Source organism: Accipiter gentilis, chromosome Z, assembly GCF_929443795.1.
Source record: "Accipiter gentilis chromosome Z, bAccGen1.1, whole genome shotgun sequence".
Classification (NCBI taxonomy): Eukaryota; Metazoa; Chordata; class Aves; order Accipitriformes; family Accipitridae; genus Astur; species Astur gentilis.
The window spans coordinates 39,317,039-39,461,217 of record NC_064919.1 but is presented as its reverse complement, the minus strand read 5'-3'; the positions used below and the strand labels follow the sequence as shown (position 1 = coordinate 39,461,217).

At 42.3% G+C, this 144,179-nt stretch overlaps 1 protein-coding gene across 1 annotated transcript; it reads left to right on the top strand.

Moving 5' to 3' along the window:
• Positions 1-29,105: 29,105 nt before the first annotated feature.
• On the top strand, positions 29,106-127,015 carry LOC126035974 (uncharacterized). Its single transcript, XM_049795151.1, has 2 exons — positions 29,106-29,154; positions 125,686-127,015. The coding sequence occupies exon 2, from the start codon at positions 125,777-125,779 to the stop codon at positions 126,767-126,769; it is 993 nt and encodes a 330-aa protein (XP_049651108.1). The 5' UTR covers positions 29,106-29,154; positions 125,686-125,776; the 3' UTR covers positions 126,770-127,015.
• Positions 127,016-144,179: the final 17,164 nt, after the last annotated feature.

Below are 144,179 nucleotides of genomic sequence, written 5' to 3'. Positions count from 1 at the left end.
GACACGCATCCCATTTCCCAGTCACCTCTGGGGAAGGATGGTCCTCTTTGGGCTCTTCAGTTTTTGAGGGTAGCCACAGCCTCACACAGGGTCAGTCTTTCCACAGAAGGGCTTGCAGAGGTGACCTACGAGGCCCAAGGGCAAGTCCCTGTGCAATCTGCAGTAGGCAGGGGCTATTTATAGGTGGCATGAAATCAGGGTTGCCTGAAGGTGGCAAAAGGGTTTTTGGCTCTGTATGTCACCTGCCAGCTGGCAAGTCTGCACTGCACTCTATTAATTTCAATGCTTAGGTTGGGATTCAGGACTTTCTTTCCCTCCTGGTGTGCTGGCTTTGCCGTGGGGCTTGCATCCAGGGACTGCACCACCCAGCAGGACCCCAATGCGGTTTGCAGGTGATGCCTGGGTCACCCACCACAACACAGGATCAGATTGGGAAACCCTGTTTGATGGTGTTCTGTGCAACCACATCTGTTTGGGACATGCTGCTGAAGCAGCAATTTCTGCTCCTGTTACTTCTCTGACATGTTTAGAATTTACAGATTTCTTGTTTTCTCCCCTTTTCCAGCTCTCAGAAATGATGGGAACCATTTCACTAGCTGCCTTTGAAATTCTCACAGCTGCTTTTAATTACTCAGAGTTTCACTAAAAGTTATTTTTAAGATGCTATTTTTGCCAACATTTGATATTCACACCCCATTTGTAACTTAATTAAGAGCTCCACCCTGAAGTAATTTGAAATAAATTCCATTCTAGGTGTTATCATACCAAGATCGTATGTCTAGTCTCCCTCTGCAAAAGCTAGTATAAATTCCAAGACGTGGTTATCCTGACGTTAACTGAAAATATTTCTGTGACCCATATACAAGCTGAACATTTTCACCTGTTCACATAGGATTTAGTAAAGCTATCTCCTGGTCACAGGTGGGAAAAATGACACTATTTCTCTCCCAGCCACTTACTTTGCATTATACAGAAACCTGCATTAATAAAACCTGTAGCAGTCAGCTGCATTCTCACACCTATCTCTCTGGGCTTATTACTCTTTCACTCTGTTAATTAATGTAATTAATTATAATTAAAGAGTAATTTTCAACTGATATATCAAACAGTATATCTGCCAGAATTTCCTAACCTCTAGTGGCCTTGTCCTTACTGTGCTGATACCACAAGTTGCTGTGCAGGCTGTACAGATGATTTAATGTCTGTAGTTTTCATGCAGATGCGTAATCCCTTACGGCATTTTAGTTACATCTGCATGTGATCTGATGGTGGTTTGGGAGCTCCTGGAGCTACTGCTGGCAGGCTTTTCCACAAGACCCCATGGAGAACCAGGTGGCCATGTGAACACAGTATGGTGTGGGCAGGTTTACTGGAAGTTTAAATTCATTTGACTATGCAGTATGTGTTGCAGAGCTGGGTGAATTCTTTCCTCCTGCAGCTAGTGCTCACTGAGCTAACCTGGGATGTTTGCAATGGCAGCTGTCCTCCTGGCTGAGCTGATGCTGCTTTGCAGCCCTTGTTGAGGGACCGCTTCCCAGCTTTTCCACCAGCGGTAGCTGCATCTTCAGGCCCCTCTGACAGTACTGCAGAGGTATCACTTTGGGCTGCTGCTACTCTGGACACTGGCCTTACCCATTTCTGACCACATGCTGCTCTTTCTGTGCAGACCCATGGCCCCTGCCAGATTTGGCATCCCCACCTTTCACGGCCTCTTCTTTCTGATGGGACAGTTTTCTAGCACTGATTTCCCTGCAGGACCTTCTCTGTTGAGAAGCTGGTTGCCACATTGCTTGGCTTTCTTTATCAGCCTTGAGATCATGCCTCTTGGCCTGCTGTAGTCAGCAAGCATCTCTCTTTCAAACTGACACTTTGACTTTTCCCAGTTGCAACTTCTGCTGCTCCAGCTTTCGGTTTGGGAAACCTGAGCTGAATGAGTCAGTGAAGTTACTGGCCCAGGCCCTGCATATACTTCAGCCACAGCTAAATAGATTTCCCGATGGGAACTTGGTTTCCTCTTGCTCCTCATGTTCCTGATGGGGACTATTGGCTTTGCCTCCTCAAATACCTGCAGGTCATCTCCTGCCTCCCTCCCATTTCTGTTCTTGTTCATCCTAAGTTTAATGGAAGAAAAGTACCTGAAATGAGGATATTCAAGAAAATGCAAAGCAAAAATAGGTTGAAGTGGAAGATCAGTAGGAAACCATGAAGACAACAAGGAAAGCATGGGATGGAGAACATATTTTCTTCTGAGACAAATAAGTAAGCAAGTATCTCTCTAAAGCGTTGCTCATGACTTGTCCCTGACATAATAGCACAGTTTTCTGTTCACTGACCTCTTAGAATATCCTGATTTGGAAGAGACCCAAGAGGATCATCAAGTCCAACACTTGTGCTCTTGCTTAGCTGTTATTCAATTAAAAACATATTTTGTGAACTGTTGGGCCAATTAATATTTATTTAAAAGGAGAAGAGGGAAATGCTCAGTGAACTGTTTCACAGCTCCAGCAAGCCCTGGGCATAGGCTAAGCAGCGAAAGACTATGTCTTTTCCTGCTTCAGTTCTCTGAATACTGTCTCAAATTCTTTGAGATGCAGTGAGTCTGTAGCTAAAATTTTTTTTACCAGTGAAAGAAAGAAAAAAAATAATTGTGGAAGCAGTACAGTCTTTCAAGGGTTCATATTCTGTCTCAATCTGCAGAAATGGGTGCAGATCTGTCCGTGACCTCCCTGTTTGTCTGACAGTGGCACATGCTATGAACAGATGTTACCTTTCATTGAGGAGACACACTTTAAGAGGCAGATTTTAAACAATGGTCTCTATTTTTACAGCAGCAAATGCAGGCATCAGGAACTGTAGGGGCTTGACATCAGCTAGACATCTAAATATGTGATTGTGCCTGCAGGCAAAGTACTCAGACATTTAAATTATAGGAATTACATTGTAGTTATTTGTGGGTACAAAAGTGGGTAGGTAAAGCCTGATGAAAACCCAGATTCCGAGGTTTTATTTTGACTGCATTTGCCCATTGAATGTTCTCTCTCATTTTTACCATTCCACATTATCCAATGGGGGTTATAGCCCTGGTAAATATACTGAAGCATTATGTAAGACATGGTGTCAAACCACTGACAAACCTAAAGCTATATAATTCCACCTGCCTTGCAGGAAAACTAATTTTTTCTCAATGGCTAGTCAGTGATATTTGTCCATTAATGAGAATATCCATAGTGGGAGGAGGGGAATGCACTAATAAAACTGCATGTAGCTCAGACATGATAACTGCATGGAGTTCCATGGACCTTTCAAAACATATCCTGGGATGATTGGGGGATACTTGTTCAGCTGCATTCTGCTTCCTCATTTTTATATTTTTGTGGAAGCTGAAACCACCTTTTATTCATGGTTTTTCTGGCCTGTGTTCATTAGCTGTCCCTACTGTCTACTACGCTGACTAGGCTGTTTTCCTTCAGTAATTTCCTCATATCTTATCTTTGTAAAACACAAAATGAATCCACTTAAGTTGGTGACTGTCTTGGTAACATTTCACAGCGACATGTGGACTTCATATCAGAAAAAAGCTAGTTGATTTATTCCAGAGAGGAACAATGAGTAAACTAATGTCACTGACCGCTCATCCTACAACGCAGCGAGATGCCATGCGCCATTTGCAATAGAAATGCATGGACGCTTGCTGAAAGTGTTGTGGTACCTTTCTTTATATCAATACCAAGAAAGACTCAAGTGGTCTTGCCTCTGTGAGTGTTTTCTGTCTGAAGCATTGGTGGACACATCGTGTTCAACAAGCGTTTCTGGCTCCTCAGCCGGCAGTCCTTTTAGGTACATGGCTGATGTCTGATGCTAGGGAATGGGGTTCATCCTCCAGGTGAATGATGGTGGGTTGCCAGGACCCCACAGACCTCCATGCATAACCTTTACCATTACCAACATATGATCACCTTCAAGTGAATTGAATAACTTGTGTTCTCCATGTACTTTAAGATTTCTGGTCCTGTTTGGAGAGAGAAAGGAGGGCTGTGAAAGAGCTAGCAGAGCCTTCTCCTCTCTCCTCACCTTGCATCAACTTGCTCCATTTTCTCTTCCCTCTTTAAAATGCATGCTGTTTTGTGTTGCAGACTAATTCCTCCTATGGTCTGGGGGCGTCTGGGTTTGCAGAAGACATTTTCTCTATTGTCTAGGATAGCTTGATGGGGTGGAAGCAAACTCTGGGGAGATCTGTTAGAGAGAGTATAAGTACAGTCAGTGCTAGCAAGATCAGCAGGGGTAAAGAATGAACTCAAGAGAGGTAATCAGTGTTTTGTATAGGTGTTAAAATTGTCTGGTTACTAATTAATCATGGGTAGTAATGTGAAAATTTGCTACTCCCGAAGGTAGCAATAAATACATTAAATAAAACCAGCTTTTTCTGAATGTTGTGGTTTGTGATGTCAGGGCAGGTAGCTTAGTTAATACTGAGGTAATATGAAGTAAAATAATGAATCTGAAAAATTCATAACATGAAATAAGACTGCAATGATAAGCTCCAGCTCTCTTGAGCAGCACAGGTAAAGAGTCACCAGATGCAGCTTGGTTTTGTCATTGTTGAATATGGTCAGTTCTTTGTTTTGTGAGGATTGCATTATTGCTGTAACCAGCTGTAACCATTTCGGATGCTAAATAGTAGTGTGAACATTGCAACTAATAGGCATTCATGGGACTGCACGTCGGAAATCAGTCTTTGCATTCATTTATTTGCCATCCTACCTGTTGGGTAGGACTTCTAATGCACCTAATTCAGTGAGCTGTATAACACACATTGTGTGGTGACCTGGCAGCTCAGAGGATGTGGTCAAGGGTGGGAGCAATGGGAATGCAGCTGCAGTGGTGACGGGTTTCGCAGCAATTCAGCCTTCCTCCCTTCCTGTCCTGCAGAAGATTTGCAACATGCATGGTAATAAGGAGGTGCCAATGGAGGGGTTATATCCTATTTACCTAACCTTCCTCAGGAAATCTATCCTGTTAACTGTGTCATTGTTAAGGTATTTTTCTTTCATCTTTGCTAACCTGCTTCTGCTGTATTCATAAAACTAAGGCTGTATCACAGAATGAGAGTAGTAATACAGTGAGGTCAGTTTACCTTTATAATTTTATTTAGAGAATTTGTCTGTACTCTGCAAATTTTGATTCTTCCCTTCCCTTCAGATATGTTCCATGTAGTTTAATTGCTGCTCAAGTTACAGCAGTTGTGTTGCTTTGTTAGACAGGCCAAATAATATCTCAGGGTGTGTGTGTGTGTGTTTGTTTTTGGTTTTTTTAATGTTTTAAGAAGAAATACATAGCTTTATAAACAATGTTAAGCCTAACTGACCATCAGTAGCATTAAAGGTAAGATTAGATACAAGAAATCCAGTGCAATATATTTGTCCATAAAGTGCTGCTTCAATTCAACTAATTACTGTAACAAAGTCTTGTTAATAAATAGGAGTCCTGCATAACTCTTCAATTACACTCAGGAGCTTGCCTGGATTTGGAGGTGCTTCACTGGTCAGGCAAGCGTCTTAATGATGTTCAAAATAAGAGTAGCTCAAAGCATATAGTAAGAGCTGTCTAGGAGACTTATTAATTTCCAACGGGTATTTGCTATGGCAGCTTCATGCACACTGTTCTTATCCTGTGTTTACAGGTTCTGCTGTCTAATTGCATGCCCAATAAAGCAGGCACACCACACACTCCAATAATGCACAGAACAACAAGAGGAAGTAGATGTGGCACAATTAAGACTTAAGCTACAAATGAGACTGATGTATGATAAACATACTTTGCACATAAACCAGCAAAGCATGCACCAGAATTTTTTTTCTAGAGGGCCGTGTAGTTCATGAATAATCAGTAGAAGAAAACTTAGATGAATGTGTGTGCCTGAAATACACACGTGTGTCACCTACTTGTGTGCACATTTGTGTTGCCTGCAAGGCAAGCCCAGATGATGTGTAAAGCAGGACGGGGTCTGTCTGCATCCTCTCCCCTGCTCCTTGCTGCGCTGTAGCAAGCACTGCCCAGCTGTGCCTTGGTCTCACCTTCCTCATATTGCCACCACACTTCTCGCACATCGCTGTGGCATCTTACAGTACTTATCCTGCTCCTGAACCCAGGTGAAAGGAAAACCAAGCTCCTTCCTGAAATAAATGGCTGCACCTGCCGAAGAAACTCTCTTGCACACAATTTGCAAGAAGACTGGGGAGGGAAGTCATCTGGGCAGCTGCAGCGTTTTGGGTCTGAATGCATACATTTGGCATCGTCAGAGGAAGCTTATGTGGAGGTACATATACGTACTTGTTTGGGTGTGTGTTTGGGTGTGTCTGAGAGAGACAAGCACAGTCAAAAGATGCAGAAACACAACAAAAGTACACAGAGAAATAGAAGCCAGAGAGTAAAAGCTGAAAGTTTTGGGCGTAATATCAGCCAGAAAAACACTTGAGAGCCTGGACAAAGAAACTGCTTTCTGTTTGTGGATTTCTTGTGCCCTGAAGGAAATTCTATATTGTACAGCTTCTTTTCAAATAAATAAGAGTGCAAGCATACCTGATACATCATCCAGTTCTCCTCCTGGTGGAATGAATTGGCAATATTTTGAACATCAAAATGAGCCTGGGTCACGCATTCAGATGGTGATGAAAGCTCTGAGTGTATCTATTGATAAAATAGTGAAAATTCAAAGGCTGAATTAATTTAATTGAGAAAGTTGATTGCAAATCTCATGGGACAAGGCTTTCATGTGCAATTTTTCATAAATATTGCAGCTGTTTATAAGGACTTCACATGCAACATTTTTCAAGCTTTGTATTTTGAAAATTCCTCTCTTTTCATAAACCGGAGATAATAAAATTGCATAAAACAACAATCTAATTTTTTTTTTATGTTTCCCTTTCTGATCTTGCCCTCCTTCACCCCTGAAAAAACTTCAAGCCTTCTGTTCTCCTCAGAGATGTAGATAACATATTCCAATGTGGTGTTTGGTTTTGCAAGCACCAGAGATATTTTTAAAAGACAGGGAAACATTTCAATAGGCATACTTTTCAGGGCATGCTGTTAAATGCCACTGGATTGCTGAAGCATTGTTCTGAGCTATGTAATGCTACCAGTAACAATTAACAATTACATAGCATTTTCCATCTGACTATGTGTTATCACTTAGAGACTTGATGATCGTCCTACAAGTTTGATTTCTGTGTCCCTGTTTAACAAGACGGTTACTATAGAGATTCCTGCCAATTGTTCAGACATCTACTATGATTTCTGTTCTCACTTTTCAGTTCCTTAACTACAGTGGGCTAGAGCCTGATCTTTTAGAAGAGCCAACAATCTGCAACTTCAAAGAAAGGCAATGGATATTTAAGGACATTTACTGCTTCAACATACCTAAAGGTCCAAGCATCTTTAATTTTTACTTTGGAGTTGAGCCACTTGATTTTACATTAGGGCTATAACCCTGATTTTGAGTCCAGTATGTTCCCAACTACCTTTCCTCCGAGCTCTTTGGCAGAAGGAAAATACTTCAGTCTTTTCCCAATTATTATTTTGTCAGCTCTTATGTTGCTATTGGTTCTTGTCTATGTACAAGTACAGTTATGTTCTGTGCCTCCATAAAGTGTTGCATACTAATCAAATAATAAAGTGGAAAATAATTTCAGTAGGTGAACCTCCAAGACAAATATTGAGATATAAAACTGTCTTCAGAGTTAATCACTCTTCATGTCTTAAGATTCTGTTTTCCCTTCTCTGAGAGCCTTTGTGTACTGGACTGACTACCCAGAAAAGAGGTATTTCATATTCAACAGCATGGTTGTAGGGAAAATATTGTGAAGGTGAAATGCACAAATCAATCAGGAGAAGAATTAACCCAAATTGACAGTATATACCTAGATTGTATGACATCAGTGCCAATGATTTAAACACAATGGCATTTTCCAGCCTGAAAGCCAAATTAATACTTTGGAAGACATGTGTACACAGTTAGTGTTTACAGTCTACAAAAGGTTAATGTTCCCTGATGCCTGTGAGTGCTGCGTGAAGGCTGGGTAAAGCTATGCTCTAAAAGGCAGTCCCAACATGGGTAAAACAAAATGTTCCCATGGTCTGAAGTGAACTTTCTCCCTATGTTGGTGTGCTTCTGGGCAGCGAGCTTAATTGACAGTCTGCTGCACACCAAAAGTGTGCTTTATAAATGCACCAGTAATCTCATAGAGGCACGTGTTAGCATCCCGAGCCAAGCATGATGTCAGGGTCATAATTTGAAACCCTCACCTCAGCTTTAGTAAATGCTGCGATAACAGCAGCACATGCTTTTACATGAAATATGTGGTAGCCCTGGTGAATGAATAAGCTTTCAAGGCAACATGATCTGCAGACAGTGTGAAGTTGAAGCATAATATTTTCATGCACTGCCTGGAAGGGAACTTTCCATTTATTATATGTTGTAAACAGTTTTACCTTCAACTGCCTAAAACATCTGTTGTAAAGGTTGATGAGGGGCTCCTGTACCACAAGACTTGTTAATACTCTTAATGCTGTTAATACTTCTTAATACATAAGGAGATAAAAATGAGTCATAGTGAACTGACTTTTCACAGGGAAATGATGATGAATTTAACTTCCTAATTTAAAACTGATTGCAAACCCTACTGTCTTGTAAAATATCCACCAGTCCATGTGATAATACTGTCTTACCAATCTTTTTTGTAGGCTCTGCGTACCATGATGCCAGAAAAAAAAACAGAGCAAAGCAAAACAAAATGGATTTGTTTCTCTAGGCCAATGTGATTGGTGTGTTTGAATGTGTAAAAGGCAGCTAATGTAAAGAATATCCAAATATAGTGAATATCCAGTATGGAATATCCAAATTTTATATACACATATGTATATATGTGTATGCAATACGTATAGGTATATATGAGTATTAAGTGAACTAAAGAAGTAAAGCAAAACTCTGTTGAATTAGAATAACAAAATATTTGTGAAAGTGGAGTGAAGAACTACACTGGTGATTAAACATAATAGTAATTTTCTGTGGTGAGATTTCACACAGGTTAAAATTTTGAATGGTTAAAATTTTTTCCTGGTTCACATGAATATGGATGCTCAGCAATTTTCAAGGTCTTTGAGACAAGAACTGGCTCAAGTTCCTCAGCAATTTAAGCAATTTGAATCATAACGTGGTAGCAGGAGGACGAGTGAGAAGGGCTAGTAGGAGCTGAGGATGCTAGGAAAGGCAGCGAAGAGCTGAGAGGTGGTGTGAAGGGCTCTTAGGGCAGCATAATGGGGAACTTGCAATGATCTTGGTGAGCTTTTCAGCTATCCTGGGCTCTAGAAAATCTGTTTCTGTTGGTCTCGCTGTGTGGAAAATGTATCACACTGTCTTCATAAAGCCAGTTTCAGAGACTGTTTGATTTATTTACTGGTCACATTTGGCTGAATGTTTGGCAGTACTGGAAGGGTCTCAAAATTTTTTTTTGTAGATTTGTAAAAATGTCTTTCAAGGTTTATTGATATGAGTATTGCTATGAATGTGTCTACTTAGCCGCTTATGAGACGTATCCTGTTCAGTTGCATTTTGCTGCTTTGGTGGCATATCAAAAATCTCCTGGAGGTGCCTATTGTATGTTTACCAACAGCAGCTGCAAGCAAAAATATTGTCACCTCTCAGTATTTTTATCATGAATCTAGCAATATGTGGTGTTTTCTTCAGAGCCTCAAAACCTTAAAGATTCCACTTTTTTTTTTTTTTTTTTGGCATATGCGCAATGAGAAACTGGAAAATACAGTTTTGCAGGGATCTGAAACACCCAACACTTTCATACCAAAACTAATTGCATTTTTCAACTTGCTCAGAAGTCAAGGCCCTTACAGGAAGGTTGATAAAGTCAAAGCTGTCCATAATGCACATTATTTTACTCCAGTGTTCTGTCCTTCCCCCATTATTCCTGGCAATGGTTTTAGCATGCCTTTTAGGTCACTTAGGATACTTCTTGTCTGGATTAGATCCCTATCTTGGTCATCTTGTATGAAACCTTAACAGATTGTGAGGCCTTGGAAAGGTGAGCTCTGAAAAACCTTTGAGCTTTTGGATGCTGATTTGAATCGCACAAAATCTGGAGTTCTCAGAGGATATGATATTTCATATCATACCTGGCAGGGACCACTCTGCTGCTTGCTGAAAAGACACCTCTCAATGGGAGGAATCATTGAACGCAGTCAATGTGATCATTTCATTAAAAAAAAAAAAAAAATTAAAAAATCAGAATTAGGCTATTGGTAGTTATAATGCCTTTCAAAAAAACCAAACAATTTTGTCCCCAATTAAAATTTCATAACCAGATATATAAGGTCATATTGAATGTGGGATAGATATCAGATTAGCAATGCAGTGGAGCTGTTTAGCTGATTCACATTTGTAACACAGCCTTCAAGCACTCAAAGGTACTGCCAATGCATGTTCCCCTTATGACATTTTTAACACAAGTTTTTGTGTTAAAGGATCTGTGTGTGCACTCTTCAAAATGTCCCTATAACAAGCTTCTCCTGCCATATATGGTCACATGAAATTTACGACAACTGAACCCACAAACTTTTCCACAGCCTGAAACCTATGGTGCAGCAAGTGTTCAGAAACTCTGGGTTGTATCAGGTAAGATTAGCAGAAAGTAGGATGAAAAACACAGTTCTTTTAGCACAGTTACTTCTTCTTTTCTCACTTCCTGCATACTGCAGATTGCTTCTCTTGTATGTCTTAAAATAAAAAAAAATAGACACACATACTATACCTTACTGACAGGGGTCTTCCTGCAGGTCAGGAATGGTGATTTGTTATCAGCCAGAGCAGAAGGTACTCAAGGCTGAGCGAAAGAGTTAAGGAAAAATAGATAAATTATATTCATGTTCTTAAAGGAGACTTGCAGGGGATCAAACAAGCTTGTAGAAAGTAGTGGGAAAAAGAAACTCCCTCTTTTATTGATGGTGACAGCTGCTGCAGTCTGCTGCACGTTGTCTATTCACTTTATTGTAGTATCTCTGACCCTTGGCATGGAACGTGAACTTCTCATAGTTTGTGCTTTACAAATACAGAATAAAATGAAGGCTGCTGTGACACAGACTTTGCAAATATTGGAAGGATTTACTGGGAGGTGGAGTGAAGTGTGCTGTAGGTCAGCTAGGAACATTACCTGGTGCAAGGTAAGGGTTTGTGCGTCACAGGATGTACTCACTTCTGCTCAGCTGTGAGCAGCTTAAACCTCTGCAACTTATCTCTTCAGATGGGACCACCGGTCCTTTCTCAAAAGAACTAATTCTAATAGGCATATAAAAAAAATATTTAATAGCCTAACTTTAAAAAAGCAGGCTTTATACAGAGAATGTAATGGTATAGTAAAAGAACAGTGTGACCAAAAGATGAATTGTACACAAATAATAAGATTTAGCCATTTAAACTGCTCCAAATGACAACAGAGGTAGCCACAGAGGCATGGTGAGAAAAGAATGGTGTACTTTATGCATGTCCCAGACAGGGCAGTGCAGTGACACTTGGCTGTGAGTGTTTTGACATCCCCTAAAACGTTAAAGAGCACTGTGGATTTTTGTTCTTAAAGATCTGGCTTCTGATAATTTTGAAAGTATGGAAAGTCTCCTGTACTTTGCTAACTGGTCAGATGCAGTATTAAGAAGTCCACCAGTGCTGGAACACTATATAGGAAACAGCTACTGCTCATCCACCTTCACCTGGATTGATTTAATAATCAGTTGTTATGTGAAAAATAAAAAAAAAACCTCTAACAAGTAGACCCCTGTCAGTTCAGAGGAAATACTACAATTATCAGGGACAATGGAGTAGCGTGGATACTTGTAAAGATGGCCTTGGTTAATGTGTTGAAAAAAGCTCTTTCAAATGAAATTAAACTTACAGCAAAAAAGCTGGATTGCTGTTATCCAGGTTACTTCTTTTCTGCCCCACCAGGGTGTAGCATGCTGCATCTGACTGACATGGCTTTGGACTTGTTTATCACATACATTTTGCAATGCCAAAACCACTGAATGCAGTATTTTAAAGGGATTTTTTCCTGTTCATTTACAAAGGAACTTGCCATATCTAGCTCTGTAATAATGCCCAGCCAAGTCTTTTGCAATATAATGAGTGTTCAGCTATGTAATTCTTTGTATTTTAATTAGGATTCCATTTGGTCAAACATGAAGCATGGCAGCTATTAAAAATTAATAATTATAAATAATAATAATTATTAGAATATAAATTATGTATCTATTAGAAAACTGCACATAGCAAGGCTAAGTATAGACCATAAATGAAAAATAAGTAATAGAACAGAATAGAAACCACAGGTACCTACTTTGTTAAATTAATTAGAAGAGAATTTTCATGTTTGTTAATGTGTATTTTTATTACTTACATGTATTTATGGAATATGAACTAATTTCCAAGACAATAGTCATGCAGAAATGAGGTGACATATATGGGGGTGTAGGTGTTCATGTGCTGGAGAGGAGGACAAAATTTGGAGATCCCTGGGCGAGGGCAGGTGTGGAGGGCTGGGCATGCCTGCCTGTGGAGTCACTTGAGTCAGAAGTGAGCTTGGGAGATCACGAAAGTCTTTGAATGCCCTCCTTACAGCACAGGGTACAGCAAACAGCATTTTTGCATTCAGCTTTTTCAGTGCATTTATAGACTTGCAAATCCTTAGCTTACCCCCTTTAGCCTTCTCATCTCTAGACTACAAAACCCTCCAGACTGCAAAGGGAGTCTTTCCTTGAAGGGGAGATGCCCTTGCTCTTTACATTAACGTGCTGGTTTTGGCTGGGGTAAAGTTAATTTTTCTCATAGCAGCTAGTATGGGGCTATGTTTTGGATTTGTGCTGGAAACAGTGTTGATAACACAGGGATGTTTCAGTTACTTCTGAACAGTGCTTACACAGAGCCAAGGCCTTTTCTGCTTCTTGCTCCACCCCACCCGTAAGTAGGCTGGGGGTGCACAAGAAGTTGGGAGGAGACACAGCCAGGACAACTGACCCAACTGACCAAAGGGGTATTCCAGACCATATTACATTGTGCTTAGTGTATAAAGCTGGGGGACGAAGAAGGAAGGGGTGATGTTCGGAGTGATGGTGTTTTGTCTTCCCAAGTAACCGTTACACATGATGGAGCCCTACTTTCCTGGAGATGGCTGAACACCTGCCTGCTGATGCGAAGTGGTGAATGAACTCCTTATTTTGCTTTGCTTGCGTGCGTGGCTTTTGCTTTACCTATTAGAATCATAGAATCATTTAGGTTGGAAAAGACTTTCAAGATCATTGAGTCCAACCATCATCCATGCCCACTAAACCATGTTATGGAGTGCCTTGTCTATGCGCTTTGTGAATACCTCCAGGAACCACTTCCCTGGGCGGCCTATTCCAATGTCTGACAACCCTCTCAGTAAAGAAATTTTTCCTAATATCCAACCTAAACTTGCCACAACTTGAGGCCATTTCCTCTTGTCCTATCTCCAGCCACCTGACAGAAGAGACCAGCACCCGCCTCGCTGCAACCTCCTTTCAGGTAGTTGTAGAGAGCGATAAGGTCTCCCCTCAGCCTCCTCTTCTCCAGGCTAAACAGCCCCAGTTCCCTCAGCCACTCCTCATAAGACTGGTTCTCTAGACCCTTCACCAGCTTCGTTGCCCTTCTCTGGACACACTCCAGCAACTCAATGTCTTTCCTATAGTGAGGGGCCCAAAACTGAACACAGTACTCGATGTGCAGCCTCACCAATGCTGAGTACAGGGGAAAAATCACGTCCCTGTTCCTGCTGGCCACACTATTTCTGATACAGGCCAGGATGCCATTGGCCTCCTTGGCCACCTGGGCACACTGCTGGCTGATATTCAGCCGGCTGTTGACCAGCACCCCCAGGTCTTTCTCTGCCGGGCAGCTTTCCAGCCACTCTTCCCCAACCCTGTAGCGCTGCATGGGGTTGCTGTGACTGAAGTGCAGGACCCTGCACTTGGCCTTGTTGAGCCTCATACAATTGGCATTGGCCAAACTGTCTTTATCTCAGCCCATGGGTTTTCTCACATTTACCCTCCTGATTCTTTCCCCTATTGCACTGTGAGGGAATTGAGTGAGTGGCTTTGTGGTGCTTAGTTGCCAGCTGGGGTTAAACCATGACAGTTGGCCAACAACTTGCTGCTTTGGCAAACCAAAATTTTATATAGGGGAGAAATTATACTCTGTCTTTCCTCAGTTCTGTTCCTAATGATGCCTAATATTTTATTGTCTATTTTGACTCCTGCTGCACGCAGAGCTGATCATTTCATGGTATTGTCAACAGTGACCTCATCATCTCCTTTCTGTGCCCTGATTGCTAGCTCAGAGTTCAACATGAGTTAGGGGTCAACATGACTGAGGTTATTTTTGCCTAGTTGCTTTATATTTATTCAGAGTAAAACTCATTTGACCTTACTTTAGTGCAGTTTTTAAAAATCTTTCAAGTACCTTGCCAGTGGGATGATATTTCTTTACTTCAAATAATTTAGCAGCTTCTTTAGAGATCACCATTTTACTGCCTTTTCTAGGTCTTCACTGAAGGTGTTGAATAACCTGGTCCCTGGTGGGATCCTGTTCCTGACATGTCTCCTCAGTGGCAGGTTACTATTAAGCCCTGCCCTTTGCTGCTTACCCTTTATCTAGCCACCCAAATCCACTTCCTCCAAAACCCTGGCAGGTTTGTCCCTTAATAACCACCCCCTCCCCCCCCCCCCCCCCCCCCCCAAATCTGTTTTATCATGTGTTTCACCAAAAACATGCTGTTGTGCATCGACCCACCTTTACACAGGCATGTGTCCTCTTTGTTGTATTTTCATCACTATGGTTTCCCTGGGTGTGTGAGTCACCCAAACACAGAGTAAGCCGGGGCAGAGCTGTCTAGCCTGGCTGCTGCTGTTACTATATGTATACTGTTGTCTCTCAAGGTTTAACACTGCTGGAGGTGGAAGGGCTAGGGTTATTATATTCTCCATAATTAGCTCCTCACAAAAGTAAGTGGAGCAAACTCATGCTCCTTTTGATGTACAAAATTGTCTAGTTTCACCTAAGACTCTTTTTGGCTTTCCCTTTTGCTACCTGCTTTTAGGAATGAAGATGCTGGACAGTTGAATCTTGATTCTTCTATGTCCTGTCAAACTGTATATAATATAAAGCAAGCTTACTAAACAGTTGCCTTACAGCCCACTTCTCCTCACTTCTTCCCACATTTTTTATAAGACAGTTTCTCTGTAAGAGTGACAGCACAGGACTGCATAGAGAAGGAACCTCAGGTGATCATCCAGTGTGGAGTCTGAGCAGAATTTAGGTATTTTACATTGTAAGTTCAGCTCTGAGGATCCATGCACACTTGCCTTGTCGCACCTCTGATAAGTTCTCCTCTGTACGCGAATGTCACGTATGTGCACACTACTGGCACACCACTTGCAAGTCTGCTGACTGATGGATACTGAATCAAATTGTATTATGAAAGGGAAAGGATGTAAATGTCTGTTCTGCTGTGACCATCTGAAGTTGCTGGGATGCCTACTTCTCTGTGACTAACATCTCAATATCTAACATGGCAGTGGGCTGCTCTGGGGCCCATCAAACAGCTTTCCTCAGTAGTGGTTCCAGAAGACTTTGCAGCGCTGGGGAAGGGTCAGGAATGGCAAGATTAGGAATGAGTCCTCCACAGGTTTATTGAAGAGAAGTATCTTAGTTTCTGCACCTCATCTTACTCACTGGCAAAACAATTACAGAATCTATGGCCGTGAGAGTTTTTCTTAGATGAAAGGCAAACTCTTGTATGGAGAACACAGAAGTGTTTCAATCGTAGAAGACATTGGAACAGATAGTCCTATCCTGTTTCTCTGTTGATCGTGTGCCTCTTTCCTTGCCAGCTTCTAGAAATGGCTTCGTACTGTTTTGAAATTGTTTTCAAAAAGTATTTTATAGCACAGTGTCAGTGAAAGAGACATCCAGAAGCCATATCTTATTTTTGGTTTCCTTCCATTTCTGGAGGTGTTGTTGTCATTACATTCTGTATAACATCTGCTCACTTCTTTGAGTGAATGTTATACAAGACAGTGCTGAAATGACAGAATAAACGTTGTCTGCTCTGACTGATATTTTCTGCACTTATATTTATCTGGAATATTTTTCTGTCTTCATAAGCAATAGACTCCATATTTCCTTTCACACTTTATTATGTAAATGCAAAGATAAGTTCTTGTATCAGTACTAATACATATATTTAATCAGCCATTTTTTAGTCATGGAAATTATAACCAGCGTACCTACCTTTTTGGGTCTTCATTCAGTTCCTAATGCTATGGTGTGTAAGTTCCCATTCATAACCTGAAAGTTTCAAAGAACGTCCATCTTTATTTGTGTCAGTATCATCCATTGACTACTAAACACATTTTTCCCTTCTAGTTTGCATTACTGGTATTTCAATGGAAAATGATAAAAGCTCTAGTCTTTAGCAGATTAAAATTGCATTTCAGGAATGGAAAATCATGTACTTCTGCCTAATTAATGACTTTTTTTATTACAGTAGGTAGAAAGAAATTGGAAGAAAAACTTCAGTTCTGAATTTACTTTTCAAGGTGTATGCTTTGGGTTAGATGTTGACCAAAAAGAAGGGGACATTCTTGACCATAGCACAGATCCTGCAACACTCAACACTTAAGCACTCAAAGAAGATACAAGAGCCCATTTACTCTGAGTGTAATCAAAAAGGTTGCTAAGAATAAGGTTTTCAGTTCCAGTGTGTTCTTTATGCAGATGGTATGGCTGTAGTGCATGCAGGTAGATCTTAAGTCTTACTTTGCAGCCTGGACTTGGGCACTGCTAGCAGTCAGTTGAAGGACTATTCACTCATGATCCTTCTTCAACTATTTTGTGTAGTAATTTTGTGACCAGTGCTGAAGCTGTGAGTGGTATGAAGTCATGGCAGTGAAGCAGGGTAAGGGGGGTCTGCAACTGACACAGTTTAGTGGAAGTTCTGGACATTAGTGTGGCCCATAGGATGGCTGCCAAAGAGCTCTCTGTGGACCATTATATTGAGGCAGAAGCTTATCCAGGCTCAGAGAAAAAACGATTAGCCAGGAGCTACTTTATCTATCCTTTGTCCTGGACTCTGAGTCTGTGCTGGGTCTCTGAGGACACTTGAGGTGTTTGAATGTGAACGCAAGGAGCAGAGGTATGGGAAAGAGTGTGCAAAAGTACTTGAGATGGGTGTGCAAACAGCATTGTTTCTTTCATTGGCATTAATTCGCTGAGAGTACAAATAGCATATGATGGTTCTGTCATCATTTAGAAACTGAACTTGCAACTCCCAGCTGGGCATGTTCAGAACTGCTGTCTGCCATTGCTCAGTTCAATCTCTCTTACTGTCCAAGTTTTTCTCATTTCTGTCTTCTTCAGTTTAACTACTTTCTCATATCATAGCAAAAGATTTACACAGTCAAGGTGTGTTAAGACTTGCTGCATTGCATAGACATATGAGGGTAGTCTGGCATGGTGAAACTTTGGCCTAATAATGTTTCATTTTTTCTGCATTTTCCATGTATCTTCACTTATTTAGCTTTATTTTCACCTCAAAGTGTAGCATGTTGGTGAAGATATGGTAATGGTCATACAGATTTTCAGGTTCCTTACCTCCCCTTCTGAGATACAGGTATCATACTTCATATTTTCAGGTCATCTCACTGATAACACAAATAGATTTTTTTTTTTTAAAAAGCTTGCAATTTTATTTAAGTTATTTTTCCACTGAAGGCTTCTTAAACCACTTCCCTTCTTTTCAGTGATTATGCAAAATTGCTTGAGCCCTTTATAGACACCCATTTTGGAATAGATTTAAGATAGAATTCTCTTAATCGTGGGCTTTATGTATAGTTACTGCTGCTATTCCAGTATATACAGGCTATTCATACATTACATGCCTACTTGATTGGGCATGCATCCCTGCTTTTCATGCCAGAGTCACAACAATTTGCCATTTTCTAACATTGATTAGGTTTATTGTGTGCTATCCTTTTCTTTCAACTTTAGCATAAATACGCCTGCTACCATGACAGAAATTTATTGAAAGTGATGGAGACACTTAAGATGTTACAGCTGTACTTTCACCAGACATGAGTAGAAAATGTTCACCAAAAAAAAAAAAGAAGCAATTAGATCATAACTCATGTCAGCCTATACTGAATATACTATGCCCAGCAGTTAGCTTTGCTGCTGGTACAAATCTGCTCGCTCCTGCACAGTTACGCTGGGACATTCTCGGCTCTATGAATTTTCCAGGAGTCCTCTAAAAAACAGACATTCAAGTTAAAAATATTTTGAAGAGTCCTTAGAAAGAAAGATTATCCCATAAGAGCTTCTTACACAGGACAGTTTCTTACTGAATACCACTCCACTCTAATGCAGAACGTTTCATCTGTCTTTGCCCCACTTTCAAGCTGTCCCCTCTAAATCAGAAAAACAAAACACATTGCAATGAATGGGAAGGGGAGGAAAAAAAGTTCAGTGTTAGAACTAATCAGTCAGACCTAATCAGTGTCCCAGATGAGTCTGAATCAGAATAGTCATGTGTTATGTCTGTGGAGACCTGTAGGTCAATTTGTCCTGTCTGGTACGTACAAATTATTAAAGGGAAAAATAAAAGAGCTGACTGATAGAAGAAGGCAGAGCATATGTTTGCATGCGTGACAATCTTTAACAAGTTTGGCGGATAGTGCATTTCTGTATTTCTCACTGAATTTGACAGTTGTACTACAGTACAAAGATAAGACTGTGGCTTGTCTTGACTGCAGGAGAATTAAGTGACCTCCTCGAGTTCCTGTATACAGATTTCACATGCACTGGGCCATAGGAATGGGGGAAAACTGAAATAACTTTAGCCTACTACTGCCACCATCATTAGCGTATCTTGCTCAGTCACTTGTGAGCTGCTATAGGAAGTTGTTGCTGCTGTAGGACCAGCAGGCCTGGAGGACACATCTGTAGAGCAGAAATGATGGGGTGCTTCTTAACTCTCCAGCTGTTTTCCTGTTAAGTTAGAACAAGGTTTGATTTCCTTTTTATCCATCGTCTGTGTTAACCATGCTGTGGGTTGGGTATGCTGTAATTACTAAGGATCCCAAGAGGCACTCAGGTGCAGCTGCTGCAAATACTTCTGTTAATCGGGAGGACACTCTCATCTGAGCTATAAGGTGACTGACAGTTTGTTTTTACACCTATTGCATGTGAAGCAACCCTTATTACTGTCCACGGGAGAACTGCACATGGGAGAGCTCTCAGCTGTGTGTTTGGAAATATCTGAAAGAGAATGTTGCCTTTTGCAGCTTTGGACATATGAGCCTTGCCACATGGTCCTGCTCATAAGAACAAACAATAAAAAAGTGCCACGTGGGATTATTTGTAAATGTAATTGCTTGGTTTTTTTCTTCCTTTTTTTTCCTTTTTTCTGTAGTGGGATGCATAACTAGATTTTCCAAGCCACTTGGAGCCAAGAAGAAATCTGCCCCTGCTTTAGGGGAGTGGCATTCCTCTATTGCATTTTAGACCATTCTTAGCTTATTAAAGACTTAAAGGACATCTGGGCTGTCAAGGAGAGTGTGATAGGGGGAACAAGGAGATAAGTACAGGCTAAATGACAGGAGAGCCTTCTGCACAGGCTGGTAAACAGCCTGGGGGGGGATCAGGACGGGTGTGTCTGTAGCATGACAATGGTGACTGCAGAAAGGTCTGCAAAGAAGAGATTAACTCTGGAGCCCAGATAACCTTATTGCCTCTGATAACAAAGATTAGATATTTCAGCCACTTCCTGCTATATACTGTACAACGAAGACAAAAAGAAAGTGTAATTCATGACATAAATAATCTTGATTTATTTTCTCCCAAAGCCATTTATGCCAAAACTGCATATAACAAGCACTCTTATTTGAGCAACAAACAGTATCAATTAAAAAGCCCATTCACCAAATGACAAAATAGAATCCACTGAATCAACAAACTTGAAATATCAACACATCATGGGCTACTGATTTTGACCGTTATTATTTGACCATGATTGTTACTCATGTTCTTTTGTTTGCACCGTAACTGCAAGAAAAAAATTGGTGTTGCTATACACCCCCTGAAAACAATGTGCTGGTTTCTTTTTAGGCAAAATGTTAATAAATAAAACACCGTAAAAGAAAGCTAGAAATAGACTCCACACAGGCACCTATAGATACCCTAGTAAGCCCTGGTGTTTCATGTTCACATTGATTGTATCCAGCTTTCTGCAGTTAGCATGCTGTGGCTTAGCTACTGTTTGAGGGATCAGGGTTTCCACGATTTAATCATTGTCTGAGATTTTAATTCCTGTTTCAAACAAAAGGGCAGGATTCTTGGAGTTTTTCAATCCAGAGACTGTGACCTAGTAATTTCAAATCACTGAAGTGGCTTGTTGTGAGGCAGTAAAAAAATGATCCACCTTTTCACTCTTGCTGTTACTGGGCAATTTCCACCCTGCCAAAAGGAAATGAGTTACCAGGGCTGGGAGTCATTCAGTAGGGTAGAATGTATAATACAAACCCAGTTTAATTTATATAGTCTATGTTTTTCTCCTTCTCTGTCTCTGTACCCTACTTCTCTGTTGTTCCATAAGTGTGTGAGGGGAGGGGGGCAGTGAGATGTTCCCAGGACCCAAAGCTGCCCTACTTTGGGTTTTTCCTTCCAGCTCTCGGTTGTTTGCTCAAAACATTCTTAAAAAAAAAAGCAAACAAAGTCCAAACAAAAATCAATACCTAGGCTCTGCTCTAGTGCTTCCTGTTAATGGCTAAGTTGAAATTCAGTAGCAAATTAAAGTGTTAGCAGGGCAAGAACATGCTTCAAAAAGAGTTAAAGCCAACCGTAGTGAAGGCAGAGCAGTGCTTTGAATAGGTAGCAGAGCTGAAAATATGACTGTATACACAAGGACAGAGACCGGCCTCTGTGATGAGAATATCTGTTTCCATATGTCAATATCAGTATTTCATGGGGTTATGAAATGTACAGAAAGTATTGATTTCAGAAGGTGTTTCAAGACACTTTGATTGAGTCCTTAAAAAAAAATAAAAATTGACATTTCTGAAAGAATGATATAACACAGACTTTAATTAACAAATTTAAAGAAAAATACAGACAAGGACTGTTCATCTACACTGAAACACACACAGAGTCAGCCAAACTTTGGCCTGAGATGGTACTTGGTCTGTGTGCAGTATGGCTGGGAAGGAGAGTGTTTCAATGATCTGGTGAGGTGTGCTACAGAAAAGTCTATCTTTGAGACTGTGCTTGGCTTTGGCAGTTCTACTGCACTTTCACTTTTGAAAAGCTCCCACCAGCAATTGCTGATGCCTGCTTAGAAAGCTTAACTCTGTTTCTCAGCAGGTGTGCCCTTGGGAAATTTTGTTTTTAAGTTCCTTTGAAAGTCCCGTGGTACCACTACTAGAGTGTGATTTTAGATTTATTTTCTATTGACAAACTTAACAATTTGCATCTATTAAAATTTTTGGGATTGAACAAATCTAATGAACCCTTATAGAGGACTTCAGCTAAACCAAAAAGAAAGACTTAAGAAAAAATAAGTGACCCTACCTAGCACAGACATGCATAAGCATGCAAAACACTGGATCAGATTTAGGTGAACAAGGTGAGGAATCCTTGAGTTTGTGTTGCATTTGCATTTTGATTTACAATAACTGTATCATTTTTCTAGCCTCTTATACCCAAATCTATTAACATTTTTTGGTCTTTACCAAAATAAAGATGTAACGCTTGGGAAGATAAAGCAAGATTAGTTCAGAAGATTCGTGTCAGATCAACTCCCCTACTGTCTAAATTAGGAACCTCCTGTTTGATGCCATAGGTAGTGCTCAGCATTGCTTCCTGAGATGGGAAACTAATCCTTGTGCCCTCAGAAGGGGCACTGCGTTCCCCCAGGATGGCACGTGTGTTCATGGCATGATTACCTGACAGAGAGCGTTGCAGATCTCAGAAAAACATACTTTCTTATAAAATATCCTTCTTGGTGATGAATTGTTATGGTCTGTCTTCCTATAACACACAAAACTTAGACTTTGCCCAATTTTGGCAGATACAGGAGGAATTTGCCTTGAGCAACTACAGGGGAAGCACACTTGTTGCTCTTCCTCATCGGTGATATACAAATACACTCAAAAGAAAAAAAATGTCTTTTTGAGTGTATATTGCTGGAAGATGAATCGTGGTGCACTATTCTCTGGCGAATCCAGGATCCTGATTTTATAGCAGATAATACATCAGAGAGGCAAAACGAAGGAGAACATGTCCAGCCTTTTGCCCCACCTTCAGAGCAGCCCAGCACACTGGCCTGCAGACACAGGGATGTGTTTGTGCCCTGAGGACATCAGTTCTGTTACTTCACTCTCTCATCTTCCTCTAACAAGGTTAGGCCCCTCTGTGCAGAGTAAGGTCTGTGAATTTATAACCAATAAAATCTGCTATAACATGAAATGGGAAATGGCTTCAGATGAAAAGTGTATTACTGCCCTAACCCTCTTGAAGCTATTTGCATTATCTGCTGAAGAAAGCATTTTAACCAACATCCTCAAATGCCTTTTAAAGCCTAATTCCCATCTCTTTGAGGACCTAATCAAGGTAATATGTATACTTCTTGGTATTTCAAGCTTAGATCTACTTGGTGAAAATGGAAACAGAAAAGAACTGCTTTAATACTCTAATTTGGCTTTAAAACACAGGCTGTTAGAGAAAAGTATGTGTCTGAGAGTGTTTTTCCATACTAATGATTCTGCTTTTAACCAATGTTTAACAAACCTCATCCAAAAATAATAGGAGAGGATTCCTGTACATAGTTCAACTGAAAATTGGCTAGAGCAAATTAATCTTCCAATTAGTTCTAATTGTAAATAACTGTTTTGGTGGGTTGTGAGGTATCCTTTAAGATATGTTAGGAGCAGCCTGAAAGGATGTTATAGAAAAACTAGAGGCAGTGTAACACATCAGGTATGAAACAGTGACATATTGCTAAGTGTCCTAGAAACACATCTTGCCAAACAAATTTTGTCCTATTTTTAAAAAGGCCTTTAAGAAAGTGTAATGATGAAAATATGACAGCACTTGACAGTACTTGAGAAAAAAAAGCAGAAAGGTCACAGGCACTTAGCTTTTAATTATGTCAATATTTTATTCTTGCAAATATTTAGCAGATTGTGTTTATCCATAAAGCTGGAAGTGAAAAGGTGGGGGGATGAACACAACAGTGTGTGCAGAGCAACAAAACAGGATAAGACATATGCTCTGTATCTCAGTCAAATACCTAAGAACATTGAAGGAAATCTGCAAGGTATTATGGGGAAGGAAGCAGTCTGGCTGCCTGTTAATACAGCGGAGGTGTCTCTTAAGTCTCCATTTTCATTGTGCTGGGAGACAGCTATTTTTGTTTAATTTACTTTATTTTAGATAAATGTAAAGAATACAGAACAAAAGTCTGAGAATAAGTGGGGTAAACTGGAGCAGGCTTTCTCTCACTCCCTTTTTCTGTAAGTTTTGGGTTGCAGCAAATCACCTTTCCACTGCAATAGGGCACTCAGATGAGAAGTCCTTACAGAAGAGAGTGACCAAAGAAAAAAACAAAACACCTTTTATTTGTGATACTGCAGTTGTTACCAAAGTGACAGGAATATGACAGATACTTCCACCCCAGATCTGGCTACTGACAAAAGAGAAGGGCCCCAGGGAGGTCTGTGCCCTCCAGAGTCTACCCCAGTCATCTCGATGTGGCCATGAGGCCCAGCCAGTCAGCCAGACATCCCCAGAGCAGGTCTGGCTGTACCACTGGTGACGCACAGGCTTTCCTGCAGCTGCAGGATCTCTGTAGTACAAAGAAGGGACAGAAACCTGGCAACCCCCCAGCGAGGGGGACTGGTGGCTCTGCCACTGAAAAAGAGTTGGCAAAATGAACTCACAGGGACCTCAGAGCTGTGGAGAAACTTTCAATAAGATTCAGAGGTTGTGTGTGGAAGCCCCAGATGCATAATTGATACGGTTATGCCGTGTGGGTTCAGGACACAGGTTGAATTCAACACACCTTGCTGATGATGAAGAGAGTTTTTTTCTGAAAATGGTGTAGCCATTTTTGGTGTATTTTCAAGATAGTTTATGCTATAGGAAAAAAAACCACCAACCCAATTACTTCTCTCCTATGTTTTGTACTGCTCTATCTTAGTGTGAAGATACAACCATCCTGGGTTTTAATTTTGCTCATATCACCGCCATCTTCTGTGATAAAACAGAACAATCCGTTATGGGTAAATGCTTGCAAAACAGTGATGAGAACTGAAGTTAAAGAACAGGAAATCTATGTTTGGCCTCTAATTCTAAAGATGTTGGCACAGACAAGTTCTCTATAGTATGTTTCAAAGTATATTTCATTGTTATTTCCTGCTACTTTGCATCAGTCAAGTTATTTATGTAGCTTACTTACAAATGAAATATTGACTGAGAAGCAACCACGTCCACAGCAATTGGACAATCATGGCTGGATAAACAATGTATCTCCAGAAATGTTGGTGGAATTATTCCACTTTAATAACTGAAAGGGCGGCCTGCTTGTAAGCAGGGAGAGAAAGAGAAACATGAGGTGAAGGGTGTAGAAAGTGACCATAACAGATCTAAAAATCCTGCTTTTAGAGCTTAATTTCATCTCAGGTACAGAAGGTGCTGGGTGGGATGCCAAGAGGTGGTGGGGGGTGGGGGGAGGGAAACGGCACGCAGCAGGTGGCCCTGGGACAGGGCTTCCTAGCAATGCAGGCACAGCTGAATTTGGTTCCTGTGGAAGAGCACAGAGTAACTCACTCCTGCCTGCAGCAGAGCAGCAAAGCTAGATTTGTGCCATCAGAAAGGAGGAGGCTGGCAGGGTCAGCAGACGCTGGAGTGTCTATACCTGAGAGTGAGAGAGTATTTCTCAAATCATCCTGTGCAAATTTGTTCTCCAGCCCACACAGTTGCCCTTCCCACCCCTGCTGGAAATTGCTCTCCTCCAGCTTCTGCTTACCACCTTGTTTCCCCAACATGTGCACTGCAATCTCCCAGCTCCCTGGACCTCTTAGACAGCTGCTGTGAGTGCTGGCTGGGAGAAGGCTGCTACCTCCAGGTTTGCACCAGGAAAGGAAAGAGGCAGTGCTGGGCTGGCATGGGATGTGGCACCCATGCTACAGGAGAGGAGAAACCAAAGGCAGGGCAATAGCTGGGCTGCGTGTGTGCCCTACCGTCCTGCACGCCTGCACTCTCCCTTGGCCATGGGGCAAGGCCCTTGAGGTTGTGAAGGCAATCATCAGGGCTGGGTTGCCCAGTGCCACACGCTCCCTCCACACTGCTCAGCTGGCCATTCCCCACTCCTGGCTGAGTGGGAAAAATAGGCAGCTTGCTGTCTGAAGCACCTGCCCACTCTGCCTGCATTTCATGTGGCCCTGCTGAGGGGCTTTCTAACAAGCAGACTCAGAGGGGGAGGATAGTTTGGAAATGGGAGGCCCTTCGAAACTCCAGGATTAGTGTGGAAACCAGTGTGGACTGAATATGCAGGAGATAAGCAGCAGTTTGGGACGATGGGCACTGCAGAAGTTGAGGAGTTAGAGAAACGTGCTGCAGGGTAACTCTCAAATGGTGCAAAAGGCAGGAAGGTCTTGCAAACATTTTGTTCTATATAGAGAAGTTTTTTAGGTAAATGATCACTATAGAGATCATTATTATTTTTTCTTTCATGAAAGACAGCTGGTTTCTGAATGTACATAATGACTCTTGGACAAGTGAACACACAGGACTTTTTTGTAGTGAACACAAACCTGTTTTTTTCCCCCTAAATTTAATTTTTTGCAGTCTGCTGTACACAGATAGACCATGTCCTTCCTCTCAAATTTTTCAGGCTAGTACAAACCATGTTGCCAAGTGTCACAGTAAGTCCTAGGCTGTGTTTGACAGAAGAAAGGTCTGAAATGAAAAAGGACGTCTTAGGTAGTGTGCCTAATGACCTTTCCCAGCACTTGACCATGGGACCTTTCCTGTGGGAGCTGTGTGCTTGACTCTGTGTCTTACCCTGCCAGACCTCCCTCCTGCTTCAGCTGCGTGAGAAGGGACCTTCTCTGGGGCATGACCCCAGGGGCAATGCTCACACCCTGCCAACATGCTGAGCTAGGAGCAAGAAGTGCCAGCAGAAAGTGAATTTATTTTAACTGTCTCTTATAACTGATAGACTGGTAATTTTGAAAAGCTTTATCAATAACCAGAGAACAAGCCTTTTGAAAAGCTTTGCCTGAAAGCTAACAGGATGTTATTTTAAAATGATATGTCACCAGATAACCGGTCTCATAACCGTTCTATAAAATACAATTAAGCCAAGAAGTCATTTCAGCAGAAATACTGTGGGTGTGGAGTGGATAGTTGATTACCTATAAAGTATTTTTTCAGAGATTAACTCTGGATCAAAGAAAAACGTATGAGTATTAGAATGTTGTGTATTTGCTACTGGTATTCCTGTACTGTAGTCTATCAACATAAAAGCAAATTAAGAGCTAATAGCTTTGAAACACTACAAAGCCAGTAAGATATAAGCGCGGGAATTGTAATGCATAAAGAAAGACCAGCTTTTAGATGATAATGCTTGTCCTTGCTGCATCCTTACCACGCAGATGATTTATAGACAGTAAAATTCAAATGTGTTGCAACCAAACCTAAATACAGTCGCTCAAAATAATTTTCTCATTGTCATCTCTCTTTCAACCTTTGAACCCCAATCAAGAAACATTGGCATATGTTACATATACTTGGCATTATTGCCTGTCAGTATGCCCATCCTTAAAAGAATTCTTACTGTCACTGAGATTGATAATATTTAAGTATAGTGCTTTTCTCTCTCCTAGACTGTGTACATAATCTAAACTCTGCCACCTTTCTGCCCAGTGGATTTCTCTAACTCTGCAAAGGGCAAATGGTGACTTCTTGTTTTTCAGTAACACTGTATTAGCATCACTGCTGTTTATTTGGGTTTCTTAACAGGATTTCATCCTAAAATTCTGCATCCTCTAAGCAGAATTTCAGAACATATGAAAAACTACTGTGACTAGAGTAAATTTTTAAAATTATTATTTATTTAAAATAGGAACAAGGAAAAAGATGTTCTCTGGCTACACCATAACTTAAGGAATCAAAAGAATCCTTGTGGCATTTTCCAAGTTTGTGGATTGTTCAGAGTGTTTTCGCTGATCATCAGATTAGACTCTCATTGTTGTAATAGCTGTAGTAGGGGACTTACTGAGGCACTCTCCCCTAATAAAGCACTGTGACTGGGCAGATGATCTGTGCAATCTCATTCTCCTTCCCCTGAGGGAATTGCAGAAAGTATCTCCTGCCATCTACTCTTAAGGTAAACTGACACTAGCAGTTCCACTTAGACCTTTCCAGATTTGCTGGGAAAGGAGTGGGAGGGAGGAAGGGGGAGGAAAATTTTTCCAAGCAATGGTGCATTTGTGCCATGGTTGTTGCCGGAGAGAATTTGGGGATGACAGTGAGGCAGGTTTCCACTGGAGTTAAAGGACACCTGGAATGACAAAATGATTTAAATGCCAATTGTTTGCTCCCTCAAGACCTTTGTGCTTAATTATGACTACATGGTGGCAGTCAGCAGGGGAGAACATGTGCATTCTAGAAAAAAAGAGTTGAAAAAACTACTGGAAGTTAATCTTGTTCTTTTTCATTCTCTCTCTCCTTCTCCTACAGGCACAATATGCATAGCAGATGCCATTTCTGGCAGAATTTACGCCCATTTACACCAACAGAGAATTTGATCACACACCTTTTGTGAAAAACATCGTTTCCATCCATTTTGCAGTGCAAATCCTGCTACTGCACTCAAGGCTTACTATTCTTAAGGCTTGTGACAGCTCAATTTCTGTGAAGATCATAGTGTTATTGAGAATCATAAGACTCTTTGGTTCATGCAAGTCTTTGATCAACTTTTAAGCTTTCGCAGGGAAATGGCAAGTTAAGCAGATGGAGCCATACATGCAATGTGAAGCATTAAACACAGTATAACCAGCTGGTCAAAAAAGGTGATCATCCCACTGTATTTAGAGTTGGTGCAGCCTCACATTGAGTACTGTGTGCAGTTCTGGGCCCCACAATTTAAGTAGGATGTAAGGGTACTTTAACGCATCCAGAGGACGGCAACAAAGCTTGTTAAAGAGCTTGAAGGCATGTCCTGTGAGGAACAGCTGAGGACATTGGGTTCTGATTTCAACGAGTCCCCAAGCAATGAGTTCTGATGTCACCGAGGGATGGACTGAGACATCTCCAAGTGTTGGGCTATGACGTCCCTGAGTGATGGATTGTGACCAGGCGTCCCTCGCTGCTTATATTCTGGAACTGAACCTCACCCAACCAGCTCATGCCTGCAATCCAGCTGAGTGAGTTCACAAGGTTTGGAGTGTTGAGTGACGAAGGGAGACACGATGTGTTACCAAATGAACCTTCTTGCCGTAGGTGCCTGGAGACGTCTGCACAGTCACAGTGACCTGATGGGGCCCTGGCAAGACACGGCCGAGGCCTCCATGACTGGTGTGGAACACCGGTGCCGAGCACAAGACGAGAGAGGGGGGGATGGAGCGGGCAGTGGTGCTGCGGTAGCCCCAGACGCGTGCGCTGGGGCCGCAGCGCTGCTGGGGCGAGCGCCGTGGGCGAGGATGGCCTGTCGTGATGTCACCCAGCAATGGATTATGACACCCCCGAGCAACGGATTGTGACATCGCCGAGCAACGGATTGTGACCAGGCGACCCTCACTGCTTATATTCAGGCGCTGATGCTCCCCCCAGTTGGCTCGTGCCCACACTCCAGCTGAGCAGATCGCGAGGTCTGGAGCACTGAGCGAGGCCTTGGCGCTGGTGTCGTGCACGGGCAGTTGCTCCGTGCAGCTCTCAGGGCCTGACCCCAGAGCCGTCGAAGGATTTTCCCCGGCCCTGCCAGCTCCAGGCAGCCGGGGCACCCAGGAGCTACGCTTGCAGCAGCAGAGGTGAGCTGGGAGGGGACGCCTCAGCCTGGGGAGCTGGGAGGGTTTCCTTCTTGAGGGAACTGGGCACTTCTTCCACCCCTTCCCCAGGCCAGCCAGTGACCCTGCCCTCTCTCCCTTTTCTCGTGCAACACCGGCTGCTGCAGCGCTGGTGAGAGGGAGCGGCTCCGCGTCCCTGGTTCCCCCCAGCCCGCCGCAGCACGTGGAGAGCGTGGCCACGGAGCTGGGTCGACCGCTGTCCCACCTGCCTGGGCAGCTGGGAGGAGGCCAGCTTTGTTCTGCCGTGCCTCCACCGGTTCTGCTACCCGTGCATCCTGCGGTGGGCTGAGAGCAAGCCCGAGTGCCCCCCACTGCCAGACAAGCTCCAGCGCTTTGCACGTCTCTCTTGGCAGGACATAGCGTCGGGTGCTGAGGAGGACATGGCGGAGAGCAGCTCTGCTGCAAGGGACGGTGGCACGAGCCAGCCGCCCCAGGCAGCGCCGGCGGAGGAACCTGCCGTCTCCCAGTGCCCCATCTGCCTGGGAGACATCAAGAAGCCAGCTTACGCGGCCCTCTGCCTCCACTGCTTCTGCTTCACCTGCATCAAGCGGTGGGCCAGGACGGTAGCCGAGTGCCCACTCTGCAGGCAGCCTTTGGACCAGCTGCTGCACTCCGTGCGGGGGGACGACGACTACCAGGAGTACCTGGTCGGCTTGCCCGCCCGCCTGCGCAGGACAATGGCGATGGAGAGGGCCCGCAGCCGGTCCCCGCAGCGGCGCTACAACCTGCGCCCGCGGCCCACCACCAACCAGCCCTCGGCTGGCAGAAGCGGTGCACGGAGGCAGAGGCTTTCCAACACCACCTCCCAGCAGGCTCCTGCACCCAGCGCTTCTCAGCAGCCAAGCCTGCCGACTGCAGGCGAGCGCCCGGCTCCTCCGCGCCGACGCAACCGCAGGCGGTAGCTGCAGCCCCTCAGCATCCGCCTCTTCTGCTTTCAATAAACACCATGATGCTCTGCAGGACGTGTGTGTTTTTCGCGACCAAAGAGCAACCCACCGCAGGGAATGCTTTCCAACGCTCTCTGGGCAGTGCGGGAAAGCCAAAGGGGAGGGGGGTTTCTCGGGGTGCGCCGCGATGTCATTTCACCCAAGTGCTGCAGAGGCGATGCGTCCCTCGCGCTCTCCCAGCCTCCCACTCCCAAGCAGCAGGGCAGGGCTGCCCAAGAATCCTTAGCAGGGTCCCCGGGGAGTCCGCTTTTCAGGGCTCAGGACTGCTGGTCAGTCTTGAAGAGCCACCGTTCAGCAGCACAGGAGCAGGCCATCCCATCGTGTCGCAAGGCAAGCGAGCGGGGCCGAGGACCAGCTTGGCTTGGCAGGGAGCTCCTCTTGGAACTCCCGAGGAAACAGAGGTTGGAGGATCACTAGAGGCAAGGTCGGGCTTCGCAGGAAGATGACAGAGATGACGTTCGCATATGCAGGGAGAAGACACGAAAGGCCAAAGCTCAACTAGAGTTGAAACTGGCTATTGTTGTGCCAGACGGCAAGAAAGGATTTTATTAAGTATGTTAATAGCAAGAGGAGGTCCAAGGATTTCATCCCCCTGCGCTGCTTGGAGCAGGGAGGAGGTAGAGAATTCAGGGCGAAAGTTAAGCCTGGGAAGAAGGGAGGGGTGGCAAAGGTTTTTTTTAAGATTTAGTTTTTATTTCTCATTATCCTACTCTGATCTGATTGGTAATAAATGATTTTTTTTCCCCCAAATCAAGGCTGTTTTCCTCGCAATGGTAATTGGCAAGTGATCCCTCCCTATCCTTATGTTGATGCACGAGCCTTTCGTTGTATTTTCTCGCCCCTGCCCAGCTGAGGAGGGGAGTGGTAGAGTAGCTTTGGTGGGCACCCGGCGTCCCGCCAGGGCCAACCCACCACGGACCCATACTTGAGGAAGACGGTCCCCTGGCAAACAGGGATGCAGAGAAAGCAGGGCCATTCAATGCTTTTTCTTCCTCAGTATTTAATACTAATGGTAGACCTTGGGCTGTCCAGTCCTCCCATTTGGAGGACCACAACTGCAGGAACAGTGACTTTCATTTGCGGAGACGGAAATTGTAAGGGGCCGGCTGCATCAGCTGAATGTTCCTAAGTCCACGAGGACTTGCTGGGGCTCACCAGGAGCTAGTGGATGTTATGGCAGGAGCCTTCTCAATCATCCACCAAAGGTCTTGGGAGTCTGGGGAGGTCCCCGCTGACTGGAAGCTACTCGACATTATTACAATTTACAAGAAGGGCACAAGGAAATAGGGTAGAAATAGGAACAGAAGTAGAAATACAAATAGAATAGAACAGAGCAGAAGAGAAGACTAGTTCATTTGGCAGGCACCTCCAACGATCATCCAGTCCAAATGCCTCTTCCACTTCAGGGCTGACCAAAAGTTAAAACTTATGATGAAGGGCATTGTCCAAATGCCTCTTTTTAAGGCACTGACAGGCATGGGGCATCGACCACCTCTCTAGGAAGCCTGTTCCAGTGCCTGACCACCCTCTCGGTAAAGAAGTGCTTCCTAATATCAAGTCTGGACCTCCCCTGATGCAGCTTTGAGCCATTCCCATGCATCCTGTCACAGGATCCCAGGGAGGTCCGCACCTTCCTCTCCAGGGCCCCTCAGGAAGCCACAGAGAGCAATGAGGTTGCCCCTCAGCCTCCTTTCCTGTCTAAGGAAAATAGAGGACCCATACTTGTTGAAGATGGTCCCCTAGTAAATAAGGATACAGAAAGAGCAGAGGGATTAAATGCTTTTTTTGCCTCAGTCTTTACTACTAATGATAGAATTTGGGCTGTCCAGTCTACAGAAACAGTAACTTTCCATTTGTGGACACAGAAATTTTAAGGTGCTAGCTGTATCTGTTGAATGTTCATAAGTCCATGGGACTTCATGGGATTAATTCCAGAGTACTGCAGGAGCTGGTAGATGTTATTGCAGGATGCCTTTCTATCACCTACCAAAGGTCTTGAGAGTCTGGGGACGTCCCCACTGACTGGAAGCTATTGAACATTATTCCAATTTACAAGAAGGGCATAGGGGAATAGAATAGAATAGAATAGAATAGAATAGAATAGAATAGAATAGAATAGAATAGAAGAATAGAATAGTTCAGTTGGCAGGGACGTACAACAATCTTCTAGTTCAACCTCCAGACCGCTTCAGGGCCGACCAAAAGTTAAAGCACATTATGAAGGGCATTGTCCAAATGACTCTTTTTAAGGGACTGACATGCATGGGGCATCGACCATCTCTCTAGGGAGCCTGTTCCAGTGTTTGACCACCCTCTTGTTAGAGAAATGCTTCCTAATATCAAGTCTGAATCTCCCCTGACACAGCTTTGAACCATTCCCATACTGTGTTTCTGGGAATATCCAGGAAACTACAGACCTGTTAGTCTAACCTCAGTACCTGGAAAAATTATGAGGAAGATCCAACTGGGTGCTATTGAAAGGCATTTCAAGGACAATGTAATCGTTAGGTACAGTCAGCATGGGTTCACAAAGGGCAAGTACTGCCTAACTAATCCGATATCCTTCTAAGATAAGGTCACCGGCCTAGCAGGTGAAGGCAAGGTGGTTGGGTGTAACATTCCTGGATTTTAGCAAGGCTTTTGATACTGTCCCTCACAGCATCCTTCTGGACAAGTTGTCCAACTTTGAGATGAACACAAGGGGCTTATAAGGCATGGGTTGCCCAGAGAGCTGCTGGAGTCTCCGTTCTTGGAGATCAAAGCTGCCTGGATGTGGTCCATTGCAAACAGCTATTTGTGGCCCTGCTTTAGCATGAACATGTGACAATGTGACCTCCAGAGGTCTTATTCATTCTTTGGCAATAACATCCTGCCCTTACTGACACGGCCTAGCATCTTCTTTTTGAGCTTGATAACTTGTAATGGGAGTTTGAAACAATGCATTGGCAGCTTCATATCTTTAAAATATTCTTGTTCTGTGATCACAGTGATACATTTTTTAGCTTTGGTGGGTGATACAACCTTGCAGAGGAAGAGACATGGTTATTCTTGCTGCAATTTGGAAGCACTTATCTGCTAAACTTCAGAGAAGTTTTGCAAAGGAAAAATGTCCATACAAGTTGAGGTCCAGGGCCTGGGGGATGAGCAATGTTGGCTACTGAGAAAGTTGGCTTACGTGCAGTTCTGGTAATTCAGGATTCCCCCATAACTGAAGTTTTCAAAGTGCATTAAGCAAATATGGTGTCCCTTCTTTTTAAAGATGTGGAAAATGATGCTGTTTGGGATTTGTGTGGCAGGTTTTTGGTAGCGGGGGAGGGGCTGCAGGGGTGGCTCCTGTGAGAAGCTGCTAGAGGCTTCCCTGGCTCCAAGTTGGACCCGGCTCTGGCCAAAGCCAAGCCCATCAGCGATGGTGCTGTCCTCCTGCAGCTCATGGAGGTAAGCAGTGGAGCAGATGCCCACCTGTAGCCTGTGGAGGACCCCACACCAGACCAAGGGGATGCCCCCCAGGATGGCCGGGACGACATGAGAAAGGCCACGCTGGAGTCATCTGTGACTGAAGATCGGCACGTGGCAAGGACCCACGCTGGAGCAGTTCACGAAGAACTGCAGCCTGTGGGAAGGACTCATGTTGGAGAAATCCATAAGGGACTGTCTCCCCTGCGAGTGACCCCATGGTGGAGCAGAGAATGGGTGAGGAGTCCTCCTCCCCCTGAGGAGGAAGGAGACAAGATATGTTGAGCTGACCCCAACCCCCATGCCCCATTTCCCTGCAGGCCAGGGGGAGGAGGTGGAGAGAACTGGGAGTGGGGTTCAGCCAGGAGGGAGGGAGGGGTGGGGGCAAGGTGTTTTTAAGATTTGGGTTTTACTTCTCTTTACCCTTGTTTTGACTTGATTGGTAGGAAATTAAATTGATTTTGTTTCTCCCCCGAGGTGAGCCTGTCTTTTGCCCGTGACCATAAGTGGGGAGTGATCCCTCCCTGTCCTTGTCTCGACCCACAAGCTTTTCTTTATATTTTCTCCTCCTCATCCCACCAGGGCTGGGGGGAAGGAGTGAGTGAGCGGCTTCATGGTGCTTTGTTGCCAGCTGGGCTTAAACCACAACAGATGCACTGCCTTGTAGCCAGAAGTCAAGCATGGTTTAGGTCAAAATAAGAAAAGGAATAAATAATAAAGAAGTAAGTTTTGACTAGCAACGTCAGCATTAAAATGATAAAGATAACTGCATTGAGTGGGGAGAGAACACTTTCTTATGGCTTGATTCTTCAAGAAACATCTGATTGTACTTTTTATTGGATTCATGGGCCATCAGAAAACAGTGGCATGATTTCAACTGATCGTGCATGATCTGTTTGAATTTTTGAGGCTTTCTCTCCTCCCCATGAATAAGTTGTACTACCTTGCAGTTTTATGCCCTTCAGATAGACAGTATGTGCTGTCAACTCTCAAAAGACTGGTCTACTTCTCACATTGTAACCTTAAGGGTGCAGCATTTTCCTTCTCCACAGTATTCCTTAAGTGCTGCTTTCCTACTTAAACAAATTGCCTGCAGAACAATTGGGGAATTTGGACTGGTTTCAGTAATGTGCTAGTACAAAATTTTGTCATATTAGCAGTAGTAGTGCAGGTCACTCACAGCAAGTGCTTGTTCTGGCTCTGCTGCAATTTGCTTTGCTTGTCACATTGCCCTCATGCTGCAGTTCATCGAAAAGCCTTTGATAATCACAAAAGGTTTTTTTTATGAGATGGGAAGACAGGTTATGATTACTGACAGGTACACAAATACATAAGCAAGCACTTCCAAGAAGAATGTGGTAGGAGGTGTCTTAAAGGGAAAAAAATCCAGAAGTTGTGTTCTAGTAAGCCTTGATATTAAAGGGTCACATTCACTGTAATGGTTATGTGTCGTGGTTTAACCCCAGCCGAAGCAGTTCGCTCACTCCTTCCCCCCAGCCCTGGTAGGATGAGGAGGAGAAAATATAAAGAAAAGCTTGTGGGTCGAGACAAGGACAGGGAGGGATCACTCCCCACTTATGGTCACGGACAAAAGACAGGCTCACCTCGGGGGAGATACAAAATCAATTTAATTTCCTACCAATCAAGTCAAAACAAGGGTAATGAGAAGTAAAACCAAACCTTAGAAGCCCTTGCCCCCACCCCTCCCTCCCTCCTGGCTGAACCCCACTCCTGGTTTTCTCTCCCTCCTCCCCTCAGCACCGCAGGGGGACAGGGATGGGGGTTGCGCCGCCAGTCTGGGGAAGCTTCCAGCAGCTTCTCGCAGGACCCCCCTCTGCAGCTCCCTCTCCCTACCAAAACCCCACCACACAAACCCAAAACAGTATGTAGCAAACACAATTAAAGCCCACATGCAGAACATTCATTTACTGCGCGGCATCCTGCAAGCAGAGGATACCTTCACAAATGGGCATTTGTACATTTTCTTACGCCAGGGATACTGCATAGGAACCAGGGGCTGGAAGAAATTCTCCCTGGCGATCAAGTTTAGTTTCTCTGTCATAGCCAACTGTGTGATACATAACCTTTCCTGGACTGGTCTGGCTCCATCTGTAAAAATATCACTGGTTTTGCCCCTGTTACCCCTCAGGTTGTGACTGCAGTTGTGGTTAGCCAGCTTCTGTGACTTCTCAACCTCAGTTTTATTGCTAGGTCATTTGTATTCTGCTTTCTCCTTGCTAGTTTCTTCCTTTAGTTAAATACTCCTTTCTGTTCTTGGTGTTTCTCTTTGGTGTGCCTGTATAGTACGGTGATGACCCACTGTGGCCTCTTTTCTGCCTCCCAAAGTAGCTTTTGCCTACCGTGATGCCAGGCTGAGCTCATCTTCCTGCTACTCAAAATAATTCACTTCAATAATGTTTCAGGGCACTATAATAAGTATGTGATCTTCCTTAAGCAAAAGGTAATGAAGAGATTTGGAGACTAGGGACTTTAGAGAGTAGTAACTTTGAGCTTGAATTATCTGTCTCTTAGTTTCCTCCTTTTCTGGTAGGAAGTAAATTGTGCTGGAGATAAGCCTGTTGCATTGCAGCTCTCCTGGGACATTGCAGGGGAGTTTGGCCACATCTGGAGATGATACAGCCTTCTTTCTCACCATGTAGCCAGCACTACAGATTAAATATATGACTAAGGGAATGTCTTATGTTTCTCATGCTTTATGACCTAGCATAGCCAGTAACCATCTAGCTTCAAATTGAGGGGGAAGGGCCTGTAAAACTGAGGAGGTGTCTCACCACCCTCACAGTAAACAATTTCTTCCTAATATCTAATCTAAATCTACCCTCTTTCAGTTTAAAACTGTTGCCCTTCATCCTATCACTACACTCCTTGATAAACAGTCCCTCCCCAACTTTCCTCTAGGCTCCCTTTAGGTACTGGAAGGCTGCTGTAAGGTCTCCCCAGAGCCTTCTCCTCTACTGGCAGTTATGCTATGTTTAAAACTCCCACCATTACGCCTGGCCCCGCTCAGTTGTCGTCAGCCACTCCCCTGGCTGCTGCCGGCTCACTCCAGGACCCCTGGTTGAGGAATCCCCCAGTAGACCTCCATCCTCCACTCCACTGTGGAATGTGCCAGCATGGAGCTGATCACCTTCGCGAGTTTGGTTCGGTAGCAGTGCGCTTCCAGAAGGCCAGGGTGGCACAAGGGATGGAGCATCTGCATCCTCACAGCAGGGGATGGCTCACTGGAGCTGAGGTTTCCCATTTAAACCTTGCCCAGACTAATGGTAGGCTATTCAACATGTATGTTACAGTCTGTGCCAGTGATTAGAGGCTAACTGACCTCTAAGCTTCAGTGCAGGAAACCTTTTTCTAGTGTTTTTCAGTGACAGTTACATATAACTTACTAATAACGTGAGATCAGCTTATGTCATGTTACCTTGTTGTGTTGGCATTATATTCTTATGAATGTAGGCACATTTGGTTATGTTTCCTGCAGCAGAGTGAACTCTGGACTGTGCGTTAAGAACCTGTTGCATCAGACATGATCTTCCTTACCAATGTCTGAAATATGAAGAGAAGATCAACCATGAAATCAGGACAATGTTTTTGAGAGAAATGTTTCAAATTAATTTCTAATCAGTGCTTAAATTGGTTACTGTTTCACAGACTTCATCTAAAATATTACTTTTGTTGCTTTCTTGAAGATTTTTGGACAGGAATGTTATGGAGTTCTTTGTGTCTAAGATACTTAGCTTGCCTTCTCATAAAATGCTCTACTACTGGGATTGTACATTTCTGCAGCTTAGCTTTTTACCCCACCATGTGTTGCAGAGTAATTTCCAAGAATGGAAGTACATTGTAACACGAAAGAAGTATAGCATTCTCAAGGCTTTATCTTGACCTGCATGTTCATGTTGACTTATGTGATGCAAGTTTCAAGTAATTAATGTACCTTTGACAAAGCGAACACTAGGGTCAATGAAAGAATCCAATGTAAATATTGTGATCATCACATAGTGACTGCCTGTAGTTAATATAGCTTCATTTTTCATTGTGTCAGGAAGGTTACAAATAATTTGTTCTCAGTAGGTCAGAGAAGGAGGTGCAGCTAGACTATTAAAAAAAAAAAAAAAGTAAACAACTCCCTGGGAAACTAGTAGGAGAAGGCATATGAATCCCTAACCTTCAGATGAGGCATTGCAGGTTTTCCCAGACTGGAAATTCCTCATGGGAGAATTCCTTCTGCAGCCTTAACTTCCTTTGGCTGCCCCATTTCAGTCTCACTCACAGTGTGGCTGTGGGCTTTTTGCAGGGTTAGGAAAAGGGACAACAAGTCACAACAGGGAAAATTCTGGTCAGATATTAGGGTTTTTTTCTGCACCATGACAGTGGTGAAACACTGGCAAATGTTGCCCAGAGAGGTTGTGGACTGCCTTGTTCTGAGCAGAGACCTGACCATGTCACCTCCAAAAATCTCTTCCAGCCTGAGTTATTCTCTGATTCTCTGTGTCTTGTAGAGGTGACATGCCATCTTCCTGGCACAGAAAGGACATTAATGGGCAAAGGGCATGAGGAAAGGAAACAACTTCTGATGGGATTTCAAGGATGAAATGTGGGAAAAATCAGATGTGAAAGTCAGGGAAAATCAATTTGGGTGAGATACATGATCACAAATAGAGATTTGTCCCTTCTACCAACTGTATTGAGATATCCTTGTTCCTGCAGTTGCTCAGGAATTGGAGGGGGTGGGGGGAAGTGAATTGTTAGGAGAGGACAAATTTTTCTCATGATGATGTTTGTCAGAACAAAGCAATCTTAAGGTTTATGAATTAAGACCTTCACATTGACTTTTTGTTGTTTCATGTTTGGGTAGGGGTTTGGGTCATTTAATTGTAGATATCCTTAAACCCTAATGTGTGACAGTCCTCAGCTTTCAACTCACACAATTAATACTTCTCAAGTCTGCCAGGAACTAACATGAAATGGCAGAATAATTCAGTATAATAAAAACTCTTTTCACCTCATCCCTATGTACCTATACAACGTCCGAGTCAAGGAAGGCTGAAAACGGCTTTGTTGAGTGAAAGTGTTCCTTTTATGAAACTGGATTACTGTTTGGAGACAAGGAGAGTTTCTCTGAGCTAACAGGAATCTCCTTGAGATTGGCCTGATCTTCTGTGTGTTTCTTTCCTGCAGGGAAAAAAACACCAAAACCAAACATGCAAACTGGTGTAACTCCAGCTCTTTGAAAGATCCTCTGCCTTTTTCAGCATCAAACCCAAGTTTGTGCAGACAGTGTCTCTGTGAGTTTTTGTCTACTTATTAGCCAAAAGTCTGATCATACTTGTACATGTCTGTATAGCCAAAGGCAGAGGCATCATTTTCCACAGAGCTGTCTGTTTACTTTTCTTGGGCTATATTAAGTTATCAAATGCTGTACATACACACAAGAAAACAGAGTAAGAGGAATTGCAAAAATGAAGATGAATATGCACCAGGAGAATCTGCTGTTGCCCTGCTATAGCAGATTAGCAGCTGTTTGTCCTCCTCCTCCCTCACAGCCCTTGTGGGATGTACCTTACATCTCCGAAATTGGCCTCTTCCCCCTCCAGGGAGGTCGCTGACCTGACCCAGCTTTAACCAGGGCATGATCACAACATTAAACATTTAACAAGGTGATAAGAGCCCAGGGGATTAGCATTTGTGGAAAAAGGACATGACCTCTATAACTGAGTTCTTATTTAATAAAAATGGGCATAAGTGATCCATTTCAAAGTCTCCATTTAGCAGGGAGGGGATAGAGCATGCTGTATTTGCTCTTGCAGGAGGGAGGGAAGAGCATGGATGGGACCTATGGTTGGATGGAAGTGATGGCTTTCTTGGGGATTGGTGTTAAAAATGAGGAAAAACAAAGGAAATATTTTATTAACTGGAAACTACTTAGCTACAGATTAACTCAGCTACCTGCCAGCCCCTCTACCCACTGTTGCAGAAAATTTAATGGCAGGCCTTTTCTAATGGGTATTCCTTTCCAGACTTTTTGTTGGAGACAGGTTTCTTGCATGTGTAAATATACCTATAGAGGTAACAGCACTCTGCTCTTAGAATGAATTTCACAGTATTTAATTCTCCTTTCTAGAATTTGGGGAATTTTATTGAGATTCAGTATCTAAATCAATGCAGATGCTTGTGTTTTGTAATAAGTTTTTGTCATATTTTAGTAAAATTTTGGATGAATGTGGTCTAAAACAGAGTTGGAAAGAACCAACTTACTTTTGCGTACACACCATAACTGCAAAATAGAAATATATACATGTAACAAGTACATTAGAATTCTTTAAAAAATATTTATTAGGTACTCAGGCTTTTGCACTATGGTGTTTTGATGGTTTATTATCTATAGCTCCAGTTTTCAAGTATGCAAAAAACTGACCCCATCAGTCTATTCCATGAGTATTTACATAATTGCTTTTCAAAATGAAGCAATACATTAGCCAAATGTTCTCTGAAGAGCATAACTGTGTGCAATTCAATTACCATTGGAAATAGAGTAACTGTTTTTCTGACTATGTTGACGTAACTGGGTTCTGTGTCAGTTTTTTGAGACTTGCTTCTGCATCAACTACTGCTGCCATCCCGATTCCTCCGCCATGACAACTGGGCATATGGACTGACTGGGAGGTGCAGGACAGGCTGACATGCCCCTGGTCTGGCTGATGTTGTGAACAGTGGCATGCTGCGGCATTGCTCTGCAGCAGTGACAGCAAATAACCCTCTGACCCTCTGAAGCTTCCCCCCCCCCCCCCCGCCCCAGCCTCCTGGGTGCTCACAGTATCTGCTGAAACACCTCTCATGCCACTGTCAGAGATCAAAATTTGACTTTTTTCCTTCCCTTTCTGAAATGAAATAAGTGAATATTGGGCATTCATTATTCGCAGGCACAGACATGGCACCTGATGTTTGTAATGCAGAGAATGCACTAAATCATGCACAAACTAAGCTCTAGTATTTGTTTATTGATATTAAGGAAGGGTGTAAACCTGTTTCCATGGCTGTTTGCTTGTTTTTGACACACACACCCCCCCTTAGCAGTTACTTTGTTGAGACTAAAAGTGTTTGGAAGCCATTTCCTTTACCAGCAACTTCAACACCGTAATTTTTGTAATTTTTGTACGTGGAAATGCTAACTTCCTTTTTGCTATCAGTTTCTGTAAGTTTTTATCTCAAATACTGTGTATACTCTGCATAACTCTTTTAATGACTTCCTTTTATCACCTCTCCTCACAAAACAAAACCCTGTTTTTAGTAATGGCTGTGTTCAGTTTCCCATTGAGTAATTTAATAGGACGTTAATCAAGACAGTAGTGAACACAATCAAGTGAAAAAAGCATGTATTTTTTACATCCAGACGTGAGATTTTTATTGCTTTTTTGGCTGTTTTTGCTAGATAGAATTGCTAGATTCTTTTGCTGATTTGATTCGGGAAGTACTTAATGGTCTGTGCTAGTGGGAATGAATTTGAAATACAACTAGTGTATTCTGAAAGCAGTAAGATTGCCTAATGTACACATGGTTGGTGTAAATCTACAGAGAAACACTGCTTAAAATAAAGGTTTGTTTCAAACCAGTTTAATTCATTAAACATTTGAGCTGCGATTTTGATTGCAGTGAATGTGGTCTGCCTAGTGCCTTCTGCAAAAAAAAAGTCAGATGTCACTATGAGAAGTTTCCAAGTATATATGTGCTCTTAATTTTGTGCTATAATATCTGTCAAGAATGTCTTTCAAATCAAAGGAAGACACTGTTAAAAACGAGATGACTTTCATATAAAAGATGACAAACATTTCAGGGAAAATAGCCATTCAAGACTAAACAGCTGAAAACAACTGGAGGTTGACAGACTTCTAGATTTGTCATTTGAGAGCGAGTCATTGGGACCTGTGGGTAGGCTGGGCCTTCTGTGACTAAGTCAATGCTTGTTTATCATGTGCTAGGAACAAGAGTGACATTTACTTCAGAGACATTTTCATTAATGAATCATCTCTAAGGGCAGTTGCTGCTGGTAAAAGATCAAAGGTAAAATCCAATGATGTGCGAAAATAGCAGTAATGGACAAAATCCCTATGAGAGAAAGGCAAGATTATGTCACACAGCTCTATGTACAGTCAAGTACCATCAGTTTTCTTTTTGCTGGGAGCTGCAACTTTTCCAAGCCAGTAGCACAGAGGCTGGCATAAATGACTGCCTGGGCCAGCCACGGACGTGGGCAATCATAGATTGACACATAGCAGTGTTATAGCTGCAGAATGACACCTCAAGCAAAGCAGGTGGCCAACTAGACACTGCAGAAGTTTGAAGCACAAGCATCTAATTAGTCCATTACACAGCACCAAAGCAATCAACAGTCATAAGCGTGTCTATCATTCTGCTGTCATGCTGCTACATCCTACCTTCTAGCCAGCTTTGGAGGTGTGGCCCATCCTGGGCATTTGATTGCCAACAAGAAGTCTACGCTGCCTTACACATACGCCTAAGTATTAGCCTAGCTGGCCTGCAATTGCTGTCACTAGAGAAGAGTGAGGCTCATCCCAGCTACATATCCAGCTGAGCTTATGTGGGGAAAAAAAGAATAAAAAGATGGGCCAGGGGCTGTGATCACACATTGGCCTGGCACTGTTGTGCCTGATGTTTTAGGCCTGAGATAAAGAATGCTTTTGTGAAGCCATGGGAAAGGCATTTAAATGTCTTAAATCTAATCTAGTTTGGAAAAAGCAAGATTAGCAGCAGGGCATGTCTTTAACTAGAAGCATAAAAGCTCAGAACTGACAGACCCTTTTGACTCTCCCAGTTGGGCATACTCCTGCCAGCAGCTATGTCCGAACACAGCCTCCGATCAGCTCAGAATTATGCCCATCTGTTGGGATAATAGTGGCATTAACTCACTTTCTGTGTGTTTGGATAACACCCAAACACGTTGTGCTCCTCCATGCAGGGGGCAAACGCCAGGCCAAGAGGTGCCTTTTATGGGCAGCCAGGATAACCCCACACGGGACATCTGTTCCCCAAGAGGTCCTTTGGATCTAGCATAGGGCTTTGTTCGTTTTAGCCATTGTATCAGGGAAGTGGGGAAGTTTGCACACGTGTCTGGCTGCCAACAACTGCGATTGTTTTAGGAGCATCTCAGCGTGCCAAAATACATGCTGTAGTAAAATACTGGCTACAAATCTTGCAGTGTGCGCGCTGCGTAGCACACGAACAAAATGAGTCACTGAAAGAGGCATGAAGCTGATAAGCAGGAAAGCCCTTGTGCATCTGGTGAACCAGGAATTCAGATAAACTTGCAAAGTAATTTGTGCCTGCTAGTATGGAGCAAAACGGGAAATAAACACTCGAGCCTTGTCGCTCCAGGGTGAAAAAAACACAGGTTTTGCGAAAGGTGTGTCAGAAGTGTTCCCTTTCTGCTTGTGTAAATGACTGCTGTGCTAGCAGTGGGATGACAGTATCCTTACAGTCCAAGTTTAGTGCAGGCAGGCAAGCATTACCAGTAACATCCCCAGCATGCATGTGTGCAGGGGACTACAAACTGAGGGGTAAAGTGTAGCAGGAAATGTGAGGTCTTGTGGCATGCGCTAAGGCAAGCACCAGGAAGGTTTTCTGTAGTAATTGAAGTGATGTTCATCTATAAACTTGCTTACCTGATAACAGGTCATTCCTTTGCCTATACACTGCGTCTGCTAGCCAAATTCACGGATGTTGCTGGGCAACTTCATGGCTTCTGTTACAGATCTGCTTAAAGTTGATATGTGTATTAATCTAAATAAACCAGATGCTGTATTCAAGTCCCCATTAGATATTGTAGATGGAGTTTTTAAAGTATACCTACTATTTTTCTATAATAATTCTTCAAACCATTTTATGTTTTAGGAAAAAAACCTGTGGTTTTTATTGCTTTGAGGAAGAAAACAATGTATTTTCACAGTAGTCATCAGTTTCCTAGATTTATTTTGTTGTCATAAAAAAAATAATCACAAATGCCCTTGCTTCTGGACATTTGAAAAGTAAGGTCCAGCGCATAGATGAAAATGTAGGCCTAATTTTCAGGCACTTGTCTCTGAAAATCTTGGTCTGAGTGTTTTTACTGTTTCGTATCACATGTTTTTACTGTTTTGTATCACTCACCGGGCTTGCAGTCAGCAAAGCTTAAAAAAGAAAAAAAAGAAGGACGAATTTTGAGACTGAAGGAACAGCTGCATTGGTTCTCTTGTATGGCAAAGCTAAGCAAAATACCAGAGAGCACCAGGTAATTCAATAAGGCAAACGCATATGAGGCTTAAGCTAAATGTACCAGACACATATGAATGATGCTATTGTGTTATGCTATTGGTTTGCTAAGAAAGCATCATTTAAAAGACTGTGGAATTCTAGGGTTTAATTTTGATGGACAAAAAACCTCAAAACATGAAAGTTACTATGATTTGATTTAGAGGAATTAATATATATTTTTTCAGAGCAAGTCAGCTAATTTTTAAGAGCAAACTTCATTCTCCTTTACTTTGGCACCGACGGTGATGTTTTACAAACAGCGGTAATGTCTTAGGTGTTCAATGTGAAGGTTGGTTCTAGAAGGAAGTCAGATATAGTAAAGTCTCTCTTAAACAAATACCCCTTCTGATACTCTGTCTACAGTGATAACTTCAGAGACTACAGCATTTGTTTAAGTTGTAGAATTTTGTGTCCGTACTATACATCCAAGTGAATTCACTAAAATAAATTCTGGTTTAAGACCTGTGTTTATTTTTACAAATCTTGTTAATGAAATGGTATATACATAGTTAACTCTGAATGAATGGAAACCTTTAGCTGAGTTTTACTTGAGTTCTAATGTGAAAGAAAAAAAGTTTAGGAAAATCCAGGAGAAGAACAAAGATGATGGCTTTTGTCAGGGAATATAAACCAACATGTCAAGCCAATACTTTTGGTCCAGGTCTAATATATTTTATCTGTAGCTAATCCCCTAGACTACTGTAGACTAAAGGGAGTAAATATGCCACCAAAGGCAAGAAATGGCTTTGCAAGTAAACAGCTTTCAGATGAAGAGAGCAACAGAAGTGGTCTCATTTTTTGGGCTCTGTATAACACACACTTGAGTTTTATCACATCTGTGTCAGACTTCCACAGCTTAAACATTTTATGCAAAAAGTATAATGAATGTACGAGAAGTTTAGCTCAGATTTCATAGATTTTGTGTGGCCCAGAGTTAGGAGACTGGACTGTTGTGCCTTGAAATGCGCACATCATCACTCCAGGCTTGAAGAGCAGGGCTCTCTGGACTTTTTAAAATCTGTGTATGTACTTCACTAGCTATATAGCACTTTGGTTTATATTGTATGGCATCCCTACTGAAGGGGTGCTGGACATGCTTATGGAAAAGTAATCCACCGAAGGTTACCAAATACATAGAAAACAGCTCTATTTCAATAAATGCCCAAGCCACATAGTGTTGGGGTCTGGGAGAGTAGGTGAGGGAAGCCCCATACACACTTTGTCTGCTCTTCCTTTTCCCCACAGGCACCGTCTTCTGACCATTGTTTGACCAGATGCTGTCTGTGATCACCTCTGGCCTCACCCGCTGTGGCACATTTGCACCTTTAAATTAACAGCCACTTTGACTTTCTTCCTTACTGAATAATCAGAGTGTGGTACAGGGCTACTGAAGGTATGAAAGAAACAACGGTGAAGGAGCTTGGTTCTGAAGTTGGTCACCCGTGGCCAAAGTTGGATACCTCAGAAATGGGTTCTCAAAGTCCAGCAAGCTCATTAGGGATTTACTAAAGCTAATGAAGGAAGGGTAGCTTGGAGCTCCCTGAAGCTGCTTCTCATTTGTCATCTTGAGATCCACAGACCTGAGCCTCTTCCTATGGGTAATAACCTTTACCCATGATTTTAATCAACTGAGGAGAGGTCACTGTTTCTTTGTAGAACACAGTGGGAAAGCATTACTCAATATTTATAGAATAGCCTTGTAGTTAAAACATTTGGTCTAAAAGTGGGAGATCTGAGTTCATTTCCTCTTTCCAACCAAAGCATTTCAAAACCACACTGATCTTCTCTCCAGCCAGGCTAGTGTTCAAACCATCAGTTCATGGGACAGTTTTGTTTGGAGAGATCCTTCCTGCTGAAATAATGCCCTTCTGCAGCAAGAACACAACTGTGCTGGCAAACTGAGAGGACAATTTAGCCCAATGGTTAGGCTGTTCATCTGGGGCAAGGGAGTTTAGCAAGTAATCTAAATATTGGACCATTAAATATAACATCAGAATCACATAATCTCTATTTTTTTCTGTAAAATCTCACTCCATTTTGTGAGGAGTCCAGGTTGGTGGGTATGTAAGAGGTGTGTGTAAGGCGTACCTGGAGGCCTTAAAAGACAGCTGCTTGGGGGTTTGGTTCTTCATTGTACTTGAACAGGTGATAGACAAAGAGCTGCTCAGAGCAGTTTTTCTCCTCAGATGCACTTGGTGGCTGGGAAATTTTGAGTCAAACAGACAAACATGCCCAGCATTGAGGAACAGTAGAGACTAGGTTTTCAGGATCAAAATTTCAGCCCTTGGGACATATATTCCTCCCTGTCTGCATTAGGGTATCAACATGCAAAAAGCAAATGCTCTGCAGCTGGCTTTACATGCAAATGTGATTCCTTTCATGATATCAGAGCCACCATTAGGATGAAAAAGGTCTTGTGGTTGTACAGAGCTAGCTCAGATCTAGAAGCAGGGTAGCTGTGTTTACACAGTCCTCTCTGCAGAGCCTGTTGACTTGGGCACCCCGTTTCCTAAGCACAGCTTCTTCACATCTGGACCTGTGCTGGCAAGCTTGCACAGCTATGCATTTACAGCCTGTGTTTACCAGCGTAATAATGGAGGAGGTTTCTGCGCCACTTTCATTGTGTGGTATAGGCACAGTCAAAGACTTGTGTCAGATTTAGTTATTAGTTTGAATTTCCAAAGGTATTTCGGTGCATAATGACCGCTGGAAACAACATGTTCAATTATGTATGTGTTACTCTAATAAGTGCTAGTTTTGCTGTACCCTCAGTGAGACAAAAAGCCTGCAGAAAGCATAGCTGACCAGGAAATTAGTGCATGCAGTAACTCAAGGAAAATTGTAGCATTTGTCAGAAAAGCAAATGAAATAGAATGAATTAAATAAATTAAAGGACCAGTCCCATCTTTCTTGAACTGCCGTCAAAAATTCTTCATGAGTACTGAGGAAGCTACTCTTGGGTGAGAGAACTACTGTCTTGTATTCCCCAAAGGGCCGGAAATAGGAAAGTTTGTCTTAAAAGAAATCAAGATTTTTCTCTCTGAACCATTTACTAATACAGAATATGTATATTACAGGAAAATAGTATCAAAACATAAAGACAACATATTACCATTAATTCTTATTAAAAAGTATGGTCACGCTCCCTTTCAGTGCACTTGAGCAAATGGCAAATGAGGTAGCTGCAAAATACATGACAGTTAGATCAGTCATTGCAAGGAGATTGTGGTGTACATTTACAAGTAATTGATTTATTAGTTCAATTTCATGAGAAGCAAATTTTTGATGAAGTATCTATTCTCCATTCTACTGAAGATATTAAGGTCAAGGGAAAGAACATATAATACCCTTTCTTTGAACAATACATCACAATTTAAAGCTAAATAGGTTTCTGTGGAACTTACTAGGAAAGTAGGTGCAAGAGTCTGCAGGATACAAATGAAATTCTGATAACCACAAAGCTCTCTTCTTAACATTCATCTTGGGAGAGTACGTAGGAAACAATCTGTTCTTCTGAAATAGACCTTCAACTTTCAACAAATGTCATAAGCATGCTGTGCCACCCTATATGCAATAGCATCTTGCAACAGCATCATGCCTGTAGTGTGAAGGATGCTGCTCTTTCTCTTCTGACTGAAGCATCCAGCCAGAAGTTTTAGCTTATGATCAAAAAATAATTGATTCAGACATTTTCTCAGGAAAAACTGCTGCTTTAAAGAGATGAGCTTGTCTTCCAGAATACAAAATGTGGGACTGGCCTTGGCAAGCTGTTTAAACGAAGAAAGGTGGTTTTCTGCAATGTTCTATTATTTATTTATTCTACCTTTGCTACTGTTTCACCTCTTTATGCACAGATATTGTAAATGTAAATTGGCTATTTGCATTGGTAATCTGTAAAAATGTTGTTTTTTGTTCATGAATTGTTCATGAATTTTTCTTCTCTTTTCTTTGCCTTTGCACATGGCTTTCTAAATTCCTTTTCTCTTTAAACATATATGAACACTTTTCATGTGCATGAGAACAACCATTGTTTAGGTTAAAAAGGAAAGGTACAGATACATGACAATTCCCCATAATTTTCTAATAGTACTCCTCAGTCTTGCACAGCTATACATCTAAGAGTCAAAGACTGTGGTGACTTGATGGGTGAATCTTGAAGACCTTACCCTTCAGGAGGAGCTCGCCAAAGCAGAAATGCAGTAATACTCTGCTAGTACCCTAAATCCCTGCCATCGGTCTAAGGCTGGAGCCAGTACTGGCACACAGTGTGGTGCTGCCCACTGAACTGTCTTGCCAGGCCCTTGTCCCCTCAGTGCCAGCCTGGCACAGTGAAAGGTGAGACCATAGCTGATTTAGGTTACGTGGCAGAAAACAAAAACACTGAAAATAAATGCCCACTGACCTCATGCAATTAAATACCCTGGTTTTTGCATGCAGGGCATATTCAGCATACTCAGAGGGTTGCTTTAGCCATCTTTCTGTACTGGTCTGTGTAGGCTGAAAGGCTGCTCCAGCCAGTCCCTGTTGTGTGTGTGTGCTGAGCAGAGTGGGGGGTCCCCCACTGTTTCCTCTCATGCCACCTTTGAGGAAGATCCCTTTCCCTGCTCTTCACTGTCTCCTCTGTGCATTGTCTCTGCATTGCTCAGGCTATTGGTAAAAATGCTCACAAGCATTTTCTTTAACTCTGCTTTCTTTCTATTCTTCAACCTCTGCTTGTCTGAGCTCTGGAGGGTGATGTTTAGCCCAGGTAAATCTTGACTTCCCCACTGCATTTTGAGACACAGAAGAAATTGTGCAGACACACTGGTGTCAGTCATTGGAGAAGCTGGGGCTGCTCTGTTGCTTCATGTGTGATGGTATGCATGTGTGGAGAAACAGGACAGCTTCTTCTCCTCCCTTGTGATTTCCACCATCACTCTAACTCCAAATAGACATGGATTTGGTGGGAATGACCAAAGCTATTTCTTGAGGTCTTGAATTTGTAGCTCACATCCATGATAGGAAAAGGATTAAGTGTCTTCATAAGGAGTGTCTGGGTGGCAATGCTCAAGGACTTGTTGTCTAGCATCTCCTTTCACCCTCCCGAGCCATTCATGTGGCAGTGGCCTACAGTGGCTGAACAGGAGCTTCTGCGGCGGGAAGAGCATGTGACTCAGGTGGTGGGAGCAGGGATGTCACAGGCCAAAACAACTTTTCTGGGGGCCTGGAGGGAGCAGCTAGGGCTGGGGTGGGGGCAGACAGTACTGAAGAAGGGGGGCAGCTCGTAAAAGGGCACAGAGAGAAACCCATTCCCAGTCCCTTTGCATCCCACTGATCTTTTCCAGTTCCTTACTCTATTTGAAACTCATCACTTCTCAAAGCCCCCAAACCTGCACTGACTACTCTGTCCCCATTTTCAATCCTCAAAGCATTACTGACTCCTTCCACCCACCGGTCTCCAAAACCCCTTGAAACCAATTTCCTTCCTTCCGGAACCAGCAGCTCTGCTACCCTGGCAAATCTAGATTTTGCTACTCTAAAGAAAATTTACTTTGCCCTCAGCAAAGGACTATCTTTGGGATAGAAAATTTGATATTACCAACCCTACTGGGTTGTGCTTGGTTGAGGTTTCTAGGATGCATGCTAGAAATCTCATCCTGTATGCACAGTCCCTGGAACATTTTTGTGCTTTCAGTTTTGCCATCCAGATATGAAATACAGTCAGGGTCCCATAGTGTTTTTCAGTCCTCCACCAGCTTGTTTTACTCATGTCCCAGACACTAAACCAATGATTATACAAGTCTCAGTAGATGCAGGATCAGTCCTGGCACTTCTCAGGTTAAATACAACACACTAGACAGCCTTATTCCTTTGTTCTGAAGTTTTGATGCTGTTTTACTGTCTTCTGCTTGATGCTGATACAATGGTATTTTTGTCATACTACTGTCAGAGCTGAGACACAGGGGAGTTAAGCCATATCACAGCTGAATGAAGTTTAATTAAACTTGGAATAAGTAACACTGAAAGATAAAATTCTTCTATGTTTCAGTTGTGGTGAGAAGAAGGCCTTTTATGCCAGCCAACACCCGATCTCAAACTTCAAAGAAATATTTGGAACAATTCCTGTACCCTAAAAATGGAGAACACACTCAGCTGTCTTTTATTCCCATGTTTCTTCCCTCTACCACCACCAATGCTTGTCATTCAACTTGAATGCATTTTGGTTTTGAATATGATCCTAGCTCAGACTGTAAAAGCAAGTCTTCTGCTAGGCAAATTATTTAATTGATCAGATTACCTTCAGTCAACACAGGACACACTATTACTTTCCTCATATTGTTAGTGTCTTTAGTGAAACGTTAGTAGCATGACAATAATATTAATTACCAATCTGCTATCTAAATGTTATGATTTAAAGGCAAGTGCCTGCACATCAGCATTTAAATGAAGCAGCTACTTTTTCACTCACTAGTTTTTACATTGTTGAAAGGGCTTGTGTCAGGGTTTGTTTTGAAATGCAAAGTGAGAGACCAGATAGGAAAAGCTTGCTAATTTCTATCCCTTTGCCTACCTTGTTGCGCTTGAAAAAATATGTGCAGAATTGTACATGTTTAATACTCTCCCTCCCTCCCTCTGCAGGGACTCTTCATGGGGTCAACGGTATGGCTTTACCAAGTGGGACTTACAGACCTAATTCCTTACAGATTCAGGCTCCCCGTCACATTTGCAGTAGATACTGAGTTTGTAGCAGATCTTCATCCAAGGGCATGGAGAACAGCATGGTTTGAGAAAGGAACTGGAGAGGGGATATTAGGGAGATTGCTGTCTCATGCTAATGACTCAAGATACTTCTTATTCACCTGGCTGGAAGGACAGCTTTTCCTGGGTTAAATGACTTTTAAATGGAAATTATGACCTACTTATTTCTAGCTTTGCCTGCTGTGCAATGTGATGCAGTTAAGAAATAAAGTTACACTTTGGCTTGGTTAGGCTCCAGTTCAGCTGTGGATTAGTCTTCATGAATATTTTATTGACTTGTAAATCTGAGTGCTGGGCACTAGTCCTTATACTACCTATACAGAGTGTTGTACTGTGCTACTTAATAACTCACCATGTTCCCAGCACTGGTAGAACCACCACTGGGAAGACGCCAGTACAAAGTACACGTCCATTTCAGACACATTCAGTATTTTGCCAATAAACATCCCCAGCTTTAGCTTACAAAATATCTGTGGTAGTATATTTTTGGCACCACTGCTTTTAAGAAAAAAAAGATCCTTCTGCTTCTTGCATGGCACCACTTGTCTCTAGAGAAACATTGCTCCAGAAGTAAAATAATTTTCAACAGATAAGCACTCTGAAAATTATTTATTAGCTATCAACTCAGATAAACCTACATGTAAAAGACACAGAAATCCCACCTCCCATCCTGGTGCTCTCTTTTGTTTATGGGTTCCCTGGCATATTAATTATACTTCATTTGGCTTTGCCCCAGAGAATCTTGAACAACAGGGGCAGAGGCTGCTCAGTTCAATTGCCATGGCTTATATTTTGTTCTCCTGAGAGCATCTTTAATTATTGTGATGCTTATTCTCAAGGAAACATGTCAACTTCTCCATCTCACAGTCATTTATGAGTGGCACAGCCTCATGTGTACCGCTGACAGAGATACTGTTTGTTGGCTTTATGTAAATAAACTCTTGTAGTTGTGGGAAGTTAGATGTGGGACTTGAGTGATTAAATATAAAGAGACACTGGCAAGGTGGTGAGCTGCTAAATGTGACCTAGTTCAGCTTCTTTTATCTCTTTGCAAAGCCAAATCCCTGTGGAGTGCTTTTTGTGAATGCTGTGGTGATGGGAGCTGGAGAAATTGCTGCAGCTTGCCTGAGAAGAGCAGTTCAGAATGATTTTTGAGATTTTTTTACATTAGCTTTTGTTCTAGTTTTTGATAAAACAGTTCAGGCACATGCTTCCTCCCCCGCCTTCCCCCCCCCCCCCCCCCCCTGAAAATTACACCCTGGTGTCAGAAAAGCATTTCATTGATAATCAATATTGATACAAGCTTGCAAAACCTCTTTGTGTTAACAAAATGGCATATCTTCAAGATAAAGATGTTGGAATAAAATATATATGAGTAACTGAGAAATGGAGAAAGAAGGGGAAAAGCAGGTTTTCCAAGGAGCTTTTAGGAAGTCAGTTTAGAGAAATCTGTGACAGAATTCCCTAACAGGGATGGGTTTAAGAGCTTGGAGAAAGCTTCTGTTTAGTATTGCTTTCTGTAAAGGTCTTGAAGATTCATCAGATCTTTTTTAGGCCAAGGGTTCAAACCTCTCCCTAAAATTATATCCTATGCGGTGTTGTGTGGCTGATGCCTAACCTGGTTTGTAAATGGTAGCTGTACATACAGTGCTGACAGGAATACTTGCATTTATGTGATGTGTGCCTGGAAAGCCAAATGCTGTAATATCCCTATGGTCCTATTTACAAATGTGCAGGGCTTTATAAGTGTTGAGGAAAATTTGAATATTTGCCCTTAAGGACTTCTTCCACCCTATTCCAAAAGAGATCTGAAAATTGGACTGGAAAAAGCTTCAGCCCAGCTGTTGAGCAAAAGCTATGTGGACTGTGTTGTATGAATGGCACAACACTCAAGAGCCTTGTCAGGCTAGGAGGGAAAATCCAAAAATATAGGCAGCACCATCCTCTATAGGTGGGTAGAGGTAAGATAGAAAGTAAGGCAGCTTAGAGAAGTAACATTGCTAATCACTGCTTCCAAACCTTTTTGAAAATACATTTTGGTTTCTGTGGTAAGATCTGAGCTGGCTATGACACAGTTTCTTCATGGCAAGACAGCAAGGGCTGGGTGTAATTACTGACTGGATGTATAAATGCTTACCTCTCAGCCCTGCCAGCATGAAAAGGCTGTTAGCAAGTCCCTGCCTCTTGTAACCACTTACAGTCCACAATTATAGCCATTTCTCACTCTCCTAGCTCTGAGGGACGAGCCTGCTGCCAGCTACCTGGTTCTTGCATTACTTTTGCAACCTGAGCTTTTTGTGATAACCTGGAGTGCATAAACTGTCATCTTAAAAAAAAACACTATAGAGATAGGATTAGTGTGGGATGCTATCTTCTGGGGCTGTAACGTGTTAATTTGTACTGTGTTAGCCAGCTGACAGCTCTGCTGGCTCAGTGACCTCCTAGGAATGAAGGACATGCCACATGGCGCTCTCTCCAAAAAATGCCCAACATTTTGTCTGTGTCCTGATTGTGGATTTTCAGAAGCCCATCCTCATGTTTTGGACAACTTTAAATATGTAGCAAAAGAGAAGGTAACCTGGTTTCCCCAGATTTTTTTCTCTTGAGTGCAGGGGTGCTTACAGAGTAAGGCCTTTTGAAGAATGAAGCAGCTCTGGTAAAATACCTCTCCAAGTAAAATAAAAGCAGTATGTCCAGAGTGAGCCACACAGCGGTGAAGAGCATAGGCGTGCAGAGCTTCCTGTGCATCACTGTCCCCTGTCCTCCTGAGACATCCTGTCCCAAGCCCTGCTGCTGAGGCATCCTTCTGCCTGGCTCCACAGCCAGCAGGCACAGCCATGCTTCTCTTTGCCGGAAAACTGCTCTCCTGGCTTCGCTGTCTGGCTTCTCTGCTTCCTAGGAGGCTCTGGAGCATCCCAAGCTGCTGGAGACACTTTGTTAATGTTGTTCAGAGAGGCAACACGGGGGATGAGGCTGGGAGAGGGCTGAGGCATTGTGCCATTGAACCCAGGATGGCTGTAATGGGCTGGACATGCACAAGCTCTGTGGTGTCATATACTAATGGTCAGGAGCTGTTATTTAATGATGCTGCCCCTGACTCACTACAACTGACACTGGCTAATCGACTGTACATTTCCTTTTCTATTTCTTAGATATCAATTCCTCTTTATGTGTATTTTCTTCTTAGGTTTCTGCTTTATTCATATAAATGATTCCTCACATACAAATGCCACACAACACAGTAAAGGATGTGGAGTGGTTATGTATATGGTACTCTGATAGCACAGTAACACAACACAGCCCATGGGTTGGATCCATCCATCTAGCATTCTTCTGTTCACCAGTGGAAACTGAATGGCTATGCAGGCAGTGACCACTGCCCAAACCAGCAAACACTTCTCATCACCCACCAGGAAATCCCAAAAACGTCCAGTACACAGCTGCTGTGCTGTGCCACCCTACCATTGAACAGGACATCAGCATTGCTTCTGTGGAAAACCATGTCTCTGAACACTTTGACAGAAGAACAATGTTTGCTACTATGTAAATAGGAAGATAGAAATCCTCTGGATCAGAGAGTCCCCGGCACTGTTGGAGCTGCTGGGTTGTTCCAGAAAACAATGGGTCTCATGGTTCATAACATGGTTGCCATTTCAAGTGTATTCCCTCTGATGCATTTGCAGAGAACAATGCAGAGAACCCCCTTCAACTTCCACTTCACTAACATACAAAGCCAATCTTTTCTAGGGTCAGGTGATAACGGACACTCCTAATTTCCCTCATTATCCCATTTCACTCCCTCTGAGCATGGATGACTCAGATATGCATTGTACCCCAGATAAGGAATTGTACACTGGCATGACCTTCTGTATTTCTGGTGGAAATGCTACATCTAGTGTATCCTGGTGCCACCTTCAGTTTTTCTATGACTGTGTTATGCCTGTGACTCACAGCAGTCCCCCCATGGGTTAAGATGTACCCATGTCCTTCTCTTTCTGAATCACTTCCAACAAAAAGTCTTTACCTTGTAGCAGAATGCTGTCATTAATCCCCTGTGCATGACTTCCCATTTTCAACTATTGAATTTCACCCTGCTTTTATAATTTTTTCTTCTCAAAGTTCTTTCTGTATGATATCCCAGTTCTCACCTGCCGTTGCAATGCCTCCTGGCTCTGTCATCATCACAGTATACCTCGTTGAATCAGCTTATGTCATCATCAGGTTTCCTCCACACAGTCCTAATTTTTGTAAGTGTTCATTATTCAAAGTTTCAAGACGGTGGTGCCAAGATCCTTAAGGAATTCCAGGGTTGTCATACTCCTCCAAACCTTCCCCATTGCCATATCTTCTAAAACCAGCTGCTTTTGCAACTTTGTTGTAACATTGTTAATTTTCATCATCTCCAGCTTCAATGCTTTTCTGCATAGATCTATCCGAAGTGCTGCTGATGTCTAGAATAGATTTTGCAACATACTTTTTGATTAAAAAATCTAATAATTTATCAAAATATATGTCAGGTCTGTCATAATTTGTCATCAGTAAAACATTTATTGCTTCTACAAAGCTGCTCTAGAGGAATGGTGTCTTAACCTTGGAGACATGGCCAAGTCACACCAAAAGTGCAAATAAACATGACTTTTCTTCTGCTTCTTCCATACCACTGTATTAGAGGCGCACACAACATGACTTGGCAGAAATAATATGTGTGGATCTAGAAAATGCTCTCAGAACAGAATAAAGGGGTTTTCATTAACATGGCAGAAAATTGCCATGAATATTTGATCACATAAAAATAGACTTGTTTTAGCTGTGTTTGCCTTCCTTTTATGTAATGTCATTGCAAATATTCTAACAAACAAGTTTGCTGGCAGCAGTGCTAACAGGAAGAATGCATTCTAAACAAATTTGAGAATCTTCACATGTAACACGTTTTGGATATGTAAATGTGTATTCTTGCCATGAGTCTGAATCCGGTCTTATTTTAGCAATGTGCCTGTGCGCAACATCCAAAATAATCTCTTTAGAGTCATGTTCACTGGGATATATAAAAAAAAAAATCATTGCTTTTGTCCACTGAAAATTAACAACTTGTGTATTAAGAATATAGATTGTACAACAGAGAAGCCACCGTGTATTTGGCAAGTGCTACTTGCCAAGAATTATTTATGTAGAGTCATGGCTCTGCTCCAGAAGAGTTCTGGAAAAAGAATTAACATAAAAAAAATCAGAAACTGGGTAACTACAGCCTTGGGAAAAAAATATGCCAATTATAATAAATTATTCTGTCCACTGTAATTCTAACTTAGGATTGATATGTTCAGTAGAGAAAAATTGTCTTGTGAAAAGAGTTCAGAATCTATGTATGTCTGCACAAGCCAATGTTACTTCTCCCTTTGTGACAAAATGAGTCCAGAATATGCAAGGAAGTAAGTCCTTTGTTACAATTTCTGTTGCTCAATTTCTCAGAGGGTATCTCTGAAAAAGTCCTTCATGGGCACACCACAGCATCATTGTCTGCAACTATCAACTCTGCTATCAGGCTGGTTTTGGTACAAGTAGTGATATTCTCTGGAAGTATTTTTTAGCAATTTGAACTATGGAGCCCACAGTGTATCATCAGAAATGGCAGTTTTTTTGGGCTAGCAGTCAGAATAGAAATCTTGGAATGCTGTTTTGTGTAAATCAAACATGGTTCATCTTTTCTGTGGGTACCAGTTCCATTTCTTCAGATTAAGAAAAAACCTAGTATAGATAACTTACACAGATTTTATTAAGACAATGGCATCTGTTCTATGCTTATCTTTAAATTTAAATGACATGGACTGTTTTCTGTTGTATCAAATAACTGGTCTGATCACTACATTTATACTAGTAGGTTCTGCAAGTTGTCTGCTAAAAAGGAAAACAAAATATCAAAACAAAATATCTTCAAAATATCTGAAATAGCTCGGTAAGTATTTGCTAAATAAAAACAGATACAGGAATTGAAATTCTTTGGTCATCATGGTTTTGAAAATTTTTGTCCTCACTAGGTGGAGCATGTAAAGGGCTGGGGGGAGGGAACATGTCTCCATAAAGAAAAATGAGGCTGGATTTCCTGTTTTGATGGTTTGCTGTTTTACCTGTTCAGATGAATGGATTGATATTTTTATCAGTGTTAGTGTAATCCTGTTAACAAAGCAGTAAAACACAGTATACCTTTGTGCCAGCTTTTCACTCTATTATACAGTAAATAAATGCCTGCGGTGTAGTCTAAGCCCAATGTTGGCCACTGTTTGAAGTCTAGTTGCTATTCTAGTGGCATGACTCCTTCAGAGTCACGGAAGGGTGCCCAGCGCACACCCAAACCCTCTTGCTGAGGTGCTGGGAAGTATTTCTGCATTCATTTCTGGGTGGTTTCTTGCCTTCCACATCCTGATGCCCCACTGGGAGATGCAGGAGTCTGCACTGCCTGGACAGACACCCTGCCCCTCTGCAGAGGGAACAGAACCAGGGCGGTTTTGTGGTCAGAGTGTACACCTAAGTGCAGGCTGATAACTCTGTGTTACTGTGAAGTGCACACAACCACAGAAGTGCAGATGTTAAGAGCAGACGAACTCTTTAAGGTTGAATGGTGGTATATTTTAGCAATACTTTAAAACCCAGAAAGTAGTTATAAAATTAAAGTAACTGAAACCCAGAAAAACTGACCAAAAGCAAGTGTGTACGGCCCTAATTCCACTTTGGAAACGCTGTCATCGCACATTGCTTAACAAAACATTCACTTGCTCGGAAATCACATCTCTTAGGACTAGTTTTGTGCTTCCAGTACTTCTCCACGATCTCGCAGGACTGGGGGAGGTACGTGTGACCTTGTGTCCAGCTTTGCCAGGGAGCTACTAGGTGTGTTAGGGCACGCACGGTCCCCACTGCATCTAGCAGCACCAGCATCCCCACGAACAGCGCAGGCGCCTCTGAAGTGTGGGAATCCCTTCCCCAGCTTCCCCTGCCTCCAGCTCCAGCGCCAGGAAATGCATCCTGGCAATTTATTTTTTTTTTTTTTTAACATTGAAACATTCCCTTTGCAAGACCTCTGTCAGGGATGGGCTTGTTTAAAGCTAACCCGTCCTCACCATCAAACCTCCCTTATGCATCAGGGAGATGCATCCCGTCTTCATGCCACTTTGCTTTCCTTATGCATCCCGTCTTCATGCCACTTCTTCGCTTTCCTTACGCATCCCGTCTTCATGCCACTTCTTCGCTTTCCTTACGCATCCCGTCTTCATGCCACTTCTTCGCTTTCCGCAGCGCCTTTCTTCGGTGGCGGAGGCTCTCCTGCCCCCCGGGGCACCGAGGCGTGCGGTGCTTGGTGGAGGCAGGTCTGCCACACCTCCGCGGAGCCCCGCCGACGGTTTTCTCTCCCCCCCCTGCCCCGTCCTCTGGAGCTGCTCTCCCTGCCATAGGCTGGGTTGCTCCGGGCGGGTGAAGCTTTCGCGGCTCAGCCGTCTGGGGACCTCCCTCCGGGGCTGCTCTCCCCTCCCGACTGTCAGCTCTTCTCCGACGCAGCCTCATGAGAATGCCTTTCTTCCCGAAATTCTGGGGGCAAACCAACCGGCCTCCACCCCGCGCACCTTCCCCTTGCCGCTCGCCCTGGCAGGGCCCCGCTCCTCCCTCCTGCCCTCCCTCGCCTCGCCGAGACCCGTCCCGAATTCGCCGAAGGCTGGCGGCGGGCCGCCGGCGCCGGCCGGGACGGGCCCCTTCGCAGAAGCCAGGCGGTCTCTGCGCAGAAGAGACCCCGTCCCCCGCCGCCGCCGCCGCCGCCGCCGCCGCCGCCGCCGCCGGCTCTCTCCTTCCAGTAAAGCCAGCCCGGGACACCCCGAGGCCCTGCCGGGGCGGGCGGCTTCCCGCCAGGGGCCTGCGGCCGCCGCGCTGCCCGCCCCGGGCGGCTGCGGGCGCTGCCGGCAGCAGGGCCGCGGGGGGGAGCCGGCGGCTGCCGGGCCCGGCGGGCGGGGGCAGGGAGAGGGCAGTCGCGCAGGAGGGAGGCGCCGGCGCTGCCCGCCGTACCTGCCCGCCGGCAGCGGGGGGTGCCGGACCGCCAAGGCCGGCGTTGCGCCGGCGTTCGCCCCCGGCTGGGGCTGCCTCTGGGGACGCTTTCCGCGGCGGGGGGGGGGGGGGGGGGGGGGGGCGGGGGCTAACGGTTTGGGTTACGGTGTTCCGCTCCGCTCTGTTTTTCCTGCCCCTGAATGACGGTCCTAAGCAAAATGGATTTCCCGTGTGCTGCTGGTAGTGACTGCACGTTCTCGCGTGTTGTTTGCGCTGCTGTTACAGCACCGCGAGGGCCTGCCTTTCGATGGGTTATGGCTTTCTTAAACCAATTCAAGGTAGAGAGAACTGGGCTGCTTTCTCCTCCCCCGCCAAATTGCCAGACAATTACCAGTACTAGTACAATATCCCCTTGTACCGATGTGACTTCTCGGTACAATAACCGATTTTAAAGAACATTTTAAATGACAGCGTAGCTCTCTTCATCCAGATGGCCTGCAAAGATAAATTGCTATGTTCTTGCACATCTATTACAAACGTACTCTTCAGTCAAACTAAAGGCAGTTGGGAATCAGCCACATGTTAAATCTAGGCTCTTTTAGTTACTCTGATACCCAGCCTGCCTCAGCCATCCACCTCCCACTTTCCCGAGACCACAGTTTTCCCCGGGCATTGACAATGGCGCCACGTCAGAGCGCTCCCGGAACTAGGAGCTTTTTAAGGGATTGGTTGTTCCATAACAATGTAACACCGTAGATGAACATGAATTATCAAAGCTAATTTCCTGGGTTTATATGCTCTGTCCCCACCCTTTCTTTCTTGTGTCTTGTTATGCATGCCTAGCTTACAGGCTTTTCAGGGAAGAAGTACATCATTGCCATTATATGTAACGAATATTACACACATTTGCCACATGTCTCATTTGTGTCAAGATTCAAGTATTCTTCATCTGCATGTTTTAGGTTTATCTACACATTTCAGGAGGATAGTTTCTCAAGGTGGTTTATAATTTATTCACTAGATTTATTTATAATTCATTGTATTGAAGGGATTTAGGGTTTGCCTCTGAAAGCATGTCTTGTCAGTGGTAGCTGCATTACACAGACCTACTCTATGCACAGGTGAACCGAGCTGGTATTGTCCATATGGTAATCATGGGCTGCTCCACAGAGTTAAGTAGTCTTTCCCGCGCTAGTCCCTCAGTCAATATTTAAAGAACCATTAATTCAAGCATCGGAATCGAAAGCCAGCTGGCATAGCAAACTTGACCCAGGGTTGTGCCAGGTTAGGCAACATTTGTCCTACATAACAAAGCAAAGCAATATACATCCCAGAACACACTTGTACAAAACAATATAGAAGAGAGAGAAGCACGTCAGCTGAGCCTGGAGTTGTTCTGCATGTGTGTGGACAGCTAGCCTTGCTCCAAACTTCACTGGAAAGAGCTCAGCTCACAGTTCTCCTTTTTTCCTAGTAATGGTCAGAGGCCACCATAGCAAAAAAGACGGCTATATCATGTCCAGTCAAAGAACTGCCTTTTGAAAATCTTAGTCCCTAGCAGCTCCAGCATATGAGGGAAGGGGAAGTCTTCCTTTGTTGGTGCACTTCACAATGCACAGCATTTGAAATAATTCAGTAAAAAAGAGAGAAATAAAGTATACGTGGTATTAAAAAGAACTTGAGGAGATAGCTATATTGTTGGGTAAACATACAGAAATTTAAGGAAATGGATATTTAACTTCCTGAATGCATCAAAATACCACTGACTCCAACAGCTACACTAAAAGCTGATTTAGTACATTAAGCAAGGCAGCTGTATAAATTTAAGGGTTATATATTCAGTTCAGAACAACTAGTGCCTTTAGTAATTTTTTCAGACTAATTTGTACACAGGAATAGGAGTTTCTCTATTCCTGTCTTCTCTGTTTGCCGCACATAAATATGGGACAATTGCAAGGAGAAGGCATGCTCATATATACTTTGTAGAGAGGACCAGAACAACCACATACAACATTTTAGTCCCTGTCATGTGTTTTTTAGGTATTTCATTTGCAGATACAGTAATTCAGGTTTTCTGAACACTGATAATTTTCCTATGTTCATAACATAGACCTTTATAGTTTGCATTTAGTAGCTTTTATAATACTATCCTGTAAGGCCCTAGTGGTTTTCACTCATTTGACAGATACAGATCTCTTTAAAACAGACAATTCTGTTGGAGGAGGCTAAAGGAAAGTAACAAATGATCCCCTTCTATGTTATAATAAAGGAAGACTCTGGAAGCCACCATTTTTGCTCAATAGCTTCTTGGTCTCAAGGGAAAGTTCAGAGCGCTGACTGACTGTGTCATGGCGGAGACTGGTTGAAAGCAGCAAGCTTGCTGGATGCACAAGAGCAAGGGGCAGAAACCAGATGGATGGCAAGAGCAGCAGCTGATGGTGAGTCTGAGCAGAGAGATGTGTCAGCTCTGGCTAGCTTTGAGCTGCTCAGGTGGTGAATGTGGAAACTGTGAGCAAGGAAATAGCTTGCTATTTGTTTCTACACTTTAAATACTCGAAGGATCACACTGAATAGTTACCTGGTTTGTGTATGTTGTTTTCTGTGACAAATCACTACCACCTGGTTGGTCACTCCGGCCAACATGTATGCAGTGCAATTCAGAATAAGAGATGGTCCAAATAACTCTTTAAACCATCTGAAGATCTTCTGCACATGTAATAGATACATATAAAAAGCCTCTAAGTGCTGAAGCCAGGGTTCTGCAGAATAACAGGCTTCTTTTCTGGCTTTTGTTTGAGATAATGAGTGCCATTACAAAGTAGTATTCATCTATATGAGAGGCTGTCCATGCTCCTTTCATGAAACTTTTTTCCCCTGTGGTTTTGCCAAGCCTTGGATTGAAATTTTAGGGTCTGCACAACTCCTGACTGAAAGGAGTGACTTTTCCAAAGCAGATGCCTTGTGGAGTTTGGCTTCCGTTGCAGATAATTTCCAACTGAAAATGTTGTTGCTGTTCCCAAGAATAAGATGGGGAAGGTATATTTGTCCACATAGAAATTAGATACAAAATCTTACCAGCGTAGACAAGACCATGCTTTGGAGGAGAGGTTTATTACGTGAAAGCGGGGGCCCCTTTTGTGTCAAGGATGCATCTCATGAGGTCTCCCCTAATTTTTTTGCCAAGCTTAGCCACATGGTGAAGATCAGCTTGGCTGATGAATTGTTGAAAGAATTGCACTGGCTAGGCTCTGCCCTGAAGCTACGAGGTATGATTCCTTATTGTGAGTGGAAGGAGCAGGGAGGGCTTGTCTCTGCATGCTCTAAATGCTCCCTCTGCTGGTGCTGCCTTTGAGGAAGAGAAGGACATTTCCTGATGGGGTAGGTGAGCTGTGAGTCTTGGGAAAGGAGGAAGGCAGGAGACAGAAGAAGTGGGAGTAGCTTGTGGAATATGTTGCTCATAATGGGAGCGAAGCAGGAGTCTGTGGAGGATGAGCTGAGATTTGGCATGTGGCTATGCAACAGCAGGTGCACACTCCCCATCTGGGGCCTGGAACTCAATAGATGAGTCTTGATAAGACCACTAGAAAATTTCCTATTAATCATATTTTGCCCGAGGATCTAGTTTTGGACAGCGATGTATCTGAAGATTATCAACCTTCACTGGAAAATTCTTGATGTTATTAAAAACAGTCATCTTAAAAGCAAAAAGTTGTTCCAGCAAAGTCTGCAGATGTTCAGTTAGGAAATGCCGTGCAGTGGTAGACTTTGTAACCTTTGTAATACAGATTTTTGAAATGTAAAGCGTACCTAAACTGCCTTAAAAAAACCCTTCAGAGTCTGCTATGTAGAGTTCTTCACTTGAAAGTTTGAAGGTAAGGAAATGTCAGTATATCGAGGATTCTTACCCAACTTTATTTTAACATTTCATTTTATTTTTTCTCTGTTCATTTCCCTGGGGAACAAAGAATAATTCGCTTAAGTGATTGACTGTGTCATACCTCAGATGCACAGGGCTTTGGATGTGCTTGTGTGCTTAACCTTAACAATAACATTTCATAACTCTGGGGTACTCTACGTTTTACTGAATGTCGCACAAAACCACTGTTTCCTAAGGCGTTTTAAGAGAACATATTTTTCCCTTTTTCCCTTCACCAACAAACCCCACAGCTGCACATGAAAGGCTGGGCCCCACGGCTGAGCCGCAGATGGGAATCCCAACTGGTCCAGCTTTCCCTATTCCTGTCCCAATGTCTTGGTGCTCTGGCACCCTGACAACGGTATCTGAGAGCGGTGGTGCTCTTAGCATATCCCAGCAACTTCATATGGACATTGGTGTCAGCCCAAGTGATGGCCAAAATTTTCTGCAGGCTTTTGAGAGGGAGGACGATGGTTTTCCAAGACTCCTGTTGCAGTGGGATTGCTTAGGAAAAAAGAAAAGGCATCAACGTGCATGAATGGGTGTCTGAAATTGAGCTGTATTTCCTCTGGACCCTCCACGGGTGATAAGAACACCCTGAACCAACATCTGGCAGGCTCCACACGTGCTGCTGCTCCCGCCCAAATGTGCGTATTTGGGAGAATAAGAGGGTGTCAGCAATTAGGTGAACTGAACGTGCGAGTCCTGAACCCTTGGCTACATTCGGGGAGCACGTCAAGTTAAAAGGAGATAGGAGAGTGTTTGAAAATAAACAGGTCATGAGCCAACAATCAATAACTGCCTGAAACATAAACCAACCATTAGCTCAGTCAGAATCAAGGTTCTTGGCTAATCTAATACATGTAACTGGTCTTGAAATACGTAAAAGGCTGCGGTAAAGAACAAGGGAACAGTCTGTCTTCCCTGTCCAGGACAGTGTGGCACTGGAATTACTCACTTGGAGAGACTGTGTTGTCTTCATCACTGAAGATCAAGTTGGACAAAGAGCAGTGAGGAATAGTCTACATTTATTTGGAACAGCCTTGGGACAGAGGGAGGGAAGAAGAGTGGCGTGACCTCATGAGCACATTTCCACCACTGTTTTTCTCTGGTACTGTGATAGTATTACTGTGCTCCTGTTCTTGTTTGTCTTTCTCTTGCTGTACTTCCAGATGTGCCTTGCCTTTGTGCGAGGTCTGGGCAGCAGGGATGTTTATGCTGAGCAGGACCTTTGCACTTTACTGCAATAATGGGAGTAAAATTTGGGCAGGTGTCTTGTGAACATCAAAACCCTCTTGAAATGTCAGTGCGCTGTTTTAAATAATTTCTGGAGTATACTGCATGTATTGTATAACTTGTTCCTAGGTAAAGTCATTCTTCCTCAAGTCAGCCTGCAGGGAAATCTTGAAAGGCACAGTCTGCCCTAGTCTTGTCCTCTGGATGTGGTTGTTTGGAGGAAAGCAAATGCAGGTCATGTGCCATGAACACAGTATAGAGATGTGCATGTGCGTTTCAAGTTTCTATCTAGTGCGCGGTGAAATGTCAGCAGTCGTATAGCTGCTGCCATGCCTACCTGACGCAGAAGTAAGATACCATTTTCCTCTTGCACACAGACCCTTAATTTCTGATTTGTGATACACTGTCAACAGTATAGGACACATTGCATTGTTGTACCTGTCATGAGCTACAGAATGGGTCCACAAAATTCTTCAGGCTCGCTGAGCAACCCTTTTTATTGGAATCAGTGTGACTATTCACACGCTTACAGTTAGGCAGACGCCTAAGTCTAAGTGTTTTGCTGGACATAGGTGTGGGTAGAAATAATTTTCTAGTATTTTCAACTTGACAACAACTTGCATAAGCATCAGTTTGCTTAATAAAAATTAAGTGTGGAGCAAAGCAGCTTTGGTAGCACATAGCACAGCAGTACTTATGTTGCAATTCCGCTATTGCAACAGGTGTTCTAGTTTGTTAAGACCAAGGGATCAATAACTAAATTTACAAAAAAGCCAGCTGCTTAGTGGTTAGGGGTTGTTTTAATACGTCAAGTACTACTTCTTTGGCCAAAAGTGATCCTCTGAAACAGTATCTTCCAACGCATACTAGTAACAGCCTTCTTCTGCAGTCTCAGACTAAGAGATAAAATAAATCTGCAAAGAGTATTCTGATACATTGATCTCCCTTAATCATCTCTTGCCCCCAAAGAATAGTAAGCCACTAAGCCCTGTAGAATCAAATATTTTCCTATTAGCTCTTCCAGTGCAAGTTATTCAGTCAACAAATGCATGAAAAATCAGCAATTGTCCAAGATGTTCTCTATTCCATTTTTAACTCCCCTATAATTTAAAACACATGACATATACAACACATGTACAACTTCTTTGAAAGTGGTTGTCAACCTTGCTGAGAATAGGCTGGTATTGCAATTTGTACCATAGTACTAGTCCAAAGCCCAGAATAGCTTAATTATAACGGGTTCAAGGTTCTTCAGGTATAGTTAAGGAAGTGTTGGGACTCTGTTTACGTAAGTATATGCAGATGTATTTGTGACTATATTAAAGAAAAGCATGCTGTAGATTACCTATATTTTGGCAATCTAAAATGAATCAATATTTTTGTGAAATTACATGGCAACAGTAAGACGAACACTTGGTAAGAGTTATCCAGGAACTGTGTTTAGAAAAGAAATAGGGTGCAATACACATCAGAGAAAAATTCCTTGACATGTGGGTAAATAAAACTGTGGCTGTGTTTGATTGCATAGGTAGTCTGTTCCCAGTGCTTGTCTCAAAGAGTACTTGCACCCTGCTGCCACGTAGCTTGACCAGGGAGGCAGAGAGGCAGCAAACCCCATTCCTTGCTGCCCTCATCCTCCTGAATAGCCTGATCTCACCAGTTTCAGCCCTGCTTGGGCTGCCCCATGCTCCTGCAGAGCCCCAGCAGCCTTTCTGGGGGGGTTATGCTGCAGCATGTGAACCTCACCATGTGCCCAAGGGCTGCAAAAGGAGGAAAGACATCCCCTTGCCTGTGCTGTCCTCACCCCTTATGATGACTGCTCAACCAGTCAGGTGCAGTGCCCATTAGCAGCAATGGGAAGACTTTGTTCAACTACAGTGCTGGGGTTGATCTAGGAAACAGCTTGAGCTGAATGAAATGCAAAAATGAGTAAAGGGTGGAATTGGTGAAAAATGAATTAATTTTAAAATTTCCTCCAATAAAAGCTAATAAATGGCCTTAAAAACCCCTCAAGGCCAGCAAGTGTCAGTTTTGGACTTTCATGTAGGGCACAGTTGCTCTGCTAGTGTGACCCATGCCTTGTACAGTAGAGCTCAGAGTCTGAAAATTTTATGGTTTTGCCCGACAAATTCCTTCACAGGTATTTAAAGGACCTTTTCCTGAGTATTAATCTGAGTATTAAGAACAAAGCTGTAGCTACGTTTTAAGACAAAACTCGGAGAAAAAGAAAATTCTGTCTGAAATACCTTCTCTTTGATTCTCTCATGAAGTTCAGCTATGTAATACTGTTGGATTGCAGTTACATAGAGTTGCCTCAGCAGAAAAATGACATAACCCCTTTACTTGGTCTAGTCTCCATGACATTTTGCACTCAATAGCACAGTCACCATCTTGACATGTCATTGAATTCAATGAGTGTGTGGTCAGAATTTTTTTTTATTGTTATTACCAAAAAAGAATAAACCTGTCTTATTTTTTTTCCATAGGTAATGTGCTATAGACATTTCTATATGATTTATTCATTTCACCTACAGGGAAGGTAAATTACTTGTAATTTGGCCTCATTTCAACAAATGTTAGATTATGAGAGATGTTTTACAGGAGAAATTTAGAGATTGAACACAAAGCCTACAATAAAAAATTGTTTTGATGTTTAAATTTCCAGCACCAGACTCAGGTGTATGTGCAAACTTTTAAATACATCTGCATTCTTGACAGTCAGTTTCTAGCTTCAGGGTTATTATCTTCCATTTCAGTGTCTGATGTCGAACATGTGAACTAAACCCAGGTACACGGCCCTGAACTCTATTCCCTTTTGTCAGATAAGCATGATATTGCCAGAAGCTGTAATGGAAGAAAAAGCACCCTAAACTTGGGAGACGTCCAGCCAAAGTGAAGAATAGCAAAACTGACCGTTAGAGGAGACCTTGGGCAGTTTAAGTGGCTTATGGGTCGTCCAGTACCAGACACTCTCCACCTCCTCCAAACGTAGAGCAAAAAAATTTAAAAAGGTGCTTCAGCTCTCCTACTTAACATTTCCTACCTTAATTATTCCCCCTTCGGAACCTCTTCCAGCTCCCAGGGCAGTGCAGCTTTACACCTCCTGCTCAGACCATCTGTGCTTGAGAACAGCATTGCACGGGTGCTCTGTGCTGGAGCCACCTGGGAAGTCACAACTTCCTGTAATTCATCCTTCTCCTCCCTACAACCCATGACCAACCTTGTATTTTTCCAATATTCAGGTGTTGTCAGTCTCCTTTTAACACAGCTGCAAGACTAATTTAATACCCTGGTGCCAGGATGAAGAACATCAAGTCCTTCGTAGCAACTGGTTCAGCTGTAAACGGGTTCGAGTTGCTTTCCCCTGGCTATCCTGCTTCAGCAGGCAAGACTGCTCCTGTTCCTGTTGCTGAGTGCTGGCTCTGTGATGAGGATGGCCTCCTCACATGCAGCGTTCCCTCCTTGCTTCCCACTTGCCCAGCTGAGGGCTGAGCAACTATTAGCCTGAAAAGCCTTTTCTCTGTGTGCTATGTTTCCATGGCCTCTTTAAAACTTTCTGCTGTTGTTTTTTTTTTCCACTGAATACGTTCCTCCGATATAATTTTGGAGTGCTAAGTGGAGAAGACTCCTTACTTAGCCTACATGAGAAGGAAATCATGACCAGCCATGACAGATGTCATGCAACACTTTTTAGAGTGGGATTTTTCACTTCCTTCTGGTGACTGGAAGGTGAAATGACTACTGCTGCGAAGAGCTGAGAGCCATCTTGGCAGGCTGGCAGGCTCAAGAGGCATGCTGTGGCAGGGGAACCTTGCTTAAAGACAAGTGCTCAGCTCTAACTCAAAAGACAAATTGAGAAGCTGAGGGCTAGGAAGAGGCATGTGAGATGACTCACCATAAGAGGGTGTACCCTTTGTCTAGACGAGTTGGTCCTTGAAGTGCTGGAAGACCTAGGACTAGATTCATCCAGATGTCTGTGGAGCAGCAGTCACGACGGTGATGATATGCTGATGTCATCCGCTAGTTCGGAAGTGCAGCTCCTGCACGGGTGCCCAGCTGACGCTCGTCACTTGCTCTCTGCTACTTCAGAGCTGGTGTACCTTTTCCTCCTGCCCTCATGCTGGCTCCCCTCTAAAATTAGCCTTGTTCCTCCATACACTTCTTCCTATATAAAATGACTTCTGTTCTTGTCTGGTGTTTTAGGCAAGGCAAACCGAAGCAGTGGAGAGCGGCAGGCTTAGCTAACTGCCTGTGAAATGTTGTTGTACTTCGTGCCAGGGCCATGGAGAAAATTTCTGGACATCTCTGTGAACTTCATCCATTCATTTATGGATTTTATGAGTGGCTGTTTGTCAGGAATGGTGAGGCTGTGTGCTTAGAAACACCAGTCCCTTGTAAGGGAACGGAGTGCCCCGTCTTGTGTTTCTGCCAGCGACAATGCCAGCTCTAACCAGGACTCGCAGGCATCAGCAGTCCTGGCAGATGAGGGACATCCGCAGTGCAGAAATGCCTATCCTGGGGTACAGCTGTGTCATCACGAAGCTGGAATGTACAGTATACTCTTTCTACGAGCATAGCTCTGAGCACAGAAATGTGTATACCATCAACGGCACCTGCCCCTCTATGGAGCAGTTCAGCTGTTGTGATAGCTGATGAGCTAAATTTAAGGTTTGCAAATGCTTCATTCTATTTAATACCTACCAAGGGGAGTTTACAGGCGGAAACCCCCCTCAGCTTTAGGATCTGCATATATGCAGAGTTTTAAAACATTTTTCCCTCCTTTATGTTTATACTTAGCTGGATCTGAAGTCACGCTGGTTTTGTAAAGTAAAAATCTCAGTGTATTATGTATGGTTCTCTGTATTAGAATATATAATGTGACTGAAAATAAAGCTGCAAGTTTTTCATGATAGTATTAGTAGTATTCCCCTTAGAATTTCTTGCCTTATTCTCAGATATGTTGCCATAATTACATTTTTCAAGACATCCAAAATTGCAAGGGAACAGGTTTGATGTTGTTGAAAGTTAAGGAATCCAATACAGCAGATTTCACTAGACTTAATTCCTGCATTATTTCCTAAGAGTGTAAAAAAATGTTACGACCTCATCTTTGGGAAGATATTCAAAGCATCAGAAGCATATGCTAAATGTGGTTTGTTAATCATTCAGGGAATCGAGATACTGCTTATAAGAAACATGCTTTTATCTTGAATCTGTGCCAAAAAGCCTTCTTCAAATTCTTTTCCTGCTCTGGCAAAGCGTAGCAAATCATCCCACCACAGATATTTCAAGAGTATTTGAGTACTGGCAGCAAAAACAGAGGACTTGAAGAAACCTTAAAGGCACAGTACCAACATTATTTTATAAATTACAATCTCCTTAGTCAAATATATGACTATGTGTGATGTTACTGCTTGTCAGTAAGATATACCTGGGCATTAGTAATGCAATAAAGTCATCTTTCTTACTAAAATTAGGCTTAAAGTCATGTTGCGACATTTCCATGCATCGCTCTGTATAGTGTTATCGGAAGTGAGATTCCCCATTATGTGTCTAAGAATGAGTTCATTCAGGTTAGCTGATACATTCCGGGAGTCCTTTCATGTGGAGATAAACTTTAAATTATCACCTATCTTTAAATCTTATGAGATGTAAAGTCCAAAAAAAAATTAGAAACTGCCACTGCCCATTTGACAAATCAAGCAAGAAAATCTCTCAGTCACTCATAAACTGAATTTCCAGGGAGGGAGAGTTTACTTCCAAAAACGAAAATAGGGAAGGATACAGAGAGGCAGGCATATCTGTCCAATGTTTTCTGAAAACAAATGTTTGCAACCAGCTAAACCCTGCCCCAGGGTTGTAGTAAACAAGCAATGATAAGGTTGGTGCCATGCTGACTAGCTAGTGTACCGGAGCAGGTATTGTATATCAACAGCCTGGCAGTGTCAAAGCCAAGTAAGGGTAGCAGGAATTTAGCACTTTGCAAACCCGTGACCCCAGAAAAGGCCATGGTGTGTGTCAGGAGTGTGTTACGATGGATTCTGTGCAAGGAGGGGAGGTAGCAGCCTCCCGTGTGCACGGGCACCATTCTCTGCTTGGTGTGAAAAATCTTGTGCTGTGATAATATTTGACTGGTTCATAGGCCTTTTCTTTTTGACCTGGGTAACCTTCTTTCTCACCTGGTTTAGAGACGCTTAAGATGAGCTTTTATTTCAGTGCTTCAAAAATCTCATGTAGATGTTTATCTGATACAGACTACGACCTTTGGGTTGCTGTAAGTAAAGATCTGCATTGTTTTCTGGCTTGTGCAAACCGACTGTCTTCCCAGCGTAATTGCTTAGCACTTGTAGAGCGATTTACTCCTTAACCCAAGTTCTACAGTAAGTCATAGTAATATTCCCATTAATACGCAGGGGAATTCCTGTTGAACCCGGCATGAGTGCAGCTGAGATGGTAGCTGAATTCATGAATATAGCTGTGCCTCTTCACATTACACTCTGGATTTCTGAAAGTGAGGCTTTGGTAGGACATTGTTAAGTTACCTGCTCTGATGTTTAGGTTCTTTGAATTACTTAGATGTATTACAATTGAAGTTGAAAGAGAGAGAGAGAGAGTTCACACGTGTTTGATGACTAGTGGGTACTTGACAGCAATCTATAGTGCATCAGGGCCCAGTGTGAGATTTCCAAAGGACTGCTTTCAGTCATGTATTACTAATGCTTTTGTAGCCATCATAGGGAAATGATTTAAGATGGGCAAGTGTGAATGGCAGAATAGCCATGTGCCAGCTATTACCAGTTACACTAAACCCAAACTTTTCTTATTCCTACAAAATCTTTTTGCTTTTTAAAATCTTATTTGCAGTCACAAGTTTCATGCATTTGATATTACTAATATTACACAGGATCTAAAAACAGGTTAAATTGTTTAAGTAATGCTAATCTTGATGGTTACATAAGATACTGACAAATTTCTCAGTTCAGTCCTTTTCATGCACTTTCCTGTTTGTGAGAGTATGAAAGTATCATGTTTGTCCTCAGCAGTTAAAGACAATGGTCATTAAAGATGTTAGCTATCAACTAGAATTCAGCACTTGGTGCCAGATAAATACTGATAGCAAGATTTTCCTTTCCATTGCCTTTTTTGCTCCCTCTCTCTGCTGGAGCACAGTGTTCCCACTTACCACTCTCATTTTTCACTCTCTTCAGAATTGTACTGCATGTACCAAATATTACAGATATGGAAAACCACAGCATGAATCAGCCACATTAATCCATGAAATTTCATGCACCTGTTATATGAGAAGGTAAGCGTCCCAGGACACAACTGAGAACTTTTCCACGAGAGCTGTGCTGAAAATGAAAAGCAAGAAAAACATGGCTTAGTATTAAACAGCTATGCCTCTAGACTGTTGACTGCAGCATAACCTCTTGTCTGGTTCTGCCATTGGTCTGTCTGGGCCAGCAAGTGAGGGAACGCACTTGGTACTCAGCTTCTGAAAAAGGGTCTCAGTTTCTGGTAGGGGAGGAGGCACAATGCTCTCCGTTGAGTCTTCTGTGGCGTTTCTGACAAGTGTCCACAAGCACAGCCTGTTCCCTTGGGGCCAACACTGCCAACCCTAGCAGGGCTCCCCTCTGCAGCCTGCAGAAAGACCAGACAGCCAGAGAATGAACTTCATACTACCTTAAAGCTAAGCAATCAGGATGGAAGGCCAGATACGAGGAGGACTAAAATAACCAGTGTCTATAAAAGCCCGCTGCAAATTCACTACCGAGAAAACGTCAGAATTCAGAATTTCCTGGAATCTTCATCCAAGCATAGCTTTGTTTCAGTAGAAACAGTGGTCTGAACAGTGCAGCTTGATTACTGTATTGGTATGGTGTATGGCATTACACTGTAGAAGAAATATAGTAACAAAATGGAGGAAGAGAAAAGAAGATGGAAAAAACAGGTAAATACACTGTAAAGCCCTTAGGAGACTTAAATAAGAGAAGGACTCTCACCGGAGTCAATGTAAATATCTCCTCATCTAGAAAGTAGGTAAATGGCAGAGCAGTGAAGTAAAAAGGAGTTTCCTCCAGTGAAATTTAACCAACTAAAACCAGTCCTGCATTTCTCCTTTTTATCTATAAAAGGCAACTTTTCATGTTGTCTTGGTAGGTTTTGAATTCTAATGCCTTTTTGCTTAATGCTGCTGAGATTGGGATACTTTTGCTCCTAAAAGTGGAATGAGTGGGACACTGGTGTTTGGTCAGGGCAACATTAACTCACTCTTGTCAAAAACAGATTTATTGAATTTCCACTTTATTGCTTCACCTGGGATGTGGAGTTTACTAAGAAACCCTTCACCTCACGTGACCTAGAAAGGATGTGGATAGTCCTTGTATTGTCACCTATTTAGTGAAAGAATTTTTTGTAAAAGCGGTCCAAAGACCATATTTACTTGCCGTAGCTGCTCTGAGTACTTTGCTGTTCCCTGTGAATAAAAGTTAATGTTATTTATCCCTATAACATCTCTGAGGTGACTCTTAATTCATATGGATGAGGTCTTTCTTTGGTTAGCAAAGTAAATTTGGCTTAAAAGGAACACAGAACTATTACCACGAAAAAAAACCAAAACAGCTTCAGATAAAATCTAGTTCTAAAAAAGGTTTTCTAACTAAAGGAAGACTATGGTGGCAGCTGTGTAATTGCACAAGTAAACTTGGTCTATGCCTGAAAAAAAACCCCAAACAATTAACCCAATTTCTGTAATATAAACAAAAATAATAAGACTGCTTTGAAGAAATGAATCGTTAACAAGAGTTATAAGCATCCCCTATGGTTGAACAGTCTAACACTGTAAAATCAGGATTTGCTCTTAGTTTTCCATAAACTTTCCACTGATTGTCTTGCAGGTTTTGCGTATTTAATATTTATAACTGTAAGAGGAAATTTGAAAGTGTTCTTTACAAACTGAAGGCTAGACTTCCAGAGAATTTTTTTTCTGAAAAGTGGTGGAACAAGTAATAGCACAGGAATACCTACAACTTAACAAAGTCATAAATAACAGATAGCATGAAATTATAAAAATTATGACTTGTAACTCTTGTAATCGGGCTTGTGCACTTGTGAGAACTGATAGCCATGACAGACTTTAAGTACAGGTTTTGTCACTGTCTCACATAATATCCCAAAGGCAAGCTAGAGAGTTATGATCTGCACAGAATTGCAGGTAAGTGCAGAAGTACTTGGGCAATCATAACCAAAATGGAGTTTGGGGGGAGAAAAAATGATTACTAAAAGAAAGGAAGGATCAAGTGGGATTTCAGAGATCTGTGTTAGCTCTACTTCTGCTAAGAGTTTCATGTATGGTTTTAGTGATGGAATAGGGCATTCATCTAGTAGGTTTTCTGGGACTGCAATTTGTAAGGTCCTGACAAGCATACTCTCTAGTTTTGTATGCTGAATTTCAAGAAATATATGGATGAATATAGGAATCTAATGGAGAGAAACATGAATCATCTAAAAAATATGAAAAAGAGAAAATGAATGAGGCATTTGGATTAATTTAGTCTGGAGAGGAGACATTAAGCTTCAAATGTGCAAGGGATATTTAGGTTAGAAGAAAAACTTTTAAATGGAAGTTTAGAATATGAAAGATATGAAACCTGTATCATTGTAGGTCTTTAAGAAATATGTCAGATAAACACCAATCAGGAATAAAATTAGTATAGCTGGTGCTGCTGTAAGCAGAAGACTTCTGATGGTCCCTTTTTAAAGATTTTTTGAAAACAATGATTTTTTACTAAACATTTTGATGAAGAGTCACCTTAGGGAAGGAAACTTATTTTTTGTATATTGCAGACATATTTGCATTTTTGTTTGCAATAACTGGGATTTGACTCCAGACAAATTCATAGATTCATAAATAGTATGAGTAATTGGTGAAGGACTTTTACAAAAACATGACTTCCATTGCAGTTGGTGGTCCGTCGTGTAGCATCAGTGCTGAAAAGCTGATGCACTCCCATCTCATGCAATGGTATTATGGCTGCCACTTTAATTTTTATGGCCCCTTCTGAAAACCACAGTTAAGCCATAGGACCTAACTAGGCGTGAATCCTACTGGGCTGACAGCCATGCTTTGCGTGTTTGTGTAAGACAAAGGATGCAGGCAGGATGCCACAGCCAGCTAGAAGAGATTAGAGAGCACATGAGCTCCTGTGTGTGTCTGTTCTTCCAGGACCACATGTACTCTGCATGTATGTGACTAAAACTGTCCTTCGCTGGTTTACGTTTGGTTTTCAAAGTGTGCTCTTTGGGGGTCAAGATGGAACAAGAATTATTTGAAAACGTTGCTTCCATTGTACTTTTCACAGAATATACTATAATATCCAGAGAAAACTGGACAGCAACTTTCTTTATACTTCTCACTATTTCTTCTCTCAGTCCTTCTTGGACTCCTGGGCTTAATGGGTTGGAAAGTGGTGGAACGGCAAGATGTCAACACTCAGTCAAAATTGAATAGCAGAGAACGTACTGCATCCATTTGACCACATCGTTCACATGGTAGGCTGCAAGCAAATCTTGACCTCACTGGAGTAATTTGCAAATCTCTCCTTAATGAGGCCAAGAATTTATCCCTCTTAAGTGCAACTGCTTAAATATTTTATAAAGGAGTTTCAGTTGAGGACACAAGCTCTGGGTCACCCTGCAGCAACTGAATTGCTACTTCTTACTGCATGTGTGATAAATGCAAATATTTTTAAATGAAGAGACGCTGTATTACTGCCAAAGGTGATAGCATCAACAACAGGCGTCGTTGCTGGCTGAAATAAACTGTTATGTATCTATTGATATTCAAATGATCAGCATCATTTTACTCTTCCTGGCTGAAAATGCTTATCACTACTGTGTGGGTGCAAAAGGAATTGCTTGTGTCAAAATTTTAGCTCAAGTGGTCATAACTGATTCATAAGGCTCCCTTCAGAAGGTAACAGTAACTGTAACTTATGACTCGCTCTTACCTTCTGTATGTACGTATCTATATATGTCTGTAAAAAGCTATAGATGCATCAGCCTGTGTGCAGTACACATCAGCAGCATGACTGCTGCCGACTGCAGAGTTCTGAAGTCTCTGACTACGTGTTGCTTCATGGAAATCATGTTAGAATGATGTTCTAAAAATCACCTTATTCTGATTTTAAACTTACTATGAGCAGTGAGAAAAATAACATGGTTCAGAAAAAAAAAGACTTTACTGTTATTCACCATCCTTATAATGTGTTTATTTTATACTCTTAAAATGAGCAGCAAGGTGTAACTCTACAGAAATACACTATATATTAACAAGCTTCTTGATTTTTAGAGCCATCTACATTTCAATTAAGAACTCATGAAAGATCATGTTAAAGCCCTTTGTTGTCTATGATCACCAACGTATTTTGACCCGATTCACTTTCTATCTTTTAAGATTATTCTCCAGTCACAAGTCATAAAAACCTACAGTTTTTTTAAGTACATGACAAATTTCAGTTTTAATGTCTGTCAGTGTGGCTGACACAGCAGATCACTATGTTTGATTTAAAATGCTTAATACTCTAAATAAACATGGGAAGTAAAGGTACTACATAAATAATGAAAGATATTTCTACAGAGTATTAAACAAGGTGTTAAAATAGAGCATTTTCAAATGCATAAATAATATGTGGAATGCAGTATTTGAATAACATGAGCAGTTGAAAAGCATAAAGAGACCATGATCCTAATTTCACCTTTTCTCCTGTGCTTATTTTTCAGAGGCTGCAGTGCACAGAAACCATGTGCATAGCACTTGCACGGAGGATGGCACTGACTGCTCTGTAACACATGCAGAAGAGAAGCATTGTCTGAGTGGCACTATCTACGCTTGGCCCAGGATACTCACCCAGGGGATAAGTGAAGCGTCTTCGAGGCAGAGGAGAGAAGTCCCCAGCTGGCTTCCAGGCCTGGGCAGATATGACACGGTGCTGTCAAGCGCCCTCACAAACAGTGCCCCTCTTTTTCTTCCCAAATCTCTGCCATCCTTTATCCTGTCCCAGATGTCCTTTCACAGCTGCCCCGTCCCACCTGATTCCTGTTTGTAATACTTTCAATTAAAAAATTAGTAATTAAAATGAAGCCCCCTTTGCCCATATTACTTCCAGCCTTTACATTGCCCCATCTGCCCATTCCCAGTCCCCTTCTTGTTTTTAAAAGACTCATTAGCATGGGATCTTGTCTCTGCCAGGATTCCCCAGTGCCATCTGCTCCCTTCCTAGATGATCAGTCCCACACAGATCACTGTTTACCATACTCAAAAATCCGACACATTTTCTAAGCATTGGTTTTGGAGGATGCTTTTGTGATTGTCTACCAAAGTCAGCTTCTACCAGCCTCTTCCCACATTGTCAAGGCCATAGAAATGACACTGGTCCTTAGATGGTCTGACGTATTCCCAGATCTGTGGGGCCTTTGTGGCAACAGCATATCGGTATTCCTCAGGCTATACAACCATATGCTGTGCTATCATTTGTTTAAGGCTTTTAGCTTCACTTGCGATGACCAAAGACTAAAGTAACACCTTTGCAAACTCATCATCCTCTTTGTGGAAAAACTTTGTGTCTGCCTTAATTCTTCCAACATAAAAATACTAAGTTCATGTTATATTGCTTGGAAGAGTTTTCAAAACATACCTTTTTCTTACATTTTCCCTATTTATCCTCCCAGTTATTTTCATGCATGTTATGTTTGTAAAAAGGAGCAGTAAGCAGTGTAATGCTGAAAAATTCATTTGGGAAAGTAGTAATAGTCTCTGTTTAGCAGAGAAAATATGATGTAGGGAGAATGCTCGCAGCCTCTTTCCTGACATTTGAGCCAGGAACCCAGGTGGGCGACCTGCAATACTCCTGCTGCTCTTCACTACAAGCCCCTTCCCTTGACCGAAATGGGACCTGCTGTAATTTTTCATGCCCACTTGCCTTCCCAGGAATGATCTAGGTCCCCTCTTCAGTAACTTGGACTTCAGAAAACGCCTGGACATGACACTGAGATCCAGGAGATTCATGCCCCAACAGCTTCACAGCACAGCAGTGAGCGAATGTCCTCCCATGAAGCCCACCATGGGTTCCCTGCTCCATACAAGGCTGCACTATCCCTGCTTTAGATAGCAATTGGATCAGAGCAGGAAAAATCCAGGAGCTTTGCAAACTTGTTTCTCTACAGTTTATACAGCCACACACTTAACACAGGGCAGTGGCTTTTAGTGCTGAGCATCACAGAATTTGCCCCTTTTAAGATCCAACTCTGCAATACTGGAAGAAGGTTTTGCTTCAAAGCATGTAGATTGGGCTACCGAATTTGAGACCAATGAGTACAAACACCTACAAAGACTTAAAAAATCCCCTAGCCAACTAAGTTTTACTTACATTTTTGTATGACTCATTGCTGACTGTGAAATCTGTCACTGCAAATGTGGCGGGTCTTTAAACTTGAAAAGATGTTCATTCTTCTCCTCAGTGGAGGTTACCCATGATGGGATCTGAGTGAGGCGGGGAGAGTTTGTTCCCTGTGATTTGTACACATTCAAACCTTCAATGTGTAAATATTTTCAGGAATGATGTCAACTCAAAAAGCAGATTTTTTTACTTGATATTTGAGTGTCTTTAATACAGCATTGTTTTGACAATATACATAAGGCTGCTGATGCTATCTGCGAAGAGCAGTCACTGTGTTTGTGTCACAGTTGCAACTGCCTTTAGCATTAATGAAAGCTAGTGTCTGAACTCAATTAATGTTGTCCTCTCCTCTTCCACAGCTGGACTTTATAGATATATATTTCTTAGAAGTACTTTTTGAACCCTTCCTCTTACTACTATGAATTCCTTGCTGTCCTTGTCCAATTTCATTGAAATTGGTACAAAAAGAAAAAAAGATAAAGATGAAAACATCTATTATGCTTTCAAAAAAAGAATTTACAGCCATGCTTCCCCATACAAATCAAAGCCTCCCACTTTTTTTTCTGGTAATTTATTGTTCATTATAAAAGAAACAGTAAGTCTATGGATTCATACAACATTTTTGTGAATGTCACTATTTGACAAACAGGACCTTAGAAAATATAAACTGTACATTAGCTAGAATAGTTCAGGCATTGGGTATACCCAAGTATATATGCTAGCTTCTTTACCCCAGCTGTATACATCTGAAGCTTATCTGTGAAGCCAGAAAAGATAGGACAATGTGTTAAGCCCCAGAAAATCACTTATCATCAAACCAACGATTCCAGGTAGGAATACATTTGCTTTCAAAAATATCCAAAGGGCAACCTGAAGTGCTTTATTTTGGAATTAACTTATCATACTAGTCTTTCCAGAGTCAGTTGGAAGACATCTTGTATGGTGTTTTATCTGACTGATGACTCTGCCTGAGCTCCCAAGCAAATCAATGGGGAGATAGGGTAGGGCTCAGTTTCCAGTGAGATTTTCTAATGTGCAAACTATACTGCACAGTTTTTATACCTGAGAGAAGCCCTCAGACCTGAAATAGCCTGGAATTCATCATTAAAAGAGCGAAGCTGTGTGTTCATTGCCACAGCCCTTCATCAGCTATCACTGCAACAAAAAAGTGATGAAACCTCCTTGCAGGAGTGAAATGGGCAGGCTGCAATACCATTGTATCAGAGAGACTTGGCACACAAATACCTTCCCTTGTTTTCTCTTAGACTGCTGCAAAAAATGGGACAAACCATAGCTGATGATGGAGTTTAACCTACCTTTCCACTCATTCCCACCTTTAAAATCACTTTTGCAAAAGTTTGCAAAACACTGCAAGGCTGACAACTGCTTGTGCTCGGGTAGGCCCCCTGGGAATGCACTTTGTCAAAATTTCACTGTGCTTCAGCCAATGGTGTGCCTTGCTTCCTTGCTGCCCTTGGCAAAATCTAGGCAGTAAATTCTTTGTGTAGTGGCCCTGCCTGCTGAGAGACTAACATACTATTCCTTGTTCCTGTCTCTAGATGCTCTTGTGATTCAAACAAACAAGGTCACTTTGGGGAATAACATCACTTTCGGCAAAGTATGCCTTCTTTTCCAAACAGAACTTCCCACCTAGTTCTCTAACAGAGAGAAAGAAAGTCAACATTTCTGCTTTACAGAGAATGCTACCTGAACCACTTACATTGCAGACAGATGTATATATTACCATCTGTATAGTTTAGCAAGAATTAGCGTAACATCAGGAATTACCCAAACTTGCCCTAATTGCTCAGAAACCTCAATGAATTTCTACCATGAAGAAAAAAAAAACTCCAAACATATCAGTGTTATGCACTGGTTTGGACAGTAGATTTTCAAAACAAATGGGACAGCAATTTTAGTCTTACAAAAGAAAAATCAGATACAAAAGAACCCATCCTCACTGAATGGTTTCTCCAATGTACTTAATGCCTTCTTTGCCTCAGTCTTTAATAGGGAGATCAGTTATCCTCAGGGTACTCCACCCCCTGAGCTGGAAGGTGAGGATGAAGAGCAGAATATACCCCGCCTTAATCCAGGAGGAAACAGTTAGTGACCTACTACGCCATCTGGACACTCACAAATCTATGGGACCAGATGGGATCCATCCAAGAGTACTGAGGGAACTGGCAGAGGTCCTTGCCAAGCCAGTACTGAGGGAACTGGCAGAGGTCCTTGCCAAGCCACTCTCCATCATCTATCAGCGATCCTGGTCAACAGGGGAGGTCCCAGAGGACTGGAGGCTTGCCAGTGTGACGCCCATTTACAAGAAGGGTCGGAGGGAGGATCTGGGGAACTACGGGCCTGTCACCCTGACCTCGGTACTGGGGAGGAATATGGAACGGTTTGTCTTGAGAGAGCTCACGTGGCAAGTCCAGGACAAGCAGGGGATCGGGCCCAGTCAGCATGGGTTTACGAAAGGCAGGTCCTGCTTGACCAACTTGATCTCCTTCTATGACCAGGTGACCTGCGTAGAGGATGAGGGAAAGGCTGTGGATGTTATCTACCTGGACTTCAGCAAGGCCTTTGCAACTGTCTCTCATGGTATACGTCTGGAGAAGCTGGCGTCTCATGGTTTGGACAAGTGTACTTTTTGCTGGGTGAAAAACTGGCTGGCTGGATGAGCCCAGAGGGTTGTGGTGAATGGGGTGAAATCCAGTTGGTGGTGGGTCACAAGTCGTGTTCCTCAGGGCTCGGTGTTGGGCCCCGTTCTGTTTAATATCTTTATCAGTGATTTGGCTGAGAGGATTGAGTGCACGCTCAGCAAGTCTGCAGATGACACCAAGTTGGGAGGCAGGGTCGATCTGCTTGAGGGTAGGGAGGCTCACCAGAGAGATCTGGACAGGCTGGATTGATGGGCTGAGGCCAACTGTGTGAGGTTCAACAAGGTCAAGTGCCGGGTCCTGCACTTCGGTCACAGCAACCCCATGCAGCGCTAACAGGGTTGGGGAAGAGTGGCTGGAAAGCTGCCTGGCAGAGAAAGACCTGGGGGTGCTGGTTGACAGCCAGCTGAATATGAACCAGCAGTGTGCCCAGGTGGCCAAGGAGGCCAACGGCATCCTGGCCTGTATCACAAGTAGTGTGGCCAGCAGGACCAGGGAGGTGGTTGTCCCCCTGTACTCGGCACTGGTGAGGCCGCACCTCGAGTACTGTGTTCAGTTTTGGGCCCCTCACTATAGGAAAGACATTGAGTCGCTGGAGCATGTTCAGAGGGCAACCAAGTTGGTGAGGGGCCTGGAGCACAAGTCTTATGAGGAGCGGCTGAGGGAGCTGGGGCTGTTTAGTCTAGAGAAGAGGAGGCTGAGGGGAGACCTTATCGCTCTCTACAACTACCTGAAAGGAGGTTGTAGCGAGGCGGGTGCTGGTGTCTTCTGTCAGGAGGCTGGAGATAGGACAAGAGGAAATGGCCTCAAGTTGCAGCAAGGGAGATTTAGGTTGGATATTAAGAAAAAATTCTTTACTGAGAGGGTTGCCACACATTGGAACAGGCTGCCCAAGGAAGTGGTTGAGTCACCATCCCTGGAGGTATTCAAAAAGCGTGTAGACGGGGTACTCCATAACATGATTTAGTGGGCATGGATGATGGTTGTACTTAATGATCTTGAAGGTCTTTTCCAACCTAAATGATTCTATGATTATATGTACTTTGAACACATACATTTCATAGATAAACAGGTTATAGGCACATATAATATAGGCATATATTACAAATATTATGTGATTCCAGTTTTTCAACTGAATATACACTGAAAGGGGTAATTTCAGCACATAAGGAAGATTTCAGTACTAAGGGAAAACACTGAGGTAAAAATGTGAGGCTGAGTGACCATGTAAGTACATCTGGATACTGATATGTGAACTTGGCTCAAGCAAGTAACTTTGGTTCACTGAGCCCTTTTTTTCTCACCTTGTGTTTAATACTGATCATTAATAACATGCACATGCCATGTAGCTTTCAGTAATGTAACTTTGTTTACCTCGAAGGTTCACTAATAAGTGATAGAATTCTACAGTTCCTTTTTAGATCTTTAAAGTCTACTACAGAATTGAGTTTTCTGGTTTGGGTTAGTACCTTCTTCTGGTACTCTGCATCCAGAGTGTACATTTGGATTATGAATGTGGTGTAATGTCTTCCAATTCAGCAGCTTGCCATAATGATCTCTTATCCTCAGTCATTATTCCCAGTCACAGTGTGTTTCACATCTGCAAAACACCACTGTGTTGTATCTTCTCCTCAGTTAAACTTTAATTGGTGGCACAGCTGCAAAAGTGGAAAGTTCAGGTAGGAAGCCCTGTGGTATATCTTCAAATCAATCGTCACTGCTTCCTGATCATCTGCACTGAGCTGTGCTATGCTGCTGGCATGCACTTTTCTACAGTATAATTTATTAGCATGTTGCCATGCATGGTTTTGGATTTTAATTGTGAATTTACTCCTCTAGACCAGCTAGGCATTATCATCATCACCACCATCACCACCTTCATCATTAATATTTTTACCCCATATGAGTTGAGGCAATTGCCCTTGCTTTTGACTTGGCCACAGTAGCCAGTGTCAGCTGGGTCACATTTATTCATGAATGCTGCCTCCTACTATTGTTTCTGGGTTGTTCTGGAAGCCACAAGTTGGAGCTTGCATCATAGCACATCACTTTGAAAGTGTTACTACCTGGTATTGTTACAGTACTAAAGGAAGGGGTAGGCTAGGGTAAAAGCAAGTCACTAAAAGTGATGTAGGAATTGCTTGTATATGAAACAATTCCTAGCAAGTTTTATCTCAGCTGCTTGACTTGACTACTTCAGATTTAGGTTAAATACCAGCATGGTTGTTAAAAATTTAAGAGTTCCCCTTCCCTGCTATGACAGACTAAATGTTTTTAATGATTATTTTGCAGAGATTTATAGGTAATGCTGTATAAAAGGATCTTTTGAAGAAATGTAAAGCTATACAACATAACAGCATGGTTAATTACAAACCCTTCCTCTCACAATGCTGGGCCTGTGTAATCTATGCTAAACACAGATGATCAGTGCAAAGTAGTTTCATCAGGTTGCAAAAGAAGAGGAAGTGATGGAAGTTACTAAAAAGGGAGTGAATTCTTTTGAAAAGACAGTGAACTGACATTCAGAGGATATGAAGTACAATGAAAGAGAGGTAGTAATTGCATAAAATCCTCATGTGCTTGCCAGCTCCCCACTATGGTGACTAACTGTACCACGGTTTACTGTGCAGCCTTGAACATGAAGTATAAATTGAATTCATCACGTTCCCGGTGCTGTCATAATCATTCTTTGGTGTTTCAAAGCAAAGGAGGAAAGTGATTCATTGGGAAGCTGCTCAGTATGCTGTGGGAGTACATAAATACCTCCCTTGACCACAGAGGCAGTACTATTAAAATATGTAAAAACATCAATAATACAGATGTACTCAATAAAGGAAAAATACATTTGGGGAACAATAAGACTTTGACATACTCAGTTGATGCTCAAAGAGCAAACATCCAATTCTCAAGTGCAATGGGTCACAGTGTGTGCTAGTAGATAGCACATTTTGTGGTAAACCCTTCTGAATCCTTTTTAAGAGACTTTGTATTGAATGGTAGATTTTGATGTCTTTTCAGGAAAAAAAAAAAAAGACTCCTCAAACGAAGCTTTAATGGGCATATCTTCACATTATTTTTAAATTCCATATTCATTTGAATGTATGTTGAATGTACTTAAAAATCCCTAGACTGTATATAGTGGAGACTGGAGTCTCTCTGTTCACCCACAGAAGATGCACAACAGGCTGACACTGCATGCTGTTGCATGTTGCCTTGTCACTGCTCCTTGATCTCTCCCAGCAAGGCCCTTTCTAGGATGGATGGATAGTTCAGTCTCTATAACCACCACAGTCTGCTGGCATCTATCAGGATGTGGTAGTTGCCTCTGATAATTTCACCAGATTCAGGTGGGTCTTCAGCAAAAACACCAGTATAACATGTGTGCTAAAGTGAATATTGCTGCACAAAGCAGTGGAGCAGATCATGCTCCTGAATGTGGGCCTCCTAAATGTAGAAATGAGAAGGATGTTTGGTGTTTATTTTTGGTTTTTTGGTGGGTTTTTGTTTTGCTAAAGCTGTGTCTCCCAAACCTGCGTTTGGGTTGCTGATAAGAGTTAGCTCACAGTTGAAGGTTATGTATTTAAATGTAGCTGTTCCTATTCATCTGAATTTGTGTTGATCTTGGTGAGACAAGGCAGGTGAGCTAGAGCTGTTAGTGTATGGGGGTTGTTTTCTAGGAAACAAGCAGATGTTGATAAAGTTGAGGACAAGCCTCCTCTGGAGTAACTACCTGCTCGTCTGTCTGCCCATCCTCATTTGTGGGAAGCTAATTTATAGGCTTGTACTCTGGTAGATTTAAAAATACTTACTCAGAGAAAGACTGTTATTATCCTATACCAATATTAAAATAGATGTGAGCATATAGAATAAATATTCCCTTTCCTTAACCTGAAGGTGTGACTGGATAAATATGCAGTCCTTGCACTTGCAGAATGCAGAATCAGTACAAGGTTAAGTGAGCAGAGACAAACTCCAAACACGCAGAAGGAGGATGGTGGAAGCTTACATATGGTTTTGTGCTCAGGTCATCTTCCTGAGAAAGGATTATATTGTATCCTTTCAAAGCCACATTGTTCTGCACTACCTGGAGCTATGCCTGGGTAAGGCCCATGTTCCAATGCAATTTTATGTGCATTAGTGACAGACTAATCTTGAACAAAAGCTCAGTAATTTCTGGGAGAGCTGGTACAAATGCACATTATTAAAATTCGAGACTTCAGATATTTTCTCACCATGTGGGGTGAACAGAGGAGAATACATAGTACAGATTAAAATAGTAAGAGTCTGGCCATTCTTATCCACAATCAAAACCTAAGGATAATAACCTGACTGGAGGAGAGGTCTGAATATGTGTGCATGATATGCTTTGCTCATAACGCAAGAAAAGAGTCAGTATTAATGCAGCTATATTATATGCAGCTCACTGAGACACTGCCTGTGGAGGTGCTTAATATCAGCTGTGATCACGGGGTGGGAGGGGTGGGGGTGGGGGGGGGGTGTCAGATTGTTCAAATGCACATGATGTTTATCTTCCCTGCTTTCCCAACAGCAGGCTGTCACTAACGTAGTGTATGAAGCCTTTCCTAAGTGAAGCAATGTAAGTATAGTAGACTGAATTTTTTTAGCAATTCTCTTCTGGCACCACTCTCAGATACTATTAAGGCACTGTAAATATGCCTTTGTGTGAAGTAGTTCTCTCCACTTTGAAAATTTCAGGCACAGTAGTCACTATATATATGCAAGTGGCAAATGGTGCAGAGCAACCAACCAGCATACTGCAGACTCATTCCCCTATCTCACTGCTTCTCTGTGCAGACTCTGAGCAGTAGGATGCAGGCAATCAATACAACCAAGAATCTGTAGCTTAATGACTTACTGCTGGTTGCCATTATCATGCACACATCAGCTGTGAATCAAAACATTTTCGTGTTGATTTTAAAGAGGGAGATTGAAGCAATTATATTGTACCCAACCTGCTCAATTATTAAATCATCAGCTAAACTACATTTGATTGTACACCCACAACCTGGCCCACATATTCCTAATTTATTATGTAGGAAAGTTGACTCCTGAGGGCCTCCTTGAGAGGCCACATCTACACCAGAGATTTTTTTAGCTGTCGTTCTCCAGACTGCTGCAGGATAGTCTGGTTTTGGTCATTCTTACTGTTACGAGTAAGACCAAATGGCACAGAGACCCACCTACACTGCAGTTTCCATTGCTGCAACAAGTGGTGACATTGCAGCAGTGTTGGGTATGGATGTGATGTTAGCAAGGGCAGTAAAAGCTCAAGTAAGAACCAAGAATTTAGAGAAATCAACAGTTTAGTTGAACTAGAGTTAGTCTAGCCTAAAATACGCATCCATAGATGACAAAGTGCCTAGAGCACTACCTCAGGTCTTTCCACAAACCTGGCCACAAACACAGTCCTTGTACTCACTGAGAAAATGGCTGGTTCAGGTAACTGAAGTCCTGGTTTCTGCAAAGGCTTGGCAGCAGTCAGGTCAAAACCTACTGATTTTTAAAGACACATGGTATTCTCAGGACACATGACACAAAAATACAGAAATACAGTATTTTACACGTATTTAGGCTTCTCAACCTCAGCCAAGCACTAGTTAAAAGCAAACAAACAACACTAAAATTTCAGGGCATTAGCTTTCGCAGGCTGACCAGAAATAAAACATTAACACTAGTTTGGTCAGCTGACCATCTCAGAGAGTCACTCAAGATGAAAAAGAAGTAGCAAAACCAAACAACAATTATTCGCCTGTTGTTTTGCCTCATCTGTGGTTGGAAGTGAAAGAAACATTGAGATGAGAGGATGTTTATTTAATTATTTATTTAAAAGCAGAAGGACTTTGTCACCAGATGCTCTGTGCTGCCTTTGTGTTGACCTTTGTCTTCCCTGGCTTGGACTTGCTTATCCTCATATGTAGGAACGTAAATTTTCCTATTTTCCTACTTTAATAAATAATCTGTGTGGATCTTTCCCACAGAGACACAGGAGTCAGAAGTGTTAAGAAATCATTCAAACATGAAAACTTGCTTAGAAAAGCATTGCATTCTCAGAATCATAAAGTAATCACGTTCACATCCATTTAATAAAAGGTTCTGCTTCTTATTAATTTGACCGATTTGAACCCGACAGCAATTCTTTGACTGTTGTGGTGAGGTATTGCTGTTTTCCAGAGTGTAGAAGTCATTATCTGATCATGCATGGAATCATGGCTGCATCTGCCCTCCCATGCCCATTGTAAAGCCTGTTGTTAGAAGCAGCAGCATGTAGCTGGGATCTCCATTAGATATATAGAAAGGGTGAAAAGCAGCAAGCTCCTGGGAAAAATAAAAAACTTGGCAGACTTGCCTGAGATAATTGTTGTTTTCATGTTTTTTCTGGTCTAGCCTGAAGCAGGAAGAAAGAGAAACAACACACAAAAAGTACATAGCTACTCTTTATCCAACCTAGTTTCATAATCTCAAGAAGTTTGTATAGGTTTCAAAGTATCACCAGAAAATTCAGATGCTTATCTCAACAGCACCTCAGACACTTTTAAGGCTCACCTGGCAGAATGATTATTGTGTAATTCAAACGCTGCTGAAAGGCCAGCTCTGGAGAGATTTTGGAGCTCTCTATTCCCAATGAAAATACAATTCAGGAACATTGTGTAGACGTAAAGTTTGTCTTTACCTGAAAAAGAAGCCTGAGTACTATAGCATCCCTTCTATTTGCATTCCATGTAAATATTAGTTAGGATTTATTTAGTAATATATTCAAAGCACTTTTTAAGCATTAGCTGATTTTCTGTTTTAATGTATATCATTAAAAAAAATCTGGCATGTTATCCAGCCTGCCTGTTACCTGTGAGAACTAGGTTGTACATGGATGGCCTGGAAAAAAATAAAGAAGTTGGATTTGCCCTTCTGACAGGGTGCACAGCAAAAATAGGTCTCTAAAGTGGTGCTGTTGAATTACAAAATAAGGCTGCAAACCAGCATGCAGTGGGACTGATGACTGTACTGCACAAGATGGAGGTCCTTCCTTGTGCAGTATTACAGTTGTGCTTATATGTTTGCAGAATCAGGGTCCAAATACAATTGATAGAGTGAGATTTTAGCATGAATGGGAAATCAGAAGCTCTTAAAACAGGTTTGAAATAAAAGCCTCATGATCTCACTCCATTTTCCAGGCTTGACATTTATTAAAGCATAATAAATCTTTACAGGGCTAAAGGAAAGGGTGAGCACTTTCACTTTCCCCCTTCAACTTTTATGACAGAAATTTAATTGGATGAAAATTCTGCCTTGTTCACAATATTAAAAACAACTCAACAAATTCAGAGTTGTCTTTTTTTTTTTTTTTTTAGAAATTAGGGAAAGTAGCCAAGCAGCATGAACACTGTGAAGGGCAAGTATATTGTTCTTAAAAAATCCCTAAGACTTTTTAACCCCCCCTGAGTTCTTAAAAAATGCCTTCTGCTTGTGCTGGGAAGTGACATTGCCCACACCCATTGTTCAGAGCAAAGGTGTGACTGCAGCAGGGTCAGAGCCATGTGTAGTAGCTGCAGACCATGCTAGCCAGCTGTGAAGGGCAATGGGGTGCTGACACCCAGATCCAGCATCAGAGAGGAGCTGGAGGGCCATTACTCTGAGCAGCTATCTTAATAGTCACAGGGTCAGGGGCTCTAGCCGGGGATACCCTTGCTCAGTGTCAAGGTTCAGGTATTCAAGGAACATGTAACTTGGGTTTGGCACCTTGTAACAGTGACAAGTGCCTTGGGAAGGTGCCTTGCTGAAGGATAGCTCCCCACGTTTTCTTCCTCCTATCGGGAATGCTAAGGCTTGCTAACAATTCACGTGGTCTTAACTAGCAAAGATGTTCAGTTAGTGACTGAGGTTTCCTGTACTGCTGTGTAAGTTTGTGGGTCTTCCCTGTGACATTATTTTCATGGCCGTTATCTAGCAGTAGATGCTTTTGTTCTAGCTGTATGGGAGCTGGGCATCCAATATTTTAGGCCACCATGTGCTGTGCTTGTTGCCTTTTTCAGACAGCTAACCCAGTGCTCTTAACTTTCCTGCCAATGAAGACATACAGCTTGTGAAACTATCTTCACTAGCCATAAAATCTCATTGCTCCCTCCTGCAAATGAACAAAACCGCACAAACACTTCTTGAAAATAAACAGAGGTGAAGGCAAAGCTATTTGGCATCAAGCCATGGCAAGAACCGCTGGTCCACTGCACGAGTTCACAGCAGGGGGTTGGAACTGTAGAGCTTGAATGGTAGAAATATAAAACTGGTGGCCCAGTCCATACCTAGTGATGGAGCAGAATGGCCAATTCATGGCAAGGGAGGGTTGAAGTCTCTCCCCTAGCTTTGAAGAAAGACCACAGGGTAAATGCCTTGAGTAAAGGCATTTTCCAAATCAGCAGAATTTGGCCTTCTATGAGAAATCAGTGGGATATGCTGTGCAATGCTGCTGACTGAATCTTTCCAGGAAAGTTAAAAGAAAGGAGCTCACAGGTAAAGAGCTACAGATAAAAGAGAGACTTTCCTTCTAACATCAACCATGAGATTTTTTCAGCAGAGTGCTGTGCAGAATTTCCACTTTTAGGATAATGACTGTAAAATACAGCCCCTTTAGAGTTCGTTTTTTCAGTTACGGCTGAGAACTCCTCAGCTGTGATTAAGCTTTACTCTTTGAAAGTGCATTTTTTAACTCTTTGTTTAGTAAATTGCAGCTTGCTCTCTTCTGGATTGTGCAAGTCCTGATGGCAGCAATGTCTTTAGCTCTTGTCCATGTACATCACTAGACATTATGGCTTTCTCCATACTCTGCATCACTTGGACATATGCTTATATTTCCCCTGACTGTGGCCTCATAGTCTTTCTTGCATCAGTCACAAAATTCTTGGATTGAATTTATATTGGAAAAAGCCTGTCTCCTGACTGCATGCACAAGTTTTAACATGCTGGCACCCTGAATCAAAGAGGCCCACATTGTGCTACAGTGTTAGCTGCAAAATAATGATATATCCCATATAGTTAACCTTTGAATGCTGTGTTTATGAGGGGTTTGGAGATGTAAGATTACATCTTCTAAATCAGTCTGTGCTATTTGATTGATCTTCAAACATGTGGGAGAAGTTAGCTTAATAAAGAACCTGCCAAGTAAGAAATTTTTTTGTTTTGTTTTCTTACTTTGATCTCCCTGTCCTATTCAGCGGGGGAAGTAAGACCTGACTTATAAATCCATTTCCTATTTTCAAAAGCTTTCTTGAATCCTCTGAAGTTGTTAGGTCTAAGCAAGGCTTCTTGGAATGTTTCATCCCACTCAGATCTGCAGATTATGAGTACATTTCTGGTTGAAACACTTTCCAAATGAATTAGACAAAGTCTCTTAACATGAGCTGTGCTGAAAAATGCCTATCACACCATTTGAAAAATCATAACTAGTTCTAAAAATAAGCTCAATTTTAAAAAAAGGTGTTTTGGCAACTTGATAACTAGTAATTCATGTGACTTAGAGGAAGCAGAGAGTAAAAGAGAGAAACCCAATGGATAGCGCCTGTATCTTCTGCTACACACTCTACAAAATGAAGTGCCTGGAACTGATAATAATGATATAGTCATTTGCCATAGGCACTGTGAGCATTTTTGTTGTCTTTTGCTTGGTTTTTTTTTTACAACATTACCAACTATTTGAGTCAGTTGTGCAGAAATGTGGTTCTGAGTGAGTTTTGAACTGTTCTAATGAGTCTATGAAGTTCCAAGTACCCAAATGAAGCAGAATAATTTAATCGTGCTTCTAGAGATACAGTCAAAAACTGGCGGTTCTTACCACATCACCGCACTGCGCTCTTCTTACCAGGCCCCACCTCCCAATCTGGCCAGTTTTAAAACCATGTTTTTCTTCTTTGCACATATGCTTTGGTTAAAGGTATTTAAATAGTGCCAGTGGTATCTAGTGGAATTAACTTTCTCTGTGAGTCTTGATGTAACTTTATGCATGCTGGAAAGGGGAAAATATTGGGGAACAGATCACGCTTTTTTGTGGGGTTGGCCTCAGCCCTTTACAACAGTTCAGCTTTCAGGCTTTAAAGGCCATGAAACAAAGCAGCTTTCCTGAAACAGGGTGGGTAGGTCTGTGGCCTGCTTCCTTGTAGGTGGACCCTCATGGAGAGGCAGTAGCCTTCTTCGAAAGAGTCACAGGCTGGTGATGGCTTTTCCCCCCTAGTCTCTTAACTCTTGCACAGATCTGATGAGTTGTAGGACATTTTCTGAAGCATGCAATAACTCCAGCAGCACTAGCTACAGGTGGTTTTTAGTTTTGGGGTTTTTTTCTTCAAAAATAGCTCAGTCCTCAATGAGCTGAGTTCTTCTGAAAGCGCTGAACTGTGTTCTTGATGCATGGAGAAATACAGATCTGCTCAGGCAGACAGCAGCCTTTCTGTTTCATGTAATACAGGCCTGATGTTTAGGTCATAACTGAACCACTAATTAAAATCAATGATAGCCTTCTGCTATCTTCTCTGTTTGCTGCAAGTGGGAAGCAGATTCTGACCTGAAAATACTCTTTTTTGTGTTTCAAAACTCATAGATGAGTTTGCCACTGCTCTTTCAGCTGTTTACTGATGAGTCATGATGACTTACACTGGGCTTCTGTAAGTGGTTTCCTACTCTCGTTTCTCCTCCTTAACTTCACTCTGCTCAAAATCCTCAGCAAATGTCATTAGTGCAGTATTCTGCCTCCTTCTTAGCTCATTAGGTAGTGCTGATCCTCTGGGAAGAGAGAAGGCTGGAACAGCTAATTACCCTGAAAGAACATGGAGGCAAGAGCTGGGAACACCCGCATTGCTCACAAAATTACAGGTTGCAAGTCACAGGGTAGAAAAGGAAGAAGACAACATGAACAAGCCAGGGGTGAAGCCAGCAGCATCATTTTGCTGTTCTCCCCCACAGCCTCTTAGTCATGCTGCTCCAGGGCAGCGGTGTGACAGAGACAAAAAGGGCCATTCCTCCTTCCACTTGTCTTCTTGTCCTCCCTTGGGAAAAAATTAACCACGCTGTGCTCTTACAGATTTCGGTAATGCCTGAGCATCTCTACCTTTTTAATCAGTGGAAAAGGGCAAAGATATGATGAGAAGGGATAGATCTGGTCTGAACATATCCACTGTAATCTGTGGAGGAAGCAGAAAAATAGGGAGAAGAGTCTCTTAAGTTTTGCTCAAAATTACATTTGTGTTGTAATTCTTTACGGAGCTGTAGCAAGTTGATAGCAGCACTGAGCAATTAAAAGACCTCTCTGTGAGAAAAATACAGCTGAAGCTTAGCCTGAATGGTTAGGTTACAGACTGGGGACGTGGGAAGTGGGTGCTCTGCCTATTTTCAGAGGTAAAACTGTTCAGTGCCAAACTCTCATAGATTTGAGGCCAGTACTTTGTACATAATCACTCTTTCTCCCTGACTTGCAAATCACAAAGTAATTTGTTACATTTATTTTCACAAGGCGGGGTGGGGGCAACAAATGTTTGTGAATTTTTGTTATGAGACATGTTGGCTCGCTTAGTTGTGGGAAGCTTCTGTGCACTGTTTCTGCTATGTTTAGGCAACACATTGGCTGCTTGTGTATGTATATTTGTGTGTGACTGCAATATATTTATGTATCGACAATGCTTGGGGGTTTCAGCAGCACATCCTTCTGTTTATTTTGGCCTCTGTGGAGATGGAATGATAAAGTTGTGTTTTGGTATATATGCATTTGTTGAGTTCAGCTCAAAGCTGAAGCTATGATGGGAAGCACACATTACTACACACATTACTATACTGCTGACCTCATGTGCACAACATGACTTCTGGCTCCTAGAATGATCAGGTTTCTTTCCAAAGAGGGGTAGGTTTCCTGGGGAGGCCTGCTATTTTGACTATTCTTGAGGGGAGGGAAATGAGCAACCCTTAGGATACAGTGGTACTGTTAAAAACATAAATGCCTTGAGTCCCATTTTACTTCCATTCTGGTGCTGGGAAATCAATTGTTTGTGCTCTCAAGCTCTGTCCACAAGTGCAAGACATTCTTCTTAAAAATGCAGAATTTTCCCTGTGTCACAAGGCAACAGGGTATTTGGGGGTTTTACCGTTTTAGAATCAATACAAAATTTCAGTAAAAATACACATTCAACAGGTTTCAGTAGTTCCTTCACTCAAAATACATGAACTCATTGCTTTCCACCTGGCCCATCTCCCCAGTGCTTTCTGAAATGATCCACTTCTCTGGTTTTAGTATTTAGAGTCCATTGGTGAAACTTTTTACCCACCCTGAAAATATGTAGAGCTTACTCATATGAACAGAGTGGCTGGCAGTGCTTCTCCCCACATTTGTGACCTTGGCAGTAGAGGGGAAGCAAGAGCTTGTACAGGGAAAGCTCTTGCTTTCCCTCCTACTTGCATTATCTTGGAACAATTTTAGTATGGTAGCCTCTTTCTTTCTTTCTTTACTAATTTATTTTTCCTTCCTTCCTTGAGTTCTTTCTTTCTTCTGCTCTTGAATTCTTCTAAGTTGCTTCACACAATTCAACCTGATGTCTTGCATGGTGGACAGTTCAGCATTTTATTTTATAGTGAAAATTTCACTGATTCAATAAAGCATTTTTTTTCTCCATTTCAAGTAAGGTATGCAATTTCTGATTCTGCATTGTACATTTATTATACTGACTTCAGGTCATAAGATCAAGTTCAACTTCAGTAGAAAAAAGATTTTTTCACTGCTCTCAATATGAAGAGAAACAGGTGAAACTAGTGTAAAAATGAGCAATGGAAAATAGAGCAATTACCCAAACTCCTTTTAACTTTATGAGGAAGTAGAATAACCTTCATAACCCTGATGCTATGAAGTAACTGTGCAGACAGAGTACTTTAGCCCAGGAGGAGCAGTTCTTGGGCACAGGAATTTTCTTAACATTCAGATAATGCTCTTGAATTTGCATTAGTCACAAAAATGGAGGTAGTGGGTCAAGTTAGACAAGCGCTAGTCTCTGAGAGCTCTGAAAGGTGCTTGTGTGTGCGTGCATGTGTGTGTATATGTGTGTGCGTGTGCACATGTAAAATTGTGCTGGCTTCATTGCAGCATGAAGTTTCCTGTTTGCTTTTGAAAGTTTTCACTTCCTTTTGTGAAGCACCCAGCCACCATTTTTTTTTCACATTTCATAGAGTAAGCAAGAGTAAAAGAGAGGGACAAGGATGTTTGTGCTGTTATCAAAGAGATGATCTGTGGATCCAGGCTTTCTTGTGGCACTTCCCTTGTTCGCAGGACCCTGGAAGGAGGAGGAGAGGGTGCTGTTTGGAGACAGTGCTGGTGACTGAAGGAGGTGCTCAGGCACCCCTCCTCATGCATGCTAGTACTGAAAAAACAGCGTGATTATAAAATGTTGTTAGTTTCATGTTTTTCTCAGTGTATTTTTATTAAGCAGTGGAACAGTGTCTCTTCTGTTCCATAAACAAATGATGGAATGTATTTTGCAAATGTCGGGGAAATAAACATTTATGTACCTCAACTTTAAATAGGATCTCTTCCCCCTTTTTGAGTGTCTACACACAAAACCTCTTGTTAATCTGATTCAAAAAATGATCTTTTATAATTTTCTTCCTTGCTTTTTACAAAGTCAGCCTCAGAAAATCAATTAACTTCTTAGAAATACTGCTCTGTAGTGCCATCTGCTTTCTTCATCATTCTAGCTAAATAGAAATGCAGATTTTCACTACATATATGTTGATACAGACAAATATTTTTTATTATAAAATAAAAATTTTAGATTAAAACATATCAATTAATGCAAACACACTGGGCCTATCTGTGCTTTCCCAGCCATACGCTGTGTCCTTAACATCTGCTAGGCTCCATTTAAGTTATTATTGTCCATATGGTATAGCCATGAAAGAATGACAGATCAGTGATGTAACTGCCTGCAATAGCTGCTGATGCTTGCAAACTGTTCACTCAATGAAAGCAAGAGATAAGTGATTATTTAGAATCATGTTACCGAGAACAAATCTCTTCACTGGGCACTAGGTTAATTAATTTTCTAGTGCATTAATTATGTAGCTTTGCCTGTGGTGCTCTGCTGCAACTCAGTGCAAGCTGTCTCACAGAAGTAGTAGGCAAGAAGAACTTAGCAAGGGAAGAAGCTAATTCGAAATAAGTATAAAAATCTGCTTTTTAGCATGGGGAGATGCTGCAGTTACAAACCTCTGATGCCAAACTGCTGAATAAAGCTGTGGCTAGGACTGCAGCTCTTGAGTACATAAGAGTAGAGGAGATGTTGTGTTAATTTCTGATATTCTGGAACCTGTGCAAGTCATGTCAGTAGGGACACCATCTTTCCCCTTAGCTCTTTGTTTTGAAAGTATTTACAGAATTTCTTTGGCTAATAGCTTACTATGCAAATGAAGTATTTTCCTTTAAGTGTATTCTTTTCGAAGTTCAGTGACGTATCTTTCTGTCTTTTGTAGTTTTTAGGACTGGTCAGGAACTTTTTGAAGCAAAAATTACAGCACTCAACATCTCTTTCCTTATTTTGGGAAAGGGACATGGCAATTTCGGCAGAACAAGTCTCTCAAGTGTCATGAGAAATTTCTGGTCAAAACCAAAGACTGTGAGAGATCGCCTTTACCTTGACACTGTTGGACTGCTAGAAAAAAGTATTTGCCCAGGGCCTGTGGTTTCAACCAGACAGAGTGGCCCTCTGCACATAGGCCTTCCCTGTCCCTGTACCTACCCATGAGAGGATTAGATATTTTGAGCTTGCTTACTTTTGCTTCCCAGAAGGTTTTGACTTCATCCCAATGAAAAATGGCAACATTAGAAAAAAAAGAAAAAAAAAAAATCCAAAGAACAAAAAAATACCCTGCATTTTTTTGCAAAATAGGTACACAACTTAAGTTTCATTTCTCCCTGAAAATGCAGAAATAGGAAATGTATGTGGATTACCTTCTTGAAAACATTTCTCAACTATACACGCTTGATATAACCTCCAGTTCATCTCTTTTCCAGGTCAATCATCCTGAGCATCTCAGTCTTTTTTTTTTATCTTTGAAACTTTTGCTTTTGTTACACTCCTAATGGACTGAACAAAGCTTTACTTCAGGTGAAATTTTGGTGCACTGATAAAATATAATGAAAATGTAATCCACTTTTATTTTTTTTTCTTTTTAGTATCTTTTTAACAATCTCTCTGTTGCACTGTCCACAGAAAAGGAAGATGCTTTTTCCTGAATCACTAAAAATAGCTCAGGACTCAGTACTCTGAGCAAAACATTTCCTCCAATGTACATTAATTCACATTCATCAGTGCTAAATGTCATCTGCAATTATATTGTCTGTATATCTAGTTTTGATGCAACCTTCTGAAGTTCTGGTCAATTTTCTGAGTTCTGTTTTAACAAAGTAACTTCTGCATCAGTAAACTCTGACACTTGCTACTCCTTTTCCTATCTATTGATGGATCCCACCAATGTGAAAGTCTTCTTAGCACTAACTTGACACAGTTTACCACCCTGAGTGTAGTGTATGTTTTCCTCTCATTGCCTTTTCTAAGGGGTATTCTAAAAATGAGCTTTTGGACAAACAACTGTCCTAAGCTGGATAATTGCTTATCAATACACTGCCAAAAAATCACTTTGATCAGAGTCATGCTGGTAGATTAAACTATGGGTGTTCACACTACTTTCATCACTTCTTCTGAAGAGTATTTTAAGTCCTTCTCTAAGGCCTTCTATGAATCCATCTGAAAGAGCAGAGGTTGCCCACCAGGAAAGTCTCCATGTGTGCAGTCCTACCCACAGCCTTGGGGCCTGGCTGGAAGGAAGGATCCAGCTGCGCCTGTGCGTGGGGAGGGCCAGGGCTCTTGGGGGTCCCATGGGTGCCAGGAGACCCCTGAGCCTTGGGAACAGGGCTGAGCTTGGAGGTGGAGAGAGGGGCCTGCCAGCTGGTGGGAAAAGGAAAGGGTGCCTGGAAGGCTGGTAGGGTCCCAGGTGGCCACTGCCTGCACGCCATGGCACTGTGCCCCCGAAGCCCCCATGGCCACAGCAGCAGAGATTGGCTTTCTGGAGGTCCAGAGGGGCTCTGTGTGCAGCAGGGGGACACTGGGAGGGTTTTGACAAGCCAGGCAATCTGGCTGATTGTGTTGGTCATAACAAGACACAGCTTACAGTGGGTTTTCAACATCCTCCCTTTCATCTTATTTATTGTCTTACTTTCCTGCAAAAATCCATCCATGTGCTTGCTGGCAGGAGAGTCACCAAGCAGCACGCAGCTCGGGCTGACGCGGAGCACGCAGCTGCGAAGAATGAGACAGCTGTCTGGAGATGAGACACCCAGGCTGCCAAAATTTTCTTTGGCCCATCTTTGTCTAGCACTGGCATCACTATGTTTCTTCTCTCCACCAGCAGCAGTTGCCATCCCCAGCTCCAGCGTCTCTGCCTGCGCTGTGCCATGAGCCTGGAGACCTTCGCCCGGCTGTCACGGCATCACATTGCTCTTGCGTTGGGCAATGTGTTCCTCCTCCATTGCTCTCTGTGGCTGTGGGCCTGGCAACTTAGGTCCACCCATCAGAGGAGTCATTACTTTTCAGTAATCGTAAGAGTTAACTCAGGCGTATTGAAGATGAGAAGTATAAATTTCAAACCAGCCTCCAGATTTACATGCAGCAGCATGTCTGGTAACGTGTCAATGTAGAGCATTTACAAAGGGAAGGGGAAAAAAAGGGCCCCAAATCTATGCCCCTGAACCTGCCAGAATATACTGCTTTATTCTTCTGGCAGTAGTCAGTGGAACGGGATGTGCAGGAGGTTGGGACGGAGTAATTCAGGAGGATTGGGTAATACAAGATACCATGTTGAAAAGATATAACAGATTTACAAATTCAAAGCCCAGAAGCAGTTCCACTTCTGGTGCTGAAGGCTAGCTTTCCATTACAGCAAAATAAATTGATCTGACCTACATGTAACAGCTAATTTAAATAGAAAATATAGGGTCTTTGAAAAAGTGCTGGCTTTTCCCCTCTCACACTTCAAACCAGCTGGAAATAACAGACTTATTTATAGTATATTTCTATTTGTTAGGGATTGATTCATGTTAAATATTTTATTAACCAGCAGAGCTAGCAAAATGCCTTCAGATGATTAGATAACAGATCTGCCTATTAGCATTAATAGTTTATCGTCCTTGCTCTTCCAAATGCTTCTTACAAATTGAAATAACCAATCCCCAAAGCTTAAACTGAGGTATTGTATTTTGGATAAAAGGAAACAGAGGGATGAACATTCCCAGATTAATTTATTTTTTACTTGTTTTTGTTTTTTGCACAAACTCAAGGACTTGTGTTTTTGCAAGACCACAACATGTACTACTTGAATATGTTCTGTGTTGAATCAGATAAGCAAACATGCATGGAAAGCTCATATTTCAGTCAGTGATCACTTGCACAGTGGCCTGTGGTAGTTTTGCAAGTACTTAGCAATGACCTTAATCATTTCAACATTATGGTTATTGTTTGGGACAATAGCCAGTAAACAGTGTAAAGTGCTGAACAAAGGGGGATAGTTCTGATGCTCTTGAAGAGCTTAAATTCATGGCTAATAGACACAGAAAGTTGAGCAATGCCTCCAAAAGCAAAACAATTTGCAGGAAACTGAGCACAGTCCATTCTTCCAAGGTCTGTTACAGTCTGCGTAGTTGCTCCTGCTGGTTCCTGGCTTGCGGAGCTGATCAGAAATGGTACTTGCATCCCACAGGAATGTTGGCTATTTCAATCCCTGTTGTTTTGAGACAAAAAAAAGTGGAAAACAGTAACTTTTCTTTTTTTTTCTTTTTCTTTTCTTTTCTTTTCTTTTCTTTTCTTTTCTTTTCTTTTCTTTTCTTTTCTTTTCTTTTCTTTTCTTTTCTTTTCTTTTCTTTTCTTTTCTTTTCTTTTCTTTCTTTTTCTTTTCTTTCTTTTTTTTCTTTTTTTGTTTTTCTTTTCTTTTCTTTTCTTTTCTTTTCTTTTCTTTTCTTTTCTTTTCTTTTCTTTTCTTTTCTAAATTTAAAATTCTCAGTCTTTTTTTGACATCTCAGAAGAACTATTGTTACCTGGTGGTGGTCTTATGTTTCCCAATTTCGCATGATGCCTCATAACAAATTTCTAGTCATGGGCATCTTCAAGCCATGCTAAATATGACTAGAAGAGATTGTGATGCAGCTAGGGATGAAGATACTAATCATGGGCCAGCCAGTCATAGTTTAGGAGGCCAAAGTATTGCCTAAGGCTGAAGAGCTGAGAGCTTGCTTTGGGTTAAGAAAATGGAGTGGAGCTGTGGATGCCTCATACTAGCCAAGGAGAAGTGGAAGCCAAGAAACTGCCTGGCATGAAGGAAGGAGTGGAGAAGAGGGCAGTGAGCATCTAGAATAAGTTAGAAGTGATGTTTGGCCACTCCAGGTGTATACTTTCACACTTCATCTCATTTAAAATTCTCAAATACAGTGCAGTTTTGAAGTGGGAAATGTCACAGCCCTTGATGCAAGAAGGTAGTTTTCCCTGCAGAACAAAGGACAAGGTGAAAATATGCCTCTATTGCTTCTCCCACAAAATGTGGCTGTTTTCTTAACAGGGCCCCAGGAAGCTCAGACAGCGCAGAGCTGCTCGTCACCAGCTCCTGCAGAGCACTTTCAGCAAGAACTATCATTCAAAGTTACCTTGGCTCTGCATCTGTCCGTCCACCTGCTTGCAAGCTCATCCTTTACTACAGAGTCCTATAGATTTGGTATTTAAAGGGAACAAAAAGGGAAACTTGCATTTCATGAAGCATTTCAAGGGACAATCCCTGTGCTTGCATGGCCAGCCCTGAATTCCTGCGTGTGGTGTGCGCAGTATGGAGTAACACGTGTTAAGTGATAGTAAGCCTCAGAGCAGACTACAGCTAGCACTCAGGGGAGTTTTAATTCATTGTTCAGTGGAACGAATGCTATTGTGCAGCGACAGCTGGTGCACTGAATGACATGCAGTGACTGCTTGACTGACTCACAACAATAATACCCAGAGAGGTTTGCACATCAGGCTGTCTCAGGGGAATGCAGGAAGGAGGTGTCTGAGGAAAGCAGGCTCCACTGTCTTTGCTAGCTCTGGCCTGGCTCATGAACCACTTGTTTCTGATGCTGAACCACCAGGTACAATTTGAAAAAGTGAAATGTCCATGTGCTAGACTGGAGCAGACCTTCCCTCTAGCTTTAATTCTGTTTTGTCCCAGTAGGTGCTTCTCCCTCTCCTCTCATTGCTTAAAGTACAGAACCAGTGAAAGCGAAAAGGCAAAATCAGTGTCTGCTTCAGGCTGCAAGATGGTCAGCCCATTTATGCTTGGAATTCCTTTCCACAGACATATTTTTGCCACCTAAGTGCTGGTATCAGGAATACTTATGTATCATTTTATGTCACAGAGGCTACTATTGCTCTCTGCGCACGTTGTAAAAGGCTTAATCCTGGACATATGTTTTCCTGATACATAACTATTTTGTATACCAGTGTAATGGCAAGACAAACCTGACATCTGCATAGACTCAGCTAAGTTTATTTCCAAATGGAGATAGCTAAGTCAGTGCGACATGGTGAGTCTGGGCTGCAAGTTGCATTGCTTTTCTTCTGTGTGGATGTGGTTACAGTACATAGAGCATGTTTCAAAGCAAAATTGATATAACAATCTCCATGCCTTCATTTTGCATAAATAGGCTTACTTCTGTGCAGGCAAACATGTATAATATCTGATTCAGAAGTGATGCAGCAGACATGGGTAATGAACCCAATTATGTTGTTCAGAAATGGCCAAACAACTGGGGCCTTAAAAGCATGTGTGATAGCAGGGAGGCGGGTTGGGGGTGGGGGGTTGGGGGGTGGGGGGGCGAGCTTGTAAAGCCTTGGAGACAGGACATAGAGCTGCAGGGAGGGTTGCACCTGACTGACTGACAACCCGTTTCCACTTTTCTGCTTTATTAGTCGATGGCCAGAAGCAGTCTGAGTGTTCTGATCTGCAATCAAGCAACATCTCATCCCTGATTCACAGCTCCTGTAGAAAAATAAAAGCTGGAGCTGTTGCGCTGCAGCCAGCACAAGTAGATCTTGCAATCAGATTGACGCCAGTAGAAGGCACATGCGTGTGGCTACAGCCTTGTACAACAGTCCTCCCTCTCTCCTGTCTGTGGAATGATTGTGCCTTTTTGCCTCCTATAAGCTGTATTGAATAAAAAAAAAGACGTAGAATGGTCTGGAAAAGGCTGCAGCCAGTGACATTGAACAGTGAACATTTGCAAGCTTCATTTTGATCACAATCAAGTAACTGCTGGGAACTGTATAGAGGGGGCAGGGCAATCTAGAGCACCTAAACCAAGTGGATCACATATCTGGTGGAAGTATTTGCTTGCAAATAATGTTAGACATTTTTGAGGAGTTCATGTGAACAACAACCATCTTAGATGCCTTTGGGGGCTGCAAGAGGATTACCTCATTTTATGCTCTGATTTAACATTTTGGAAAGTTTGATATTTCAAACAAGCAGCAGTGTTTCCATTGTTCAGTGTCAGAAGGACACTGTTCTGTTTTCAGTTGGTGGAAGAGCTTGGTTCCTAACAGGAGTGACACTTTGTTGCTTGCATATGCCCAGAAAAGTTGCTGCATTCCTTTAAGTAGCCAAGGAAACCATCCTCAAAATGAACAGGAATTATTCAGGGCCTCTCCCCCATGTCTGCCAGCTGCACTTTGCTTGCCTGAAGAAAATTCTTGCCTGTTTCCTCTGTTTTGGACTTCCATTTTACAAAACACACAGGCATTGAATATGCCTCAGTTACAAGACCTAGCAGAATTGACTTAATTTGCAGAAATTCAGTTCATTATGGAATCAGTGATGCTAAAGCGTCAGTAAAGAAGCGCCATCATAGGAGCTTAACTATGACAAATGTGGCATAACTTCTAAAAAGGCAGCAATTTTACTTTCATTCATGCTAATATAATTGGCAGCAAAAGTTTACCTAATATGAAAAGAAAGTTAATCTTTTGACTTCTGCATAGCTTTATCATTCTGCAAACAAGGGATGCCAGTTCTGTTGACAGGGAGCTGTGAGCATTTGACTCATGCACAGATTTCTCCTGAGGAGCTGTAAATTTTGGTAACATAATTTTCTATCCATTCCAGTCATTGCTGGGAGAAAATGCTGAAGTTCCCAGACACTTATTTATTTGTTCCACACTTCTCATTGCTTGGATTTTTTTCAAGTAAATATTGAAATGCCTTCTGGAGAGGTACATTTTCTGCCTAGCTAATGCCACACTGATCAGCGTCATGCAGATGTCTTAGAAAAATGCTTTTAATGGGCTTGGCTCTTCCATCTGAGATGCTTTCTTCTCTTCCACCTTCTTTTGTTTTAAGTCCTTCCACTACAATATGTAACTGAACAGCATGATCACAATGCAGAGAAATAATACTAAAGTAGAGAAAATAAACAAATGTAGACGAACATCTAGCAGAAAATATCTCAGAGGACAGTGTACGACAGTTTATGCTATTATTTGTATTGCAGGCTACCGACAGTTTGACAGATTATAGATGTCTACACATTCTAAGGCAGCAATCAGTAAAAAAATATAGTAAAAGCAAGTTTTTCCCCCAGTATACCAGTGAGGAGGGTCTGATGGTAATTTTGGGAATGATTTTCAGATAGTGCAGGCTGTTAGGCCTTTTTAGCAGAGACAGCCAAAGTATAATGCAGGACTCCGGTTCCCTTTTCAAAACCTCCTCTAAGCTCCTTCCACGGCAGAAAGCAAACTGGTGATGATGATGGCTGAAGGCAACCTGTTGTCTGTAAAAGGCAGGGTCATTGTCTAAGGTGCATACAGCAGCAAAAGGTAGTGCCTGTTCCTGATGCCGTTAAGCTCCACCAGCTGCTTTCCAGCTAGTGCAGTGGCAGCACAGCAGAGCCTTGTGCTGGTGGGTGCACAGTGGCTGTACTGGCCTGTCTCTGCTTTCACCTCTGAATCCCAGCTGAGAGCCCTCACTGGCTGACATGGCTGCAGTAAAGGGTTTTGCTACTTGGAGCACCTTCCTTTGGTCCATTTTTCTGCTTCCCCCCCTTCCCTGTCCAGCCCTTGGATGTTGTCCGCCTACCGCGGCAGTGACCCTCGCTGGCATTCCTCTTACCCCATCCTACGAGCCCCACTACTTCTGCAGTATGTCACAGGTACTAAAGACCAGATATGTGCACCTTGTCAGCTGGTGACTCAGGCATCCTTCATGTTCAAGGTGGAAGGAAAATGCACAAGATGGGGTCATTATTATCTATGTTAGCTCATCTCTAGGTTCATTTGCAATGTATATGCTGAAGCGAAGATGCTTTTTTAGAAGAAATGTTTATGCAAAGTTAAACTTAAGTCACCAAAAGGAGATTTTAAAGTTTCAAAGCAAACATGAAATTAAGCAAATTTCAATTTGCTGGTGAGTTGTGGAGTTTGTAATTCAAACTTCAGACTGTAACTTATAGAACTTATTTAATCAATCGATACAAAGGAAAATCCACCACTTCATGTGAATTCTTTAAGCATTCATAGTCATTTAGTCATGAAAGATGTAACTGTAAATGATGCTCTGAACTTTTTTCACAAACAGAAAGGCAGTGAAACTGCAGAACAAATTGAGCATTCTGAATAATTTTCTCAGTTCTATTCTTGCTGATAGCTGATCAAGCTTATTTTATTTGCTTTTACTTGTTCCTGAATTTCCAAATATTACCTCTGTGTGTGTCTTCCCTTCTTCTTTACTGCACTCCCAAGCATATTGCTGTGCCTGGTCAAAGCTCTGCCTATCTCCCCAGCCACAGTGCAGCTGCCTGGCTCCAGCAAGCTGCTTGGGACTCTGAGCGTGGTGGAGTGTCTCCACCTTCTGGCTCCCTTCCTCGGCAGCAAGGGAATGGCGGGGGACAGCTCGGCTCTGCCTGCAGCCTGGTGGGTTCCGTGGGCTGGCCGCCGGGACCAAGAGCTGGGACGCAGTAGCAGTGCTGGGGGGTGGCTGTGCAGGTGAATAGATTAGAGACCTCTCCATCTACTTGCCCTCATGAAGCGCCCCACAAAATCCTGGGTGTGAAACATTTGATTCAATAAGAGGGCAGTGTTTTAGAAAAGACACATACTCTTCACTGCTAGCCACAGAGATGCGTATTACGTCTCCTAACATGAACATTTGCTAATGTTTAAGTTTTTGTGTTAAAAATATTTAGACAACGTGAAAACAATGTGTCTGAGAGGCCTCTGCGGCTGCAGCTTTTTGATATTAGGTCCTCTGGTATTGCCAGTTTATGAATGCCCCATCCCCTTCCTTCCATCATTTACCCCTTATCATTTACCACTAGCCTAGGGAGAAGACTTTCCAGGATTTTCTTATACAAGGACTATACCCCATGGGTTTTATGATCACACACTGTATTCCTAGACTTTAGGTTTGTTTAATGTGATATACAAGGCAAGCAGGTGTCCTGCTTTGGCTCTTGCTGAAGGCTTTTGCATCCTATGCTGAAGGGCTCAGCTTGTAGAGAGCTAGGGAAATCTGAGGGGGGATTGGCAGTGGCTTCTATTGTTATCAAAAGGGAAGAGGGTTACTAACACAGAGCTCAGCTGGCAGTCGCTATGGGAGAAACAGGCTTCTGCATTTGGAAAGTTTAGTAGTCTACTACCCACACCATAAGAATGGATTGAATCTGGAGACTAGAGTGAGAAAAGGCACATAAGGTTGTGAGATACTTGGTTATTTATGTGTGTAGATATACGTATTACCCATGGTGAATTCAATGATATCCTACTTTCTGAATCTCATTTTATACTTAGATCTTGGGATATATGGAAGCATTTCTATAAAGCTGGACAAGGACACTTGGCTTTGTATTGCCTCTAAACTCTGCCACAATACTGGTATACAATCATAATATGACAGTCTTTTCCTAAGTGATTTAACAGTGAAGACACTGCCTTCATCCAGATTTAAAATAAACCAGTGGCTACTGCAATTTCCTAGCTATTCTGTAGAACAGTGCACTGTACCTCACTGCTGTTAGTTTCTTGCAGCTTCCTTGGTCTCTTAGTCACTGACAGGCACTGTTTCAGAAATTTAAATAAGCAGTCACCGTAAAAGAATACTCATCACTCATCCATCTGAACTGAGAGCAAACAGTATGGGAGAAAACAGCATTCACTGAGTATGCACACAGGGAAAAATGCATTTAAAAATAATATCGCATTTTATTAGCAATATTTTCTGCCTTTTTTTATAGTGCAAGAGCAAAATGTAAGCTAACATTTGAGCTTTTCTGCCATCTTGTGGCAGAAAGTTGGTTATGGGAGCCATGGCTACAGTTTTATTGCTAGGCTTTGGTGCTGGGATTAAGATAAATTTCTTCTGTGGAAATCTTTGTGGTTAAGGAGTACTCCAGCAATAATTTTCTCTGAATGTTTGATCTAAAGAGAATGAGAAAGTAAACCCTACATTTCTTCACCAAATTTTCCCAGCGTGTATGCAATTCTATTTTGTGGGTTTTTTTCTGAGGAACTAGTGTACGCAAGAGGGGTCACCACTCTGATCAAGAGAAGGAAGATGAAGAAAGCGGGATTGCAAGTCTCCGAGGTACTGAGCATCTGTAGGTAATCCTGGGTTGGTAGTTCTCAGCACTTCTTCGATTGTGTTCCGTGGGTTTATTGAGCCTTTCCAGGTACCTCACTTGATTATCTGGGATGTTACTTTTTAAAAGCTCTCAAACCTGGAAACTCAAAGGACTATGTACACAAGTGCATCTGAAAACCCAAGCTTGATCTATATCAAGAAAGACAGCCAAATGAGTAGCAACCCCTGAACATGGGGTCTTGTTATTTCTTTAAATACTGTTACACTGCTCTCCTAGACTGTTTTCTTTAGTGTTACAAATTTGGAAATGCAGTGAGTGAAAGAAGAAAAAACTGGCCTGTTCCACTTTGGCCTTGTATCCTGCTCCCGGTAGTCTTCATCAGTTCACTGTGATATACCTAATGTCCTACAGATTAAAAGGGACATTCCCATTGCCTCCTAATAGTCTTATTACACAGGTGTATAAAAATATCTGCAAGAAACTAGAAAGTGAAATATACTTACAATCTTGACTAACAGAGGTAAAGAAAGACAGCACTTTAGGGAGATGTGTAATTTCGGAGTATTCATTAAAGCAGGCACTTATATAGCACAAAAAGCATCACTGAACTTTTTTTTCTTTGCCGTATTTACTGAATAATTACTGTTTTCCTCTGAGAACCTTAAAAACAGAAACAATCAGGACCTGTATACAGCTTTTCATGTCAGATGTTCTGTTGTTCTTCATAAAAAAGGAATTTCTTCTGTTACAGGTCTCCGAAGGATGAAATGACGTTAATGGATTTGCTGAGTCCTAATAGAAGAGTTCCATGACATATTTCAAGCTGACCTTCTACAATGGCATGACCAGCAGACTGTTGTTCCTTATCCCAATCATGTCTTAAGAAATTCAGGCCTCTCATGAGCAATCTCATTCTCCATGTTGGCTGTGTCAGCATCGTTAAGGGTTGAACCCTGTTAACTGCTGTTCGTTTCTGGCTACCTGTTGCAATTGGAGGCAAATGGTTTCCAACGTCACAAACCAAGGTATTTAACTTGAGGAATGACAAATGATGAGGCAAAGTGGGTAGCCAGAAGGAAATCAAGTACCTTGGCATGAAACCGATAATAACACAGCATCCTGGTGCATTTTGTGCATTCATTTCCTGTTGTCATTGCTGTGAGGTATAAATCCCATGGAAGAAAGCAGATGCTAAGTATTTGGAAAATATGAGACCACTACCAAGATGTTTGTATGCCTGAAAAGTGTATGTAGGAAAGGAAAGGGCATTTGTCTCACAAAAACAATGGTGTTATTTGTTATAGTGCATCTTATGCTACAGTTGCCTGGTATTTAGGGTATAAGCTTCAGTGAAGTAATTCATGTCACATAGACATTTTAGGAGCCCATAGCAAATATTTTTCTACAATTTGGATAAAAGTGAGGTAGTGTACGGGAGGGAGGGTCTCAAAATCAGTGACAAACTCCTGAGAATATTTGGTCCCTTCTACCAAACACAAAACATAAATGGTACATCATTAGTAATTGTGTTGATTAGAACTGTCTTATTAATATGAATGCATTGTTGTTTACAGAAAATCTTTCCTCGTAATAATACTAGCTGCAGAGCTTGGGTCTGTCTCAGATGGCTTCCAGAAAACATCCATTCTCTTTCCATTTTTCCAGAAGCTGTAATAACTGCATCAGTGCTCTAGGAGGATCACTATTTCTCAGCTGATAATATCTCAGCAGTGATTTTTGTTTTTCCTCAGGCTTCTCTCTGAAATATTGCTGACTGAACAGTGCGTGATTCACGTTCCCAGGAAAAAAACCCTGAACAGTAATGCCCAACAGTAATTACATTTCTAGGTACTGCCAGGCACTATAGAATTGTTGTGAGAACATGAAGTAAGGAAAGTGTCTGCTCAGCACAGTACTTTCCAGCCACCTTGCTTTTCAGATCTCTCAGTCTCTGCTATTTGACATCTCTGTACTTCCTCACAAGCCTTTTTAAAGCCAAGAAAATGTCCTTGTTTCAATTGACTGAAAATATCTCTATTGTGTTGATATTTCAATGTTGAATGTTTTAAAAAAATCTCATCCATCCACCTTCTTACATCTTAACTCCTTTTGCAGCCTTTATAAACACAGAGAGCATTAAAAAGTTATCCTCGTTCTAGTTAGATCTTCATTTTAGGTTGGAAAGTTGGCATGCATTTTGTTTTATTCTTTGTGTTACAGAAGTGAATTTTCCTGGCTGAAAAGTGTTTTAAATATTTTTCACTCCTAAGGCACAGAAGCTGCACTGCAAAAGTGTCTGTCATAGAACCGGTGGTTAACTTTGTACCTTCTTTTGTTGTTGATGTAGACCCAACAGTAAAATAATACTTGACAAATCACTTGATGCCCTACTGACAAAGTAAGGCTCTGTGGTAGGTAACTGATAGAGCAAGAGATCAAAGGTCGTCTTTGGCTAACTACCATATACTTTTTAATGGAAGTTCATGAGACTTAGGTGAAAAAAGGCTTGATCTCCACTCTGCCAGATACTCTGGTTGTGTGGGAGGAATCCAGAAGTAAAATGGAGGCTTCTGTGTAAAAATGTCTGGAAGGGAAGACACTAATTGCCAAGACTGGAGAGGCACAAAGAGGACTCTCTGTGAAATCAGGAAAGGAAGAGCTTGACAGCCATGTACAGGTTTCAGCTTGCATAGGAAACAGCCTGAAGTTCTAAGCAATTCATTTAAACTTGTTTAAAAACTTTTCTGCTCACTTTTTTCCTAACAAAAACCTAGGAAATTGCCTGAAATGGACATTTCTGCAGGAGATACTAATGGGAAGATCTATGTAGGGGAAAACAATTGACATAAACAACTCAATATTTTGATGTTCACCAGCACTTGCATGTGCTGAAACACTTTGAAAAAACCTGATAACATTACATTTCTGATGTGGTGAGAATAAAAAAATTGACTAGCAGTACTGTGCATCACACTTCCAGCCACAGCTGTAGCTGATGACCGGAGAGGCTGAGACATAGAATCATAGAATCATTTAGGTTGGAAAAGACCTTCAGGATCATTAAGTACAACCATCATCCATGCCCACTAAATCATGTTATGGAGTACCCCGTCTACACGCTTTTTGAATACCTCCAGGGATGGTGACTCAACCACTTCCTTGGGCAGCCTGTTCCAATGCGTGGCAACCCTCTCAGTAAAGAATTTTTTCTTAATATCCAACCTAAATCTCCCTTGCCGCAACTTGAGGCCATTTCCTCTTGTCCTATCTCCAGCCACCTGACAGAAGACACCAGCACCCACCTCGCTACAACCTCCTTTCAGGTAGTTGTAGAGAGCGATAAGGTCTCCCCTCAGCCTCCTCTTCTCTAGACTAAACAGCCCCAGCTCCCTCAGCCGCTCCTCATAAGACTTGTGCTCCAGGCCCCTCACCAACTTGGTTGCCCTCTGAACATGCTCCAGCGACTCAATGTCTTTCCTATAGTGAGGGGCCCAAAACTGAACACAGTACTCGAGGTGCGGCCTCACCAGTGCCGAGTACAGGGGGACAACCACCTCCCTGGTCCTGCTGGCCACACTACTTGTGATACAGGCCAGGATGCCGTTGGCCTCCTTGGCCACCTGGGCACACTGCTGGCTCATATTCAGCCGGCTGTCAACCAGCACCCCCAGGTCTTTCTCTGCCAGGCAGCTTTCCAGCCACTCTTCCCCAACCCTGTTAGCGCTGCATGGGGTTGCTGTGACCGAAGTGCAGGACCCGGCACTTGACCTTGTTGAACTTCACACAGTTGGCCTCAGCCCATCAATCCAGCCTGTCCAGATCTCTCTGGTGAGCCTCCCTACCCTCAAGCAGATCGACCCTGCCTCCCAACTTGGTGTCATCTGCAGACTTGCTGAGCGTGCACTCAATCCTCTCAGCCAAATCACTGATAAAGATATTAAACAGAACGGGGCCCAACACCGAGCCCTGAGGAACACGACTTGTGACCCACCACCAACTGGATTTCACCCCATTCACCACAACCCTCTGGGCTCATCCAGCCAGCCAGTTTTTCACCCAGCAAAAAGTACACTTGTCCAAACCATGAGACGCCAGCTTCTCCAGACGTATACCATGAGAGACAGTTGCAAAGGCCTTGCTGAAGTCCAGGTAGATAACATCCACAGCCTTTCCCTCATCCTCTACGCAGGTCACCTGGTCATAGAAGGAGATCAAGTTGGTCAAGCAGGACCTGCCTTTCGTAAACCCATGCTGACTGGGCCCGATCCCCTGCTTGTCCTGGACTTGCCACGTGAGCTCTCTCAAGACAAACCGTTCCATATTCCTCCCCAGTACCGAGGTCAGGGTGACAGGCCCGTAGTTCCCCAGATCCTCCCTCCGACCCTTCTTGTAAATGGGCGTCACACTGGCAAGCCTCCAGTCCTCTGGGACCTCCCCTGTTGACCAGGATCGCTGATAGATGATGGAGAGTGGCTTGGCAAGGACCTCTGCCAGTTCCCTCAGTACTGGCTTGGCAAGGACCTCTGCCAGTTCCCTCAGTACTCTTGGATGGATCCCATCTGGTCCCATAGATTTGTGAGTGTCCAGATGGCGTAGTAGGTCACTAACTATTTCCTCCTGGATTAAGGCGGGGTATATTCTGCTCTTCATCCTCACCTTCCAGCTCAGGGGGTGGAGTACCCTGAGGATAACTGATCTCCCTATTAAAGACTGAGGCAAAGAAGGCATTAAGTACCTCAGCCTTTTCCTCATCTCTGTTGGCTAGGTTCCATTCTGTATCTATTAAAGGATAGATACTCTCCTTGAGATTCTTTTTACTGTTAACATATTTGCAAAAACATTTTTTGTTGTCCCTTACAATAGTGGACAGATTTAGTTCTAGCTGAGCTTTTGCCTTTCTAATTTTCTCTCTGTATAATCTAACAAGATCCCTGTACTCCTCCGAAGTTGCCTGAGCTTTCTTCCAGGGATGATAAACTCTCCTTTTTTCTTGACTTCTAGCAAAAGCTCCCTGTTCAGCCAGGCCGGCTGTTTCCCTCGGTGGTCTGACTTGTGGCACGTGGGAATAGCCTGGTCCTGAGCCATTAAGATTTCTTTCTTAAAGAATGTCCATCCCTCCTGGACCCCTTTGACCTTCAGGACAGTCTCCCAAGGGACTCTCTCAACCAGTGCTTTGAAGAGGCGAAAGTTTGCCCTCCAGAAGTCCCTTGCAGCGGTTTTGCTGACCACCTTCCTTGCCTCACCAAGAATTGAGAATTCTATCATTTCATGATTGCTGACCCCAAGACGCCCTCCAACCATCACACCTCCTACCAGTCCTTCCCTGTTTGTAAACAGTAGATCTAGCAAGGCTCCTCCCCTGGTTGGCTCACCTACCAGCTGTGTCAGGAATTTATCTTCCACACACTCCAGGAACCTCCTAGATTTACTCACTGCTGTGTCATATTTCCAGCAGATGTCTGGAAAGTTAATGTCCCCCACGAGAACAAGGGCACATGATTCTGACACTACTGCCAGCCACTTGTAGAACAATTCATCTGTCTCTTCAACCTGGTTGGGTGGTCTATAACAGACTCCTCGCACAATATCAGCCTTCTTGGCTTTCCCTCTCATCCTCACCCATAAGCATTCCACCTTGTCATCAGAATCATGTAGCTCTGTACAGTGAAAACATTCCCTAACATAGAGAGCCATCCCACCACCTCTTCTACCTTGCCTATCCCTTCTGAAGAGCTTATAGCCATCCATTGCAGCACTACAGTCATGAGAGTCGTCCCACCATGTTTCCGTGATGGCGACTAAGTCATATCTATCCTGCTGCACAACGGCTTCCAGCTCCTTCTGTTTATTGCCCATGCTGCGTACATTGGCATAGATGCATTTTGGCTGGCCTATCGAATCCACCCCTTACATTGGCATGCTGCCCCCAGGCTCATCTCTGGTGCACCCAGTTTGAAGCCCTCTCTCTGAGCCCCGCCATCTCACGAGTGACGATTCTTTTACCCCTTTGAGATAGCTGGATACCACCTGTCGCTAGCAAGCCCGGTGCCATGTAAACCTCCCCATGATCAAAACCCCCAAAATTCCACCGAGTTGTGGCACCAGCCTCTGAGCCACGTATTAACCAGGTGTGTTTTCCTGTTCCTTTCAGTGTATTTCCCTGCCACTGAAGGGACTGAGGAAAACACTACCTGTGCTCCCGGTCCTTCCATTAATCGTCCCAGTGCCCTGAAGTCCCTTTTGATTGCCTTTGGATTTCTCTCTGCAATCTCATCACTGCCAACCTGCACAACCAGCAAAGGGTAATAATCAGAGATCCGAACCAGACCAGGGAGTTCCCTGGTAATGCCTTTTACCCGGGCCCCAGGGAGGCAGCAGACTTCCCTGTGTGATGGGTCAGGTCTGCATATTGAGCCCTCTGACCCCCTCAGAAGGGAGTCACCTAGGACAATTACCCTCTGTTTTCTTTTTTCAGAGGATGTGAGAATGTGTGGGGCTGCCCGACTGGGCCTAGGCACCTCCCTAGATAGGACTTCATCTACACCCTGATCTTCACTGGCCTGGTCCTCAAGTCCCAGAGCCCCATACCTGTTGTGTAGGGGCAACTGGGAAGGTGAGGGAGACCGGGAGGGGACTCGCCTGTCTCCCCGAGCAGGGACCTGTATCCATTCCCCTCCATCTCTTAGGTGCCCTCCTGCTGCCAGGCAGGAGGGCAGGGGAACCTCCGCTTCTTGCGGAGCCTCCATCTGCTGCCTCTGCCTCAGGGATGGTAGGTGTGGGCCCGCCAATCTATCTCCCTCTCACACTCCCTGATACTCCTCAACCTTTCCACTGCCTCCTTCAGCTCTGCCGCCAGGCTGAGCAGGTCATCCACCTGGTCACACCTCACACAAGAGGTGTCCCCGCTGCCCTCCGGCATCAGTTGCAGACTCAGGCGCTCCCTGCAGCCAGAGACCCAGACAGCCAGACTTTTACATGGCACCTCTGTCTGCGCTGCCACATTTTTCCGGCCAATGTCTTTCACCAGAGTGGCAACCATACGTGGGTCTCCCTCCGGGCCGACGCCCACCACTGGAGCAGCCTTCTCCAGCTGGGAAGGGTGCGGGGGCTGCGCCCTGCCTGCACCAACTGCCGTGCGAACTGCCGCGCCACGCCCCTTCCGACGCGCCATGCTCCCGTTCGCCGGCGCTCCTCAGGGCTCTTCAAGTCTCCCGCGGGTCTCCCGGCAACGCCCGCAACGGCCAAGGTCAGCCTCTCCCGCGAGAGCCGCCGGCTCTGGCCGCTCCCTCCCTCCGTCCGCCGAACCTCCCCCTCCGCCTCAGCGTGCCGCCGGGCTGCCCACTCGCCCTCGCCTCTGCTGGCCTCGCCTCTGCTGGCCTCGCCGCTGGCCGCGTGGCAGGTTGGTTCTCCTTCCTACATCTTGGGTAGATTCACAAGCTGTGGGTGACCTCAGGGAAGGGGATTCACAAAGTCTGAAAGTAGGTTTATAATTTGATTAAGTATCAGAGCCTAATTTGGAAGTAACACCTGTGGATGGGCTTTTTATCGCTACAGATAAAAGATTCTCCTGCCGCCCCTTACTTCAGGGGATCAAGGAACTCTTTTGTCGTGTTATGTACTCTAAATCCATTCAGTTTTTTATTTTCCATCCACTTGGAGCCTTGCTCAGAACTATAAACATCAGCCTCCATTTCCTGGGGAAATACAGAACAGGTGGTAGGTGTGGTATGGTCTCTCCTTTCAGCTGCATTAATATTGCTTTTGAAGAGTTGCTGTAACCTATGGCAACAGCTTTGGCAGTAGAAAATCCGTGTGGGATTTTGTTCTTTGCCTCTGTTCTTACTGTTGTTAGGTCATTTCAATGTATCAACGATCTTGTTTTGTTAACCATTTAATTTATTAAAGGAAAGAACGTGTGGGGGAGCTGTACCTTTCCACAGCTCAAGCAAGTTCTTGGCACAGCTGATGTTAGAGGTAGCATGCTGCTATGGCTCAGGCACTAAGTGGTTCCTGCTAGACTCTGAGGTTCCGGATGACTTCTGAGCTTATCCTGTCCCTGGTCTGCTGTGAAGTCTCCCTCTTGTCACGTGGCTTTTCCTATTCTGCACGTTATTCAAGTATTTCTGTGAGATACAAGTACTGTGTTGAGATGCACTGCCCGCATGTTGTACAGTGACATAGAGAAGGTGAAGAGCATAAGGCAGAAGTCCTAGACTAGTCTAAGTTTTCTACCTGTGGTGTGAGGGGTCAGCACTGAAGCCCTGATTGTGCAGTCTGCCTCTATTCACCTTGTTATTGCACTTTCTTGTTGCTTGATAGAACCTTGTTGCTGCCTTTAGGTACAATTGATGCACCTCAGTGATATTCCCCAAGAATCAGATGTTTAGTGTGCTAATTATTTAGGACTTTTTGTGTGATTCAGAAAAAGTGTCCTAGCTTAATGGGTTTCTGAAGATGGGAAGTCAAATGTCTGGCATTCAATTTCTACTAGGTGGCTGTAAAAATGCTACTCCAGTTTCTTATCTTCCCCATGAAGAATATGTAGAAAAAATGGATACTTCTTGCTGATAGAACTTTTTTCTTTATTTAGTTGTTCCAGTTGCAAAGATATAGCTCTCCTGGAGCTGATACCAAGAAAGGAAGAGAGTGAGTAGGTTGCTTAGCATAAGAACATCCACATCTGGGACAACTTATCATATTTCCATATCAGGCATGTTCTTGTATGGCAGATAAGCTGAGAAGTTAGTACCTACCGGGTCTGCCCTGGTTGTCAAACTCCTCTGAGTTCCCAAGATGTCTGGTTTTCTGTAGAGATCAAGTTCTTCCAGCATCATTCGGATCAGAAATTTTGTCTCTTTATCCCTTTGTACCCAAGTTCATTTTCAGCTGTGGAGGAAAGGAGAATTGAGAAGATCAGACTCACAAGAGTTTATACGCACTGAACTAACATTGATTCCAGTAGGGTGTAGATGCCTAAGTACCCCTGTTCCTCCAGTTTTGGCAGATGGGTGTTTTTTGCTGGGGGGGAACAATGGTTGCATGTAACAATTTTAAACAAGAAAGGCTAAATATATCACACTGAAAAGAACAGAAACAGACAAGAATAGTACGTTGATATGCTGGACTGTAAGAGTAAGGCTTCTACTAAAAAGTAATTGCACTCACTCTGCTTATAAAAGTCCGCTCGGGACCCCAGAGCTTCTGGTATGTCATCGGCAGGTAAAATTCTGGGTTTATATTTGTATTGTTTGGGTGCTGGCATCAGAAGATTGGTAGAGATTAGAGAAAAGAAAGTCATGTTTGCATCACTATAAGTGCTTTCTCAAAGAAAGGTATTTTTGACCATCAGACTTTTAATTTCCTTCATCTCTTGTGAAAGATTGTTCCATAGCTGAGGAATCTAGACACAATTTTTATCCCTATTTTGATGCCTTCAAAATTGCTGCAGTTGACAAAATTGCTATGTGATTACCACAGGGATTGCAAAATGAGACACCTGTGCTATTGCAGAAAGGTGAGAAAAGACCTAGGAATATATTTCCTCTGGTGTGTGTTATCCCTGCAGGATATTTGTTCCCTTTGCTTCTTACAAAAGCAGTACTAATTTGTGCTTATCAGATTATCCAGACTCAGTGTTGTGCAAGGCAACCCCTCACACTGCTAGTTTGTGGGTGTGGATTTAGCAAAGGTGCTCCCTAAGCCCAGAAGAACAAGTCTCTGAGAGGTCACTGCACATAATGGTTGAATCTACAGCCTTTACAGAGATGCAAAGAGAGAGCGAGCATTTTCAGCTTCGCTTGGTTCACCTCATCTCCCAGTTCCTGATAGGTTTGAACGTTGCTAAAGGAGAAACTTCATGTAACAGTCCTGAAGGCCTTTTGAGGTCAAGATTTACTTAAAGAATTAGAAAAAAACAGAACTAGCATGAAGTTCTAGCTTATAGCTAACAGCAGACTCGGAGTTTGCAGAGGTACCTACAAGCATTGCCCTGAGCTCTGAACAGTCACCATTTCCACTTACCTCTTCATACCATTTTGGAGTTCAGATACAGATGCAGATGATTGCTGGTTCTACAATAAGTGAAGTATTTTGGGAGCTAGTTTTGTCTCCCCCTTCACTTCAAAATTAGTCAGCAGATGTGAGCTACAAAATGACATTACTAGCTCATTTTCACATGGGTCCCTGGGTTTTTAAGGTATTTTCTTTTAACAGGTTATACCTTTGCCCAGCCTAGCCTTCTCCACTGATACAAAACTTCTAATATATTTGTTTACTTCTGCGCAGGATACGGTATTTATAGGTTCTGTTAAGTCCGTGATATCTGCATTGCCACCTTTCTGTGGAGACCACATGTAACACATTAGTGCAGATGATGGACTTGGTAGCAAATATCTTGGTGGGTTATGTCCATGAGAAAAAGCCTCCTTGTTGTCTAACTAGATACGGGGTTTTGTGTCATAGCTTGTCACTCATTCTTTGGATACAACTAGAGGCACTTTTAAAAATATTTGCCTGTAAAATGAGAATAAATATTACTTTCCCACTTACTGTGGATAAAAACATCAGTATCATGTAATTCCCTTAAAATTTGAGTTCTAGCTGAAGATTTTCTGTTGTCTTCAGAAACATTTTGTGGTTTTACAGCCTATCCAGAGATTCTACAGCATACATAAATGAGAGTTCTGCTTATCTCAGTATATGCCAAACCACAGGGAATTCTACTTAATTAAAAGGAGTTCAAAGAGCCAAGCAATTTATTTGCTGAGAGAGTTCAGACACAGTGGATGCAAGACCTCACAAAGAAAAGGCTTTCATCAGCCTTGGTTTCCAGCATTTGTTATTCCCATGCAAATGGAGAGTATATCTCTTTGTATATGGATGGCATTCTGCCGGCAAAGGACATTCTCCTCTGGAGAATAAATGCTCTACACTATTAAAAAAAGCACATCTTTCTAATGATGGATCTTTAAGGTAGCTGTGATCTCATTCAAAGAGCATCTACACTTCCTGATGAAATTTGACTATTACTGCATGTGCTGTAAAGATACTTTAGAAGGTACTTTTTAAATGGTGTTGGATACACAACTATCGTGCAGTAATGCATTGTTACTGTCACTGTCAGGATCTAGGTGCCCTTTGTACGTCCCTGGGCTTTGTTTCTCTGCATTTTTTTAACATCTATTCTAGTTTTAAATACATCTCAGTTAAATACGAGTGCATTATATGAGATCTTTAAAAACATCATAATTGTTTATTGGTTAGTGCTGATGTATTTGTATAGCTGGGTATTAAACAAAAAACTTTCAAAGTGAAATTAAAAAAGTATAAATTAATGCCTGCCTATCAAATTTTGTATTCAGGCAGCATTAGTAGTTCCAGGTTAACTGTTACAATGCTTTCAGTGACCACTTTGGTGTGGTTTTTCTTCTTCTCATTAACTTATTTCTAGAGTCCTGTTGATGTTTTTCTTTTCAGTGATTAATTTCTTATTCTCATGCACTGAAACTTCAGTTCAGGTGAGGCCTTACCAGTTTCTATTCTGTATACTTACTAATTTTCAGGAGAAGTACAACACAAACCTTCTTTTGCTTTTGGGTTAGTGAGACTTCAGTAATGTACTTTGGGGAAATATTATTACAAATAACTAGAATTATTATGTGAAGGTTCTTATTTTCTGAGGCTGCTGCTTGATTTATCATTTTAGCTTTTTCTAATTTAAAAATGCAGAATAGAACAGCAGGTGTCACTATAGTAGTAGCAAAAGCAGGAAGAGTAAAATCTCTCTCTTACCACATATTTTTTTGCTCTTCACAGTTTTCATCAGAGAAAAAGGTCAAGGGCAGCATTATGCTTGTCCTGGTCTCCTGACTGTTGTTTTTCCAGGAACCAGCTCAGCTTATGTCAGAATTTAGAAGCATGAAGATGGTCTGGGACACTTTGACACTGAGAGATAAAAGATACAATCATTTTCCATGCAGACTAGCAAAGAAACAGGAAAAGTTACTACTTTTTGGAAATACCGTTTTATACTTTCTGATTTTTATTCAAACCTGGGAATTTTTGGTGAAATTAAAGTGAAAACACTGATAACCAATCATGTATTTTAGCTTCTGTATTTTGAACGGAGTACTTAAGGCTACTAGCCCCTAGCTTTGTAATCAGGCACATAAACTAATGTTGTGATATTCAAGCTCGCTGGGCTCCTTGGAGCTGCTCTGTCATTAACACCTGACCAGTGAGCCTTGGTTCTAGAATCAGTCATTCCACTTTTAGCATCTATTCAATGAAAAATCTGTGTCTGATTAATGACTGCTGCAGGGTAACAAATTCCATAGGCTGCTGCTGAAGAAAGCATATGCCTAAAAAGGGCATTTTGAAGTGGAATAGAATATTTACTGAAATAGAGAGTAACCAGTAAACCCAGAAACTGAACAGATGAAGCTTTAGGTTTTAAGCATCTGTAGCTTGAGGAGAGGTGAAATATACCTACATTTATGGTAAAGCCTTGAGTGTGTAGAAAAGGGTCAGAAATGGAAAATAGTAAATATTCCTCTGTTCATTATTTGAGGTAAAAGAACAGGTCTGTCCATTCTGGAGTTTCAAAACACGCTTACTAATGGTGAGCTGATGAAAAACTTAAGGAGGATTCCTCCTCTTCTGAAGTCCAGACAGTGGGATAGTATATGTCAATCAGATATGCTTCTTGTTGTTTTATAAAACTACTGCTCTCTCCTGACTACTCCACCATGGGTGGCAGTCTGTTCCAGCAGGCCATCTCTTGTGCTCCTAGGAGGTATGCTTCTGTGTGTGACTTGGTTTTGTTGATACTGTCCACATTTCCAGTGGGTTTTGTTTACTCCAGTCATTCTGGAGTGACAGATGAAATATTTTCCAGAATTTTGTTACTATGAAAAGAGCACAGAAAAAACCGGCAACCAAACTAAAGCCCCATAAACCAGTGTCTTGATTTGGCATTTCAAAGGGCACTTAAGTATGGGCTTACATCTCAATCCTGCACTAGGAAATAAAGCACCTCCCAGGGAAAATTGAAGAATATACGTGAACTTAGCAATGAAACTAATTAATTGAAATAACAGTCAGCCTTTCCTAATATCCCCAAACTTTACTAGCATATTTTCTCTTTACAAGTGTGCTGCTCAGAATTATAGGGAAAAAAATAATTTTATAGCCAGAGATGCATGAAATTGAAGTGAAAGCAGTTTAAGATAAAAAGGTAAACCTGGAAAGCAGAATTCAGGTGAGATCTGAACCAACCTGGATTGTACCCTGAAGTTCAGAAGAAGCTCAATTATGCCTTTTTAACGCTGTGTCTTCATGCTGCTGGCCAAGACACAGGCTGAACCCTTGTAGGAGAGAGTGTTTTCACATGACTTTGAGCGTCTCCAAGAGCATTTAGCACCAGTTGCATTAAAAGGGATTGGTTTTACAATTTACCTAGTTAAGAGAGATACAGGTTAATGACAAGTACCAGTTTTAAAAGTGTTCTGAACAGCTATAGATAATGTGGCTTGAAGTGTGGATTTCAAGTCACAATTTCAGCTGATTTTGATGCTGCAAAGAGTCTCTGCAGCAAAGGAACAGATCTGGCTCCTCATCAGTGCCCATATCATTTGTCTGTAGCACTGCTGATCACAGGGGCAGAATGGGATGGAAAAGATTACACTGCTGATAATGTTTTAGACCTATGTGTTTTAAAACTAGCAATTAGTTTAGAAACTGCTGGTGACAAATGCTGAGCAAAATTTGTGGGTGCCATAGTTCATTTGTCTATAGGATCAAGGACTTAAACAGAAAATAACACAGTGCCGCGTTTCTCTCAAATTTTAGCTTTCTGTGTACTACTTTTCTTTTTGACTTTTGATGTTTATATACCCTTAAAGCCTAACCTTCCTTTTAATGGAGCTATCATCCTGGGATTTAGCTATAATTTTTCAAGTGTTTCAGAGGAATTTGATTTTAGTCCAGATACACCATGTGCTTTCACGATCAGGCAAGTTATTGCAAGCTATTGCCTTCATTTTCTTGCTGAAGAGGTACTGTGTGGGCAGTATCTGTTGTGTGCTTCAACAGACAGCCTAACGCTGCCTGGAATAAAACTTGTCAGAAAAAACCCCTGTTTTTCTAACAGCAACAACAACAAAATATGAGTTAAAATCAAGAACTCTAGCATTCTGTTCTAGATAAAGTGAATGTTTTGCTGAAAGTGGATACACTGAGAGGGAAAAAAGTTGAGATGTCATCTCATTTCCACATTTTAAAAATCATCCTTTAAAATCATGCAAAAGACTTTTTTTAAAAAAAAAAATTTGTTGTCTCAGATGGTGTAGGAAGTACACTAGATACAACCTATCAAACACAGTTAATGAGTTGATGAACTCTGAGGCTAGATGATGAGGATGACAGCTTGTGAAGGTGAAAGCATTTCACGACCTAGGGAAAAAAGAAAGTGAGTGGCCTGGCTTAGGCTGAGTTTCATGTTATGAAATTAGGTCCTAGAATTAGGACCCCAGAAGAAGTTCATTTGTGAGCTGGACTAGTTCAGGGTGGCCCTGAGATGGAGGAGTTTTATATTAAAGGAACATATCTGGATCTTATTTCTCGAAAAAAAGAGGCACAGCCAAGGAGGTTCAATGGGGCAGCATTGCATGAGACTGGAAGTTTCTGGTCAGCTGCAACCCTGCAAATAGTGACCTTAACACAGCAGACACTCAGCTGTGGAGTGGAGCACGTGGAGGGAATCAGCTGATGCCTGCCTGGATTCCTAGCACTGCTGGGATGTGAAAAGGAAAGCAGGTATGCATGTACTTCCACCATCCCTTATCTTTAAAAAGAAGTATTTTGTTATTTCCTGTTTACTTTGTGTGTTGTAAGTCCCAGGATGCTAACAGGTGAAGCTTCTGCAAATAAATTTATTGGCATCTGAGTTAACATCCTCTGAACTGAAGACCACCTTGCAGAAGCTGTAAAGATAACCCTGCAACGTGAGAAAAGACTTCAAAATGCATTTTGAGTATAATGAAAATGAAGGCCTTTCCCTTGTGGTGGAAGGATTAAACATAGAGAGTAGTGTGAGTGTAATGAGAACAAAGAGTTTGTCAATAACTGTAAAAGGTTGCTTCAGTATCAATAGCAGCATAAGCGTTGCATATCCTACACCAGCTGTGATACCACCCAGATCTTTATTTCTGAGTGACCGTTTGATAAGGACATCTTCAGGGCATAGTCTCAGTCTTTTCCTTGACTTAAAGTCTCCTTGTACCCTAGAGGTTCTCCAAACAAATCTCATGTTATATCATTTCCCTTAACACATGCATTGTGTGTACCACGTTCTCCATGGAGCGTACTGCATTATCTCGGTTTGTCATGGTTTACCTTTGCTTCCCCACTTTTTCCTACTTTAAATTCTGTATATCACTGTGCAATCTACTTGATTCCTTTAAAGCAGCAGAGATCTCCGAACTTTGAAAACCACTTCATTGATATGTGGTAATGTAAAGGAGAATGTAGCCTTCCAGAAGATTGCACTAACTTCATAATTCAGGAAACAAATCTGTGATGATAATAGAAGTATGTGCACAGTTCCCAGGAAAAAGCAGAAAACAATCATAGTGAATGCCTGAATGGTGATGATTAATTCAAACCTTGTAGTGAGAAATGAGACTTCCGAAACTATGGTTTGTGCCAATTACCATGTGTAATATGCGTGTTTCTTCTTGGTATACTTGCAAACATGAAGTCCTTCTTGCTTCAGCAAAAATGTCATTGATTGAAGCTCTGTAAAAATCTGCAAAAATGCAGATGGAACACTGGGGATCAAATAGTTCTGAGGCTTGTGCAACAGTTTTCACTTTGATCTGCATCAAAAGTACTTGCTTCAAAGTAATTTCTAAAGGACAGAGAATGAAATTTGAAATAGAAAAGGAAGGGAAGGTAGTGGATGAGCCTAATGTATTAAAGAGTCTGTTATTCAACTGCTTGGTTTCTGTGTTGCAATGAATGCAAGATGAGAAACGGGGAGTAAGTGAACTGGAAATAAGTAGCAATGGTAGCAATGCATTTGATCTGGCTGTTTGTGTTGTTAATCTGTTAGACTGTTGGCCACAGAATGTACCCAGAGAAATACTAGGAATATTGTATTTGAGGAGTAGAGAAGGAAGAGGAATAGAGGAGAGAGGGGAATAGCCAAGGGGGAATATTAAGCGTAACAGGCATCTATAATAAACATCAAGGTTATAAATGTCTTTTGTGTGACAGGATGTCTGGGTTTTATTTAATATATAAACTCCTATAAAGGCACAGTTCTTACCTGAAAGATTTCATAATATTAACACAATTTTATTCTGGAGGTTAAGTTGTTATGATCTAACTATTCCAGCTTCAGTTACAGGAAGCTACAGGGTATTTATATATATGTAAACAAGATCCTGCATTAATACAGGTTGCCCAACTGATTGTCCAGCTTGCTAACTGCAACTGTCAGCGTAAAAGCACAATGTCTACAGTAACTACTTCTTAGGTTTCCTAAATAATTCATTGACCTGTTGTTTAAGGAAAGAAGTACAAGGGAAGTGATGGTAAGGCATTTCTCTAACTACCTGACCTACTTCCAAAAACCACCTGACAAGGGCAATGATTACAGCTGAGATCAAGACAATCTGAATACTGACTTTGCCTTCTTTTAGTTATATAAAACTTAAAAAAAAAAAGTAAAAAAAAAAAAAAAAGGTCTGCTGAGGTGGTCAGATAGGAGGTAATACTCCCATTTCCTATGCAAATAACTCAGCTCTGTGAGGAGAAGTTATGTGCCAAAGTTTGTCAGAAAAATAATGAGATATCAACATAGTATAAATTTAAATAATTTTCTGTTAAAAAGAGAAATACATAGAAATGGCTTTAAAAGATCAGTAGCATTTGAAAATTATGTTGTCCAAACTCATCATATTTCTAAAATCTGAAGTATAGAAGCCTATAAACAAAAACTGAATTGTTCTTAAACACACAGAATACTTCCATGAGGTGTATTCTATTACTTTTTGAAGCAAATCAGGCAGCTGAATATCCTTCTTGACATTTTGTACATGCAAGAAATTGGTACAAGCTCACTTGTCAAGAAAAACAAATTGCATCCTGTTCACCTGTACAAGCCAGGACTTAATTTAGGCTGAAAATTCTGCAGAAAATATATAAAAATAAATTAGTTAAAGGTAAGGAATAAAAATACAGGAATTACTGTTTCCTCAACTCTTTTACAAACGTAATTCTTTCAGAAAATGGGAGTTTTGAATTTAGGAAATGTATTTAGCAATTCCCTATCATGAATATTTTCATGCCCAGAGTAAGCAGAAGAGGAGAATTATAGCCTTCATAGAAACTCTGGTGCTGGGTTGCTGATTTGGTATCTCTCTGGATACATATTTAGATATAGTGGGTAATGAGACAAACGTAAATTTTCAGCTTATTTTTAGTAGGTCTTGTTAATGGAGAGTAAGGAGTAGCCTTTGCACCAGTGATATCACTGTGGGCTTTGCCTTTGATTTCAGGGAACTGAAGAGAGCAGTAGGTAAGCACAGATTCCTCATTAGCCAAGGAACCATCTGAAAGGGGCTAACAGTGCATTGTCTCAGTGTTGTTTATAAAGAAGAAGTGTAAAGCGGAGCAGGTTTGTGGTTTTAGTTACATACTGCTTCGTGATAGATTTTTGCTTTTGTCCTTGAAAAAATGGATTCATCTTTATGGAAATGTGTTTGAAATATGCTGAAATCCTAATCAAGTATATAAATCAATAATAAGCATCATCCTTCAGGAATCTTTTTTCTTGGAACACATGGTGTTCATCAAGAAAATTGAAATCTGTCTAGGTGTTTGGAGCATGCTTTGTATAAGTTGAGGAAAGTATGGAGATGAAAAAGAGCTCAGCTATTGAAGACTGCTTTCAGATTTTCCTAATGCCACAAGTGTGAGACTTTTTTCAATGACAGGTCCATGTTCCAGCTGGGTGTACAGTTTATCCACATACAGACATCTAAAATATAATGCAGAGATGGCTGTCATTTAAGGCATAAACTTGTCCTTTAACCCGAGTCATAATTCAGTGCAGCAGTCATTTTTTGCCTAACTTAAAATAATATCCAGGGAGGCTGAATGCAATTCCCTATCTGAATTTGGGACTTCACTTTTTTCCTGGCCTATGGTAGTTTTATGTTCTTGATTTGAAAGATGCTGTAGCACTGTCTTTAAATTAGTCTTTTTCTAGTAAAAAGTTTCTGCATATTCTAGATTTTTCACTAGACAGAATGAAAAAATAACAAAGGGGAATTTCAGAGCCTCGAGAAGAATCTTGACCTCTTAAAGCTAGAGTAAACTCAGTGATGTCCTGTTTCACTTTGCCTTATCCTTCCCTTCCTATATCCTCTTCTAAGCACCACTGGATCTAGTGGTTGCTGACTGATGGCCTGAATTCAGCAGGTACTTTATCTAGAGCGCTGGATCAGGACAATGCCTAGAGGACTAAGGCTCACGTTATTGATGATAGCACAGCTGCTGCTACATCAGTTGCTTCTGATGCTGCCATGATCATTTAAACAAAAAATGGCTCTGAGGTCCATCCTTGCTTTCTCCCTTGCTGTTCCTCTCTTTCATCCTCTAGCAAATAAATAAAAGGAAGAAAAAAAATTTAATCTCAGAGTTCTTCAGTTTTATTTCTCAACCTTGGTTATACTCCTGCATTTTTTAGTTCTCTTGAATGCACTGTTAGCAAGTTTGCTGATGATTCCAAACTGGGAGGTGCTGTTGACTCTCTTGAGGGATGAGAGGCCTTGCAGGGGGATCTAGATAGATTGGAGCATTGGGCAACCATGAATGACATAAAATTTAACAAAAACAAATGCCAGGTTCTGCACCTGGGACACAGGAACGCCAGATGCAAGTGCAAATTGGCAAAGGAAAGGCTGGAGAGCAGCCCTGCAGAAAGGGATCTGGGGGTGCTGGTGGACAGCAGGCTCGATGTGAGTCGGCAGTGTGCCCTGGCAGCCAGGAGGGCAAACCGCATCCTGGGGTCCATCAAGCACAGCATGACCGGCCTGCAAAAAAGGTGATTACCCCACTGTATTTAATGTTGGTGTAGCATCACCTTGAGTACTGTGTGTGGTACTGGGCCTCACAGTTTAAGAAGGATGTTAAGGTACCTGAATTTGTCCAGAGGAGGGCAACAAAGCTGGTGTAAGGGCTGAAAGGCATGTCCTGTGAGGAGTGCCGGACGACTCTGGGTTTGTCTAGTTTGGAGAAAAGGTGGCTGAGGGGTGACCTCTTTGCTCTCCACAGCTTCCTGAGGAGGGGAAGTCGAGAAGGAGCTGCTGATCTCTTCTCCCTGGGATACAGTGACAGGACATGTGGGAATCATTCAAAGCTGTGTTGGGGGGGTTCAGACTAGGTATTATGAAGTGTTTCTTTACTGAGATGGTGGTCATACACTAGAACAGATGTCCTAGAGAAGCATTCAATGCCCCATGCCTATCAGTGCCCTAAAAAGAGGCATTTGGACAATGCCCCTCATAGCATGCTTTAACTTCTGGTCAGTCATGGAGTGATCAGGCAGTTCGACTAGGTGATCGTTGTAGGTCCCTTCCAGCTGGAACTATCCTATCCTATATAAATGTTTGTGAAAGCTGCTGAACCAAATGAAACCATAAAGTCAAAAACTTCTGGAAGCTGTTGCACTTTCGGAAAGGTTTGCTTTATTTCCCATTGGCAATGCTTTCTCTTGGAGGACCTCAGCACCATCCCTTCACGGGCTTGTGACAGTTGTGCTCTGGGTTGTGGCCACTCAGGTCTTGAAGATCTCCAGGCTCAGGGATCCCACAACATGTCTGGGCAACCCATTCCAGTGCTTCAGGATCCTCACAGGGATGTTGGTTTTTCTTTCTTGTCTTCAGCCTGAACCTCTCTAGTTTCAGGAGATGCCACCGTCTCTCACCCTCCCACCAGGCAGTGCTGGGAAGAGCCTGCCCCCATCCCCTTGATACCTTCCCCATGAGCACCGGCGTGTGCTGCGAGGTGCCCCAATGCCTTCTCTGCTCCACGCTGAGCCAGCGCCAGCTCCACAGATGCTCCTTACTTCCCCTGAGCCCTTCTGGTTTGTCAGCCTGTCTCTGGGACTCCAAAGAGGACATCGTGCCTGGATGAGGCCTGATGGGTGCTGAGCAGAAGGGATCACCCTTGTGTCTTCTGTCTAGGACAGAAAGACAGGAGAAGACCCATCAGAGTAAGCCAAATGCTGCCTGTGTTGCCTCGTGGAAGGAAGCAGAGGAGCCCAGAGGGCTGGCCAGCAGTGCTGGGGTGTGGGCAAAGCCTGTGGGACTTTGTCCTGCAGCCTCCACGGGAGGCACAATGTGTTGTTCCCAAATGAACCCTCTTGCCATATGTGCCTGGAGACGTCTGCCCAGCCACAGTGACCTGACGGGGACCTGGCAAGACACGGCCAAAGTCTCTGTGACTGGTATGGAACACCGGTGCCGAGCACAAGACGAGAGATGGGGGGGATGGAACGGGCAGTGGTGCTGCGGTAACCCCAGACGCGTGCGCTGGGGCGCAGCACTGGTGGGGCGAGCGCCGTGGGCGAGGATGGCCCATCGTGATGTCCCCAAGTGATGGATGTTGATGTCCCCGAGTGATGGATTGTGACCAGGCGACCCTCACTGCTTATATTTGGGCGCTGATGCTGCCCCCAGTTGGCTCATGCCCACACTCCAGCTGAGCAGATCGCGAGGTCTGGAGCACTGAGCGAGGCCTTGGCGCTGGTGTCGTGCTCGGGCAGTTGCTCCTTGCAGCTCTCAGGGCCTGACCCCAGAGCCGTCGAAGGATTTTCCCCGGCCCTGCCAGCTCCAGGCAGCCGGGGCACCCAGGAGCTACGCTCGCAGCAGCAGAGGTGAGCTGGGAGGGGACGCCTCACCCTGCGGAGCTGGGAGAGTTTCCTTCTTGAGGGACCTGGGCACTTCTTCCACCCCTTCCCCAGGCCAGCCAGTGACCCTGCCCTTTCTTCCTCTTCTAGCGTGATACCAGCTGCTGCAGCGCCAGTGAGAAGGAGCGCCTCTGCGTCCCTGGTTCCCCCCAGCCCACCGCAGCACGTGGAGAGCGTGGCCATGGAGCTGGAGGACCACTGTCCTATCTGCCTGGGCAGCTGGGAGGAGGCCAGCTTTGTTATGCCATGCCTCCACAAGTTCTGCTACCCGTGCATCCTCCAGTGGGCTGAAAGCAAGCCCGAGTGCCCCCTCTGCAAGAGGAGGATCCTCTCCATCTTGCACTCGGTGCAGGCAGATGGTAACTACGTGGAGCATATCATCACACCATCCTCAGGCGTTGTCCGTGAGGCGGGAGGAGCTCCCAGACGCGCAGCCGCCCACAACCTCCATCTCCCTGGAGCACCCCAACGCTGGGCTGCAGAACGGGTGCCCAGGCGTCCTGTGGGCATGTTCCAGCCCCCAAACTGGTTGAACAACTTATGGGACAACCCAGTGCTCCTCCAGATCCTGCAGCCCTGTGTCCATCGGCAGGTGGAGGAGATCTTTGGCAACAGCGTGCTGGAGGCCGCCATGAGGGAGGACACCGTCACCACCATCCTGACCAGCCAAAGGATGAATGCAGAGCTGCCGGGACGGGTGCTGGGGCTCTCCCGCCAAAACCGTGAGGAGACATTCTTCCAACACCACAGACATGTTGCTGCACAACGGCACAGCAGAGAGACCCAACGTCTGCTGGGCTGGCAGGATGCCCCTGCTGCTGGAGGTCAGGAGGACCACCCCACGGGTGCCACTGGCCCCACTGCCACACCAGGAGGGTCTCTTGTCCCCAGCCCAGCCTCCTCCAGCAGCCCTGCAAGAGCCAGTGCAGATGAGCTCCCTGGCACCTCATCCGCTGCTGTTGGTGGGCATCCCAGTAGCCACCCCTCTGCTCCCATTGCCATCCCTGTGGAGCAAGAAGTGCCCCAGGAGGAGCCAGGGGAGGCTGTGCCTGAGCCCTCCACTTCCAGCCAGGGCAGTGAACGCTCCTCTGGGAGGCCACGGCGAGCCCCAAAGAGGAGGACCAACAGCTCTGAGGCCTCTCCAGCCAACAAGAGGCCAGCACCGCGTCAGTGACCCTGGAGGGTCCCTCAGGGGGTGGCCAAACCAGGGCTGGGCCATCAGCTGGGGCACACACCAGCCCTCAAGGGCTCCTGGCCCCCCACATCCAATCATCCAAATAAAATAAGTGCATGAAAACTACAGAAAAAGTCTCAGTGTTACTAACAGTGCAGGTGGTCTTGCTGTCCTCACCCTGTCTTGCTTTTTTGCCGGGAGGGGTGGGATGTTAACACTGATGGGTCCTTCTACGAGTGCCAGGCACTACTTACTTCATTGTTCCCCCTGAAGGCAAGTGCTGCCCAGCTCCAGGCCTGCAGCATCTCTGCAGATGGTCCTGGGGTCAGGTGTGGAGTGATCAGGCAGTTGGACTAGCTGATCATTGTAGGTCCCTTCCAACTGGAACTATTCTATTCTAATTCTGTTCTATTTCATTGGTGATAATCTATGACTTGTAAAACTTTTTAAGTTTCTTATATTTTCCTTTTTTCTTTTTTTTTTTTTTGTTTTTTGTTTTTTAGACTTAGTCATGGATGAGCAACCCCAATAAAACTTGGGAGCATGGGAGAAAGACTTCCTCTTGTAGATGTAAATAGATCCTGCACTCTCGAATATTAATGAGTTAATGAGTATTAATGAGTGCCCTAAAGGTCTCTTAAAAAAACTAAGACTACTCTGGATCTCTTGGAATTTGCATGAAAACAGTAGCTATACTTACAGTAAGACAGGCAATATCAGGGAATGTAAAATGCATAAATACTAATCATTTAGCTTTGTGGTTTTAGCTTTCTGAAACACTGACAGAGCAGCTATGAAAACGCTAATAGGAATATTTGAAGACTGGAAAATTCTGATGAAGCTGTGATCTTGGGTGGGATGCAGCACAGCTCCTGCCTTAACAGATGACCTGAAAGCACATGGTCTTCTATAGCAAAGGCTATGACATTTTTAGTTCTCCTAATTGCGTCCCCTAATATTACACAATGCTGCTCAAAAACCTGAGTTGCCAGAATCAAGGTTCTTCATTATGAACTCAAATATTTGTCATCATGTATAATTATGTTGTGATCATTTATTCAATCATAAGCTCATTTTCCAGAGGACCCCTGCCTAAATAACTTGTATCCCCAGCTAGTCAGTATTTGCTTTTGCTTATTGTTTGCTTTGCTAGTCCTGCCATGTACCTTGATTGCTCTCCAACCATTTCTCCGAACAGTTTGTCATTTCCTTAGGTCCTTCCTGTGGTTCTTGCTGCTAGAAATCTAAATGCTTTACAAACATGAGTGAATTTACTAGCCTGGTTCCTCAAGGTGGGTTCACCTCCCTTCCCCATGTGATGGTTCCTTTCCATTAATTCCCTGTAATGCTCCAGCTCTTCCACCAGTGACGCAGGGACTGTCCATACCACCCCTAAGACTGTCATTTCCAAACTTTGTGCTTGACTCCAGGTCTTTACATAGTTTTGCATGTGGAAAGTACAAATGTCTCTAATCTGATCTTACAGAAAGCAAAGAATGCTACACTTCTTATTCATTTGTTCTCTTGTAGCCATTTAGGACAGTCAGAAGTGTAGGGGCACTTATGAAGAAGTTCATATGAAGGGTCTCAAAAGAAATTGTTAAGCACAAATCACCTTGTTTACAGTTAGTAGACAATTTTACTCTGAAGGTGTTTACTTATTAGATATGGCTTTTTGAATAGCTTGGCCAAGAATAGAATGGGAGCACTGCACTGCAGCTTCATTTTATTTTCATTTTCTCTCCTGTTCCTTAAAACACTTATTCAACAGAAGCCTTCTTGCTCACAGTGTTCTCCTCATGGCTGATGTCCCCATAAAAAGAAGCTTAAAAGGAATTCTCATGTAGATACATGAGGTCCATTGAAGAAGTGTGAGACTGACTGTTTAAACACCTTAGATTTCTAGTCACAACAGGATTTATAGCACTAATGCTTGAACCAAAAGAGGAATCTCTCTAACAATAACAAGATGCTGCTTCTGTACTTGTTTTCCTGCTGTGATTTCTGTCCTTGAGTTTGACATATAAACTTGATACACTAAGACCATAAAAAAAAAAGTAACAATTTGTTTTGTTTTAAATTTGGTCCTGCATGTAAGTGTCTCTCTCTAGGGTATCTTTTTTGCTTACATTTGTGCTTCCTTTCTTTCCCACTCCGGCAGTTTTCCAGGGAAGACCTTCAGCTGAAACTGAAAACTCAGTCATATAGAGCTGTATCCTTCTTTATTTTAGCTCATTTTACTATCAGAATACAAATTTAATGGGGGGGTTCCCAAGAGTTCTGGTGGTGCCAGTCAGCTAGTGTGTATCTGCATAATTATTTTTCCTTCTGGCTAAACTTCAATGACAAGACATTGCTGAAAATGTATTGCCTCCTTTGAAAGATTGGAACAGTAGCGGGAATTTAAATTCATACACTTGAATATCCATCTGTTAGAATAGTCAATAATCATGTCTTTGTACTCTGCAAAAGGTGTTATTAAAATGTCAATATTTGTTACAGCTAGCCAGTGTAGCAATGCAGCTACTGCTTTCTCACTGCTGTTCTTTCATTAGGTATTTTGGGGCAGCTCTGAGTACCTCAAAATCATGGGTTATCTGGTGAAAGTGGGCAGAAGAGAGGATAAGAAAGATGTTGTGTGTTATTCCCCTCTGATACAGTTGTGAACTTGTTTTTTTGAACAGGTTATGATGGGTTTCCTTCTGCCAGGTGAAGTAGCATCCTTTGTCGATAGGCAAGTGCTCTGAATTTCAAAAGTAACATCCAGTTTCCCATCCTAGCTTGAAAACCAAGAGACTTGTTCTTACTCCCTAGATATCTTCCTGTTGCTATCCTCACTATTCTCAGCAGCATGGTTATCAATGTCTATTCCACAGATAAACAAACTGAGGATCAGAGATGGAATCTATCCAGTCAGCTTGTAATTTATTTATAGAGATGGTCATAAAGCAAGTTCTTGGTAGAAATCTTTAGGTTAGAGTTGCAGTACTTTTTGTGCTCCAAGTTATTCTTTCATTATCTAAAAGTTCAAAGGCAATGATCTCTGAAAAAGTGAGCTAGTTTTTTTCCTCTTTGCAATAGCACTAATCTTTTCTGGAGCACTGAAAAGGGCTGTAATGTTCCTGAGAGAAGATAAAATCTGACTTGTGTGATTTAGAATTCTTTAATGTGTGCAGCCATTTGGATTTCATACTAGTGAGACACTGTGCCATAAATCATGGCTGTCTTTAGACAAAAATATGCAGATTCATTTCAACGACTGAGGCACTTTTTGTAAGTGAAGGTGCAGTTCCTGAAAGTTTGGGGTCCCAGGGGAGTTACTGAACTTCAATCTGCAAGGTCAGCTATACTGTTGCAATCCAGGCTTGATGGAGTTTTATTACTATGAACTTTTTTCCCAAGCATATTGCAGTTGGTTTTTTACATCTATAAACTACTGGGGACTTTTTTTAGCTTTTCCCCCCACTCCCACCCCCACCCCTCTTTCTTCTGGAGAAATAAGGGGAAAATGGAGTATTCAACATGAAGAGAAAAAATGGTATTTGCTGCAGTAAGTGTGCTTTATAGGAACTAGCTATACAGACAGGTGGATTCAGGAGTTAGAATCTACCTGCTAATTGTTCTTGGTCCTCATTGCAGGGTGTCTTACACGGAGTCAGCATGTTCACAGTGAAGCAGAGCTTTTGAGATTTTGCATTGTTCCAGTGAGGTCAAATTCAATTTCTCAGCAGTGATCTTGCACAAAGCTATGTACTGTGGGTGTCCTGCAGTGCCATTGCTGAGGATGGATCATTTCAGAGGGTAGAGAGACACAAATCAAAGTTGTAGGTCTCTCTTCCCCCTCCGGCCATATCAGAATCCTTACAGCCCTCAGACCGTTTCAACCCTTTGCGATAATCATGCAGTCAGGATTTATTCAGTATTTTCCATTGTATTTTTCTTACAATAAAAGCTTTTGCATTTACTGCTCAAGGCAGTGGGATATTTTGAACCAGCTGGCTGCCTGCAAGTATTCCTCCCCATCACTGTATAAATGTTTGTAACTTGGGGGGTGATGGGGGAGGTTGTTGTTGTTGGCATGGGGGTGGGGTGGTGCTATCCTCTGAACACAGATCTTTCCACACAGATCGCTCTTAGGTTTCACTTCCATGAGATCAGCATTGTCAGACTGGACCTATTCAATGGTGAAGTTTTTACTCCTACAAACATACTGTACAGAATATACTGCCTGGTTAGCAGTGAAGTAAAATAATTGAAGATAGAACCATCAATTCAGAAAAACATATCACATGGGAGATTATTCCTTTTATTTTTCTCCTTTGTTTTTAGCAAGAGAAAACTTTTATTTAAGAAAGAGAAGCAAAATAAACTGGCAATGAGTTGTAGCCATACACATGGAAAAAGTAGGTTTGATTCCCTTGTCTGCAGAGAATTATATTCTTCCAGAAAGTAACTCCTGTTGGGATCCTGATTCAGGTGCTCTGCACCAATTCCAGGAAGGGCTTTGCTTCTTTTGAACTTAGTCTCCCAACTTATACCTAATTTAGATTCTCACGCTAGCCTGTAGGCACCAGATTGCCAATATTCACTCATAGTGACAACCTGAAGCAAAATTGGCTGAGAATTACACTGCAGTTCATGGATACACAGGAGCAATTAAATAAAAATATCCAAATCTCTTCAACACTGCAAACAATGCAGAAAACTAAATGGCACACTTGATACTTTTATTTGTATTCTCAGAGGAAAACTAAGGATTACATAAATGCAGTGGCACCAACACTCCTCATTCCTGCTGATTATATGTTGTCTCTGTGGGATGGCAGATGTTTTCCTGTCCTGATGCGTTTAATGTACTTGTTCAGGAAAAAGTTTTGATCCACTGATCAAAGGGTGACATTATGTGTACTTCAGATGCCAGCTCCTTTCTTTTTATCAGTTTAAATGCAAAAAAGGTACAAATTGCAGCCTGGCTAGTGTGCTGCTTGCTTTTTGTGTTTTCACTGTCTGATGTCTGTATTGGCTCAAATATCAGGGTACGTGGGATGAAGGAAAGAGGAAGGCTGTTCCTCCCTGGTGTATTTAACCAAACCAAAGTGGAGGAGTACCTGACTTCTCTCAGGTACTCTTAACAATCTGTGCTGAAACTTTTGCCACCTTACACCCAGGCCAGAGCATCTGACTGCACAGGCTAACTGAAATCTCAGGTGTTTTGTAGAACTTTTCTCCAGTAGACAGAGAAAACCTTTTTATTTTTGCAGGGGTGGAGTGAAGGAAAAAGCTGTAGAAATGTAGCAGAGCTTTTATACTGAGGAAAAGCTAAGCCAGACTCTATGATGTGCAGAGCTCCCTCAGGTCCCTTAAGTCAGTGATACTTGAACGAAATTCAGCAGTTCTAAGAGCTTGTTCCCTCAGTAGTATACCCATTTCTCTTGAGCTCTGGTTCTTTCCACCCAGCCGCCTTTTATGCACAGTGTAGTCACTTTTGAAGACTTCAGTAAATTACACCTGCTCACTTCAGACAAAGGACACTATCTGCAGTTTCACAAGACAAAGGTTCCTTCAGCCCTGTGCAAATGCAGTCCAGACCTGCAGTTACAGCAAGAAATGGCTTCAGTAGCCTTCCTAGTAGCACACCAGAAACCTTACCAGTACGTGCAGTCCTCTGCTGCATGACGAAAGTCACTAATAAGAACCTGATTCCAGTATATATTCGATTTTTATTGTGATGCCACTCTTTAAAATGCCACCTGTACCTTTCCATTACTCTAACTGTGACTGAAGCTACCATTGGAGGAAGAGTTCATGTACAGCTGCCATGTCTCTAGCTAAAGATCTTTTTCCAGCTGGGTCGCCAGAGATGAGTTTACCTTGGAGGCTGTTTATGCACATGCTTCTTTTCATCTGCTTTGGCAACCATCCTGCAGTAATTGTAGAGTAGGTAGAAGGCAAGAGGCATTTGTGCTCTTCAGTATTTAGAAGACCTTCAGTTCTCTAGGCGAAACCTAAAGGTCTTGATTACACACAAGAGAAATGAATAATGCAGCTGAAACTTTGTAACTTTTCTAAGAAGAGTAGAGTGAGAGACTAATACTTATTTAATGGCTGGTTTTCAGGGTTTATGACCCATATGCAATTATAAAATACGCCACTGTAATGAAATCATTGTATCTTTTTAACAAAGCAAGATTGGAGCTTTTTTTCTGAGTGACAGTTTTGAGAAAGGGCTGATCTGATTGTGATATGACTTACTTAGAAGAATGGGACAGCTGTCCATGCAATACTGTCACATGGACAAGAGGTGATACTGTGCCAAGGGGTGCAAAGCAATAGAGAAAAAAGGCCTACAATAACCCCCTTTTTGTTTTCCTTCCCAATTAACTCTGCCTACTCAAAAGCTGGTCTTGGCCTCACTTCATTTAGTAATATCTGGAGAAAAGGGAGGCAGAGACACAAAAGTTCCAAATACATACCTTGATTGTTCATATACTGTATGCTGGTTAAGAGCATAAGAATAATTATGGTTATGACATCTCTTTTATCAAGAACCATTTTTTATATGAAGACTCCAATTAAAGTTTTACCTATTTCTAGCACCTACTTCAACCCAAGCTCCTTTCACTAAGATGAGTTTGGGCTCCTGTAGTGGCTGGTAGTTCCCACCTGCTGAGGATTCAGTTATCTAGTTCATCTGTTTTTCAGCCAAGAGAAGACTTAATGTCCTGGATTCCATGTATTTCAATTTGGCACACCACGGCTTTTCAATAGTAGGTGCTGAATAAGTCTGCTGTTCTTATCCAGTGCTTTACAGAGGGTTGAAAAGAATGTCTCAAAATAGTGAATACAACACTCACAATGTCATTGCACCAGAGAGCTCTCTATTTTCTTGGCACTGTGTGCTGATGCTATACTAGTTTAATGACCTCTAGGTTCCTGATGGACCTTCAGAATCCCAACGTCCAGTTCTGCTTTGCTTACTATTGTCCTGGTTTCAGCTGGGATAGAGTTAACTGTCTTCCTAGTAGCTGGTACGGTGCTGTGTTTTGAGTTCAGTATGCGAAGAATGTTGAGAACACTGATGTTTTCAGCTGGTGCTCAGTATTGTTTAGACTATAGTCAAGGATTTTTCAGCTTTTCATGCCCAGCCAGCGAGAAAGCTGGAGGGGCACAAGAAGTTGGCACAGGACACAGCTGGGGCAGATGACCCAAACTGGCCAACGGTGTATTCCATACCATGGGACGTCCCATCTAGTATAGGAACTGGGAAGTGGGGGCAGGGAATCACCACTCGGGGACTGACGGGGTGTTGATCGGCTGGTGGTGAGCAATTGCACTGCGCATCGTCTGTACTTTCCAATCCTTTTATTACTACTGTTGTCATTTTATTAGTGTTATCATTATCATATTAGTTTCTTCTTCTCTGTTCTATTAAACCGTTCTTAACCCATGGGTTTTGCTTCTTTTCCCTATTTTCTCCCCCATCCCTTATTGTATGTGCACGAAACCAATAAAAAGCAGTGTTTCTCAGTTTGTCCAATTTCTGGTTTGTATTTTAGCCTCTTTCTGTGCACATAAACACTGAATGAAAGAAGTATCTGCTGGCACCCAAATATTAAGTGGCAGCTCTTCTTTCCCATTTTTCAGCCCTGATTTTTCTAATGACAACATCACCACTGATCAAACAAAAGGCAAATTGAATTTTCTTCCATGTCCTAGTTTATTTTAGCAATGTATGAAGTATGCCCAAGTGAAGCAAAATGGTTGCATGTCACTTTTTAATCTACAAAGGACAATTGTGTTTTCATTAGGAAAAAGAGCAGACTTGCATATACTATTGTACATATTAATGAAAAGAAAGGTACAGTCTGCAGGTCCTTATGCCACCAAAGCTTCTGTTGGGAATAGGATTTAAATATCTTTACAGAAAGGATTTTGTTATGTAGTATCTTAAACAGCACAGGCTGGACTCCATGACCCAGAAAGACTACAAATTTTTGTTTCTCTGAAATGAATGGGAATTTTCTTTCATCCTTGTGGAGTGTTCACAGGGCCTCCATTTGGCAAACTAGCTCCTGTAACAACAGCAGCTCAGATAAGAATATGAGAGTAACAGTGTGGCGTATTTAATTCACACACACTGAGGGAGTGTTTGCCCAAAACTGATCATATTGGAGAAGATGACTGTTGGCTGGATTAAACAGCGCCTGGGGAATTACAAATTGATGCTTAAAGCGAAGAAAGAGTCAGCCTAAAGAGAAGTCTAGGAGAAGCACGAGAGGTTGCGGTGGTGGAAGGGACCTTGGCGCGGCAACAGAGCCGGTCAAAGCTCAGGGTGATGCCGCCTGGAGCGGCCCCGGTGCCTCCCCACCTCCGCCCGCCCGGGCAGCGCACCCTCCCGTGGGTGCCGCCGGCAGCCTCTCCCACCGCCCAGGTGCTGGGGGACCGGGAAGGATCCGTGCCGGGGTGCTGGCTGGAGCTCACGTGGCGGCTCTGCCCCGGGAGGGAGTGCAGCCGGGGATCTCAGCAGGGCTGAGCCCCCCTCACCTGGGGGCTTCCCCGGAGGGGGCTGCAGGGGATGGCACTTCTTGGGATTAGTTACAGAGGGGTGGTCAGGGAATTGGCGGGGGCAGGTATCGGCAGTGTCTGAAGGGTTCCTGATGGGGTTTATGGGCTGCATTACTGACACGGATCTCGAACGTCTAGCTTAGTCATTGCCAGTTAATTACATGTCCTTCATAAATCAATAAATCACTTCGATCCCGATTTGGTTTAACAACTGAACACTTTTTCCCTATGACACAAGGTTTATTCAAGTAACCGAGCCAAACACGGGCAGACACAAAAAGCCAGGGAGCTTTTTGGAAATTGTATAAACATACACTATTTATAGCTATAAATAAGCTACATAATTGCAAGTGCAGAAGTGATCTCTCTTTGGACGTCAAAGATTGCATGCCAGGGATTTTTGCTATATATGCATGTCTGAAAGTGTAAATTTCAAGGATGGAGTCCTTTCAAGGGGAGATGTCTGATATCTGCAAAATGCACTTATTGCGACGGCCTACAGCACCTTCCTGAAGAACAGGCATTTGGATGGACTTGGCTGACAAAGCTGGCGACTTGCAATATGCAAAAAAGTAATGAGGACAGTTCCAGTTCCCTTCCCTTCCCTTCCCTTCCCTTCCCTTCCCTTCCCTTCCCTTCCCTTCCCTTCCCTTCCCTTCCCTTCCCTTCCCTTCCCTTCCTTTCCCTTCCCTCCCCTTCCCTTCCCTTCCCTGGCCTTAGATGATTATGTACTGGTCTGCTTGCAGGCATGCTGTTGAAGCAAGAAGGTTATGGTGGGTTTTATTCAAGGCATGAAACACGTATGACAAAAGTTTTTCTTACAAAAGAAATCTGAAGGGTCTGCTCAGCTATTTCTCATGCAGAGTGTGAATAGATTTAGGACCTTTGGGTCAGGCTTCTGGCTGTCGCAGTGCTGACAAGGATAGAGAATTACTGTTTAAATTTGAGTTGTCCTTGATCATTCATCCTTTCTGGCATGTTCCCTGGGTTTTTGTTTTGCTTATTTTCTGCCTGCCTATATCCTCATTTGTACATTTTTATACTGTATGTCTTTGGACCTGCCTAACAAAGCTTAGTGAAGGACATGATGATGGTAACATTAACCATCAAGCATGCCGAATTATTTCTTTCTGTCCCTTTTCTTGTCTGTAAATTCCTACCATTTTTTTATTCCTTACAGCTCCTGCCACCTTAATGGTATTAGTGTTATTCTGTGAAAGCAAAAGCTTGAGTGACTCAACATTATTTTCTTTTAGGGTTTGGTTAAATGTTACACAAATGCACGTGTTTGACGAAGAAGTGTGAATAATAACAGCAGAAAACTGGAAAAAAAAAATAACATGGGGGAAGTGTGGAGAATACTGTGGTGCAATGGCTAGTTAGGGTTAAAAAAAAAAAGAAAAAGAAGCAGAGATGGGAGAATAGTAGACATTGTAACCTCCTCCTAACTGGAAGTTGAGGCCATGAGAAAGAGGGTATCGTTGCTTACGCAAGCAAGAATGTGAATACAGTGCAGATGATTTGCAAATAAAACAAAGCACAGCTTAATGGTAGAGACAGTTCGTCTGGAAAAAACCATGCATGTACTATTGAATGTACACAGTTTAGAAATAACTTCTGTCTACATCCACAAACTTTATCTTTCCTAGTCCATCATGGCTTCAACATCATTACCACTACAATGAAGCAAAAGGTTGTCAATAGTTAAAGCACCTAAGTATGCATGTCCAACCAAAACCTCTGGATTTACTGGAGTGTTTTATATTGCTTATGCTTGTTTGGTTTATGAAGGGGTAAACATGATTGTTTTTGAACAAGCAAACTGGCACTGTTGTTCATGTAGTGGTAAGTTAATGACACAGACTATTGCAGTAGGAAAAAAATCCTAGTCTTTAAATAAAAAGAACAGCAAGGAACAAAAGCCTTAGACTGAAACCAAGGGAGAAATTTTAAGACAAACACTAAGGTAGTATTTCTTTTTGTAATAAAACTGAAGTGATACCATTCTTTTTGTGAAAGGTTCATTGACGTCTTGATGTGTCTTAGAGTTAGCAATGAAGAAATTTCTTCCTCAGTATTCAACTATGAAAAATGATGTCGTCTATTAGATTAAAATAGTTCACATCTAATAGCAAATGCATTTCTTAAAATGGAAAGTCAGTGCCCCTCTATCATTCAAAGTATGGTTTCTCCATTTGAGCCAGTGACTGCTGAGCTGTTTCAGAATGGGTATCATCAGGCTGCAGCAATGACTTGGAAAGCAGTGGGATTGGTATGAACAGGTGGTGTTAACTTGGCTTACTGACTGTAAAGCTAGTCACCTGGCTGGAAATAACAAAGAAGAAATACTGGCTTGCACAGGAGACAGTTCTGGTATTTTCTTTAAAACTGCCTGTAGAAAGCGTCAGGGAAACAAGTATTGGTATTGCATTGCTACAGTGCCATGGCAAACCACATGGAGCCCTGCTGAGTAATGAATGCTAAAATTACCATTGACAGCAAGGCTTCTGACTGTAGTCATGCTTCTGAAAATAAATGGAAATGTAATGGGGTTTTTTAATCATGTATTCCTCATCCCAGCAAGACACTGTCTCCCAGGAATATTGTTTGGACAAGTCATTGAAGGGTTTTAAAAAATGTCTATGTGCTATCATAATGTACTGGGCAACACATCAATAGATGATAATTAATTGTCTTTCACCTGTCAGATTTTATTTCAGGGTTCTGAGCTAGTAGTAGGCTCGCTTCTCTTGCTGGCCACAATTTTCTGTTACAAGATTTTAATTTTAATTTTATTTTTTTCTTAGATGCCTAAAATAATATGTCAGCCCAAATCTAAACAAATTCTTAGGCTGATCAATTTTTTTAAAATTTTTTTATAGTTTCACAAATTTCAATATTATTGTAGGCAGTCAGAGTAGATACAGATTGAAGAGGTAACACTGAAAAAACATTTCTGGCGTATTTCTGTTGTGACCTTAGTTATCTCACTTTAGAACTCTGAGAGGCAACATTAATATTAGTAGAGTTAATAGAATAAAATACAGTTCTGTGTGAATTTGTGAATTTATGGCAGAATGGTGTTACATTTTATAACTGCAAATAGATAGAAATACAACTTCTGTACATAGTCAAGTGGATTCTGTGGTACTCAAGGGTTTTGTCCTGCAGATCTATAGAGAACTCTTTCAAAGAGAGATTTAGATCCTTGATACTAAACTGAGCCCTGACTTTTGTCGTTATATACCTTGACATTAAAGGTGGAAGTCTTGTTAGAAAATGGTACTGTGTCTTTAGGCACCTACCTTAAAACAAGCAAAAACTTGATTGCTACATTGTGTCATTTTAGAGAATACTGCTATGGGAGTGGGTAGTGCAAGAAGAAAGCACCTATCAAATTTAAAGTTTTTTTGTGGCAGTCTTGCAGTAAATGTCCATGTCCCCTCCCTGTCCCCAGTGAAAAACACTATAAATCAAACTGCTTTCTGATAGCAGGTCTGTTATGATGTAATATATTACTTAAATGAATACCAGCCAAGTGGAAGACATACTATCTGTTTTGAAATTTAGCAACACTGATTACCTTTTTTCAAATGGTATGCTTTTGTGATTTAATAGTCTCTATAAAGTGAGCTTCTGCATAGTAAGAAAGTTTTTTAATTGATCTTTTCCTATAGACATCAAAGACTGCTGGTCAAGAAAAAGAACTATACTTTGTTTATTTAATCTTTTTGTTTCTTCTTTGTTTTTATTTTCCACTTAAGATCTAACTTTAGGTTTAGCTTTATAAAATTTAATCTTGATGCAATTATACAAACACTCATTGTGATCTACTAACAAATCATTATAGACTTAAAGGTTATTTATTTACAAATTATTGAAAATATATTGCCATTGTGATCCCAACTTATGGGATCCTGTGGCTGAAATAAACTTCCTGAATTCATACCCTATCTGATGCTTATTCTTTCTTGTTATCATACTTAGAACAAGCAAATGTATAACATGAAGAGTCCTTGTGCTGCACCTGAGTGCTGCCCTAGCCTGTGTTTTTTTTCCCAGTGCTCCACTGATAGGGAGTAGGGAAAGTTGCCAAATTAACATAGAATGCTGTTAGTCATTTAGTTTACTCTTCACAAACTGTTAAGGAACTGATTACTGTGTCTGACAGTTAAGCAAATGACCGAGTGATATTTCCATAGGCCTGGAAAGGATTGTGTAATTGCCTCAGTGGAGACATGCTGCACATGCCTCTGGCAGCATAGACTCTGTTACTGCCTTTTTGAATTAACTGCTACCTCCTTCCTTGGTTTCAATGGTAATAAAACACTTTGTTTAACCAACTGACTAAGCACAGCAGTTCTACTGAAAACAAAGATCCATGTAGGATATTTAAAAGACTTGCTATAGATGCATGACAATCTCTGGTTTATATTTCTGCAGTTTAAATGCACGAACAAGCAATTGAGAACTTGACTTGATCTTTTGTCATTTGGAGAAAATTTGACTGTTACGGTGATCAATTTTTAATTACCCTTTTGGCACTATAATAACATGGTGATTAGTATTTCTGACAGAAACCTGGAAGACAATTATGCAACATGAATTATTCAGAAAAGTGAAGTTACTGCTTGGGAAACAAGATCCAGGGGTTTTGCACCTGAAGGAAGCTTGCAGGAACCTCTTAGCTAGTGCATCTTGTGACTTCACTGTTGTACAGCTGTTTGAATCACAAATAACAGAACTTGTGTAAACTGTTCAAGTGTTTCAAAAATTTCTGTAGCTCTGACTTAGCTTAACTGCTTTATGCATTAAAAGCTGCTATTTATGCTATCATCTAGAAAATTATGTATTAAAACATGAGGAAAGAATCCTGAAACTTGGTTAAAGTTTTCCTTGTTATTTATGTTCCAGTTCCATGCCAAAAAAATTCACAAATGCAGTCCTTTTAGAGTGTCTGTCTCCTTAATTCTGTTCTCCTCAGTAAGGCAAAACTGTAATTTTTTTAGTGGATTGTTTTTCACAAAGCAAGTAACTTTCTGCATTCTAGAGGATTGTTCAAATTAATTTGTCTTATGCTACCTTTAGTTCAACATAAGGTGATGTACATATGCAGTCACAACCTCCCTCACTGATATCATGTATCGTTTTTAAGAACAGTGATTTCTCCTTTTCTAACACAAGTATGGTTTTATGTCTGCCTGTACAAGTCGTAGCATAATGAGTTTGTACTGAATGTTAATTATAAGAGTCATAATAGAAGGAACTATGAATCAAAAAAAGTGCTACTAATCTGAAATTTTCATTAATTTCAACTTTTTCAGCTATTGCTTTCAAGAAATGAAGTTGTTATGGACCTAGAGACAGAGATGAGCGTTTTGAATTGACAAGAGCTCCTGTGTAGTGTAGAGGTAATGCTGTCCAGATAATGTGTACTGGGGCTCAAGCAAGAAAATGGTGGCTCTTTATCTGACATTTTACACAAGTTTTTGGAATCAGAACAGATGATTGTGTACAAGAAAATGACACATAGAAATGATGTCTCTTAAAGTTTTTGCTGTGCATGGTCATATTTCACCTGTATTGTGTCAAAGGACTTCTCAAGGGACCACCTCCTTTACTTGTCTAAATTTCCTGCCTGTTCCAATGAAAAAGATGATCCCTGTTTCTCACGCGTGTTAATTTCTTTACACCTGTCGAACAACATATCAGGTAACAGAACTTCCAAGCTCATTTTATTCTTCTTTTTTTTCTTCAGGTTTTGTGAAAGTATAGAGTAGTTATTCACCAGCATGTATGGAAATGCGTGGAGGTCTATGGCAGTGTTAACTGAGTCCTGACACAGTGCTGCTTCATGCTGACAGTGGAGCAGGAATTACTGAGAGAGAGATTCAGGTAATATTTACACTGATGAGATGAATCAGTGCTTTGACAGAGCATCTGAGGTAGAGAAGGGTCCAAGACACAAGACTTGGGTTGAGATTTAAACTGTTTCTGGCTAATCTTCTTCAAGTTTTGGACATGCAGATGAATTCTGGTTCCATTTTTTTAATAGAGAAGAGAGTTGGTGGGATGGTTGGGTCAGTTGCACATGTTGCAAACATAAGGATTCCTAACTTATTCCTAATGTGTTTAACAGACTAGATCCTGACTCAGCAGCACTTCATTTTGCATTTCTGGGTTATGTCCTTGAAAACTACTTCCTTTGCATTGTTCTTACATGGTGAGCGCCACTGAAAACACACAAAATTATATTCACGCTACTGTGCTTGCTGTAATGTTTAGTGTAAGAAGCCTGTATGATGTCTGGAAAAAAATAAACCAGATGCAGAAAACTCTTACAATAAAAAACATTTCAGGAAAAAAATGTGTGGGGCTAATACACATGGTAAAGGACAGATTTTTCATGCACACATTGGAAAAAACTTTGGTCAAACAGAGTTAAATCAAAGAAAATTGTGACTTAGTTTTAAGTTCTACCACTGTTAAATATTCTAGCTTCCTGATATACAGCTAGGGTTTATTAGCAGTCTTGATAAGAGCACTGGACTTTCCAATCCATTAAGTAAATGTGAGAGGCATGATTTTACACAGTTGTTACCTTGCAAAATCAGTGCTCAATCTGATTCTCAGTCCATTTCCTAAATATGGAAGCACTGGGATGCCAGAGGTCATTTAGCTGACTTGCTGATTCTGAGTACTATTGGAAGAAATAGGTTAACTTTACTTAGCCCAAAATAGCTGAATTCCTTGACTGAATGTGTGATTTAAATGTGTCTCTTGTTTAAATGATGAAATGCAATGTGAAAAGTGTTTAGAATCATGTTGGATATTGAAACCAGATGATTACTAATGCATGAAGTTAGATGCTCTGAAGGGATTTATTTCTTTAAACTTTCACATAGCACATAAGCATAAAACTATACATTGAAATAATGGGATGAAAATACGAAATAAAGTTTGGGCTAGTTGACAGCAAACTCCTGACAATGAGATTTCTGAGACTACTGAACAACCTCCTATGGAACCCATCTGTCATTGGCAAGGAGATTGGCACAGTCTCTGGCAGGGTAACACCCATCACTCCTGAGCGTAATGACTCAATTTTGTTTCTTTTATTTTACAAATAACATGGTGTTCTCCTGCAAATGTGAGTGATGTCTGGTCTCATCTACCAGCTTATGGTCAAATGAAAGTCTATACAAGAACAGACTCTGGGGATTTGATAGACATATGAAATCATGGTTGACTTTATCATACAGGGGTATGTGAAAAACTGTTTCTTAGTGTGAAATTATCATCAGTGAAATTCTTATTTTTGCTAATTGGCCAGAAAGCTTTTGCCATCCCATGTCTGTGTGATTACAGCACCAGGTGGTAGATTCCACAGCACAAACTTCCCAACTCTGTTGTATAGAGAAAAATGTTCTGAATCAGAAGCATGTGCCTTTCCAGCTTGTGAATTGCACTTTTAATGCCAATATGTGTAAGTATTCCTGTATGCACTACAAGCAGTTGTTATGCAAAGCTAGTTCTCGTTTACTATAAAACTCTTACTTTGAGGAAAAATAATGCAAAATACAAACTGAAATGAACATGAATTCATAAGCCAACAAACTTCTTGACTCTTTTAATTTTTTGTAGTTAAGAAGACAACTGCTTTTACATTGGTCCAGTAGTTCCATGTTAACAGTTGGACTATTATTTTTTTAAATCAGATCAGATGTCAGATTACTGATATTAAAAAATACCAGTTTCTCTCCTTTTCCCACCATTTCCTTATACAGAACCTTGCACCCATGTGGCAACTTAAATTGTTGCCCTGATATTTCCCATCTAGCTGATACAATTAGAGAGCATTGCAATCCACAACATTATTACAATAGACTTCAGGTGTGTCTTATTGATCCAGTGTCTGCTGTGTTCAATGTTCCTCGAAACTAGTATACAGCAGTTGGAGTCTGCACATTTTTGCAATGTCTTTATATTGCTAATGTCCCCTACTCTTCTCCATTAATGTCCAATGCTGTGATGCTGATTCTCAATTCTCAGACATTCATTTCATAATCAAAATAAATGTCAGGCAGACCATATAATTTTTGTCCTACTTGTCAAATCTCATTTTGTTTCCAGCAGCCACCCTAAGAGTGACATAAGTGCTTTTAAACCCCAAGGATATAAAACAGAATTCAAGCTCCTCAGAGGTCATTTCATTCCTAGAATGAATGGGCATTACTCTCATTGGTTATTGTATTTTCAGACCTTTAAATTGTCCTGTGAGGAATATAGATGAATATAAAATAATAAATAAAAGTAGGATTTTTTTTCTTACTCAGTGTTTGTATGATCAGTTCTCAAATAACTAAATCTGACACAAGCTGTGTTATTGAGGCTACACAAACAATATCTTTATAGTATGGTTTGTCTGAAGTTCAGTGTTTGTGAATTTAAGCTTTACTTTCTATGCAACCTGGCAGGTAAATAATTCCTCCCTAAATAAACTGGCTTTATCTTGGCTGGGGATAAAGAACAGGTCTAAAGTGGTGAAGTCTCAGGGTGAGAACCTTTTACTACTTGACCTGAAATACATTTATTTAGCTAGGCTTAGATATTCACATCTCTAAGATATACAGAACAATTTTGGATTAAGTGGTGAAGGTCATGGTGTATGCATATTTTAATCTGATTGAGTGAGTTCTTATAAGAAACCAGAAAAAAAATATTCTGAGATCTCAGGCAGAAATTCACTTTTTTCCCCCCACTTAATTAAATCTTTGAACAAACATCATGTTCTTATATAAATTTGTACAACGTCCAGTACAGTTGTTGCCTCTGGGCCTGGCTG

Coding starts and splice junctions, on each gene's coding strand:
- LOC126035974 (XM_049795151.1), top strand. CDS start 125,777: ATGGAGCTGGAGGACCACTGTCCTATCTGCCTGGGCAGCTGGGAGGAG.